Source organism: Lethenteron reissneri, chromosome 17, assembly GCF_015708825.2.
Source record: "Lethenteron reissneri isolate LAM-NWPU_2019-01 chromosome 17, ASM1570882v1, whole genome shotgun sequence".
In the NCBI taxonomy this organism is placed as follows: domain Eukaryota; kingdom Metazoa; phylum Chordata; class Hyperoartia; order Petromyzontiformes; family Petromyzontidae; genus Lethenteron; species Lethenteron reissneri.
The window spans coordinates 2,399,513-2,543,691 of record NC_083795.1 but is presented as its reverse complement, the minus strand read 5'-3'; the positions used below and the strand labels follow the sequence as shown (position 1 = coordinate 2,543,691).

The following is a 144,179-nucleotide window of genomic DNA, read 5'->3' as shown; positions in this document are numbered from 1 at the left end:
TGGGGGGGTTGTTGAGCAGGGCTCATCAGTCACGGCGCCCACGATCAAAACCAGGCCGAGGCGGATTGCAGGTTGGTCCATCCTTCGCAAGGTCGGTTCCTTGTCGATGTGTAATGTGGCTTGATCATGAAACACAGGAGTTAAAACTCATTAGGCGCACGGTATTCCCCCGCTCTCGTCGGGAGGACAACTCAGGAACGTGACGAGCCGCAGACAAGTCGGGTGGCAGCCCCGGCGGTGAGCCGGTGCCAACCATTTCCCAAGCTTTGCAGTCCCCTGTGTATGATGGTGTCATTGCCCAATTTATGAGCGTTGACATGTGGGAGGAAACTGCAGCAAGTCACAGATGACCAGCACGTGCGAGGAGGAAACACTCTATCTCAAACGGACGGGAAAATAGTGGAGTCCACATTTTTGTTGCTGAACTTTATTCTGCTGGCGAGGCAGGGTGTTGCACCTCGACACCCACGGGAAAGAAGTTTCACAACGTCTGCGTGATCCACCAACCCTTGCTGCTACTACAGCATTGGAATTACAGCAGATGTGCATGTCCACAACCACCGCCACACGGTTGAGTGGCTATAATTAATCCTCCGAAACTTTACGAGACGCGATGATGGAAATTATTTATCTGATGCGCGGAGGGTTTTCCCTTGCTTAGGTATTGGATTTACAGTTATTGGAATTGATCATTGGAATTGATTATTGATTTACAGTTATTGGAATTTAATATCTGAGAGTGGTGGCGATTAATTGCAATAACAAAATCATTACATGGAGCTCGACGAGGTTGCATATCTCATTATTTTGTCAAAATAAATTCTTCCTCTAGCCAAAAATATTGCCCGCTATGATGTAGACTCTAATTTGACCAAAAAACTTTACGAGAACTAGAACACCATGTACTAATAACATTGTCTAAAAAAAGAATAGGTACCAGTACTGCGTTACGCACAGCAAACACGGTGCAATTAAAATCAATTATAAACTCGACTTAAATTGCCAATATATATTTTTTAAAACTTGAGATCAGCCGGTTCATTCCTGGTGTAACTGCCAAAGGGCAATTATTGGTAAAAAAAAAATACGATGAGTGAATGAAACTTCCGTCTCTGTTCGTAATGCATTAAAATGTGGCGCCTAGTTCTTAGAGAGGGGAGGGGGGGCACCAAATAAAATGACCCAATCTCCCCCCCCCCCCCCCCACTCCACTTATCACATTTTCTGACTCACAAACCTCACTTTAAGAAAGGCATCAGAGGCAGCGCGCACGTGCAGCTGCGCTGGTGAACTCTCCACGCGTGCGTGCGAGCGTGTGGGGCCGTTGCACCTTTATCTGGCCACTGCAGCTGTGTCCGCCACACATCCACAGCGACAAGAAATAATGCCGACCTTGACAAACGCTCTTTCCATGATTAGCACGGCGCCGTTAATTGCAGAGAACATCATTTATAAAAGGGGACACTGCGGCCATCAATCGAGGCCGTGCATGGCTGCGGTGCGTTTAAGGGACGCAATTGACCGTACTTCACAACCGATGCATTGTTTCTGAATATCACTGCCAATCTTTAACTGCTCTCATATTTATTTTTTCAGAAACGTGTCTTATGGCTTTAAGTTACTTGAGCGCATTAAACCTTCCCCTTGGGAGGATCCTAGGGGGTAGTGAGGGCGACGGAGGCAATTGCACCTCCAACCCATCTTGCAAAAACCTACAAAATTGGTATTTTATTGATATTTACCAGAAAAGAATACATTGCATTTAGAATTTTTTTTTATGAATGTAAGGGCATATATCAAATGTGTCAGGTCTCGGGTTCAAGCCCAACCTTGGGAATTTTCTAGATCCACCTCCGAGCATCTCACCGCTCCACGTTCACACATCATCTACATATGACGACGAGTTTCACGAGAGTCCAATGCCATCGTGAGTCCCTATCTATCCACTGCTGGATGAAGGCATCTCCACGTCGTCGCCTTCCCTGCGATCTCGCTCCCTGCACCCCATCGCGTTATGTCCACACAGGATGATATTTATACATGCGTTCCAGATGGCACCGTAACGTCAGGGTGCTTCAAAAAATTGTGAACACTTCCGAGAATTTGCAACAATACCACAATAAATGTGCCTCCGGGCTCTGGAGACCACCTGGAGAAGATTCCAGGCACGTGTTGACAAAAATGACTTTTTGAAGCTATTAACATACATTTGTTATCAAGTTAAAGTGTTATTATCCGTTCTGTTTCCATTAATAACGATAGTCCCATGTAATTGTTAACCTATTTTTTAAACACCCTCTATAATAACTCCTCTGTACGCTTCGACGATATTGTTGAATTAACTTTCGTAACAAACTCTCCACTGTCATTCATGCGAAAGCGAGTCTCCTAATGGGCTAAAGTGTAGGGAACAAGCTTCCGCCGGCAGTACTGCCGCGTTCTTAATGTCACGTGCTTGGCCTGGTTGGGAAATTCTGAAGGCAAAGTGAAGAATGATGACAGCTTCAGCCTCAATGTTAGATACGAATATTGGGGCCAGTGAATGCTTAAAATACTTTACCGGCACTGCCACGGCAAAGAGTTTCAAATCAGCAATGAATGGTCTGCAGTGTGTTGCGAGATGCAACGACAATGTATAAGAGAGTGTCTGTGTATATGTTTACAAACAAGTACAGTCGACGCAATTGGCTACGGTCTGGGTGAACCTGACTCGACTTCTGGCCGTGCAAATCAGTGGTGCGTCGTGACCGATCCTGTTTTGGGCCCCGACGAGGTTTACTCAGCCAAAAATAAAGTGTATGCTACGGTGCAAAACGCGAGCACAGTGAAGACAAAGGCCACACCGCGTCAGTACTTGTCCTGCCAACCACAATTAGTGCTATATTCTTAGGTTTTATCGGTAAAGTCACATTATATATACGGGGTGGTATTTTTTGTGATCTCTCATTTACTTGATACTGCTGTCGTGGCTGTGACGGTTCCACCTGAAGACGGAGGCTTGTGTTGCTTCCGAAACGTCGTGATTTTTTATTTTATTTTTTATTTTGTTTTATTTTACTTTTATAAATTAAATTTTTTTACCTACGTGACTTTACCGAAAAAAACCTAAGAATATGAATCCTTGCAGTCACGAAAGCTTCAAATCTAGAAATAGAAACAATTAGTGCTCACAAACAGCTCCCCCCCCCCCCTCCTCCTCAAGTCTTTCAGGTTAAAATTGGGACATTTGGCATTGTGCGCGTGTTTGTAACCGCACATTGTGGCATACGCAGCACGATACTTTGGAGACAGAGTTTGTCGAACTCAATGAGACGCGTCGGGATGGAACGATGAAGTCTCCGCTGAACGTGAACCCCCGCCCAGCACATTGTGGTCATTAGCAACACAGCAGAGACAAACATCCACTCTCTGCTGCCGTTGCCACAGTTTATGGGTCACGCTCAACAGAGTTGATATGAGCGGGATAAATCTGACTCCACGTGGACCTAGCCTCTGTTTCTAAGCGCAGCTTTTTGATGCATTATGCACGTAACATGATAAAAAAAAAATGGCAAATCTTCTTCTCTATGCCCGTGCCACACAATGTGCCAAGTCAAACCTCCAAAGATTGCATTATTAATCACACGGTCGCTGTATATTTTTTGACATGGAAAAGTCACTGTAAGTTTTGGCTTTCCGATCATGTCATTCTAAGGAGACAGAGGAAGGAGTGCACGACGCGAGGACGAGGCTAGAGGAGGGAAGGGAGACGGGAGCAAAGCGAGGACGAGGTCGCGATGAGCGTGCACAGGGAGATGTAGAAACTCCCTCCCAAGAGAAACAGGTCGGGAACAATGCAACCTTCATGACATCGCTGCTGTCGAAAATCATGAGCGATGAAACAAATTGCTCAAGACGAGGGTTAATTTCTTCACGAGAATAGCCTTTAGTCAACTCCATCTGGGCAGCATCTCTTTAGTGCAGGTAAAACGCAAGGGATCGACCGAGATGACGGGATTTGACAACAGCACTGCCGTGCCAACAGCGGGCGGTGGCTACGCGCCCCTGTAGTCCGGCTCTGTGGAGGCAGCGAGGTGTTGGTGGGTCACACAGATCACACGAATGTTGTTCAACTTCCGTTCTGTCGGCGTCAAAGAGCCCTACCCTGGGCAATCTCGCTGGCGTCATGCTATTGCATCACACTGGGGATGAGACACTTTTTTTTCCAGTGTGTAGAGTGCCTCGAGAGGGTGTGTTTATGTACAGAGCTGATTGTCGTGTACATCTTCTTTGCTCAAGATTACAAAAGGCCTCGCCGGACATCTCTGTCGTGGCTCAACCCTGCCGTGTGAACAGCAGCGGTGGTCCCGTTTCTGAGACAAATGCCAGAACAATTTGAGTGCAACCCTGCGTGGTGCGGCTATAGCATACGGTAAACGGTTTAGTTAATAGGCCATTAGTTGAGTGTCAGATTAAGACCAGCTGCGGGCAGATCAATTGCACTCAAGGGGACTTGGCATATTGACAGCATCTGGATAATGTTCAGCTCTGCCAGGTGAGATGTTTTTGTGATCTCATTCAGGCCCCCGGGGCGTATCGATCCAGGGCTGGTTAAAGCCCCACCCACCACGCTCTATTTGCTTTCCTGATAAAGCCCTTGTGGTTATTTTTGCACCACAACAAAAAAAAGTAGATTTCGCTATTACCTCTACACACCCGCTGTGGTTGAGCGCATGGTGCCATTTTACGGTGAAATACGAGCAGATAATTATACACTCGGAAAAGCGCAATGCACACGCATCTTTTAAAACATAAATTTACATAATAGGTGCCTCTGTCCTGGCGGAGGTTAGTGGAGGCCTTCATCAAGCAATGGATTGATCGTGGTTGATGACGATGACGATCCAAATATTCGTCTAAGCATGCATCCAATAACAGGGTATGCAATATGTTATTGGTCCTTTCGGTAAAGTCACGTAGAAGGGAAATAATAAAATAATACAAATATTAAACAAAACAAAAATATTAAAATATATTTTATTTTATTACTTCCCTTCTACGTGACTTTACCGAAAGAACCAAGAATATGAATCCCTGCAGTCACGAAAGCTTTAAATCAAAACGGTATGCAATGTTGACTTGTGATCTTGAGATTCGTACACACCGCACAAACACAGACCATTTTAATGAAGGCACTACTTTACGTGATTTTTTTTCTTGTAATAAATTACCAGAAGGATGTGAAATGGTTCACTATCGTCGTACTCGCATATTACATCCCATAGGTCATAGCCACAGATGTAATGAGTGACTCTGTGTATAAGTTGCTGACTATTGCAGCTGACGTTGAACTTTCTTCACCGTCAGCTATATAGGCGAGCAGGGGATGTGTGGGAGATAGAGAGTCTCAAACAGCCTCGTAAGCGCAACAGACTCGGTAGAAAATTACACCCTGCGTGGTGAGTGCGTGGTGAGTGTGTGGTGAGTAGGTGAGTGTGTGGTGAGTAGGTGAGTTCGTGGTGAGTGTGTGGTGAGTAGGTGAGTGCGTGGTGAGTGTGTGGTGAGTAGGTGAGTACGTGGTGAGTGTGTGGTGAGTAGGTGAGTACGTGGTGAGTGTCGCTATCAGAAACAGCTCGGAGTCTCTTGACTCACGCGTGTCTGGTGATGTGTGAAGGTTTCCTTGGTGAGTCTTCACTCGCCAAACGCACACCGCGGGACCACCCCCTTATGCTGACAACTTCCTTAATGATTGCTTTTACCACAGTCACTATGAAGTGGTAGGTTTCTCTGTGCTCAACAGTGACAAGTAACATCCAGATGAAAGGCAGCGTACTGCCGCGTTCGTGACGTCTAACGCTCTTTACATGTGCAGCTGCGACTGAAACGCACAGGCCCCCGTGGAAAAGCGTTGCGCGGGGAATTTCTCATCGAGCCAGATGCCCTTTGAAAAGCAGGGACTGAAGCTCATTAAATGGACGATACGAGAATCCCCGTAAACCTCCGTCTCGGGCTGCTATTGACTGAGGATGCACCGTTTCGTTTGGGAGCTTCAAATGTTGCCCGTAGCATATCGATCATTTACAAAAGAAATGTGATTTAACAGGAAAATGAACATTTAAAAAGAAAACGTTTCATGTTGATAAACAGATACACGTAACCTCTTCGTGCTCTGTGAATGTGACTGCTTCTTGGTATTGCCTCAGCTAGGAAACAGGTCGACGTGAGAGAATGACTAGTTACTCGGGGTCAAATGATCCGTAGATTAATAAATTAATATTGATTATTAAGCTCGCGACGAACGATGCTTGCACTGTGTGTAAGAATTGACATGGGTTTTGTAGCAATGTTTTAGGAAACATGTTCATGTAACCCATTCAGTGGCTAGAGGGTGTTACAATCACCGCAATGTAAAAACAATCACCTCTGAGATCGAATTGTGATCCTGATTTTCCAGAATTGAGAACTGGGATATCTGATTATTGTTTTTTTTTATTAAGCAATCAATTACTCAACTGATTATCGGTTCAATTACTCGACGAATCGGGTGACGCGAAAATAGTTTTGAAGCCAAAAGCTTCACCTCCGTTCCCCCACGTGGACTTGGTTAGACCGTCGTCATAATCAGCAGCTGCACCACGTGGCCTTGGTTAGACCGTCATCCTAATCAGCAGCTGCACCACGTGGCCTTGGTTAGACCGTCGTCATAATCAGCAGCCGCACCACGTGGCCTTGGTTAGAGCGTCGTCATAATCAGCAGCTGCACCACGTGGCCTTGGTTAGACCGTCGTCATAATCAGCAGCTGCACAACGTGGCCTTGGTTAGACCGTCGTCATAATCAGCAGCTGCACCACGTGGCCTTGGTTAGACCGTCGTCATAATCAGCAGCTGCACAACGTGGCCTTGGTTAGACCGTCGTCATAATCAGCAGCCGTATCACGTGGCACGCGGCTCGCAGGGAGCTTCTTGCTATCGAGGGGAGGGGGGGGGGGCAGCTGCCTGAGCAATTGACAACAGCAAAAACAGTCGATTACAATTGTAGTCGACGATTTGACGTAACCAACTGTAGTAGTCGTAGATCTAACGCAACTGAATGGCGAGAGGGTCCACTCGAGACGACACCCTTACCGATGTGGTTGTATAGTGGCTCTAACCTGTGCCCACCGTGCCTTGTGCTTATGGCACTGAGGACACAGACGTGGGTCATCATTCAATCAAATGGTGCAACGTTTGGTCGTAATTCTTCCTTCAGCTCTCTTGCTACTCTGCAATGTGGGGTGCCGTGGTGGCTAGGAGATGTTAACGCCCTCGCCTGGTATGCAGGAGGCCGTGGCTTCGATCCCCACCCTGACACCTGCTGTGTATTTCGGAGTTTGCGTATCTCTCTCCCCGTGGTCGCGAGGATTTTTATCCTGGTCCTCCGGTTTTTCCCTCCACATTTAGTAACGTGCGTTCAGAGTATTCGGCTGCTGTACATTTCCACGTGGTAAGCCGCTTCGTTGGGCTATCATTTGTGGCCAGGTCACTTACATAAAAAATATATAGCTCTGTGGGCCTTAGCTGGTAAAATAAAAAATAGTTTAAAGTTCATGCGCAGGTGCTGGCTGCATTGTTATCAAAATAAGCTTACGAGAAGCGACGGCTTGAAGAGGCCTTCGCACAGAAGCGGATCGACCGTAGCTGGTGATGACGATAACGTTTTTCTTGTACCGGACTTGAGAGAATTGCTTCTCTGTATAATGATGGGGCCACCGCCGCCGATATTTTAGTGGAGTGACCACTACCAGTGGAGCCGTTACAAACGAAAAATGTTTTATAGCTCAGTGGGCCTTAGGTGGTTAAATAAAAAATCGTTGTATCGTGTGCGTGTGGCCTGGTCGTCCTCGTCTGCCCCACTTCCCACAGCCGCCACGGTCTCCCAGAATCCCTCCCACTAACCCCCTGAAGAGAATCTCAAATTAATTGACTCTGTAGCCAACATTTTGTAAATGTATACGTTCTAAAATGTTGTGTTCATTTCACGCACTCCGCTTGATAACCTCATTAAAAACGGTGAGCGTAAGTGAAAATTACATTTCTCATGTCAATCTGCTGGGTGTTTTTTCACTTCTCGGCATCCATTAGGGACATGTGGAGAATCATTACTTAATCTATATTTGAAGAGAAGTAATTGGCAAACTGACGATAGAATATCTGGAGGAACGTGGCAACTTGAGTATAAACATTCCTGACATTAATTTGTTTGCAAATATTCACGTACCCATGCTCAAAAGACAAAGGCCGAAACGCTGTTGCATGTGAATTAGCATTATTATTATTATTATGTAGTTTTATGATTGTGGTAACGTTTTTTTTAAACCTCAAAGATTATCAGCTACTCAACACCGTGAGCATTCAATTTTCAGGTCGCGAGATAACAATCCATCAAGAGGCATCACCAAGACACCTGGAGATTTCCACCACGGTGCTGCATTCACCGAGCAAGGCAGTCCCAGCAAGACGTAAAAAATTAACCCGTAAAAACAAAGTTTTTCACTATAAATCCTTTATATGCGTGGCATCGGTTTTATCTTATTATTCATTTCTGTTTTTCTTGAGTAAGAGTTTCATTTTTATCACATTGGTCTTTTAAATTAAATATGAAAAAAAGAAAACCTAAAAAGTGGGAAATTTTGGGAAAAAATGTTCACGAACATAAATTGTCTCGCACAACGAGTCTGTGTGCAAAATGTCAGCTCGATTGGATCACGGGAAGTGGGTTAAAAAACGACCGAAAGATTTGCACGGTCGTAAGCGCGCAAGCAAGCAAGCAAGTGAACTTAATATAAAGGATTTAAAAATCCAGCACACGTTTACTATGCGACGAAGTGACAGCACCAGCGCCACAAACAAGACTCGTGTTGGGGGGAGAGTGCCTTCACGCACACTCTCCTACGCTCACCACTCCCAATTACTACGACAATCAGCCAAGAATGTCTGTTTGTGTGTAACACTTCGCAAGGAGCCCCCTGACGCATCTCGCAGGGCCCGCGCCCTTCGGAAGTCGACGCCGCCCGTGAGTGTGGAAGTGCCACTGAAGACTTCGCCCGCGGAGCTCCTCCCAGTGGCAGCCCTGGGATCCTGAAGCTGGCGCGGCAGCTCCACTTCTGCGATGAGCGGTGGGCCTGTGCCTTGCAGCGCCATGCGCAGAGCCCCCCGGGGTGAAGCGTTGCAATGCCACTCGGAGGTGGCGCCTTGATTGAAAAATGATCGTGATCGTAATTTAATTATAGGAAATTTTGGGCACGCCGCTCTTGCATGCTGCTGTGGCATTGTGTCAAAATCATTGATTGTAATTATAGCCGGTGGTTACGAACTCATTATTAAAAATCAATGGAAAGTTTTAATTGACTTTAAGCAATTGATAATTGGACGACGCATCGCTTCAGCGTGACACTTTAATGGGCTTGGAAGAAGCATCCGGACGTGGGAACGCAATGCCCTGGTTGCTGACAGCGGTACAATTCATCATCCTTTTGAATCTATAAATATGCCGATGCATTTCCACAGCGACTGAGAGATTCCATTGGCTAAGGGGACCACGTGCCCTGAGTACGCAACGACTCAGACCCGGCTTGCAGGTGAATTACACACACTGAGTTCTCAATCGAAATGTACAACTTAACTGCAAATCTTCGGTGCTTGTAACGATCACGGTGTTATTTACCCAGAGGCAATGCACAGTTTCTCCGGACGGGTTTGTTTTTTTGTTTCTGAGTTTTTTACAGGAAACGAAGGGAAGTCATCCTGCTCTGGAAAAAGGCATCCAGGACTGCCTCCAGCTTGAAGAAAGCAGCACATTGACGATCTTCAATCGATAACATCCTTCGTTAAAGCTGGATGAGAATGTGTTGATGTGTGTCTCATATTGAAATGTTAAGCGTGTATGGACGTTGAACTTCTTTCGCACCGTACGTAGCCAACCTTGCTAATCGGATGTGCGGGGGATGCAGGAGGACGTGGGTTCGACCCTGACCCTCACGCCTGCTGTATATTTGGAGTTTGCGTGTCTCTCTCCCCGTGGTCACCTGGATTTTTATCCGGGTCCTCCGATTTTTCCCTTCACATTTAGAATCAACGTGCATTTAGAGCATTTGGCTGACATAAATTTGCACCTGATAAGCCACTTCGTTGAGCTATAATTTGTGGCCAGATCGCTTCTGCTAAAATGAAACTAGTTTATTAGTTTATAGTACTTAGCACTACGTCTCCTGCATCCTCATCATCGTCGTCATCAGCAGCAGAAGCAATATCAGGAAGCCCGGCACACGCGGCTTGCAAATGGCAGCATTCTTTGCGGAACTGGCCATCATTCTGCCACGTCTTGGCAAAATGCTGGCCGATTACATGAATGTGGCTCTTTGAATTGAATAGCCAACCGTAGTATCCAGAGGATCCCCACGTATAGCAGAAGACACCACTCAATTGTCAAAAAAAACTAACACATTACTCAATAACGCTGCCTTAAGAGGAAACATATATTATAATAGCTGATGTGTTAGGCAATTTGCGGAAATATCACCTATTAGATATATTTTTTTACTTTTAAGGCAGTGTTATCGATTAATGTGTTGAGTTTGTGTTTGTTCCCGTGTTTATTCTTATACACCACTGCCAACACAGCCTCGCCAAATAGTTTACTCAACATATACAGATAGTTTCGTGACCCGCTTGCTGTACTGCCGACCAATTGTCTGAGTCTGCCAACTGTATCCAAACTAAAATTGTGGCTTTCAGAGCGAAGGCCGCTGTGATGCGATAGATTTACCCGAATGCCGATCACAGAAGCCGACCTCATTCTCAGCACTTCACAAGGTTCAACACTGACATTATTTGTCAAGCCTACACCTGTCTGCAAAGCCGCGAGTGCTATTTGCGTATGCATGTCAGATATGTATTTAAATAGTTACGCTGTTAGCCATTGTCCCTTTCAGAGGAGTAAAATAACTTTCATATTTTGTATTAAGAACAAACAAAGACCCCACGTTGCACGGCTCCCCAATATCTTTCAGCAAGGCACTCGGGGAGATTAAATCGCTTATCTGAGGTTCGTCTGCCAGCTTGGAGAATCATTTGTTCACCTGCCATGTCTACTGCCATCTTTGCTCTCGGTAAAACTGAGCTTTTAATTTTTATTATTACTGTGTGCGGTATTCATAGAATTGTTCAATAGGGAACCCTTAGTGATGGGCATAATTGATTCCAAATGGCTGTGGGGCTGAAATTGTGATTCAGGAATCAATTCCCACTGCTGAGAATGGAGGCGCTCAATTGGGGTGACAATGAATTCTCCCTCCGTCTAATGGGCAGGGCTCCCACCACACTTACACGGGATTGCAAACCGAGTGAATAAATGCTCTCACAGAAGCAACAATTAGCTCCTGTGTCGACAAAGACTGTGTGTACGAGACTACGTTGTTTTGAATGGGACCTCTATTCAAGGTTGCGAGAACAAGAATCATGTTCAGCCCTTCGTCATATCACTGCTGCCACTTATTACTCACCACCGCGCCGACCCAGTAAATACATTCAAGAGATTAAGTGACGTATGAATGTGCGTGTGGGGCTGAACTGTTCTGTGGGTACCCCGAGAATTAGCAAATGCTGAAAATCCCCATCACAATAGACAATTTAATGCAGGCCGAAAACAAATAGATTTAGATAGTTTCAACGGCAACATGGCCACAAATTCAGTTATATTGTGCCAGTGGTCTGGGTAAGGCTGAGCTTATGTATATGCAATGCGGCACACCTTATGCGTTATTCATAATTCCTGGGTGGTTTTGAAGAGCTTTTCATTTTCATGGATGTTAAAAGACCACTCAATCAATGCGTGGGAACTTTATTAAGCCTGCCGAGAGCAAAAGGTAAATAATGTATGCGGGAGGCTATGCCAAATTTCACCAAGCTTGTGATGCCCCGGGACCAAGGAGCAGCCTTCCTTCCAAAAAAGCCCTTCATTAGTTAAGATGCTGAAAGGCAAACTGCACGGTAGCAGAATCAAACATTGTAGCACTGCTATGGATCACTGCAGACATAACTTGGTGCAATAATCTTGGGAAAGAAACTTGATATTATTGGCCATTCCTCCTGGCTTACAGATAAGGAGAATATCATCCCAAGGTTGTACGAGGCTGATTGTGAGCAATAACTCAAAAGCGCACACAATGGTATACAGTTCAAGTTCATGTATTAGGTATAGCCCTGTGAGCCATTCGGCTCTTGAATCGGGTTCAACCGCAACAAACAAAACACTAAAACATGAACAAAAAACATCTTAAAGTGAATATGTGACTGAGTGCAAACAGAAAATCCAAGAAAAGACAGTACTTATAAGCCAACAAATACAACATATAAAACTTTCGGTTCAAGCAGCCCAGGGGGCCGTCTGGACCACACTCTCCTGCAATCAGCGCCACTCTACATCGCACTGCATGCTGACCTATCTTACTGCACTCATGTACATTAAAGGAGTAAATAAATCACCTTCCATTCTCATATCCCACACACAACATTTTAATATCATCAATGCTGTTGGCCTGGTAACCATCTAGGATCGTGATGGTTACCAGGCGATTTGTTTTAACATACAAACTCTAGACCGATAATTGTTTTTTTACCCTTATATCTGGCAACAAAACTGACACCTTTTTGTACATAACTATGATAATGTATGCATACATTATCAGAGTTATGTTTTTTGTTTGCATTATGACTGCAGGTATTGTGGTCTATGCAAACATGACTCCTTGTAAAAAAGGTGTCAGTTTTGTTGCCAGATATAAGGGTAAAAACCCATTATCATATGTTTTACTGGCAAATGAGGTTCCAATGGTGTAAATTCTAGACCGGTTTTAGAAATCCTGAGGATCAGCAATCGGGGATAATGGTCACCCAGAACAGAGGCACGGAACAGACGACAACTCCACGCCACATTCACAAACGTGACACAAATATTTGCCTCAACCGCCTCAATATAAAAGTATAGTTGTTGCTCTACATCAGCACCAGCCACAACAAAGAAGAGTTAGTTCGGTGTTATAATCGAATGCCGCTCGTCTATAAGTGCGATCTCATTATGCCCCGTGCCCTGAGCACTTAAAAACCCGGTTCATATCAATCGGTATAAATTAGCAGTATTTATTTAGCAATAGCATGAGAGCCAAAAATGTTGGCCACCAGTGTGTTAGCTAAAGTTTGCAAGACCACGAAGCTAATAGACCATAATTATATTTCAATGTTTATCAAGAGATATCGAACGGGAGATGATTTCTACTTACTATGCAGATTGCTCTACTTCAGTAGAGGTACTTGGTGAGGCCCAGTAGTTATAATTTAGTCGTTATAATTTAGTCGTTATAATTTAGTCGTTATAATTTAGTCGTTATCATTTAGTAGTTATCATTTAGTATTTTTGGTTCTTTCAGTAAAGTCACGTAAAAGGGAAATAATACAATAATAAAAACTATTAAACAATACAATTCTCATGACGTTTCGACTGCTATGGATTTCACACCTGATGATGATTGCTTGTGTTGCAGTCGAAATGTCGTGAGAATTGTATTGTTTAATATTTTTATTATTTTATTATTTCCCTTCTACGCGACTTTACCAAAAGAACCAAGAATATGAATCCCTGCGGTCACGAAAGCTTTAAATCTAAATTTATTATTTAGTCGTTATAATGTAGTCGTTATAATTTAGTAGTTATAATGTATAAGCAAGGAGTTCAGAGGCATAACTGCATTATGGGGAGTAGGTCTCGAGACCTACACAATTATTTTCAGACATCCAAAATATGTTTTAACCTGAAATAAACTACATCTTTCTAAATTACTTATACATGAGACGCTAAGACGTGAAGTGGTTCATCTTGTGTTTGTATTGTAAAAAAAGACGCGAAAATGTATCGCGTAGATATACATCTCAATAAATGAATTTCCTCCACTTACTCCTCAATCTTGTTCCTCTGACGACGATGGCAATGGGCAAGGAAATGCTTGGAGAGCGTAAGGAAGAGGTGGTCTCGACACCTCTTCCTCTCTGCACCTCTTCAAACGACTGAGGCAGTACGGACTGAAGAAACCGCGAGTCGTAGGCATCACTGCTTGCGAAGTGTTTTGCCAATTTCTATTTTTTTCATTTAAAGGCAAATTAACTCTCGCACACTGCACGCGTGCAAGCTGCCACGCTGTGATGGTTCGTGCACTGGACTTGCAATCCAGAAGTTGCCCTCGCCTGTGTCCACCCAGCAGGATAACAACTGGTTCACTTGATACAGCTATCGTGCTGTGACGGTTCCACCTGAAGACGGAAGCTTGTGTTGCCTCCGAAACGTCGTGATTTTTATTTAATTTTACTTTTATTAATTTTAATTTTTACCTACGTGACTTTACCGAAAAAACCTAAGAATATGGTTCATCGCAGTCTAACGGCCGGCCGCGTGTGGTGGGGTAAAGTGGGGACATTCCCATTTTTTTCCCCAAGACGTTTGGCCAGTGTGAAAGAGTAGGCCAAATACCCTATAGAGGGGCCCTCTAGAGCTCCCTCTTAGCGGAGGCCCCTTCTGCCAGCAGTGCCGTGAGCGAGCGAATGCGGGGCTGCGTTTTTGCCTGTTACGCTGCCTAGCAGCACTGACTTAGTCGACGTTTCTATGGATTGACAGCTCTCTGTGACTCAAGCCATACTGAATGGATACACGCTTGTGTCATCCACAAACATTTCTGTAATTGCACGATCAAATAGTGTTTCTGATTACATCGGGAGAAACCAAGAGATGTCGTCTAACATGCAAAACAGACATTCCTAACTGTGCTTGTTTAAAGCACGGTGTTATTCTTTGGTTATTTTACTGGAACACATTACTGCGGAGGGAGCTGGTAGGAACGTTGGGTTGCTCAGTCAATAGCCAGGGTCAACGGTGGCGTGGTGTATTCCGCAAATATGCTCGACTGTGAGGGCGGGCACAAGCCGGCGTGAATAGGTTAAACGTTGAGTTTTATAAGGGCACCACGGGGTGACCAGCCCCTCCCCACCCCCTCCCCACCCCTCCCACCCCCCACCCAGCCCCTCCCTCCCCACCCAGCCCCTCCCTGCACGACGGACGGACGGACACAATAATCCCCTGTGGGCTGGTGGAACCAGTGGGTTCCTACCAGTAACACACTACAAAAATGGGGGGGGGGGGGAGATATAACACTTAGAGAATATTACACACCAATTGGTTGCACAGTAATTGGTATTCTGTTTAATGGACTTTTTTTTAAAACACTGCGTATGTTGGAAGCTTCGTGGACTTTTGTTCACGACTTCGTAATTGTTATAAAAGAGAATGGTCAGGTCAAAGGAGTTCCCTATTATGTGCGAGAATGTTTTGTCTTTTAAAAGGCTCAGCATGCGGTAGCCCACTTAACACCACATGCAAGGATTCACAAAAGTGCATGGCATTAAGCAAATTAAATATTATAGTTACTCTGACGCGGTTGACTAACCAAGTGCTGTTTAGCAGAGGTGTGGACTCGAGTCATGTGACTTGGACTCGAGTCAGACTCGAGTCATGAATTTGATGACTTCAGACTCGACTTGGACTTGCATAACAATGACTTTGTCCCACCTCTGCTGTTTAGTGATAAATCCGTAGCCAGTGAGATGAGTCTTGTTCATGCAAAACACAACAACAACAACATCCTATTTGTTGGCATAGCCACGCAGAATCGATGTTTCGGGGATGTCTGATATGAGCATTGTAGGTTCGTAAGTGAGAGAAGAGAAAACTTGAGTGTGACTTTCGGGAATGAAGTGGGAACTTTGCCGTGGCATGGCTCCTGTGCTTGTGATCATTCACCCTCGAGATGCCGCCAGACAGCCCTGGAAATTTACTTTTAAACATAAATGTTTCCCAATTGATGAAACTCAAAACACCGGTTGAACACAGCGCCTGTGTACGTACCTACAAGATTAAAACAACTTGTGTTTCATGATTTGCATCTCCCTATAAATGGTTTAAACTCGATGGATGGAGAGTGACCAGCATCTGCACCAAGGCTCTACACTGCAGGTAAATATCTGGGGGTGTTTTTTGTTAAGGCAAAAGGGAAGGACATCGATCAAGAGGAATTGATTTTTGCTAAAGTGTTACATCTTGCGCCAGACAATAAAACGATGCTTAAGAACCGCTAATGCCACTTAAATAGAATCAACATTTCATTAAGAATGCTCCTAATGCAGGAACAGCAGCAGCAGCAACACAGTGATCCCTTCCCGCCTCACTTGTTCCCGGACATTGTTCGTACTTGTAACAGTTCCTGGAGGAGTTTTACCAAATTAACATTTGTCCTTTTAATTTGCTTCCACGCGACCCACACGCGGGCGTGTACTGACTCGAGAAACCCACAAAGTTCTATGGAAAATGCAATTCAATTAAATATCCTTTATAAGCGGGCTTTCACGACCTATATTTGGAGTCACAAATTCGTCCATTTAGATAACATTGTCTCGCAATCATATGAATGGTTAATTATATTGTCCACGCGACAGCTGAGCTATTGTTTTACACTTGCTGCGGAAAGGTCTTCTGCTTTTAAACGCTCCGGTTTGCTGAACAACCCCATGGGTGCCCTTATAAAACTCAACGTTTAACCTACTCACGCCGGCTTGTGCCCGCCCTCACAGTCGGCCATATTTGCGGAATACACCACGCCGCCGTTGACCCTGGCCACTGACCGAGCAACCCAACGTTCCTACCAGCTCCCTCCGCAGGAATGTGTTAAATACGCACCGGTGCAGGGAGCAATGCGCGTGATCGAACAATGCACAAGATGATGCCAGTGACGACTTCTTTAAACGAGCAGGCAAATTACCCATGACAGATGATTCATAGAGCGTGGCCCGCGTCGCCGTTAAGCAGGAGTAGCGGGGGGGACGTGTTCGCGTGTCAAACCGGGGATGGTGTTTCACAGGCAATTCCTATCTCAGGCATTGTGTGTCACCATTGCAATATCTGACCATGCGACGAAGACTCTTCAAATGTATTCATGAATTTTATCGGAGAAGAATATTTATCTTAAAAACAATCTTGTATGCTGCTGTTGTCACATGCAACACGCTCTGCTTTAAAGGCGAGCCAGTGCACACAAACACGTGGAGGGGATAATGAACATCTGTGAAAAACTACTGGGACATCTGTGGAAAAAGTGATTCATGGCAAATTGGATTCCTCCAGTGCAGACAAATATTCTGATTCTGATGTTCCCTTCATAGAGCTGGACATTATACAGCATCCACAGCACAACGCAGGAGTCATGGTGTATTGAATTGTTTCACAACTGTTACATTAATAATGTTATCATCTATATTGCAAGTATTGTCTCTCTGCAATTTTGGCCCACAAATTCTGCGAGGCATCGTGAACCCCAGAAGAAAAGAAACATATTTAGTCCCAAAAAGGTTCATTAGATTGTTTACATATAAACTACGGTCGTCACGAGTGCGACATTGTGTTCACCAAACCGTGGAACGTGCAGCGATCTCCACATTCAGTGATGGAATGGCTCTTCTAATGTACTGTGCTTGGTTGGAATTCTGCACCCAAGGCCGCGTATGTCTACGATGCATTTCGGCGTCAGAAGTGTGTGTCTGCTCAACCGAAGCAAACAAAAATAATCACGAAACGATGTGTAATCAGAGCCGAAATTGAAACTTTCCCCTGTAAATTGCAAACACCGTCTCGGTAACGTTCCAAACGCCACTCAATCCCCATTTCCTGCCATGCGTGTTGCCAGCGGTGTGGAACTCGTGCGATTCGCCAACTTGGGACAAAGTAAATGAGACAGTGCCGAGTTAATGAACCACGGAGAGATGAATGCATTTTTGGAATTACATTGAGAAACGGAAAGAGGAGCGGAGGTTAATGGCATCATCCTAAAAGTGAGTCGGCATGGGCAGGACGCGTCACGGCTCGCAGGAACGAGCGCCTGTGGTCAAGATTAGTGACTGAGTGGCAGTCAAGGAATGGAATGCGTCCGAGAGAATGCCCACTGAGGGGATGATGGAATGATGACATCAGCGCCACGGTGAGGAAATGTTAACTACCTCGCCTGGTATACAGGAGGAGGTCGTGGGTTAGATCCCGACCCTGACGCCTGCTGTATATTTGGAGTTGGCGTGTCTCTCTCTTTCTCATCATCATCATCATCACGGTGGCTAAGAGATGTCAACTACCTCGCCTGGTACACAGGAGGTCGTGAGTTAGATCCCGACCCTGACGCCTGCTGCTGTATATTTGGAGTTTGCTTGTTCTCCTCGTGGTCGCGTGGATTTCTCTCCAGGTCGTCCGGTTTATTCCCTCCAAACTTAGAAACACTCGTTAAGAGTGTTGGTTGCTGTAGATTTCCACGAGATAAGCCACTTCGTTGAGCTATCACTTGTGGCCAGGTCGCTTCTGAGAAAAATAAATATCTATATAGCTCAGTGGGCCTTACCTAGTAAAATAAAAATAGTAAATAGTCAATAGGCCACGTAGGTAGAAAAATAAAATACCGGTTGCGTTGCGATCGAAACGTCGTGATATATTATTTTTTATTTTATTTCATTTTTCTACCTACGTGACTTTACCGAAAGAACCAAAGAGTATGGTCAATAGATCTTTCCCGTGGAAGAAGGAGAGCGTGACGTCACGCTCGGAGCACACCCCGCAGGCGACATGAACCCGCGTCCCCTTCGATAGAAACTCCTCGTCCTCCTGAGTTTACATCGTTTAAAAGTCTATGCGCAAGTGTTGGGTGCATTGTTATCGGGGAAGCATTCGAGAGGCGACGGCTTGGGAAGACCTTCTCGTACAGCAGTGGATCGACCATTTCTGGTGATGACGATGATGATGACGTTTACTTGTACCGGACTTGAGAGCATTGCTTCTCTTCATATTAATGGAGCCATCGCCACCGCTATTTAAGTGGAGTGAACACTACCAGTGGACAGGGAGCCGTTACAAACGACGGAATTGCTCTCTGATCTCTGTTCGGTGAGGCCTGTGGTCCTGACACTACGAACCAAGCGTGAACACATTCCGAGCACAGCAGCGGCACTGGCTGTGTTTTGGGCCCCCCGTTTTGTGTGCCCAGTGAACTGATGACACTCAAATTCTAACACTCACACTAATGGCTAATCAATAGCCAATCACGCTCCAGAATAGAGCCATTCGCTCCTTAATTTACTGCTGGCTACGACACGTGCTGGGGTTCGTCAATCTCACTCAACAGATTTACTGACACAGGAGCTCAAAGTCCACACCAAACACTAGGAATTGACAACATTTAAATATAATCTTGATTTGAAGCTTTCGTGACTGCAGGGATCCATACTCTTTGGTTCTTTCGGTAAAGTCACGTGGGTAGAAAAATAACACATCACGACGTTTCAATCGCAACACAAGCAATCGTCATCAGGTGGGACAACCACAGAAATAAATAAAAAACTTCTTTTTTTTGCTGTGGTTGTGATCTATATTCAAATATAAACGAACACAAACATATAAAGATAAAAAATAGTGTATGTTATTTGTTTATCATGACCACCTCAATTATGCTATTGTAGCGTAATTATTGTCTCATGGTTATATTTGTCATGGATCATTATTGGTGTTGCTATATTTAATGAGTCCACTGTTAGTGCTCGCGTTAGTAATCTGGTCAGATGGCAGCTGTGGTTGGTTCAACTCATCCCCTTATTCCTTTGTAAGTATCCAACAGTGGTTGTTCGATGGGTTGACTGAGTCCTGCCGTGCAAATGTGGAGTTTCCAAATCTAGCTAAGAGCTCATTTTACAGCATTCAACAGTGAATTGACTTTCATGTGGAAAATTCAGTTCATGGATTAATGTACGAGTCTATTAAGGGACACAATACGGCGTGAGTTAAAACGTTAAGAGCATCCAAATGTTAACCACATCTTAAGACGCCGTTTTGGCACGTGTAATTCAAATGCTACTAGAATTCCAGCATTAATGTGACGGTCTATTTGTGGCTTTGCTCAGCGTGGAACCAATCTCAGTGGAGTTTCGCGTGCTCGGCGCCACCAGCAGAGACACGGAACAAGTCATTTTGTGTCCGTCTCTGCTTGGGAGGAGCTGACACGTAGCTATTGCAAGTGCACAGTCACACCCAAGAGAGACGATGCCACTGCGTTGCTGTCAATGAGCTCGCGTGTCCGAAAGGCCGTTCTCACTACGGTACGGATCGCTGGTTTGTGGCTGAGACAAGCTCTGGGAGAAAGTGTCAGCGAACCGGCCATGGCAAGGATCAACATTTGTGATCGGCAAATGTTTACATTCCAATAGGCAAATATCTACAATTCCTTAAATGTTCTGAGCAAGTGTTCTAATTAATTGAACACGTAGGCTTTAACACGTAACCCAGGAATACTATAATGGTCGTACACAGTAATGGACAATCTCAGGAGTGATCATCGCACTGCACGATGATAGATAGATAGATCGTTTATTGTCATTGTCACCAGTACAACGAAATTTAAAATGCTCACCAGTCAGGGCCTCATTCATAAATTAAAATTAAATAAAACAAGAAAATAAAAATAAAATTAAATGAAAGATAATCAATTTATACTATATATAAAAACAGCCCAAGTATACCCACATACCCACATAAGGTTACATTTTGTCATTGCACATCTCTATTTCACAGTCAATTGTAAACGCTATTACTTAATAATTAATTAGCATTATTGAGTGTGGTGATCGCTGTAGGATAAAAGCTCTGTTTGAATCTGTTTGTCCTTGTTTTGACTGATCTGAATCGTCTGCCTGATGGCAACAGCTCAAACAGTGAGTGTCCAGGGTGAGAAGAGTCCTTTATAATGTTCTGTGCTTTTTTGATGCAACGTGAACTGTGTAGTTCTTCCAGTGTGGGGAGATGGCAGCCGGCGATCTTTTGGGCTGTGTTGATGACCCTCTGGAGCGCTTTCCTCTGAGCCACTGTGCAGTTGGTGTACCATACACAGATGCAGTATGTAAGAATGCTCTCGATGGAGGCTCGGTAGAAGGACACCAGCAGTTTCTGTGTGATGTTATTATTCCTGAGAATTCTCAGGAAGTAAAGTCTCTGCTGGGCCTTTTTCAGAAGCTCAGTGCTGTTGGCGCTCCAGGTCAGGCCCTCCCCAATGTGGACTCCCAGGAAGCAGAAGTCTGCCACCCTCTCCACACAGTCCCCGCTGATGATTAGTGGTGGAGTGTCCGTTTTCTTTCTCCTGTAGTCTATTATGAGCTCCTTGGTCTTTGCGGTGTTAAGGAGCAGGTTGTTGCCCCTGCAGTATGCTGTCAGCCGCTCCACCTCGTCCCTGTAGGCAGACTCATCCCCCCCAGAGATGAGCCCCACAACTGTGGTGTCATCAGCAAACTTCACAATGGTGTTGCTATGGTGGACGGCGGCACAGTCATGTGTGTAGCGGGAGTAGAGCAGGGGGCTCAGTACACAGCCCTGGGGGGAGCCGGTACTGAGGCTCAGGGCTGTGGATGTATGACGGCCCACTCTGACCCTCTGTCTGCGGCCCGAGAGGAAACTATATATCCACATGCAGGTGGAATGTGGAATCCCCAGGTCGCCCAGTTTTTCCACCAGTTTGTGTGGGAGGATGGTGTTGAACGCGGAACTGTAATCCACGAAGAGCATCCGCACATAGCTCCCCTGCTGCTCCAGGTGTGACAGTGCAGCATGTAGTGCTGTGGCCACGGCGTCCTCCGTGGATCGGTTCGCTCTGTAGGCAAACTGGTGGGGGTCAAGGTTTCGGGGCAAGCTTCCTATGATGTGACTCCGGACCAGTTTTTCAAAGCACTTCATCACCACTGGCGTGAGTGCTACTGGCCGGTAGTCGTTGTAGCTGCAAATGTGGGTTTTTTTGATCCCAGTGATGGATAGTTTCAGTGGCTCGTGAGATCTGAACTCGTCCTGCGGGCTTCGCCTCTCTTTACCCAAGTCCCATGACCAGCGTGGTGAAGTATGGTTAACCAACTCCCATGGCCAACACGGTGGGTGTGTGTGGAGGCCTTTAAGCAGGTACCGGCTGTAAGTCATGTTTGTCTTGGTGAATCCACAATGCGCCGCAATTCACGGTCAGCAAGGGCCATACTTTCAAACAGGTATAAGCCCGATATGGTACAGCCCTTTAGAATCAAAACGCACAGATAAGTGGACGTTCTGCTCTAATAATGAAATAAGTAGATCGTATAAATCGGTTTTAAAGACGAGGATTATTGCAGCGATGAACAGTGATTTCAATATAGACATGTGTTTGTTAATAATGGTGGGGAATATTTTAAAAAACTAAAATATTTACGCGCATAACCAAGCGAATGTTTACTTCGCATAGAAAGTGTTTGATCATACACATATATATCAGAAAACATACTGCGAGTCACTTTTTAAAAGTTGTATTATTCGTTTTCTTTGTATAATGCTGTTTTCTTTTTCTGATAGCAGCCTTCATGCACACAAAATAAGTCAGAGAGAATGAGTCAACAGCACTCGATGGAAGAGCAGTGGCGTAAATGCAATTCGAGAGTGATAGACGCTCACACGGACACATCGCTTATGATTGGCTCCTGCCCTTGACAAAAGGTGAGCCAATAGCATTCATTTACTGCAGGGGTCCTCAAACTACGGCCCGCGGGCCACATGCGGCCCGCCGAGGACATTTATCCGGCCCGCCGGGTGTTTTTGCCGCCGCTGCCTGTCTGTTACTTTTTTTCTACATGAGAAGGACGGTCATTGGTGGAAGAGGGAGAGGGGGCGGAGTTTCCCCCAATCAGACTGCATTGATGGGCAGTGCAGTCTGTATGTCTCTGTGTGGCAAAGTTATTACTGGTATATTGTTTTTGTAGCGCTGTATATATATTGGTATTTTACTAATATCAATTTTGTAGGATATTCAAAGAACAGTGGACTTATGATTACTTTTTCATGCAGTACAAGGAAAGAGCTGTGTGTCTGATATGCCAGAATATAGTGTCTGTGTTCAAAGAATACAATTTACGTCAACACTATAAAACTCAACATAAAGATAAATATGCTTGTTTGGTCGGAGAAGTGAGAAAAGATAAAATATTAAAACTGAAAAATACATTAACAACTCAGCGAAATAGTTTTGTGAAGCAGAAGCAGCTAAATATTTCATCACTGCGAGCAAGTTTTCAAGTTGCCAAGCTAATAGCATGCACTGGCAGACCATTCGTGGAGGGAGAATTTGTTAAAGAATGCCTTCTTTCTGTTGCCAAAGAGATGTGTCCAGAGAAGGCCGATTTATTTAGTACAGTGAGTCTTTTAGGACCTACAATTACACGGATGATTGAAGAAATGGGAGACAATTTGCATCAGCATTTGCAAAACTCCACAAAAAAACTTTCCTATTTTTCCTTGGCACTCGACGAAAGCAATGATGTTCGTGATTCTGCACAACTTCAAATTTTTATTCGTGCGACGAATGACTATTTCGAAGTCACAGAAGAGCTTGCTGCACTGCAAAGCATCAAAGGAACAACTAAAGGAGAGGATATCTTTCGATTTAAAGCTTTCGTGACTGCAGGGATTCATCTTCTTGGTTCTTTCGGTAAAGTCACATAGAAGGGAAGTAATAAAATAATTCTCACGACGTTTCGGCCACAACGCAAGCAGCCGTCCTCAGGTGAAAACCAGGTCTGTTGGGGAGACAGCGTCTGAATGAAACAGCACACGAGCTTGGAGCATATATAAGCTGGGTTGGAAGCGGGGGAAAGAGCGCCTTGACAAAATAATTTCAATATCAAGAGGAATTTAGCATATTTATGGGAAATGCAGGAATGTGATTAGTACTACATATGCCCGTGCTGCATATATAGTACTAATAACATTCCTGTCACCATGAGCAGCAGTCATGCACACTTGCATCACTTGTTACGACTAGCAGTGACAAATATGGAACCGGACATTGACCATCTCATTAGCCAAAAGCAGGCCCATAGTTCCCATTGAAATACTGGCAAGTTTGTTGATTTAACTTTACTTGTTCTTCATTTTAAATATTGTATTTATTCCCGTTTTGTTTCTTCACTTCAAAATAAGATATATGCAGTGTGCATAGGAATTTGTTCATAGTTTTTTTTAAACTATAGTCCGGCCCTCCAACGGTCTGAGGGATAGTGAACTGGCCCCCTGTTTAAAAAGTTTGAGGACCCCTGATTTACTGCATCACACTTCCGTGATGAGTGCCAATGCAGTCGAAACTTTCTCGGGAATTGTCTTGTTTAAACATACATTGGTCTACAGGACAATGACCACAATGTCATTTATTATCCATAATTAAACCATTCATGCTGCTACTTGGAAGTAAAAAGTGGCCCCATGCTAAAATCACTAAGGGCGCCACGGTGGCGAGATGTTAACTACCTCGCCTGGTATACAGGAGATTTGATCCTGACCCTGACGCCTGCTGTATATTTGGAATTTGCATGTCTCTCTCCCCGATGCTTAGTGGATTTTTCTCCGGGTCCTTCAATTTTTCCCCTCCACATTTAGAATCAACATCACGCATTTCAAGTGTTTGGCTGCTATAAATTTCCACACGATGATAAGCCACTTCGTTGAGCTATCATTTGTGCTATATAGCTCAGTGGGCCTTACTTTACGCAATTTAGTAAAAAAAATAGTTTAGTTGTGTTTCAAATGAACATCTCCAATGGTTGCCCTGAGCGATTGGTGGCAATTCCACATTCCTGTGATTGGCCCAGCATGTCCATAGTACGACTGCTGTTGTCTTCCCACATTGATGCTCATTTGATCAACCTCGGATGATTTCTGAGATGCATGAGAAGATTGGCAACCGGGATTTGAACTCACAGCTTTGGCGTTTGTGACTCACGCCCACTGACCGCAAGCCTTTTTACTGCCACGAAAATATAGTCCGGCCTTGGGTAACGAAGTTCCTCCCGGCGCATGCAGCCTGGCATTGCTGAGTGCTGTGATTCCTAACAAGAGCATCGATACATCCCGCATACGAGGTAAGTCAATGGCCTTGCACAATGAACGAGCTCATTATGGGTGGTGGTTCATTTCGCGGCTGTGTTTTAATGGCCGGTGAGATTTTCTGAGGCGGGGGGGGGCTGAGCCCCCAAAATGTACATAGGAGTGAGAGCCGGAGCAGAATGTATGAGAGATGAAGGCGGACCGTAACCGTTATTCATTCTGGCAACTGCGATTTCATTCTGGCAACTGGGGCTTCCCCCGAAACGCACGGTTGGCTACGTACGGTGCGAAAAAAAATCGAACGTACACGCATAAGTACATTGTGTTCAGCCTGTAACATTTGCTTGAAGTTTGTTTAGCATTAACTTTGCCATGCCCCCCCCGCCCTCTTCGTCCTCCTCAAATAAGAGGTTTTATTTGAAGCCCCGCTAAACAACAAGGCGACTGCAAGGAATGAGATAGAATTGCATTCCCTGCAACAACAACAACAGAAAAACCACAAAACCCCACAATCAACACTGCATCCTATGGTGAAGATCACCTGGTGATGGCTGCTGCTACTCATGCTGCTGCTGCTGCTGCTGCGTTGGCAGTGGTGCACAAGCCCACGGATAACAGGACTCAATAAATATATGAGAGGTGAAATGTCGGGCAATGTCTCTTCTCCCTAGCACTTGGAGGCCAACAACAGCACTCTAAGAAGCAACAGACTTGGCATCTCTTAAATCAACAACGGCATTCTGCATTCCACGATTGCTCACAAGGCAGGCGGCGAACGATACCTTTAACACAATAAAATGTAAAGATTGTTTTTGCAAAAACAATATATATTTTAAGAGACATTCATCCATCTCGTACTAACCCTAATTTTAGAAATAAGTCAGTGGAAGTTGTTACATTATACTGAGGGCTTTCAACAGCAAACAAACCGATTTCTTCACAGGCACACGGCATCTGCGGAACCAGGGATGACAATCGAAAATAAGTAACAGGGGGTTTTTTTTCCTACAGTAATTGCCAGAGAGAGATCTATTTATAATTTTGCTATCGTAGGTGCAAAGTAAGAAAAAAGGCAGCAAAAACACAAGTTTGTCATAATTATTTGTTAGGAGAATGCTCACCCCGAGCTCTCAACGGCATGATAGTGCATTGTTTTTGTGCTGTTCGCCTTTTGGCGTCCTCTGGTCTAACGCTGTTTGAGACGAGGCTCAAAAGAAAGCTGTCTCTGGTGTGGACCAATCAGTTTCAAAGTCAATGCATCATCATATACTATCAGAGCATGTTTTGTTCGCATGTTCACCACAAGTATATCTGGTTAACGCAGACACGATTCCTTGCAAAATGTTTCAGTTTGGTGTTTCAACATCTTAACGCAACTGTTTTATTGCCAGAAAGGGTAAAACCAATTATACTGCCAAGGGAGGTCACGTGACGCGTGGAGTCGTTACTAAGTTGAAACCCACGTGGCGCTGCGTTGTTGCACCGGTCGACAACAGCGTCAACGATCACCCCGTCCGCTCGATGTCCACCGATGCGTTCCCCACACGGCAACGGCGGCAGTACCCTTGGATCCACCGGCTCCGTCTCCTTCGCCGTGTCTCAAATCGACGCGGAGTTCTTTGGGAACGCGTTCACAGCTCAACGACCTCAATTTGCTGCCAGGGTCCACGGTCACAAGTTGTGCACAATGCCCAGAGAGAAGAGGAGGATTTGAGAGTCGTGCGAACGATGGGTCGTCTAGGGATGGGGATCAACGGGGGGACATGGGGGGGGGAGGAGGGGCAAGGCGCTCTGCCCTCCTCCACTGACACTTGTCATTGCTTGTCGTGACTTTGCTCGTCACGAAAACAGAGTGACGCCGCAGGACAGTTTCTCAAGGCCAACAGCTGCCATCAGAACTTTTGGGCTTTCATGCATGGGCCACGCGCGTGCAATATCCCATGTTGTGCTATCCGTGGCTGCGGGGTTTACATTTCTTTTAAATCTCAATTTGCCACCGACATGCGTCAAGGAAATCGATAGTTTAGAGGCATTTGAAGGAAGAATTTTTCGTGGTTTTTGGACTAATCTTAAATTTCAGCTCAAATGCCAACGTTTTACGTTTGTCAGGTCTTCACTGCTGAATGTATTAATCATTTTGTCATTTAATTCAAAAATTATTTGCATCTTTGAAAAAAATATGTATTGATAAAGCCATGATTTCTAAGAAAAATATATTTACTGGAAACAAGTTGGCCAAAGACCAAAGATTATTATATGGGGGGAGATTTTAATCAAAACCTTGAGGTTAGTGGTCGAGGTGTACGACAAGGCACAGGGTGACCTACCAGTATGAGAGCACCCACTCTGAATATTGAATCAAACACTCTACCGTGCAATAGCAGGCATTATGAATTAATAACACACCTAAATACAAACAACCAGCTCTTGACACCTGTGAGGTCGTATTCTCAGCCCTTTACAGCCACGTGCTGTGTGTAAATCACAGATGTGCGTAAATCACAGCCGCATGAGCACGTCGATTTACGAGGGCCTCTGAATTGTGTCCGCACAGAATCCTACCCAGTGGTGGTGGTGGTGGGTGGAGAGTGGTGGGAGCGCGTCCTTTAAATCAGCACGCCAGATGCCACGAGATGCCCCCCCCCCCCCCCCCCCCATTAGAGGTGGCAGTGGCCACCGCTGTTTTCAATTGAAAACAAATTCTTCATTGGCTCATTATCGTCACGTTGGTGCCCACTGAAATGCTTTCCTTCCCGCAGTCTGTGGGTAACGGGATGTCCTTCTGATGCATGATGTGTTTCGTGATGATACAAATAAATCACATTTCTAAAAGCGCCTTTCTGCAAGGTACTCAAAGCGCTGAGTAAGAAAATGATGATTGCTATAAAACCAGCAGCAAAAAGGCTGCTCCCAAGAAATATATATTGAAAAAGTTACAAATCTTTATACTGCACCATACCAAAAATGTAGCCACTAAAGTGAACATTCTGGAACTGTGGTGTCACCAATTTTATGTGTTCCACTTCATACGGTTTTTCTTTCTGCTACATGTGCAGTTGGAAGCAAACTCATTGCTGCTATGTGGCGGGATCCTGTTTTGTCATCTCGCTCAATCCCCACTGACAGCGTTACCACCAAGCGTGACACACTCCGCAGTTCAACACCCACGCGGGCTGTAGGTCACGTCGAGTTACATTAACGCGATGCTAAAAAACGCAAAATATTTATTTGCTGGTCCCGATCAACATTTTTCATGGCTCCTTGTTTTCGAGTGCAAAAATGTGTTGTCACTAAATGAGGTCAAACGTCCGCTTTAATGTCACTGCAGAAAGGCGCCTCTTCCAGGAACGGGTCAGTGTCTGTGGTTCCTGCGAAATATCGCTTCGTTGGCTCGCCCACATCGCGACACGGCCAGGGAGAGCGAGACAGATGGGGAGAGAAAAGCTAGGAGCGTACGCACGTGAACAATTCTACGACGACGTATGCATTGATCTGTTGACGGCGCGTGTGGAATTTCAACCGTTGCAATAATTTAATTTAATTGTTCCGTGGTGTTCGGTTTTTAATTGTGTTCCAGTCAATCCGTGTCTCTGCTCCGCCAAAGTTGTACAATACGTGTCGCAAAGCCCTTTGGTAATCCTCTGCTGGATGAAGCCCTTCCCGCACCGTGTCAGTCACGGGGTCTGTGCGAGCAAATTCAACGCTGGTGGTCAGTGCCAACTGGAGAATCATCCCTGATGTGAGCCGTGGCCAGGTCGCTGCGGCCAAAGCAGAGGTGCGCGAAGCAATTCGCCACCGCTAACAGCACGCTACGAGCAGCAGGTGCATGTGTGTGACTGCGAATTACTTGGCTTAACGATGTGAATTCACCTTCCAGATACTAGTGCATTTGTATTTTATCCTTGCTTGGGTAAAGCTCTAAAGAGCTTCATTTATCTATCCACACTGCCACCGGTGCACGATGAACATTCCATGAGAGCCAAGACGCATTGTAACTACATACTAAGATTATTTTGGAAAACAAGATCGAATCATCAAAATTGCCAGGTGTTTGCCCATTGCACATCTGTTTGCGAAGCGCAATGTGAAAGTGACTGCGTGTGCCAGCGAGCAGGTCATTGATGATTTGAAGCTTTCGTGACTGCAGTAATCCATACCTCTTTGGTTCTTTCGGTAAAGTCACGTAGGTAGAAATAAAATAAATCACGACGTTTCGATCGCCGCAGTTGTCCTGCTGTATCGGTTCCGCCGGATGACGGTTGCTTGTGTTGCGATCGAAACGTCGTGATTTATTTTATTTTATTTCTGCCTACGTGACTTTACCGAAATAACCAAAGAGTATGAGGTCATTGATCTTTCTTATACACGTTTCGAAGTTATATGTATTGCCTTGCGTGTAATATTCTTGCTGGTCAAATCACGATTGATATAGGGAATCGGCTCGACATCTTCAAGGCAGACCTTTGAAATAGTGAGGATTTCATGGAAAAAATCATGACTATTCAATGTTTGTGCTAGGTCTGTGTCGTCTATATTCTACATATCGGTGACTCCAAAAGTGCTGGCTACGGTATGCATGCAGATGAGCTCTGGCTCAGGAGACACGTGGAAGCATTCACTTTGTTTTACAACCCTTGCAATTATTGCAACAGTTGCATGTTACACGTGTCAAAAATAATGAAGCCGAAAAGAAATTGTGCGCGCGTATCGTTTGAGAAACGAATTCAAATTAAAATAAAAACCACTCCACCGCTTCCTATTTTAAAACAAGCACTTTTTTTCGCAACGTTTATACTCAAGGCACTGAGTGTGCCCCCTACATTCCTCAGATTTCGAATGGTCCAGCTTTGGGGCACGGCGCAAACATTTTTCATCTCGGAGTAAAGATTGAAATGCGCAATTGCCTCCTATGGTGCGGCACGCACGAACGCTCATGCGGCGCCCCCCCCCCCCTCTCCTCCCTCCACACCACTGCCGGGGGAGGTCGGAACGTTGTCGGCACTGCCACGCAATCCAGCGATTGTGGCAGCCTCGCTGAAAATCCCCCAAGTAGGCTTCTGTCGCGACGCGGTTTGCGACGAACGCTTTGGGTGACCTCGAGAGCGCCTGCAGCCTGTTGTCCTCAGAGACACGGAGTCAATTCGAAGGTGACAAGTTGACCATTTTTGCTCGTTCGCTCACGAGTAACGAAGCAATGCTCGCCCACCCACTGATGGCGATGTATGTTGAACTTCTGTCACACCGTACGTAGCCGACCGTGCTAATCGGCGATGAGACAGCAGTACAAATTGCACACGCAGATTTGAGATATTATTGCATCTGCTGTTAATGCCCGATACTATGCTACTTATTTTATAGACGCTGCAGGGACAATGCAACTGTTATCGTCGTCAGCCACGGTTGGATGAAGGTCTCCCACAAGCCACCTGCTATCTTTCGCAATCCTACGATGCAAACAGATCCCTCAAGCTCCTGCCCAATAAACTGTTGTAATCATTCCATCTCCAGCGTCGGCGTCCTCTTCGATGCGTGTCCCCCCTTTTTTTGGCTGCCACTCACACATCGTGAGATGCAACCGCTGGCCACGTCATGCTCACTAACTTTTATTCACAGTGAAAGAAAACAAATCAAGCAATAAGGCTCCACTGTGATGAGCTTAATGAGCAATAAATAATGTAATTGACCGGGCGCAGCATTTCTGTGCCGATTTTTCAACGATTTGATTGAACGGACACTTAGGCACTGCTCCACTTAATTACCATGCATATTTTTTGGGGGGGGTATTCCCCAGGCGAGCTACCATAATTATAGGACGATGGCGAGAAGCGAGGATGGGTCACGGCACAAGCAAGCACTTGGTGCGTAGACCAAGCAAGAAAACGTCGCGTGCGTCGCGTGAATCCAAGAGAACAAACCCAGAGCTAGTAAACCACCAGAGCTGCACAATGTTCTAGATTTATACTTGTGATGAACATGCAAACAAAAAAACATGCTCTGATAGTAGATGATGTATTGACTTTAAAACTGATTGGTCCACACCAGAGACAGCTTTCTTTTGAGCCTCGTCTCAAACAGCGTTAGACCAGAGGACGCCAAAAGGCGAACAGCACGAAGACAAAGCACTATCAGAGGACTGCAAGGATTCATACTCTTAGGTTTTTTCGGTAAAGTCACGTAGGTAAAAAATAAAATAAAAAATAATAAAAGTAATAATATAAATAAAATAATAAATCACGACGTTTCGGAGGCTGCACAATGTTATTATTTATCATACAATTGTGCTTATTTAGCCAGGGAATCCTCGCTGAGTGAGGCTTTCAGGAGGGTCCTGCCAAGCTTCCAGAGTAGGGGGGCGACGTCGCCGCTGTGTGTAATCCCGATTGAGTAGTTTGCAGGTAATGTTTCAGCATTGGGATGTTTGTCCAATACCAATAACGACGATTTCATGTGTCCTCTGTCGCTTTTTAGTTTTTTTTTCCACCAACGTGACCACGACAATTTCGAGTTGCAAAGTCCCCTTTCTGATTCACGAGCGCGATCCGCGCTCATCATACCGAAGCGTCGTTGAGAGGTCCCCGATCGCACCAACGTGGTGACTATCCGCGCTCGCAGTGCTGCAGGCACGGAGGGATGCGCGGTGCTGGCTGCATTTATACCGACAGATGGGGGGGGGAGGGGGGGGGATGGGGGGGGGCACTCGACGTCTCGCGGCGCCGTGGTAACATTCCAATGAAGATCGCCTGTCAACTCACGACTCGATCTACGGATGGATCGTCCATGAATGGACGCAGCGATTAACCCGCAAATCATGTTTATGATTAACCCCGGGATTTCTTTTACGTCTGTTTCTTCTGGATGGACCGAAGCGGAATCGATCGCCATCAATCTCGACTAACGATCTGCAATGACCATATATGGGGGGGGGGGGGGGGTGCAGCCGAGAAATCTCTGATCGGTGATTGTGTCGGGTGTACGATCGTATCGCTGCTGCTCGGTGACAGCGCCGATGAAACGACGCGCTGCCCTCCGCTGCCCCCCGCTGCCCCCCGCTGCCCTCCGCCTCTGCCCGTCCCAGCCGCGGGGGCCCCCGGGCTTGGTGCTGCTCCCCCCGCTTGGAGATGTGGCGGGGCACGGGAGCGGTCTCGTCCGTCACCATCGGAATCTTCATGTAGGACTGCGGGAGGAGGAATCCGATGAGCTAGGAAGCTCTTTTTGTTTCCATCACGTAGTTGCAGTCGAGGGCACGGGCTCCGAACGGTGACAACAACAACACACGACAAATAAAAAATACGGGTGCAAAGTAAAGGGTGCTTCAAAAAAATGTTAACACTCACATGGGACTATCGGATTTTTATGGAAAAAGAACGGATAACACTGTAACATGATAACAAATGTATGTTAAGAGCTTAAAAGCGTTTCCGCTTGTTCGCCTTCATTGTCAACACGTTCCCGGAAGCTCCTCCAGGTGGTCTCCAGAGCCCGGAGGCACATTGCTTGTGGTATTGTTGCAAATTCTCAGAAACGTTAACATTTTTTAAGCACGCTGTATAGGAAAAGTAAACAAATCACTTTCACAAAATATACAGATACAATGTAACCATTTGTTTTACAATACCAGGTAAAATCCATTCAACTATTAACGTATTTTTCAGAAGCGACCTGGTCACAAATGATAGCTTAGCGAAGTGGGTCATCACGTGGTAGTCTATAGCAGCCCGTGGTAAGACGAGAAAGCCCGAGGCGAGCAATGCGACGTAGTCCAGGAGCTGGCTTGTACTGGTTGGTTCAGGGCTCATTTAATTGCAACCGGTCCAACGAGAATCGATTCAGGAATAGCCCACGTGCATTGCAGGGCTTCGATGGACCGGCCACCTAAATTGCGGTTGGCGAGAATAGACGATCTGGATCTAACCCTCGGAATCGATGAGCCAAAATACGCGAATTAATAAATATGCACTCGCCTTCGTCTGTGAGGATTCTCACTCGCAGAGAGCATCTGGTGGTCTAAAGCCAGTAATTGACGATCGCTTTAAAGGAAATCTCGAAAACGGTCCACAAACTGACATTTGCGCTTGACACCGTTGCACTCGGCTAGAGCGGCGTGTAAGCAGTGACAGGTAACAGGGGACAGGTGATAGGTGCGCATGCAGATTGTCTTTTCCCTGGCCGCCGAGGTGGAGACTTGAATGAGCTTCGTGAGAAATCTTACAGCACTTCGCACCGTATAGCAAGGGGTGGTGGGAACACTTAGTGCCGTGAATAGAAGGCACATGGGGAAAGGTGTGCGCGCGGCGTGGCACTAATTGGGAATTTTTTTCTTTCTATTTTAACAGAACACAAAGCATGTGCAGCGTGTGTCCAAGTCAGTGAAGTCAAAATATCATCACGTCTCACTGAGCATTGCGCATTGCTCATGTTTGTTTATGGGCCTAAGTCAGTGGTGGCAATTCCCCATTCCTACGGCTACGGCCAGCATATCCATCGGTTTACTACTGCTGAAGGATGATTGGCCATATCACCAACCGACCAGGATCGGAATTTGATTTAGTTTTGATATTAGCGCTCAAAAAAATGTGTTGCAGATGTAACACTTCTCCAATCCCTGTTGGGAAAGTATAAACTCTGCTGGTTCGTTTCATGGGAACCACATTTTAAAGAGTATCGACACTGACATGCTGCAAGTGAAATATAAATTTCAGTTTAAAGCTTAATTGAGGTTCTTAAAAATACACAACCACTTTGCTCATTCTATGCTCGAGCCCTCCAATTGTGGAGATCATATTCAACACATTTCCTAACATGTTTCTGTACACCATTAATAATGACTCCGGACACCACTGTCTGGCATCATTAATGTTGCACAAACTTACAGGATTAAGGCGCAAACGAAAAAAAAAACACACAAGACGCAAATCGTGCAAGAACGCGACTCTCATCTGCGCACCTTTCCATACGTGCTCGTTGCAATTACCACCTCCCTGGGAGAAAAGTCTTCACACTTTATCACTCCAATTGCCACAGCGCTCCGGCAGGCAGCGGGGGGGGGGGGGGGGGGCTACAAATGGACTGCCAACATCCATAATAATCTCTTGGGTCCAGCCGACGCGTGAAAACAAATGCTTGCCGACAGGGAAACAGATCCCGGGTCCGCTCGGAGAGAGCCTCTGCCTCCACCGCTGCCATTGAACCCCTTCGCACGGTGGGACATCCGCATCTCACTAATTGCCACCCGCTGTTTCTTGACCTCGCCAACGCTGCCAATGGAATAATTGTGCCCAGGAGTTTGCTGGATGGCGAGCAGCAGCAGCAAGCATCTGCAGGGGCAGTAGCAAGCGGAAAGCACTTCGCGCTGCGGCGAAAGCCGCTGGTTGCACAATCAATCGCGGGGAATGATGCCGGGGGGTGGGGGAAGCGAAGTTGCCCTTTTAATAATTTATCTCGCGCCCGTGTTTTTCGGGAGCTCTGTCCTAATGCGGTCTCGAGTAAGGCGCAAAGTGTGCACGCGGTAGGTAATTGTGCTGTGAACGTGGAAAAAGAGTGTCCTGCCACTTGAATGCAGCATTTAAATGCATGGCTTTATTGCAGCTGTATTTGCACAACAAGTTTAACATGCCACGCACGGGTATGGCTTCAATTGTTTTTTTATGCATCTTGTAACCCGGGAAAGCCTCGCTTGAGAGTCAAAATATTTTCTCAGCAAGACCAGGGGAAAAATGCAAGTGGTAGCATAACTCGGCGAGACTTTTGTTGTTGTTGTATTTTTGTGAGTCCAAGGATGAACGCTACCCACACAAGAACCGAGCAGTCAGCCTCACACAGATTTGTCTGCGACATCCTCGTTGGGCTCTTCTCTCTGTGGCTACACGAACCACCTCACCCACCTCCATGTCGCTGGGTTGCAAAGTGGGCGCTGTTCATGTCAGCTGTGTGAAAACAATCCTTTAAAATAGACTTAATTATTTTACTTAAAACTTTCGTGACTGCGGGAATTCATATTCTATGCCTCTTTCGGTAAAGTAACGTAGATAGAAAAAAATTTCAACAATAAAATAATAAAAATGAAAATAAAGTGAATAAAAAAATAATTAAAATGTCACGACGTTTCCACCAAGTGAGCCGCCACCTTGCTCCAGACGCCGTCTGTCGATGCTCAGATGCTCAGAGCCGCTGCGGCACGCGCGGCAGAGACGGCGCAGCAGCTGCGGGGGGCATGGGGGAGTCGCGAGCCACGCGGGGGGGGGGGGGGGGGGGCCACGTGTGGTGAGGGTCAGCGGGGGGGGGGGTGGGGCACATGTGTGGTGAGGGTCAGGGGGGGGGGCAAACGTGTGGTGAGGGTCAGCGGGGGTGGGCACAGGTGTGGTGAGGGTCAGCGGGGGGGGGGGCACACGTGTGGTGAGGGTCAGGGGGGGGCACAGGTGTGGTGAGGGTCAGGGGGGGGCACAGGTGTGGTGAGGGTCAGCGGGGGGGGGGGGGGGGCACACGTGTGGGGAGGGTCAGGGGGAGGGGGGGTTGGGGCACACGTGTGGTGAGGGTCAGGGGGGGGCACAGGTGTGGTGAAGGTCAGCGGGGGGGGGCACACGTGTGGTGAGGGTCAGGGGGGGGCACAGGTGTGGTGAGGGTCAGCGGGGGGGGGGGCACACGTGTGGTGAGGGTCAGCGGAATTTAACCTCCGCCGCTCTGCTATCGCGAAGGTTTGAGTCCGCACGCACGTGTGCATGTTGAACTTCTTTCGCACCGTACGTAGCCAACCGGGCGAAGTGGAGGTGCGGGGGAAGGACAACAAACTAAACACAAAAAGTAGTTCTGAAGAAATTAGTTTTCAATCGAGGTTTAACAGTGCACATCTCCGGTGGCTTACTAACAGTGGCTGTGTGTGTGTGGCCGTATCAGTCACTCCAGCTTCACATTTGCGGTTTAACCCATATAATTTATTCTGCTAATCGGGCATGTCGGCTATATTTAAGCATGCATAAGGCGCTATTTAAATTCACAATGCTTCTGATGCCGCCAGAGTAATGCGATGGGTTATCAAGATGTGCAATTATTCTTTTAAATTGGATATTAAAACCCCTCTGACATCTCTTGCCAGATCAGCCCATCGCATGTTAATGTCGTGGCCTCCATATGTCACATTTTAAAATTACCCACAATGATCCAATTGCAGCAGCTATGCGTTTCAGTTTCAGTTTTCAGCTTCATTTATTTGGTACAGCCATGTGAGCCATTCGGCTCTGAATCGGGTGCAACCGCAACAAACAAAAAACAAAAACACGCACAAAAAAACATCTTAAAGTGACTATGCGCAAACAGAAAAATCCAGGTAAAAACTGCAAAGTCTTCCAGAAAAAGAAAAGCACCGATGCGATTGCTCGTGCACACAACGCCTTTGAAAGGCACCGGACTTTGAGCAATCAACGAAGTCGCAATGTTTTGTCGTGTTCAAGTTAGTTGTACTTCCCCCGCACCTCCGATGGGCACGGTTGGCTATGTACGGTGCGAAATAAGTTCAACATACAGCATACATACATAGCATAAGTCCATCTTGCAGCCAACATTCGGATCGAGGGAGGCGATATTCAGGGTCGTCTCCTCGCATGCTGCTCACGCACACTCTGTGTTGTCGTGATGCTGAAGCTGAGTCTACATCCAAATGGGTGGGAGTCAATGTGTAGGCTTTCACGGCCAATCGTCGGGTTTAAAATGTGTTTATTTTGGGTTAGATCCTGCAGGTACAATGTCAAAGTTTAGCTATAATCCTCCACCAGCCGACAGAGCCAATCACATCAAGTTGTCTCGTGGGCAAACATTAAATTTTTCAGTAAACCTGGAGTGTTGAAAAGGCAAGCAAGACGTAAAAAATGTTGTACAAAATTGTCAGAATGATGATGTTGACTTAGCAAGAAGCGGTGGTCATCATCATTGTATCAACCATGTAGAGATTATGGGCCGAGTCAATCACCGCCTGGGATGTAAACTCGTGGCCTTCTGATGTTGAGTCGAGTGCCCTGCCGTCAGCATCATCACCGCTACGCCCGCTTCTCTCCATTCTCACGCCAGGGAGAACATTCCATAGCTAAACTCCATAATAACTCATAACGGGAAAGCTGCCTACATCTGGGTTCTTATTTTATAGGAAACAAAAACGAATGTGCGCAGAGAGCATCTAGAGCTGCCTACAAATTGAATATGCGCACCTGAACTGTCCTCGATCAAATGCAAATAAAAAGGTGCACGTAAGTAGACGAGGACGCGGGCTGGACATGCAATGTCCTCCTTCCCCCGCTACGATCGTACACCCTGTAGAGCAGGATCCCCAACCCCCGGGCCGTGGACCGGTACTGGTCCGTGGCCTGTTAGGAACCGGGCCGCACAGCAGCAGGAGGTGAGAGCGGTGAGTCCGCGCGTGGCCCGCCCCCATTGTTTTATTATTCACCACTTCCATCCGCGCCTCTTTCCCGCACCGCGCACTCGTCTCAGTCACAGTGTTGGTAAGCCCACAAGCTGCTAACCCCCCTAACCAAAATTAGTAATAAACAAACGTGGCTCGAGAGCTTCTTTGAAAAGGGGGAAAGACCCAATGATGACCCCCCCCCCCCCCCCGGTCCGTGAAAAAAAATGTCTTCCAAGAAACCGGTCCCTGGTGCCAAAAAGGTTGGGGACCTTTCGATTTAAAGCTTTCGTGTCTGCAGGGATTAATCGTCTTGGTTCTTTCGGTAAAGTCACGTAGAAGGGAAATAATAAAATAATAAAAATAAACATAAGACAGACGCTGTTTTTCCGACAGACCTGTTCTTCACCTGAGGACGGCTGCTTGCGTTGTGGCCGAAACGTCGTGAGAATTATTTTATTATGTTTAATTTTTATTATTTTATTATTTCCCTTCTAAGAAGAAGGTTGGGGACCGCTGCTGTCGATGATCTTTCTGCAACCACATCCCATCGTTGCTATTGACCCATTTCACCAGCCTTTAAAGCGTCTTGTGGCGCCATTACTGAATGGTCCTTCCCCCGCTCTGGCACAAAATATCTCCCTGGGAGGCAGAGCGCTGCACAGCGCTCTCGGATCCCGCTCCCCACATGGTACGGCGATTATTCTCTCCCGACATGAAATATTGACTTCACGTGTGATTTCATTTTTAGCAAACGACCTCCGTCTCAGTTGACGGCCGTCGTGAACCGGCCTGCCCTTCTCCAGCCACAGTTCTCCACGATTGTGGAATATTTATCACACCAACCTCCTCTTAGGAGGTCCATATTTTTTTCACGCCTTATTGCCAGTCAGGAATTTCAGGTCAGCAGTAACAGTCGCAGCCGGGTGGCTCAGAGGTCAGGGCGCTGAGCTTGCTCCGCTGAGGTCCTGGGCTCTCGTGGTAGTGGGACTTGATGGTGTCAGTTTGTTTACCAATTAATGCTTAAACACACGAACAACAAAAAAATCCCATTACATTAAATTTGATTCGACACTAAATTCCAGCTCTAAGAATTCGAAATACACCGGGTTGAATGTTACGCGGCTAATCTCACTTATTGCAGAGCGAGTGGGAAGTTGCCGGCCTTTAATGAGTGTGGACCTGATGTCGCTTGAATGAATCTCAGCGGTAGTTCTCTGCTATCTGCTTCCTTGGGCCGGTCTGCAACACGACCGGCTGGACTGCTCTGCGGAAGTTTCCAAAAGAATGCTGCGTCTCGTGACGTGGCGCCGATTTGCATAATCAGGATCAAATTAGGGGAGGATCAAAACAAACACCCAAGAAATAAATGAATAATGGTCGGAACAGTTTATGCATTTTCTGCTCCATACATTCGCCTTTGGACACGTTTTGGACGATGTTAAGTACCGCTGCTCTGCTTTCGTCCTTTCATCCTCTCGCCAATAGAACAAAGCGGCAGACGCTGCACCTGCCCGATTTGAACCAAGAGGTAAACACCATTGGGCAGGCGGGCGCGAGGCCGCCCTGCGGGGAGACGCGGATAACGGACAAGGCGTCTAAGGCCATATTCTTGGTTCTTTCGGTAAAGTCACGTCGATAGAATAAAAAAAAATTACAAATAAAAACAAAAAACCCACGACGTTTCGATCGCAATACAAGCGGTCTATATTATTTTTACTTTCTATCTACGTGACTTTACCGAAAGAACCAAGAATATGAATTCCCGCAGTCACGAAAGTTGTAAGTCACGCCTAAGACCAGTTCGCCATCTCAGTTCGACATCTGTTCATAAGCCCTGCTGCCAATTCCTCTTGTACATAAAGGTACAGAACACAATATTTTTCAGTGTTTACTTTTTTGAGTCCACATTTAATATGGACAACAATATAGCATTTGTGCGTTGAGAAAAAAATGTCATTAAGAAGTATCAAGATGCTCAGCTAAAGATGGGCCTTTCTTGCGATGTTTGGTCACGTGGTTCAAATGTTGTTCACGTGCGAGAGTAACTCCTGAAGGGTGAAATGCCACACGCGTGCAGTTCAGCCAACCGATTTGCTGCCCTGCCCCCTAATGGCTCCTGGCCTACACCTCCATGCGTCTCATGTGCACGATGCTTCTGTCCCGTCTATGATTCAGCAATTCCTCCTCCGCCTCGGGCTCACTGGATTTGCCGTGTGCGTGGCAACACGGCTTTGGCAATCACGACCGTCGAGGCAGCGTCCAGTGTGAGCGTTGCACGCGAATCGGGCCAATGTGTGTCTCAGGCGTTTGTAAAACATTCACTTTGACGGCGTTTTGAAGGTAACGAGCACGTGGCAACTGCCCGCGTGTGCGCGCACAAGCGTGGGTGCACGAGTGCCTTTCGGGTCAACTCCCCCTTTCCCCCTGTTGATTTAACCTTGCTGCTCCGATAAAAAATTAATCGTAAAGCCTGCAAAGCCAGATGGATTTCACCCCCCCCCCACCACCCCCCACCCCGACCACTCATTTCATTTGCGTTCAATATTCCGTCTCGCACAGGCGGACAGTCCCGCACGATGCACCGCCACCTCGGGCTGCGTTCATCTGCGCACGCGACGCGAACATGCAAAGTCACGTGGTTGTGTTCTTGTTTTGGGCGTTCTCACGTCCGCCCGTGAGTAGCAATGACAGCCAACAGCGGGTATCGAATACAGTTCGGCATAGCACACACGGGGTATATGGCCAACACGGTTGGCTACGTACAGTGCGTAAAATGTTCAACATACATACAACACCACCTGGCCACCTTTGTCTCCCCGGAGCAGATGTTGCAGCAGCAGCATCAGCAGTGCCTGCGAACCAATGCGAATGCCGTTCCTCAATATGATTTTTATTTTATTTTGCAGCAGATATGACAGTTAACGCTGCGCTGAACACCCTTCTCTACGACCAGATGACATGCTCTCTGTACTAAGGACACTGCTTTCAGCCTATTGAGCATTTCATGAACCATCACTATCGTTCAATCTTGATAGTGACCGAGTATTAATGTAGAAACATTAAGTAAATGGCGAAGGTTGGTCAATGTAACTTCAGGGGGCACTGTGGAGTGATGAAGGTTAATGTGGGGGAATCGGTGATGTCACTTCTTGGGCGGCTTGCATCTGTACTCCTCTGCGAATGGTACCACTAATCGTGAATTATTAAATTCACTGGTTTTGGCTGGACTTGCCATAGAATTCACTGTTGGATGCCAGGCCGAAAAATTAACTTCAATAACCTCACATCCAACGCATTAGATTTCAAACGTTTACAGTTTTCATTTCTCTCTCGAGTGTCCCGTGTGGCTTTCACCATTTGCATACCAACTCTCGTCATCTCAGCGCCAACCGTATTATCCTCGGGGGTAACAAAGTGCGCATAATTATTAGTAGGTACACTTAAAAAACAAACGAATGCAGCAAGTTGCTCATCTAAAAACGACAACCACAGCAAACGGAGGGAGAGTTTTCGAGTCACATTTAAAAAAAATGTTAAATATAAAAGTGCTTTCCTGTTAAGTCGTTTCATTGAAATCACCAAGCGAAACGGTCAGTGGCAACCATCAACAACCTTCCCATTCACCGGCATCGCTCCGAAGGATGTTCCTGCGATTGTTTAAACGGCCCCGTCAATCCCAGCGAAGGGTTTCAAATGCACATTCTCGTGATGGAAACGACGTGGAGCGGACAGCGATGATCAACCTTTCGACGCGTGGCCCTCGCAATCTCCCATGCCTCCCCCCCGTGTCTATTCTCCTCCTCCCGCACCTCTCTGCGAAGTCGACCACCGCAGCTTCCTATCGACCCTCTGACTACACCGCGGGGGGTGAAGCTCTCCTGGCTCCTCTGTCGCGCTGCTGCTCCTGGTGTCACGTGACCACCCCTTGGCTGTCAATCCACTGCTAGATGCGGGCCTCTGCACACCGTGCGGGTCATTGGGACCGGGAGGGGGTTATTTAACCATATTTCACCAAACCAGTCAGTGGGGGTTGGTGATAGTGGGGGGAGCCCTGTAGGTACTTGTAAACATTCAACTCAAAATATGCAGTAAATATGCAGTAGGAGGGCACATAGCCTTTTGTGTCAAAACCTGCTCACGTGAGCAGGTGTTGAGGTGGTGGTGAAAATTCCACATTTCTATGGAAGGGGAAATTAAGCACAGGAAATGTTTGAAATGTAACAAGGAAGGCTGAAAAGATGGGCTCAAAATATGAGAAAAACGAAAGTGATCAATTAGAGGTTTCCGGAACAAATGAAACAGTTGAAGGACTGAAAAGTAACAAAGAAAAATGGCGTAATGTGGGGGTAACAAAGTTTGGGGCAACTATTGAGGTTCGTCGGAGATCAAAATGGTTCACGTACAGAGGCGAGTGAGATGCAGTTGCAATGCTTTTAGGAAAAAAATTGTATATGAAAAGCAACATTCCAGCGTGGCCCAAGAGGTGCTCGTTGATCGGCGTGCATCGCCCGCAATGCCATGTGCGTCGTCAAAATGTCGAAATAAAATGCAACACAGAAACTTGACGGCACACACAGAAGTCGGCATGCTGGGAATGACACTGAGTGACAGGGAGAGGCGCACACGGAGCAGAGAACAAACACAAATTAGACACGGCGTAGTGGCCGCTAAGGAGAATGGGAGAGGGAATGGCTGATGGATGCGAATGGTGACAGAATATCAGCGAAAATGAGGCCACGTTGCCCAAGGGGACAACCACCGCGGAGATGGAGCGACGGAATCCGCGCGGCGCAGGTGGAGGAGTCGGGTGGATTGTGCCATTGCAGGGCCGTGAGGGACGCCGTCGGTGGAGGCCTTCATCCAGCAGCGGTGTCGATCGCGGCTGATGCTGGTGACGATTACGACCCTCAACGACTGGAGATTGTCACAATGCGCTGCTGTCATCTGACAGTCTTGGACGCGCCTAACGACGTTGCCCAGGGGAGATCGGCTCTGCGGTTGCGGTCCATGGCAGAGCTTGACATCTCGCGAACGCCGGAGTTCCTTGGGGTCGTTTTCCGACCACAAACTGCCTCGAAAATAAATTATCTCAATACAAAGTCACCGAAACGAGACATTCTTACAAGCTGTAATTGACACGCGAAAGACAAGACAAAGATCCCCCGTGTAGCCTCCACAGACTGTTGGGGCAAGTGCTGTTAGCGAGCATCTACGAAGGCCGGTACGGCACGCGAGGGGGTGGGTGGCCAACACCACGCCCGGCCGCCTTTGTCTCCTCGGTGGCGATGTTTACTACACACCGCACCAGGTACTCATTTGAGGCTGAGTCGCCCTAGGGAAATTGACATCACACGCACATACAAAACGCAAGCCACATTGCCAAATAATTTGCATTCATTACGTAATAAATGTCACCCTCCATTTAGGGGAAATTCTTCTGGGTGTTATTTTGTGTTCATCGTGTTTGAAAGCGCAGCGAGGTTTGGACGCTTTGAGTCCTCCCGGAGGGAACCTCCCACGGCGTTCGGGAGCTGTCGCACAAATTGTGCCCCAGCCTTCTTGATGCCGAGTGGCGGCGTGGGAGTCCGCGTGAAGATGTAATTCAATAACAACCCCAACCCCTCCCCCTCCTCACTGGAATTAACTTGAGGCGTGCAGGTGGGGGAGAGAGAATCGCCCACTACATTATTCATACTGCAATGTCAATTGCAATACGAAGAGCGAATGATGCTACGCGAGGCGTTGATGCCCTGCAGAAACGCCCGGTGACCTTAATAATTCGTTGCAGGCTCTGATCTCCGTGCGTTCCAATGAGTCACCCGAGTCATCAAATTCGCTGTACCCGGCGTGACATACGCCGGTCGGTCTATCAAATCTTAAATACAGATTCACGCAATATTTTTCGACTCATATATAGAAGATATATAGAGAGCAGATAGATAATATATAGAAAATAAGAATATAGATTTTAAAGATGATAATACAATGTCGCTTAAATAAATACATCATGGACATTCCCTCCATCCACAGTGTCTCGTCTTCTGAGCTGAAAACACCGTCCCCGAGTCGAAGCAGACGATCCGGGGACCGCAAGGCAGCCGACTCATTGCCAGACACCCTCAGCCTCTCACACAGCGAGCACAGCTGTGGACAGATTGATCGGGGATGGCGAGCAGATCGCCTTCACGTCGATATGCGGGCGTCTTCGCAGGGATGGAGTTCAAATGCCGGTCCCCTTCCCTCCCCTTCCCTCCCTCCCTCCCCCTCCTCTCCCAACCTCCCTACCCCTCCCTCCCCCTCCCTCCCCTGCTGCACAGGTGGTGATGTGTTTTTTTTTATTCTTTAAATCGATTCCTTCCGAAGCAAAATCATATCTTAAGTTTTTTCAGAGAGGGGGAAGGGTGTGGGGTGGAGACACAATATCCGTTTGATCAGAAACATTTTCCCATTTCAAATGAACGGCAGTTTTTTTTTAGTGGGTTTCGAGATGGTATCAAGTGCCAAATGTCCATACATCTTTGCATCAAGCTGTGTGCGTACTTGCTTGTCTGGTGTAAAAATTGGAATTGGCAGGCAGATGGGTGGTTTGGTGATAAATTCCTCTTATCAAAGGCCTGCACCGCCGACGTATGTGTGGCGCTGGCTTTCATGATGGCCCACACAGCAACAAGCGACGCGAAATTGCAATTCCAATGCACTATCCCATGGACGAATTCAACATGCAACGGGCTTGAAGATGATATTTCATACGCGGATATAATTGTCCAGCAAATAAACTTGCACACAGCTGATCCCGTATGTGCATTATCACCATAATCATGACATCCTGCCCTCTCGTTCAACCTCTTCTGCACCTACTATCTTGAATAACCTTTTCACGAACATCTGTGCATCCTCATTCTCTATTGCAAATGAGACGTATTAGAGTATCAACGTGTTTTAAATCATTACCTACAATATCCTGGTGTCCATCGCCATTAACATCGTTTGAATATTGCATCTAAATCTCCTTGCTTCTTAGCAGCCGAATAGTTGTCATCATTCACTCCACCACCAAGAGGGAACTGTACTTGTGCATGATGGCACCGTGCACGATTTAAATAATCTGTTCGTCCCGCAAATCTTCACGATCATCGTGCGACACGGCGGCAGGGGCAGCCTATTCGGCGTCGTGCCCGCGCGGCATCCCTAATCGCCTGTGTGTGTTGTATAACACAGCTCTGCATGCAGTTATGAGCTACCCGTCGGAGGCCGTTGGACTGCGAGAGGGGCTGCGTGCAGAACGAGAGAGAGCGAGAGAGTGAGCGAGAGAGTGACCGAGAGAGTGACCGAGAGAGAGAGCGAGAGAGAGAGCGAGAGAGAGAGCGAGAGAGAGAGCGAGAGAGTGAGCGAGAGAGTGACAGAGAGAGTGAGTGAGAGAGTGACCGAGAGAGTGACCGAGAGAGAGAGCGAGAGAGTGAGCGAGAGAGTGAGCGAGAGAGTGAGCGAGAGAGTGACCGAGAGAGTGAGCGAGAGAGTGAGCGAGAGGTGGGGGTTTACATAAAGCAAAGTTATAAAAAAAAATACGAAATGATGAACGAAGCAGAGTGCCGACTACACCGAGCATCTTCTTGTTTCCACTGATCGCAAAAAAAAGACGCCACGCGAAGATGAACGTGCCCGCATGGAGCGCCACACACTGCACGTAAGGGAGCCTATCGCTGGCACTCCATTCGCATCGACCGCAAGCAAGATCATAGCCACAGTGTCCGTGGTGGTAACATCCGCGGCTTTGCCGCCGGGGCCAGGAAACACATGTCACGGTGGCGCACACAGTGCAACGCCGGTATTTTGGAGGCAAGGTTGGTGGATCATGCAGATGTTGTCATAAATACTCTAAACGTGCACACCAGTAGATGGCATTTTCGTCAAATTGGCTGATGCCCTATCTGTAATATTTGTGGGTTTTTTTGCATGCGTAATCAATGTCCAGTTACTCAAATTGCTTCTCACGTAACATAGTCGGAAGGAATTATTTTAAAAAAATCCCTAACGTAAACCCTCCTAAAAAAAATAGCTCGTGACTTTCCTGGATTAAAAAACAAAATCATTAATTTTGATTTGAACATTGGCTAAATATAAATGGCAGCCAGTTCCCAGCCAGACTGTAGCGGGTTAAAGCAACCATCAGTGATGCTGCAAGACAAAAACAAATGCCCTTTTGATGCTGCAATGGCACGACTTTCAATTATTCGTACGCCAGCGACAGAGCGGGTAACCGTGTCCCGTCCAATGGCAGGAATCCAGTGCAGCCGCGTCTGGCTCATTACTCTTCCCATTGTGTGTGAACTCGCCTGCCCACGGCGCTGTACATATACAGCAATGAACCACTGGCGCACACCACCTAAGAGACATGCAATTAATAATCACACTTATTTTCACAGTTTTCCGTTTAAGGTCACAATGTATTTCAAAGACGGTCACTGCATCGCGCGCGCTTTCAGATGCCTTTCTGCGGCCGTCTGGAACGCTCTTCCGTCCGATGTTAGGAAGCCACTGGAGCTATGCACTTTTACATTTAGAGTGCAAATTCACGTCTTTAACACTGCGTTTTGTGATTAGTTTGTTGTCCTTCCACGGCACCTCCGATTAGCACGGTTGGCTACGTACGGTGCGAAAGAAGTTCAGCATATGCACATACAATCGCCGTGTGTATTGTTTCATTTTAAAGCCACGGGCGAACGGGCTAACTGCTCATCACCATAATTATCGTCGCCGCTACAAAAGCCCCGAGTTAGTGATGAGGCCACGCTCCGGCACACGCACACCACCCATTGCCGTGGAGAGATGCACACGGGGAGAATGTGCCGGCACCGCCGTCTAGATGCGAGGCCATGTCCGTGTCCGCTCAAAAATTACACGCGGGGAAAAAAACACACACACACACGCGTGTCCGTCCGGGCATGCGATGCTGAGTCGGGAGAATTAAAAGCCACGGGTGTGGTAGCCTCGATCTGGTTCCGATTGCCGTGTGGATGATTTGTGGCGATGTCGCCAGAGCCGAGTGCGTCTGAGTCTTCTCTTTGCCATCGCGATGTTTGTCGCGCGGCGCTTGAGCACAACCACCACCACCACCAGCACCATCCTGTTCCGCTTGCAGGGCCACCGCTTTCACGATCGCCGATTGAATATCTGTGTGGACAAGTGGATGCTGCTGGAAGGTGGTCAGGTGTACATGCGTGTGTATGAATTCATTGTTCTTCATTTAAAAAAAATGTGAGCAATGCTTCGGTGTGAAAAAATATTAACATGGTAATATTTTGCATTGCAACACTTTCTCAGTTTATGGACAGTAATAATTAGACGACTACTTACATTTTTGTTTACATTCGTCAAGGGAATGTGTGTACATTTCCTTCATATTCACTGGTATGCAGTGTGACTACAGATTCCTACAATTTGAAATGTTCAAAACAAATGCAAATGTGGAAATAACCACATGAACGGTATACTGTACTCGAGCTTACACAGAGTATACATAGAGTCAACTTGTAAGCAAACCTCATCAAATAGCGTTTTTGACGCGAGAGATAATGCCACTACATTTGTAAAGTTTCCGTGAGTACACGGATTGCACGCGCTCTGTGTGTGTAAAATAATGCAGCAGAGTTGTATGCAAGCGCACTATTTAGTGGCATTACAGATTAATAAAATCAGGCACACAAATATTGAAGATTCGCCTATACCGTCATATTTTATTTATCTCTTCATGTCATTTGTCCAGTCCTGCATTGCGATAATATTGGGGTGAGCACACACATCCACGTAAATTACCTGCATAAACAAACGTTTATTCATCCGTGAACTTAGAAAATAATACCGTTAGTTTTCAGGAAGACTCAGTTTATTATTATCGCTTGCATTTTCAATTCATGGCAAAAATTATTTATGAAGAGGAGTCATAAACATAATTATAAACTGTAGAAACAGTGTCTTATTCATCATGCGTTGGCCTCATCTAATAAACACACACCATTGTTAGATGCTAATAATGTAACACGGTGATTCTGCGCACTTTTAATACTTATTTTAAACAAGGAATATTAACTACCCTTATAAATATGCATGATTATTACAGCAACTCCGAAACTTCGGAAGCTCTCAGCATAAAAAGGTCACAGGACGCCGCTTGCCTTGTACTGAGCGCCACACTGGAACACAGCACTTGGCAAAAGAAAAACAACGTCATAACGTGCACGTGTTTGATGTTCATGCTCTTGGTGTTAGGCTCTCCGTAAAAACTAATTATATGTAATAATACATGTAAATATAATAATGTTTAACGCATAATGTTTAACACAAATCTGGCTGTCGCCTGATGAAGCTAGTTGTAATTACTGGCGAAACGTCGTACTCAAGATTGTAAATGTTGTGGCTTGGCTCTCCAACACACAAGCGGTGTGCTGTACTAGTGACGATTTGGCGCGTTCTGTTTACGTGACAACCCTTACTAGTTGGCTGTGTCGGGTGGTGGCGGGTTTAACGACACATTAATATGTTTATGCCATCTAACCCAAAAAAACCTCTATTATGGAAAATGTAAGAATATATAAATATATATAATACATCAAATGTATATAACGTCATTCATGCTAATAGCATCCCATAACGCTATGCATTAATCATATTTAAGAACAATATTCCATATAAAACCATATTACTACTACTAGAAATGAATAAACAAATTAAGAAATGTCACCAAAACAAAAAACCACAAACTACAATCCACATGCATCCCCATGTGTGTTCGCTCAGAGCGACCGCATGCACAGTTCACTTTGACAATGCCAGTGTCTGCGGTGGTGTTGCATTCGAAACCAATGCAGGAGGAGCGGTGGTGGAGCGGTTAGCGCGCTGCGCTACGAACCTGGCGACCCGAGTTAGATTCCCACTATTGGCCAACACCAGCGACGATTATCTGAACCGGTCCTGGGCCTCCCCTAGGTCGAGTCAGCCTCAAATGAGTACCTGGAGCGGTGTGTAACCATCGCCACTGGGGAGACAAAGGCGGTCGGGCGTGGTGCTGGTCACCCACCCGCTCGTGTGCCGTGCCGGCCTTCATAGGTGCTCGCTAACAGCACTTGCCCCAACAGGATGTTAACGCTACACGGGGGATCTTTGTCTTTGATGTTGGATTTGAAACCGATGCTCTGAGGATAGCAAGAATGACTCCATGTGCAGCAGGGCGTTGTCATGCGCCACGTGTCTGTCGATATGCCACAACTCCCCAATTGAATGCTCCCATTGAAAACAACGCAAAGTGCTTTCACAGTGGACCGAGCCCCATTTTATTTCAAACACAAATAACAATTTGAGAAGAGAACTACGCTAAAACGTAAGTCACCGTATGAAATAATAATCATAACGAACTAATTAAAAAAGGTTCAATCGACAGCCACAAGGGCACGCCGCTCAAAGCCGCCGTTTAATAAACTACAGACGGCCGTTTCTCAAACATAATGGGCACGCGACAACAATGTGGAGTTCTCCCGGCAATGTACAGGCTGTGCAGTCTAACATGCATTACAATAACTTCGCACCACTGCGTAGGCTGCAGCAGCAGCGGCAGCAGCGGCAGTTGCCACACCTGGGACATGCATCAGCAGCCTGCTCGCACGGAGTTATCCGCGCGGCACTGCACTTCACTCGTTCCTAAGCTGGATACACTTCGACGTTCTGGCCGACTTGACACCCGGGGAGTCCTCACCAGGCAGCGGCTGGATGTGAACCTGGGTCAATAGAATCGGGAGTGCAGTCACTGTAAGCAAAAGACAAAAGATTCCCCCGAATAGCCTCAACAAACTGTTGGGGAAAGTGCTGTTAGCGAGCACCATGAAGACCGGAACGGTACGCATGGGGGTGGGTGGCCTCCACCACAGTGGCGATGTTACACACCGGCACCAGGTACTCATTTGAGGCCTAGTCGACCTAGGGGAGGCCCAGGAGCAGTTAAGATAATCGTCACTGACGTTGGCCGTGGGCGAGATTCGAACTCGGGTCACCGGGTTCGTCGCGCAGGGCGATGACCACAACACGAGCGCTCGCCACACTCCCCGCACAGCAAACGAGACCCTACCACGGCAACCAGACAAATAACACGACTCATTCACGGAACACATTTATCTTGTGGGTTTTTTTTTATCTTTAAGTTTATCACAGCTGTTTTCTCATTACCCCATGTACTGGACGAGTGAAGGGTTGGATTGTTAATTGTTCCACTCTGTTTCTGGTGTCCTCTTGCTGGCTTCACCCACAGACATTGAATGCAGCACACTAAGAACAGCAGCAGCAGCACCGCACGGGGGCATGACTCTTGAGGCATATCCGTGTTGTGCAGGGGCTGGGGATCAAACCAAAGCGGATCAGGATCAAAGTCTCGCGAATAGCCTACAAAGTTGAAACACTGATCACCACATACGAATGTGTTTTTTTGCCTCATGCCAAAAGGGGCTTTCCGAAGCATTCTACTGAATTTTAATCCAAGGCAGTGGCAGCATACGTCCCCATCATCACCGATTTATGATGATTTTCGGCCTGACGTTACTCTGCATGCGATACATGGATATCTGCATCGTTACAGATACCTGTGCATGCCGCACATGAAAGAACGGATTACGTCTACATTCGTTTAAGGAAAAACACTTTTCACACCAGATAAGGATGAAAGTGATTCTGTTCGCATCATATAAACGCACAAGCCTGCGTATAATAAATGTATTCGCTGAACGTTAAATATATTTGGTTGCACTGCAGTTACGGTTGCAAAAGTTTGCAGGGCGGTTGTATTTGCAACCATAAATTGTTTTTAATGGCAACCCTTGCAAATGCAATCACAGATATCTAATCGCTGGAACCGCGCAGCAGCAATGAGGTGCAAGTTTAGCTGATCGAATCCTGTGAGACCACAATGAAGACGTCTTGCAGGCAGCTCCTGCTGGTGCATGTCAACAGCTAAAACAAAACCTCTCGTTTTGACATCATTTGGGCCAAGTGGTCATTTTCATTCAGGCGTCACAAACGGAGACCGCTCGGTGCTGTGGAATCATTGGGACTGAAACTCGGGCTTGGTGACAACATCTGGATTACAACACCACCGCTCCGAACAGAACGATTGCAAAAGCGTTCCACTACGCACGCATTGCCGTTTCAATTGCCCATTGGTGCACGTGCTGCTGCATTTACAATGAGCTCCCGGCACTCGGTAACATGGAATTGAGCAGCATTGTGAATATAAGTGCACGTGCGTACATCACATTGAGTGAATGTACACACATGTAACTTTTCAAACTCTCGTGCATTTTGCATTCATTACGTTGTTCAAGCGAATAGTTGTATTCGTCTAGCACACAGAGCGAAACGCGGTTCATTCATTCCATTGAACCTTTCATTATTTTGTTGTTGTACAATACGCTCTCTCCATAAACTGCAACAGCAACAACGTCTCGTTGCTTGGTTCGGCAAGGTGCAGAACATGGAAAGTATCGATGATAGCAGCCACCGATGTGGGTCACAGAGTCTGCGGATACAATAATCACCCAAGTTAAACTAAGAGAGCCATTTGCTTGACTGCGTTACACCACCGTCTCTACTCGGGCTGCGTCGGGGTGCACCACGGCTCATTCGGCTGGCCCGCCACCAATCACAAGCACAGATATAATCGCGTTTTCACAAGGAACCAATCAATAAGTGTTTGCACTGCTTGCACGACGTTTGCCACTGAGCGGGTCTGTCCAAACCCTGTTAATACAATTATCCAGACAGCAATATCTGCAAGATTAAACTGCTGCTGGTGGGCGTCCACAAGAATGGCAGAGGTCAAGTTGACGTGACCTAAATAATCAATTTTCTATCATGGTCATCGACTCCGAACAACCCAATAATAGACTTTAATCATTGTAAATAGTGATCTGTGCCATACTGAAATACCCTTCAAGAAAAGTGGATTCACATTGGCAGCCTACTCGGACTCAAACTCAAGTCTGCAGAAGATTAATCTGTAAATTCACTGTTGAATCGTTGTGACACTGTTGGTATAACCAAAAGCAGACCTGCATTATGCAATGTTCATATAGCCAAAGCAACAGATATGAACTCAGCACATTTTCCGCTATAGCTTTGTTCATGCCACCGTGTATGAAGCCATCTAAAATGAGTACTGTTGTATGCATTCTCATCGCTCTCGAGAGCTACTATCAGCGACAAAATTGGACCTTTTTGCCAGTATCAAAGTATGAAAAAATTATAGGTTGCCAAAAAGGGTAAAACTTATTCTTATTTTTTCATACTCCCAGCTGTTATCCATCCCACGTTTTATCAGTCATATTGCACCGTGCAGTATCTGCAAGACCGCACGATTTGTTAAACCATTACGGACAAGCACACACGGCGTGTATGTGCTAATTAATTGTAGACCTGTAATCAGGCGACGCATGTGAGAATTCATGGGTGTGGCAAATAACACAAGCTGCACATCAGAGTTAATAAAAAATCAAAATCGCACCACTGCACATCGATCAACAATTCGTAAATTTAAAAAAATGTTCACTTGTGAATGACCACAGAAATGTCAATGGTGCAACTCTTGTCAAGAAAAAAACGGAATAACAGGGGGACGTGCTCACAGTGTGCCTCCGCACCCTTGACTACACAAATGAAAAATCCACAAGCCACGTGAATAACTGGACAACTATAAACAATTTATTTCACCAGGTAAGGCCCACTGAGCTATATAGCTCTGTTTCAGAAGCGACCTGTCTACAGATGCCAGCTCAACGAAGTGGCTTTACATGCAGACACATTTATAGCAGCGGCCAAATACTCTCAACGCGTGCTATATACCTCCTGTATACCGGGCGAGGTAGTTAACATCTCGCCACCTTGGTGACACTCCACTGCACCCTCAGCCCACGATTAACGACGTGGGCAAGTCTGGGATGCTTAAGGTGAATCGTTCAACTTGAGCAAGACTTGACAAGGGGTCAGACAAAGAGAAGCGATGACGTGAAGAGCAATGCGCACGCGAGCGGTTTGGCTGTGAAACTGGAACATTGCCAGAGCCCGGCACCAGCAGTGCCAGAATGGACTGCAGCACTTGCTCGCTCTGTCCGTCAACTCCGATGGTACGAGCCTACTGGTAATGAAGCTCGGTTGGGTAAGCACACCGCAACACACCAGGAATCCTCTACATGTACAGGGGTCCCCAACCCCCCGGTCCGTGGCCTGTTAGGAACCGGGCCGCACATCAGGAGGTGAGAGCGGTGAGTCCGCGCGTGTTCCGCCCCCATTGTTTTATTATTGACCACTTCCATCCGCGCCTCTTTCCCGCACTGCGCACTCGTCACAGTCACAGTTGTGGCTAGCCCACAAGCCCTAACCCCTGGCCAACATGAGTAAAAAAACAAACGTCGCTGGAGAGCTTCTTTGAAAAGGGGGAAAGACCCAATGAAAGACCCAATGAAAAAAATTATCTTCCTCGAAACCAGTCCCTGGTGCCAAAAAGGTTGGGGACCGCTGCTCTACAAGGACCGAATTTATCCACTTTCTAATGCAAGATAAAAGTCTCCATTTAGCAAGAAAAAAAAATCTACCATTACGAATAATTAAAATCTTGACAAATGGGAGTTTCTGCCTATTTTTGTATACAAAAAGGTCACCCTTCGAGGGTGTCTTGTCAACTACACTCTACATGGCCTCTCACAGAAATAAAGGTCACCACATTATCAGATTTAAATAAGACTAACGTTTTACTCTCTGCGGTGACAGAGTGATGCAATCAGGTGATGTAAGGAGCCGGATAAGTTGTTGCATCACGACACAAGTGACGGATGACGACTTGGGGAGGCATTCATCCAGCAGTGGACAGCTCATGGCTGACGATTATTTTTTTTTACTTCTACACAACCACCCAATATAATTGGTTCTCGCTTTTAAGGGGGCAATTATAGGAATCGTACACTTTAATGCCAACTGTTTTCAGCACACGACATGGAGGTATGTGAGGACATACTGAAACATTGAAAGATTGGGAGTTGAGAGACATCAAAAATCATCTATTGTCCTTTGAGCTGGAGTTCATCGAGTTGTGCTGTCAGCGTCGAGAGTATTCAGGAAGTGGGAAAGCAAAGACACTGACTCTCATCACTGACGAGCATAAAAAAATATTATATAGGGCTTGAGAGGCGTTCATTATTGTCTTAATTGTAGGGGTGTGAAGTCGCATCAATTAATATATTCATCTTTATTACGTCTCAATGAAAGCATTGTATCATGTACAATGCTTTCATTGAGACGTAATCTTTATCAATTGCGGTGAAAGCCAGGAGGCGCTGGCTTTCACCGCAATTGTGCGTGAAAAAAATAGCGAATCGAATTTGCAACCCTGACTGAAGTTAAGTCATCACATTGCAAGGAGTGTGAATTAAATACCGGGAAAACGAAATTTCATTATTTACAAAAACGGAGATTACATGATTGTGAAAATCCATAAATATTTTTTAAAATTAGGACACTTCAGAAATCCACAAACAATGAAGAGGCCACCGATTTCTTTTTCATGCCGACAACAAATGCCAATACATGGCTAACCTCACATTTTGTTCTCCCTGTCCTGGACTAGATGACATTCTCACATAAATCATAGAAACTCCTTGGAGGGGAGGAGAGTGCGGTGATGCGAGCAGACGGAGCACACAAGGACCCCAAAGCAAACATTCCAAAATAGAAAAATGATGGCAGCTGTTCGTCACTGCAGCTGTCTGCAAAATCCGGAACAAGAAAATGATTGGTACGTGCCGCAAAAGAAGTACCAACTCCTCTAAGCGAAAACGGGAGTTGGGGAGACAGATGTAGGAGGACAGCGTCTGCAGATAGAAGCAGCAGGCAGAACGGACAATGGGATCAGCATTACTAAGATTGTGGATCGGCAGGCAAGATGACATCAGCGAATATCATCCAGTAAACAATCAAGAATAGTGCTCAGACAACATTGTGCTGAGTGGCCCATGACGAAGCAGGCATGCCGATTTATTCGTAAATTGTGGAAAAATGGTTCATCGGTAAAGATTACACAGAAATGCAAACTGAAACGTCGTAGTCATCTTCATCGTCAGCCAAGGTCTCTCCACTGTTGGATGAAGACATTTCTGGAGAGGGATGATGGCCAATAGACATGATTGCTTATTTATTCGTCGGCAAAGGCAAACACCTGAAGGGGCGTCCATTGCAAAAATGGAGCGATGCAATCAGCTCTTGTTCAGGTGCTTGATGAATCGTTGCAATCGCAAGACCACGAGAGATGATGGCGTTTGGGAGGGCCTTGATCCAGCAGTAGAGAGATAACAGCTGACAATGATTACAGATTGAACACATATATACAGATCCGCCAAAACCTTAAAATAAGTTGTGTCCACCATGTGAAAGTCATATATAGACTAAATTATATAAAGAACAAACAATGGGGTCGTTTCTTCAAGCCAGGTTGGATCAGGGTGCATGTGGCATGTCACCTACCCTGAACAACGAACCCCTTGGTGGAAATGTATCAAGAAGTTCCTTTTCATTCAGAGAAAATACCATTTTTGAAGAAACATCAACATAAAACCAAATTGCCAACACTATTCTAGCACATACTTCTACATATCATTTTAACACCCCTATTTCTACAAGAGTCTGAAAAAGCGCACACATATACATTTGTACAGCTTAATCATAGGAGGAAACAATGAACTCAAATGTATATTCTATATATTTTTCAGCTTATTTCAATGCTAGGTATTGCTTTACAGAGATGTGCAGGCCTTATAATTACATTTGAACACGCAATGCCTTGAATCAAAAGGCCACAAAATAAAACTTAACAGTAATGAAATCTGTAAATTACAAGAAAACCCATCAGAACCGATTGTGGGGGCATCCCACATGCATTGTTCCCAGAGGCAGACTTTGCAGCAGTGAACATTGGTGACGATACTGTCGTGCTGATGAGTTCTAACAATGATGATCCCTGTATAAAGATCTCTATCACTGCTGCTGCTGCCAGTTGGTCAAATTTGCTCACATTTTATTTGGTGCTCGAAGACAAACAGGAGAATCACAATGCATTTCTACAGGAAATGCTGATGTGATTCTTACATTTGCACAAACGGCTGTGTACTTCTTACGTATTATTGTGTAAGTCAAAGTGAGCCCACTGCGCTATATGGTTCATAGCTTCGTGTCAGAATTGCAAGAGCTTGATCATGCATATCCTCTACGTGCACAACGCTATACTGAGGATCATTATCTTGGCTTTGAACCCTTGCAGAAGAAGACTGTGGGTGATACACTATGTGTACCAGATCCTCTTAAATGTACTTCGAGTGCATGTGACTTAGTAGGGATTATATAGACAAAGGAATTCTTCCCTAAGCTGGTGGGCAGCCTTTAATTATTCCAGACAAAATGCAAATACATCAATACGACACAACAAAATGTTGCCGATCATACAGAATCCTGTTCAAATGGTGGTGTGTGACCTTTTGAACACACACTTAATTTCGAAAGAACATGGCCCTCCGTCGCCTGGTCATGATATTGTCCCCTTCTCCAACTTGAACGATCCAAAGGGCTTTCATGGCTTAGGTCAAGATGAGCTCCGTGTATTTATACGGCTCATATGATCGTGGCCATAAAAATGCAGTTATGCCTCAATGCCAGCCTCGTCAATTCCTTTCCACTCGGTCATCGAGAACGAGAACTACACAACAAAGAGTGGCGGTGCTGCACTTGCGCCATTAAAATAAGTCGTCATTTACGGGAGGAACAACATTTATTTGGAATTGAAAACGTCAGCATGTTCGATTCATCTACCAAATAGCAATCTTTGGTACACATAGCTGACAATGTTGATGATAAAGAGAATGGATTCGCTTTTTTCCCAATTATGAAGGGCTACCGTCAGTTACACTGGTGTCAGTGCAGCGCATTCGCTGTAAGCATCCAACCACTGCACGACAGCCACGTGAGGTGCTGCAGGGTCTGTAATGCCGCCACGGAGGAGACACAGGGATTAGAGGCTGGCGGGGAGGTTGTCGGTTTAAACCACTGACGCACATCGACGGTGAATGCTTCGCAGAGAATTCCTGTCACTTAAAAAAATCATGTTCCTGGACGTGATGGTCTCGGACACACACTTTCAATGTTGAAACGTGGACATTTTTTCGCGAATTTTAATTGTTTCGTAGCACGTTTGGATAGCACATTCTCATGCATGCAGGTTGAGACATCGTGTGGACAATTTCACCCCATCATAGTTCATGTTGCCTCTAGGAGGGATTTCGTTGATAAGGAGGGGTAATTGTCAGTGTATCGACGCTGCCATTGTAACCAACGCATTCGTCTGGTTAATGGAACGGCATTCACATTACACACAATTACATGTGATAGCAGTGAAACTTGAAGCCATTTTCCATAAACTATCACCATTAATTTGTATTTCCATAATCCAAACACTGGAAAAGCTGTCAACTTCCATGAATGTTATGCTGTTCAGTAGGGAAGCATACTTTTTAGAGGATATTAAATGTCAAAAAAATCGGGAAGAAAGAGAGAAATGTCAATAAAGTATTAATGCTACACAAAGCTTCGTTGTGCCAAGCAATCTTGATATCGCGGTTGTCCTAAAAAAAGGTGTACCCGGCATTGTATTGAACCACGTGAGGAGTAGGGGGAGGCTCAGGAAATGGTTGCAAACTCCTTGAGGAGAATCTCTTGGCTGAGGGTGTAGAGGGACAGGTTCTTGCGCACGTCCGTACTGATGGATCGCACCTGGGGCAACACGCACACACGCGCGCGGGTGAGAATTTCACGTTGGGTGCACACAAATCAACACACGTCCCCTGTATAACCTCACAGAGTGTTGCGGCAAAAGCGCTTTTAGCGATAACCGATGAAGTTACGCCAAGTGCACGAGAGCAAGGAGTGGCCAACACTTCGCCTTTGCGTTCTCGAGTGCTGATATTTATAAACACTCTACCAGGGTACTCATTTTAGGCCGAGTCAACCTATGGTGGGCCTCGGACAAGTTCTTGCATCGCTTGATACTTTTGTTATCTGCGGCTGCGACTCAAAATACTGGTCACTGGATTCAGAGAGCAGTGCACCAGCCACTGCTTTCCACACGCAGGCTCATGCATGCTTAGACACAAGATAAAGTGCGATTTTTTAAGTGTCTTCATAGGGAGCTGAACTGTCAGCACGAATCTACATTAAACTGGTACAGTACTACACCTTCAGGTAGAGCCAACATCACACACTCTGGACTATATTTGTCTGCCCAGTGAGGATGCGGACACATTTTACCCAGCAGTCATTTTAATCTAGGCCAACCTGAAGGACCAAGGCATGACCACGTACCAATTGTGCATCTTGGCCAGGATGCAAGATCATAGTGCAGTGCAATAGCAATTATGCTCTGCTCTGCCGTATACAATTGCAAGACTAATTTCTTAAATTCAGTTTTCAAATCATGTAAAAACTGAAATCTCACCAGCGAAATATAAAACATTTGAGATTTTCACATTGCGTTGTTGAAATAGCAAAAATACTAATTGACATGTTAATGAAGTCGATATTTTAAGAATTCAAATAGAGTTTTACATGTCCTTTTTTGAAGTCCACAAATATTTCATAATTCTTTGAATAAGTCATGTGGGTAATGATAGAATTAAGGGCATTGATTTGCATTTTACAATATATTTGCGAGTAATTTTCACATTTTATTGCCAATTGGCTGTACATTATTTTATTTACGTATAGTGAATTTACAAATGTGGGATTTGGGCCACAATACCGATGGGACGTAAAAAGGTGTCCCCACTGTCAAAAATCGCGTCCCAGGGTGCCGCCGTTTACTCTCCGTGCTACGGAGCACGGAGCGACTGCAGCAATTAAATCACACCTTCAACTCGATAGCAAAGAGACAGGGTGGTGACAACCCGTGCTAATCGAGGGGCTATCCAGCTGCCTTAAGACCCCTGGCAATCACCAACACACAAGGGTCACTACATGTTTGTGATAGGGTACATGAGCACACAAGCTACCCCCCCCCACCCCCTTCCCTCCACCCAGACACAGCAAGCACTGGAGCCAGATCGTTAAAAATGATATCGATGTAAAATCCAGCAAGGAAAAGTGAAATCTGAGTATATGAAGCCAATAGAAAAATTACTACAAGCACTCGCTGCACGCTCAACAATGCACGCTGGAAGATTACAAAACTACGAGTCTTGCCAATTATAAATTCTTCATTGCAAACACGGCAAAGTACCCTGGTTCTTCATTATGCACGTTAAATATGTTACAACATACATAACTTCTGTTTATACGGCCTGAAGCTTTGCCACCAGGGAACAATTTCTGCACATGTAAAATAAGCCAGGCTTCTAATGAAGGAAATTACTTTAACCGTAGCAATGATAAATAATGTTTTAAAAATCGCGTGGAAAGGTATTACATATTTTATACGGCGACTACTTCCAAACTTAGGCCTAAACAATTCAAGCATGCACAATGAAAATAAAGCAGAGGCAGATGTACTTCACAGAGAATTGACAGCTCAATTCACGCTTATTCACCTCCTCGAAGAGTTGAACGGTAAACACTACTCATGCACTACTTACTGCCTTCAAATGCAAGCCTATAACTGTTAAGATACAGAAACATTAATAGGGTGGGGAAAAAACATTCAAACTCTTTAATCTAAATAAAAATACGGCAGCGTGAAGCACTGCATCGATTAATAGCACGGTGAACCGTGAGAATTCCACAAATTGGTGGTGCGAGAGCCAGCACTGCACACGTGGAAACATTGGCAGGGCTGACTTTTGCATGCAAAAATTCTGAGTGATGGCTTAAGAAAGATGTTTTGATAAATTTTTAAATCATGTTATTTTAGAGTTTTAGCGTCGCATAATTTTAAAGAAATATTAGAAATGAATGATTAACTACCTTTAAAATGGCAAGGACTGATGTCGTCCCCAATTCATTGTGTCCGAGCAACCAAAAACACTCAAAATTCCAGAAAAAGCTTATTTATAGAATGAAGGCAAATGCATGTTTTACAGTAATTTGTTAAATATATGCTAAGACAGCATTTATTTCTCCATGTAAATAAAAGCGATTAACAACCCTAGAAATAACTGTCTTCCATATAAGTCATAGTAAAGTTTTAGCATAAATAGAATACAAATTTAATATCGTCTAATATGTGAAATCCCATCACGTGGGCCATAATGCATTGTAATTATACCAGGGCAAGGATGCAAGTCATCACAATTTTTATGCAAGCGAAAATATCCTCTTGCAAACGGACAGCAAGTTAAGGCCCTATAAACCTTCCAACCTGTACAACCCAAAGTGCTTTGCCATTTGGCGAAAATAAATCACTCTGTACGCTACCCAAGGTGCGTTTAATTGCACATGTTAAACTATTGTCAAAAAAATCGCAGCGATTCAGCCGTTTCACATTCATACGCCATCGGAATGATGTAGGTGTGTGCGTGTGATGGATGATGTCACCAGGGTCTGTCTGGGTGGATGTCCCATCGCCCACACGCAGCTCTCAGTGCTGCGAGTTCGGGCCTCGGGCTCTTACAGGCCAGTCAATCACACCGGCGAGGAGTCTGAGCGATCACACAGCACTGGCAGAGCACCGACATGACAGCACCGCTGTGGATTTCGACCAAGTGCTGCTCGGGCAGGCGGCCGTGGCTCATTCTTTAAAAAGTCAGCTTTGAATGATGATTTATTTAAACAGCCAGATTCCTTCCTCATAAGCTTGGCAATTGTTTTTAAAACGTTATTATGAATGAATTAACCTAAATTATAGTGCACATGCAAAGATTGTAACTATTAAGTAAAACAATCTAATTGTGGGTATTTTTTTGTATTTGTCGACATAACAATCACATACACAATGGGTCCACTTTTGCAATTGATTTTGCAAGACTTTGCACATCCATTTTACAATAAATGCCAGACAGTTAATGCTCTAATGAGTAGCAGTGTGATTTGGAGAGATGCCACATCTTTCATTTTAATGCCAGCCACAATAGATGTATGATCATATACCAAGAATGACAATAACACACACACACTAAAATATTGATGTTATTTAGCTCAATTCTAGTCAAATTGTCTCCATGCTCAGACGAACAACACAGCAGGTGTTCATATCCATTGCCGGAGCTGAGGTGGTAAAATATTCTACAGTGCCACAGCGGGACCAGCCCTTTCAGAGGACAACCCACAAACCATTTATCATTTTATTTGTCCCCGGTGAGAGATGATGGGCTAAGTAGTCTGTGCGGTAACGCATTTGCCACTAGTTTTGCAAATGTTCGCAGGTTTCAGCCCCAGCGGTCACACCGGTGAATGCTGCAGACGGATTAAACCACACATCAACGCCTTCTCCTTCACAGCAGAAGTTAAAGATCCTTGAACAATCAAACAATGTAGGCCATGTGGGCAGGTGACATGGTTCAAATTTGCCAAGTATGGTCAATTACTCATTAAATACTTAATTATAAGAAGCAAACAGCAACATCACCCCCCTTGACAACAAATGTATTTTGTAAATGAATATAAGAATACATGTTATCAATTTTTATTTTTGTCGGGAGCAATACTTTGGGAGTGTGTCATGAATACTTGTGGAGCATCTTCTTGGTTCTTTCGGTAAAGTCACGTAGAACATTACGTGACTTTACCGAAAGAACCAAGAAGATGAATCCCTGCAGTCACGAAAGCTTTAAATCGAAACTTGTGGAGCAGTTTTGCTCTTAAACATATCGGGTCGCCCGACGGCTCACCTTGCTGCTGTATTAAGGGAGGTGTAAAGAGATCCACAATCACTCCATGTGACAGCACATTCTTTCAAAGTCCACCACTGCTAATTCCAAGGTTTAATTAATACATCTGAAGTGTTAAATAAACGTTACAGAAATAAATTCTTAAACGTTGTGAAAAACTGTGGCCGTAAAATATCGTGAAAAAATGGGAAAACGCAACCACTTATCCAGCCTTGCATCAATGACTCTTTATTTCTTATAATCATATTACGCAAAGCTTGCCCATTAGAACCTGACCCAATTTATTCCACAGAACTGGACAAGCATATTCCAATTTGCAGCCACAGAACACGCAAGCTACACGAGTTGACATTTTATTTCAAGTGAAGACCTTTCATTTCATTATTTTCGCTAAGTGTTATAAATGTTAAGAATAAGTTTAGCTTCCTCTCCTAGATGTTTAAAAAAAAACTTACAAAACTCTAAACCAGGGCATTGACATGGCCGAGCGATTGCACGTTATCCTGTTAGTGGCAAAGGTTCACAGTTTGAGCCTATGAGCCACCCTGGATAATACTGCGTGCGTAGTGTGATTCATAAGAGAAATGCTAGCTGTTTTACATTGGACGTTAAAGGATATTCGAAAAAGATTCCGCACGTGTGCTGGCACGACAGACCCATTTTTTTGCAAATAGAAAATAATTTGCTCGGAAATTAATTGATTGAGTAATACTACGCAGCAACTTGGCAGACTCCTGACAAACTACACCCGTCTGTGAAACGTAGCGCCTTAATCATAATCTTGCGCAAGGGAAATCATATAAGATGAAATTTAATCTGATGTGTAGCGCTCATCTCTATGCAAATTCAGTATTTAAACGCGGGAAAACTTCACCAAATTCGGTTTTATTGAGCGCGTGTTTCGGCTATACCCATCCATTACAGGTTTTTTTGGGTTAGTTCGCGTAAATGTGTCGTTAAACCCGCCACCACCCGACAGCCAATTAGTAAGGTCTGTCACGTACACAGAACATGCAATTCGTTACTAGTACAGCACACTGGTGTGTTGGGGAGCAAATCCACAACATTTACAAACCTAAGTAATTGGCTGTCTTGGTGTGTGTCTCGCTCGGCGTGTCTTTGTGTGTGTCTCTCTCTGCATGTGTGTCTGCCTATGCTGTTCACGTGTCTTTGTTTTATCATTCATTCTTACCTGATGATGGTTGCTTGTGTTGCAACCGAAACGTCGTATTCTATTATTATTTTATTTTCTACGTGACTTGACCGAAAGAACCAAAGAGTAATTGGATGTGTCAGGTGGTGGCAGGTTTAACAACACATTTATATCATGGGATCTCTTTTGCCAGTACCAAAATATGAGAATAGGTTTTCCCCTTTTTTCTGGCAACAAAACAGGTGTTAAGATGTTAATACACCAGAGTATGTTTTTTTTTAATTCTGACCACAAGTATCTGTGGTTAATGCAGACATGATTCCTTGTAAAAGGTTTCAGTTTGGTGTATTAACATCTTAACACCTGTTTTGTTGCCAGAAAAAAAGGAAAAATCTAGACACATTTATATTTACGTGATCTAACCCCCAACACCTGTATTACTCAACACGCTAAGGCACAGCGCACATGTTGATACACATTGCCGCGTGCATCTCGCCGTCCAGTCGTGGAGGGCGTGAGTCGTATGGACGCCTAGGTGGCGAATCGTCAACGTTCACGTGACGGCATTAGGGGGCGAGCGTTGGGCGCGAGTGTCGTGGTGCGGGGAGAGGAATAGAGATGGGGGGGGGTTTGTGTTGAGGTGAAATATTAAATAAAGAGTAGACACACACAGACACAATTTCAACCGAGAGGATGGTTATAAACTCAGCAATCATTGGAAAGATGTCATCAACCACTTTGGGTCGTGACTTGATTTGTGTTTTCTTGTCGGGGGAGCACAAGTCAAGACTGCCAATACGCTCACTCAGTTTAATAACCATTGCTACAGTCTACATTATAGAATGACAGTTCGCTCACCAAGCTTAAAAACCAGGCTAAATCTACATTATAGACTGCCAGTACGCTCACCGAGGTTAAGAACCAGGCTACAATCTACATTATAGACTGCCAGTACGCTCACTCAGTTTAATAACCATTGCTACAGTCTACATTATAGACTGCCAATACGCTCACCGAGGTTAATAACCATGCTACAGTCTACATTACAGACTGCAAGTACACTCACCCAGCTTAATAACCATTACTACAGTCGGCATTATAGACTGCCAGTACACTCACTCCGATTAAGAACCAGGCTACAGTCTACATTAATTCTTCTAATTTTTATTTTATTTTTATCATTAATATTTTAATTCACTTTATTTTTATATCTACATGACTTTACCAAAAGAACCAAAGAATAGTACACACACACAAGACATGGAGAGTGACTCAGCATCCCGAAGTACAATATCAAAGGGAGAAAATCTTGTAGAATTAGTTTAAGAAAGAGAGAGATAGGGTGATAATTTAGAACCCAGGAACGCAACCCTATTTTTCCCATAAAGGTTCAGCACTAGTCAAACGCAGTTTCGCCCAACACGGGGTTTTCCATTAATATAACCCCTCCGCTCTGAAAGGTTTTCCTGTACTTACATAATTCAGGTTAAAATATTGTAAGAGCTACAGTTTAGCTTTAATACGATCCAAATTGGTAATTCTCACATGTATTGGCAGACATTATTTATTATTTCAGTAGATAACATGCTGAAGCCATGTAGTCAGCCTGGACGTAGTATTTTTTAAAGACAGTTTTATACATTTAAAAATCATCGGAAAGCATACCACGACATATTAACTTGGTGAAATTAAAACATTTAACATGTTTTTAAGCGTACTTGTTCCATGTCCTTTTGGATATACGGTATCTTTGGCTGTGCAGCATTCATACCTTCCACCCTAATTGTTAATGTGCTTTAGTGTTGGACTCATTGCAAACACGGACTAAATATTTAATTCCCATTCTGTTTAACATTGAATTAGGCGACTAAAGGCTTGCACAGAAATCCTCTACATTAACAGTAATTTGAAGGATGTGCACACAACGCAACTGCACGCTTCACGGGATTCAGGCACACGCAGCAGATGTTCCTTCACGAGTACACTTCATGGAAAACATCGTGCAAAGCCACAGCAGACGAAGAAATATCAGGATGTGATGCTGTTTTTACCTAAAATCGCATTTCTTAAATAATCTAAATATGTATCATGATGATTTGTCAAAAATAATCAAGAGGAGCTTGATGGTTTTTATTTTTCTGCGCTATACTGCAGAATCACATAATTATTAAACCCTGCCTGAAGCCGTAACCAATGACATCAGCATCGGGCCCACCCACAAACCTGAGCCCATCCCACATGTGACATGGACACATCGACCTCACAATGATTTTTATCTCCTTCATTGGCACAACATTTTTCTGCCGCATGCATCACGGGTCTTGTTGATTTAATCGCACAGCACGAGCAAAATATTTTACGACAAAAAATTACATTCGGGTGAATAACTGATGCAATTGGATTGTTTAGGGACTTGTTACTTTTAGCAATGTGTTGAAAGATAGTGCTGTGTTCACAGTTTATCAAGAATACAATGGTACGGTGGTGGAGATGGTATCACTGCACCTAGACAATTTTTTTTTAAACATAATTCTGTTGGTGCTGTCAGAATTGGAACTGCATTCGTAGATGACACGATTGTTGACAGTGTATTTGTGTTGGTATACGGTACCGTGCAGTGTTGCTGGCACTTTGCTGAAAGGTGGTTCTGTGTTGACAATGTGTTGGATATGACACGGTTCTGACGAGGCATGCAATTATTCAGCCTCAAGCAATTGTATGAATTGTCTCCTTTTTACGAAATTATTTAGGTTATAGTTGATTTCCTTTCCGTCTCAAGTTAGCCTCAATGTAACATACAAGGTATTTGTGTATATTTTACAGAACCGATTCTCACACGATTCTAGACAGGCATTGTAAGCATAATATTTAAATGTAATCAATGAACTGATGCATCTTAACATGCCTGGTGTTGGCTGAGCCATCCGGCCAGGTAGCTGAGAAGTAGAGCGAGCGGCACACAAACCAAAACATTCCAAGTTGAAGTCCTGGTTGGGGGTTGACTCAGCCCATCATGCCTCTGGGATCGATAAAATAAGTACCACTTTGTGGGGAAGCCTACAGTAGTTGTCCTGTGGATATACTCGCCCATACTGAAGCAATGTGGAATTCCTACCAACGAGAGATGAGCATTGCCTCAATACTCATTTGATCCTGAAATCACATTTGACTATTTTTTGGGAGTTTTGACATTTAAGCTGATTTTGTTTGTTGCTGTTGGAAGATTGCACTGCCCCCTCCCCCCCCGGCGCGAGTGTGGAAAAACCGGCGCCGCGTTGACTCACCAGCTGTGTGAAGAAGGCTGCCTCCTTGGGCTGCTCTGAGTAGCGCTCGTAGTGGTCCAGGTTGTCCTGCAGCTTCAGCGTGAGCGTGTCGTAGTTGGAGCGCACCACACTCAGCACCTGGAGAGTGTGCATGCACGTCAACAATTATTGTTGTCATCAGTCGTCATCACGATCAATGGGGCAAGATAGCCCGTACGTGACCACTGCACGTATCGTCGTTTGTTGCCACTTTCCTCGGTTGTGTGTCGGTGTGCTCAAGCAGTGCCACATCTTTCGGGCACCAATCTCTTAGGTCGTCGGCAAGCCATTCTCTGTTACTCATAATAAACGTTTTTGGGTTAGATCGCGTTATTTATAAATGTGTCGTAACCCTCCACCACCCGACACGGCCAATCAGCAAAAAAGTGTCACGTTGACAGAAGGCAACGTGACAGTTTTTATTATGAAAAATATTGGTCGCGAAAGCCTACGTGTTAAACCATTCTCTGTTATGTCTTCATCAATTATTATTACTACCAAGGACAAAGGGCTAGATTCTCTTTGTCAGTGGTGGATCCCAACCTTTTCTTATTGTCATGTACCTGTCAATTGTCTGTGCTTGCCAACATACAGCTTTTATATTTAATTACGAAAGAGAAAAATGACATTTACCTGTAATTAAAACTTGATTTGAAGCTTTCCTGACTGCAGGAATCCATACTCTTAGGTTCTTTCGGTAAAGTCAGGTAGGTAGAAAAATAAAATAAAAATAAATCACGACGTTTCGATCGCAGCAGTTCCACCGCTGGATTATTTTTTCCGCCTGAGGACGACCGCTTGTGTTGTGATCGAAACGTCGTGGTATATTATTTTATTTTTCTACCTACGTGACTTTACCGAAAGAACCAAAGAGTATGTAATTAAAACGTAAGACATTTACGAAACACTAAATCAATGTACAATGAACTACATATTTCGAAATGAATGTTTAGATTTCAAAAACAATTAAAATCACATGTATTCTACCGTTTAAGCAATGTATATGTGTATGTTGAACTCCTTTCACAGCGTACGTAGCCAACCGTGCTAATCAGAAGTCATCATTATGGTTACACTACGATGACACTACGAGAGAAGGCTGATATTCGCTCGCTGTGAAATGCTAACGAGATTTAGAGTAATATATTCAGTTCATCTGTAAATGAATGCAGAATACATGGGAAAACGAAAGAGAGTGCGAGCAGAGCACATGTGTGCACGTTCACCAAATTCCATTTGGCATATGAGCACACAGCTTTCAAACTGCAAGTGGCCATACGTAGACCAACCCTGCAAGACAATACCCTGTGTGACCACTGCCAATCACATAATTTGTCTCACTTACCCCCAAGAGATACCACATGTAGCTCCAGGGGTATGCTTACGACAGGTTGGGAACTGCGGCTTCATGTAATTACGAGACGTTAGCCCCATACCCAACATCTTCATTTGCTTCGGATTAATGGGGGCTAAACTCTGCACGATGCTCGACGTGGATCGTTTAGCATGCTTCAAGTGCACGATCGTGAACACGGGCTTACTTTGCAGCAAGGCCATTTGTAATTGCCGTTGAGCATTCGCCAACACCACGGGATCTTAATTCAATTCCATTTTAATCTGTAAATTATGCACAGCCTGTGTTGCTTCGTGTTCCCATCTGAAATGTGGCCTAATAACATGAATTAAATTAAATATATAGCAGCTACACACTGAATGGAGAACTCGAGACACAAAAGCAGGCCGACTCGTTTCACGAATCAGAGTGGAGCGGGTTGTACTCTGCCAGAAAAATGCATGTACTTCTCAATGAGTAATCTTTAATCAGCTCCACACTGGTCGAGACACAAGGTAGACCACACGGAGGCAATCATGCAAAATAAGACCTTTTTAGTTGACTGCTCAGGCTCTCGTTGAATTACTCTCATGTCTAGAAAAGTTTCGTATATATCTGTACATTTTCATTAATCAATGCAGGGCTCCCAATGACAGAGTTGAGATTTCATTTTTTGGCAGGTTTAACACAATCCCATCATTATCCTTCTGGGATCAGAAAACAAACACCGCTAGGCAAGGCTGTGTGGCTGGCTCTGTGGAAAGTTAAAAGTGATTGGTCCCAGCCATAGGAACATGGAATGAAAATCAATGACTCAAGACCATGAACGCAAATGAGCACCGCACGAAGCTATATTTGAGCATGTGAACGCTTAAACTTTCTGTTTGCTGAATTGAAATTAGCATGTGAATAATTGTTTTAAAAAATTGAGACTTGAACAAAACAGTTTGCAATTTGCAGTAATGATCTCTGAGGGCATCAAAATGTCTTCACGTCTTAAGATCTTTGTCCACACAACAGCAGATATTTAACAGTGTTTTGCAACATTGCAGTGCAATTGAGGGAAAAAAATATTATTCCTCTGGTTCAACATGCTAACCATACATCTCCTAGATGAGCCCTTTCTGATATATACTCAATTGCCATTTAGTTTAAGAGTATCACGATGACGTGCTAATACATAGATGAATATACATTGCCCTTAAGACTATTCTGTGTTTAAGAGATAAATAGACAGAGAAAGAACACTCTAACCCACAGTTTCTGTCCCTTTTGTACCCAAATAGAATGTCTCAACACATCTCAATACCAGACAACCCCTTACATCAATATTTAACGGAGGTAAGATACTTTTTAAATACCATTGGCCCCAGTGAAATCTTGCATTGTGAATGCAGCAAGGAACACGATTTTCTTCCTCTCTGATGCTGCATACCTCTCTTTTCAGAGATACTCTCACACTACGTACCTCTCCCGTGGTGTGGCTACTTCTGTCTCAATGGAGAACATATCCGTGCTACGTCTCTCTCTGCTTCTCTCACTCCATACTGCACGTGGCCCAATGCCCACTAATAATGCATCATCACGGTCACGTTACTATTGTTGTGTCCTGTAACTAACCACACGGAGACGTCGGCTGGAGGCAATGCGTTTATTATAACAATTCTTTACACTCTGTTAAACACTGCTCTGTTAAATACTGCTCTGTTAAACACTGCTCTGTTAAACACTACTCTGTTAAACACTGCTCTGTTAAACACTACTCTAACACGAAGGGGTACGGCCCCTTTACCCGATAGCCTAAGGGAGAGACAGCCTCCCTTCCAGCGTGTCCTACGCACGCCGGGCTACGCTACACGCCGAGCTCTTGCGACGGCGGCTAGCGGAAGACTGGACCCGACCCACCCCGGGGTACGCAGGGTGTCGCAACACTATTGAGTACTGGGCCAGATCGAGAGAGACAAGTGGAGACAGATATGACACTGAGTGGGTGTGTGGAGCGACACAGAGGCATCGATTATTTTGCTGCTATAAATGTCCACGTGATAAGCCACTTGGTTGAGCTATCATTTGCGGACAGTTCGCTTCCGAAAAATAAGTTTTACCTGGTAACATACAAAAAGTTCAGTTTTATTTGTCTATTTTTAAGCGATTTTTACCTTTCCTATACTTTGCACTCCTATCGTGTTTTTGTATTGTTTCTTGTTGTAACGTTCTGACCTGCCCCTACTGGACATCTGTGAAAAAGGGCTTTATAGCTCATCGGAATCTTCCCGTCTAAATAAATGTTCTGATTCTGATGTGTGCAGTCGGAGAAGCAGGGAGCACAACATGGAGATAACGCAAGTGAGAGAAGCAAGAGACACAGCCAGAAAGACGTCGAGTGGGAGAAGTGCATCATCGCTAAGTGTCGCCATGATGCACAGCTGATGCACAAGCACGTCACCCACATGGGAGTGTAAATTGTGGTTTCTAAAAAGTTACAAAGTAGAGTATTATGCCAAATGTATGCTCGAGATAGAATATTCTAGAGACGTGTTGAAAAAGATTAGTTCGTGGGACCCTTAAGCAGGAAAATTTATTTTAAAAATCCACGTACATTTTTGGAACTTACAAATTAGATTTTGTAAAAATTGGAATCTAATGATGTACTGCCACTTGACTAGCCTCTCAGATATCCTTTCAGCAGGTCAAAACACGTCATCCCAAATAGCACTGAACTTAAATGTATTCGGGTCTATAAGAGTGGGTATATCATTGTTTAACTGTATGCATAATGGAAAAGCTAATGAATATTCATGTATACATTAGTGTCAGGTAACATTAATTTTGCCATTGCACTGGAACACAGTTTGTGACTTTATAAACTAATGTTCCTGGCCTCACTTAGCTTGACATCACTCAAATTGAGTGTCTCCCTGCCCACAATAACAAATTAGCAGGCGCTCATCTCCATTGGCAGTCCTCAGTAAGAGGTGGGAACTCCACATTCCTGCGACAATGATAAGCACATTGCTTTTCCCAGAGCATTCATTTACATGCAGGTAGTGTGCTTTGATAACGCCTAGAATATGACTCTGCTGGCAAGGTGGCAGCATTAAAACCCTTGAGCACAGAGTCAAAATTTACTCAGTTGTGAATCGAATTGCAAACTGAAGGCGTTGAGTACAACCCTCTAGGCGGCTCTGCAGCCCCAGCTACTTACAAACAGCTAGTGGCATGACGTGCTGATCCAACAACACTGGCTGACTGGATGCATTGAGAGGATGTGTGGCTGATTGGCCGGGCACTTCGTGATTGCAGGGATTCATCTTCTTGGTTCTAGTGTCAGGTAACATTAATTTTGCCATTGCACTGGAACACAGTTTGTGACTTTATAAACTAATGTTCCTGGCCTCACTTAGCTTGACATCACTCAAATTGAGTGTCTCCCTGCCCACAATAACAAATTAGCAGGCGCTCATCTCCATTGGCAGTCCTCAGTAAGAGGTGGGAACTCCACATTCCTGCGACAATGATAAGCACATTGCTTTTCCCAGAGCATTCATTTACATGCAGGTAGTGTGATTTGATAACGCCTAGAATTTGACTCTGCTGGCAAGGTGGCAGCATTAAAACCCTTGAGCACAGAGTCAAATTTACTCAGTTGTGAATCGAATTGCAAACTGAAAGAGTTGAGTACAACCCTCTAGGCGGCTCTGCAGCCCCAGCTACTTACAAACAGCTAGTGGCATGACCTGCTGATCTGACAACACGGATGTAATGAAACTCTGAGAAATTCCAACAAAACACCATGGACCGCAGCCTGTGGCAAGCACCTGCCTGGCTGACTGGATGCATTGAGAGGATGTGTGGCTGATTGGCCAGGCACTTCGTGACTGCAGGGATTCATCTTCTTGGGTCTTTCGGTAAAGTCAGAACTATTTTATTATGTTGAATTTTTATTATTTTATTATTTCCCTTCTACGTGACTTTACCGAAAGAACCAAGAACACCTTGACTATGTTTTCTCCTGCTTGACATCACAACAGCAATGAAAGTTAAATATAAATTAAAAAGCATTTTTTGGTTTTGTAGAAGCCATTGACACACTCCAGCTGTTGACTGCTAAACCTCAGTATGTGCCCCAGGAGTGCCAAAAATCGAACAGATCATCATTAGCAGCACGCCTGATCGATGCACTTTTGCATGAATGAGTAGGAGCGTCTTGATGGCTAACTATCTAAACCAGGGTTAATGTAGGCGCTAAAGTCTATTGTCAGTTCAGCGTGCAAATGAATAGTCGCATTACTTGCTGTTGATGGGATCTGGCCTTCATATCTATTCATAGGGTGCATTAATAACATAAGCAAATTAAACAGGCAAGTGCTCAAAATTAGCAGACTAGAATCAATAACATGAAAAACAAGCCCTTGATAGGATCAATTCCTAACGTTTAACTCTATTCTTAGGCGAGGCCATGAGGCAGTGAACAGGTTAAACAGCCAAGTATGGTGACATTATTAGAAACAAATAAGTGGCCAATAATGTACCCATCCCCTCCCGTGGTGTTCAAGCAGACAGGAGAGACACATTATGCAGAGATCACATGCGACCTTGAGCCCTTGTAGAACAAAGCTGTGGTGGTAGCTGACGCGCTTGACACATCAGCTCTGACTGTGCAGACATCTACGCTCGTGTGCACATGCCTTGCCATGTGCGCGTGCGAGTGTGCTCGTGAGCGAGAACAACACTTGCCATTACAGTCAAGTGCGCCTGAATAAGGGATCTCAGCCGTTGAAGTAAACAAACGTCCTTGCCACCCGTGAAATCTCACAGAATAATTATATGAATCTATTGTTTTGTTATTTTAATAATAGTGGAATGTTTATAGCTGTAAAATACACCACTACCACCAATTGACTTATTGTTGTAATTTGATAACGGGCGAATGCAGTGGCCAATGGGTGAAGAGATATCAAGACTAATGTAGTGGCCAATGGGTGAAGAGATATCAGACTAATGCAATGGCCAATGGGTGAAGAGATATCAGACTAATGTAGTGGCCAATGGGTGAAGAGATATCAAGACTAATGCAGTGGCCAATAGGTGAAGAGATATCAAGACCAATGTAGTGGCCAATGGGTGAAGAGATATCAAGACTAATGCAGTGGCCAATGGGTGAAGAGATATCAAGACCAATGTAGTGGCCAATGGGTGAAGAGATATCAGATTAATGCAGTGGCCAATAGGTGAAGAGATATCATGACGAATGCAGTGACCAATGGGTGAAGAGATATCAAGACGAATGCAGTGGCCAATGGGTGAAGAGATATCATGACGAATGCAGTGGCCAATGGGTTAAGAGATATCAAGGCGAATGCAGTGGCCAATGGGTGAAGAGACCAATGTCAGTCTCGAAGTATCACGTCTGACAAAACGAATAGGTGCTGGAAATCTTATTACATTATTATCAAAGCACATTGGAGGGGACATTTATAATAAAAAGTGTCCTCGAGGTCAAATTCAGCTTTCAGGTTAAATCTGGAGCATTTGTTCACGAAATGCACTTTCATAACAGTGACGGTGACTCAATTTGAGCTATGGAGGATCAGCTTCAGCACATTGCCATAAGTTTCAGTGAAACGTCATCCCCAGACCAACTCATCCTAATATAAGTGCACCGAGCTGCACTGTAAGATCTGGTTTAAAATCACGTATTCTCTTCTGTGCCTCGGTATTTTGTGATATTGTAGAAAAAAATAAAATGTGGAGTTTGTTCATGAAGATGGGAGGAATTTAATGATGTCAGGTACTTTCAACCCATGTTTATATACTGCCCCTCCCGCCCCAAAAAATGCCAAAATGATATTGATGCTCAAAATAACAGTTACGTTTTTGGTGCCCTGGGAAATTAGCAGATAGTTATTTATCAAAACAAACAGGTAAGGCCCAGTTGCAAGCAGTGATAAATAGAACATGAATCGATTTGCTGCATATACTCTTCATGCTGTGACAAGAGGCAGGTAATGCTGAAACCCCGGGGCTGTTGCAATTCCTCAGGTTCGCCCCCCACCCACACAAATCACAGAGGGGATATAAATATGCCGCATCATTTGTGTGACGCACAATTCCCTCGCAATGCCTTTGACTTATTACAACTTACTATCACCTGCATCGTTGTGGCCTGCAGCCTTTACATTTAAATGGCTGGAACATGACTGTGTTATATACGCGCGCAATGCTCACTGTTGCTTAGGACACAAGCGGAAGGCATCCTGGTCAGTGTCGCGTGCGTACGAATCCAGTGATAAGGTAAACGTACGTACACAGCCTGCATCACTTCTGAAACATTCCTGTTATAAGAAAATACAATTTTCTCTCACTTTATTTGGGTGTGCAGCACGTAGTTATATATATCCCAAAAAAGTCCTTCACAAAATAAATAACTTTAATTTGTTAAAATTGGACCTCTCAGCTTGTGAAAATGTGTGCCGTGAGGAAATAATAAATCATTAAATACTCAACTCAAAAAGTGGTTAGAACAGATACTATAAAAGAGAATAAAAGGGCATTAAATTATGGCCTCACTTCTAAAGGCTGATCTTTAATGAATTGTCATGAAGTGTTACATGTCAATTCATCCTCCTAAGGCTTTCACATGTAGACAATTTTGTATTACCAACTATCCTAAAATATCTCCGATTTCTTTAACTCCTTCAGATGAATGAAAAGAAACTCATCCGTAACCAAAGCAAATTCCACCATTAATTTACAACTCTAAAATATATCATTGGGCCGCAGATAAAATAACACAGCCCCTGCTAAAATTAACCATTGGATGAGGATTAAGGGCAGTGCGTTGTACATCCATCACTGTGCTGTAACAAGCAAAGGAGGGTGCAGTTATTGAGTGCTAGGCGAAGGAGGTCACAAAACAGGAAGATTAATAGAGGTAAGGTGGTATAAAAATGTCACTTAAAATAAAAAAAATATTTACTCTGAAACGCTGAAAAATAGGAACTGTAAATGCACTGTTGGCAATTAACGCAGAAAGCAGTCTTTACTAAATTATGTGTGTTCCTTCTAAAGTTATATATTTACCCATGCCTGTGACAAAGACTCCATTAACACATGAGCAAGGAACTGTTCATTTTTCGTTGATGTTCCTAAGCCAGTTGTGAAAATTCCATATATATAATGTCCTAATTTTAATGAATCTCTAGGGAGGAATGACCGAGTTTGTGTTCCAACCATAATCTTGACTTGTCATCTTCTAATTCTGAGCTGAGCAACATGATGATCTAGGTGTTTATCTTCGAGGCGGAAAGAATGAGTTGGCATAAACAGGGAAGGGATGAGGCCGAAGCCACGGGGAATTGTGGGGCAAGTGGGAGAGAGGTAGCTTTAACAAATAACGGTGAAGTTAGGAGGAGAGGTACGGAGAGACACGATCCCTACCTGTTCCTCAGAGAGCTGGGAAATGTGGTTCACAGCGGCAAATGACTCAATTTTCGGGCTGAAGTGATTGACGATGGCTCTGAAATAGACAAATTGCAAGACACATATTGAGAACTCATTACAATTCAAAATGGCGTAACATACATGCGTGCCTTCGTGTGAACTTTGCACCGTTATGTAAACGTGTGAAATACTCTGCTTTCAAAGCTGCGGCGGCAGCGAGAGGCTACTAAAAAGAACGAAGCGAAAAAGAGAGCGTGTCAATCTTACGCAGAACATCCTGAAGTCTCATCAACATTGCCGTACAATACCCACCACAATGATTCACGCCCACATGATCCCGGGCGGAACGCACGCGAGGTCGACAATGATGCTTGCACGCATGTTAAGGATTTCCATTCAGGGATCGAGTGGCTTTTAAAGCCATTATCCAAGGCCACAAGCTATAGGGACCTTTTCCCTCTTTCCCTACACTCAGTGTCTTGCTAGCACGGAATAATTTCACCGAGATAAGTTGTATTATTGTTCCAGTGTCAACTAATAAACGCTACGTGAACTACAATGATTCAGGCCATGCAGCAGCCTAAATTTGTTTTCCTTGATGGTGAATTTTATCAGTAGCAGAGGGTATTTGGTTTGGCTGTACGTGTAATCGTTGTTACAAAATAAAAAAAATGTACTGTGAAAAGTTTACCTTTGATATGCAGCTTTAATCAATCCTATTTTAAGCTACCGCATAGTTAGATATAAACAGCAAAGTTTTTAACTGGCTCAGTGATTCTTTGCTCATTTCGGCAATGCGATATTGGTCCTCTATTTCGGTGCCTTTGAGACAGTGGTAACAATTCTGCATTTCCACGGATGATGGCTCTCGGGTGTCCCACAAAGTACAACTCAATTTAACAACCCCCGGGATCTGAGCTAGCAGTCCTCTGACTGCGCGTCAAGTGCTCCAACCACATTACCACCCAGCTGGATACGCTGGCTCACTAGCTAATAATAATGGACTATTGCAGCGTTTCATCATGAATGCCTATCTCTACGTACTGAAAAGTAATTCACTGTCTCTGGAGATCAGGGAACAAATCACGACCCTTACCTCAGAGTACCGCATGATTTGTTGGTAGTACTGGAGAATAGAACTGAGATTACTTAGCTCAGAGAATAGGCCTCTTCAGATTGAACTGAATTGGTTTTCGAGCTCTGCCTTTTTTTACAAAGACATTTTCAAGGAAAAAAAGTATCTTCTTTGGAGATATGTTGTTTTGACCCAAAACTTTTTTTTCATACATGTGGATTTGGGAAGGATGGCATGGGTGTAAGAGCAATTTAAATTCAGCTCAATGAGTTCCAATTCCAGGTCATTCAGTGCCGAGACATTCGTTACGTTACGGTTGCAGTGCACTTGCAAGTAGCTGTATATTGTGCAATACCAGTGACAAATGGAAATCTTTAACCTGGTTAAGACCTCCCAGAGATCAACTCGGTTTAAAATTAGTACCTAATGTGATTGGTCAAAACATCGGTACCAAGGGGCACAAAAGGAGGCTAGGCATGATGCTGATTGTACCACTGCAAGATGTGTTACACCAGCCCAAATAAGTGACCACTAATGGCACTTGCCCCACCAGTGTATAGGACAGTACAGGGGGGGAAAAATCCCTAAAAAATGTGAGTATCTACACACACACACTCATAAAAAAAACTGGAACAAAGGAAAACCACGCCGACATGTGATCTGTGAGAGGTTCAGAGAGATGACAGAGAAGACATTTCCTTTCAAACAATGTGAACATTCACCTGATGTTCACCAGGGCTTGTATTACTTTGCTGGCTGGTTCTTTCCATTGCCCATTGTTTGTAGAGTGCCTCAACACTGAGAACACAAACAACACGCACAACCCATTGCAATGAACCATCAAGGTACAATCTGTGCAATATTGCTTTATACTTATTGTTATGCAGTTGTATATATATGTATATGTTTATACAGGATCACGCACACTCCAGCCTGCAGGCCCTATCTTGTCAAGTGGTATCGCTGTTTACCTTGTATTATATCAATTGCCTAAAAGTTTACAAATACATGATGGATTAATTTTACATTGAAGGCACTTTGTAAAACTATACGGTATACAACTACGAATAAGTATACTTAAGTATTAACCATATTTGCAGCATACATAAATATTAACAGTACTATTTATACCAATATGAGTATGTGATGCATCTATGAAATAACTATATTTCATTTATATTCAAGGATATATTGATAAGGATATAATTTTACAGTAACTCATGAAGCTATCGAGGAAGACTGCATGTAATAATTAAATAAAGCTAATAACGTGATCATAATTTTAAGTCCACCGTCTTATGGACCTTCCTGGTGAATATTTTACAGCGTTTACTCCACCAAACGCTGCTACTTAACATATGTCTGCATGCTGTACTAAAAGCAGGAATTTAATTAGAGCAATTCTGTTCATCGTTTGCCATGTTAACAAGTTGGCATATGCAGCGATGGGCGCCTGCCATGTGAATGTGGAATATCCACCAAAGGTTCACAGGTTGACGACTGCCGGTGAAGAGGAGCTGCACTTTTCACGTTGTTCAAGAAGGAGGACTCATCGACTCCATTCACACAACAATAGAACATAGCTCACCATGTGAGAATAACCCACACGTTCGGAACACAAAGAAATATGTGGAAGTTCGTATACCCTTGATGTAAGCTGTTACAATTAATCTAAATAATAACTTTTCCCAGAAAACTATTTTTTTTATCCAAAAATAACAAAACATAATGGTACATTTAATGGCCAGACAAATTTTGCATTTGTAAATGTAAAGAAGAACAAAATATTTCAAAGCACAAAGGCTTCTATTGATTTATTTTAAGCGTGCAAAGAAATAACATTGTGTGTGTGTGCAGACACTAATAAGTAAATACTGCACCGGAAATAATAAAGTAAAAAAAATCTGAACAGCAGCCAAATACGTGTGACATTGGGCTTGGGAGTTACAGGTTCCTAGGCAGCTGTTTCACTGCTTGGTCTCACACATGAACCCTGCTTTTTAATGAGCACCTCAGGCAGCGCTATAATAAGCCCGACGCAAGCAGGGCACATCACATGCACCACGGTGTGAGGTGGTGGGGGAGATTTAAAACCTAAATAAATAAATTAATCCACACTACTTTTAACACTCTGCCCATCCGAACCAAAATCCTAGCACCAGACTATGGCCCGTGTGTTATTACACATACGGTGCAGAGATGACCTCGAGATCATACGGTAAAATAATTGCGTTCAAGGACCGAGTGATTCAAGAGGCAGGTAGCCAGTGCTGTATATACGTACACACACACACACACGCGCGTAAGAAAATAACCATCCTGATTCGGCAGATTAACTGCTATTAGTGAGCACCTAATAGGGTCAGCACAGCACTCACAGGTGATATGGCCGTGCCGTGCTGAGTTTCATGTCTCCCCAATGCTGATGTTTAAGTAATACAACTGATCATTTATGATTAAAGTTGATCAATGAGCAGACTAGGGCATAAAATATTACCCATGGCCAGAAATGGCTCTCATGTCACTTTGATTTTGGTGCAATGCATAGACCAATTCAACTATCCCTCACCACACAAAACAAAAATCGACCATAAAGCTCTAACAGACTGTTGGGGCAAGTGCTGTTAACGAGCACCTATGACATACTTGGACTTTGTGAAAAGTGTCCTACGAGTCAATAATCCACGCGAAGAGCTGGTATGGCTAACACCATGCCTCGGTCTCCCCCAATGATGATGTTCACACACCACACCAGGTACTCATTCTAAGGCAGAGTCAACAAAGGAAAGACCTAGGATGGGTTCAGAAATCCATCAATGATATTATCTGTGAGATGTCACACACAGATGCGCACACATAAAGATACAGACGTGCACCCAATGCCGACTTGAGCATCGTGGACTAACGAAGCATGCTAAATAATACAACTGAGCTTTAGTATGTACGTTAAACCAAATTTTGCTAGGTGCTCTCCGACACCCTGCGGCTCAAATACAATTGAATCCCCTCTCTGTGCTGGGCACCCAGAAACGTGTATATAATTCACATGGTAATTTTACATAAACAACTTACGTTAAAGTCTAAGTTGTGTTTTGCGATCTCTGCGAGCACGGGCCGGTGCCATCCCATCTGCGTGCAGCTACTCAGCATACAATTGTGCCACGATCAGGATTGGCTTGCAAAAGGAATGAGTGCAGATCGTACCCATGGAGTAGAGGTTGTCGAAGACCTGGTGCATGCGGATGATCTCGTAGTAGAGCTCGTCGTAGCTGCCAGGGGTCGGCAGGAAGGTGTCCCCGAACGTGATGAACATGTTGAACAGGTTCACCACCTGGGCATACAAAAACAACAAAAAACATCCTCCGTGTACCCAATAGGCTGTTGGGGACAATTATGTTAGGGAGCACCTATTTAGGCACACGAGGAAGTGCTGTGGACAGTACCATGCCAGGATGACGCTGTTTTCCCCCCAGTGGTGATATTTGGTAATTTCAGGCTAAGTAAACCTCGCGGAGGCCCAGGACAGATTCAGACGTTCAGAATGATGTTCACTGTGACTAGGAATCGAACTCGGGTGGCCAAATTCATAGCGCAGTGCGATATCCACTAAGCCACCGCTCCCATACGTGCACACGCACATCCGCATGAGAAAGCAATGGACTGATAATGTTCCCACTTTATAGGTACAGCATAAACCAAAGGACTTTGTTTAGAGCATTTCCCCAAGTAAAATAATAGTGGATCATATTCAATAACTTCAATGAACGATGAAGGGTCGGATTCCTGTGTCGACGGAACCAGAGCCCACCAATTAAGGGAAAATAGTAACATTCGTAGGCAGCTGCTGAAATTTAATGGGGCTAATTCTTTCAAATTGGGATGGACCACAAACAATTCCATTTTATAGCAGCCAGCTCTGACATCACAGTACAAAGATGCTGCACCTGGTTTGTGGGTAAGAAATGTTGTTCTGGGCACAAATGTTGTCACACCAGGTGCTGTCCGAAGCACATGCACCCCCCCCCAATCCCCATGCCAATTTAGTGCATAAAATGTCAAAGTTAATGTAACACGGCACTCTGCACAATGCAACTCTATAACTGTGTTTACCAGGATGCAATTAAAACATAATAAGCATCCCCCCCCCCAAGATGGAAGATCCCCAATACTTGAATTAAATCTCATCTGGAAGGAATTCAAAGCAATCAAAAACTAAGTGCTTGCAAAAAATCTTTGCAGTTGGGTATACCCTAACCTGGCATTGTTTCAAAGCAATAAATACCTAATCGCATTCAAATAGAACTGCCATTCACTCAGCACTAGTGATGGCTCAATGCCATCTCTCTCTCTCTCTTCTTCATATCGAGTCCATTTTTCCACTACCATCAACAACAACAATCGCCATACCGCCACTAAGTGGCGGTAACGTCACCACGGCGCTTGTGCCAGGCTATGTGCACGTTAAGGCCACGTGAAGTGTCGAACGCCCGCTGGGAGGAGGTCACGGGACAGACCCAGGTGCCATGGGTCGACTGACTGAGATGACTGGTCGATGTGCCACCTGTACCCCCTATTGTGCCACCATCTCTACCAGCAGCAGCTATAGCACCCATCCCTAGTCTCATCAAAGGACATTGGAAAAACTAAAAGGCTAACACAGTATTAAAATCGCTCTCATCATATTCAGCCATGGCCAATCCACGACTGAATTAAGGTCTCTCTCCAAGCCACCGCCACCTTTCATGGTCCTGTAATGAAATCCGCCCAGCTCACGGGCGGATTTCATTACTCCATCTCCCCACTGGACATCCTTTTCGGTGCGTTCCCCGCCTTGGCTGCCACGTAATCATAAATTTTGACCACCTGCCTCAAATCGCTTCTTGTGATGTGTCCTGCCTAACGGCCAGAATGTTGTCTTTAAACCTGCGTGGTTCTCTAATCCACCTGTTCCTCTTCCTGTCTCTTAACGTCATACCAAGAATATATCTCGCCGTGCCTATACTAAACTAAGACACAGCATATATATTATCAGATTTAATTTTTACAACATTTTTTATGAAAGAGTGCATCGACAATTTGAGTGTAGACCTGTCCTTAATGGAAATTACACAATTCCATGGCAAAAGGGGCCAGTTTCACAAGCATGGCATTCCGTCGCATGCTGTCACTCAAGAGTGGCTTCTTTCCCACAACATACGGAGATATGAAGCAACTGCTCCAAGTTTCACAATGCATTTACAGGACAATGCGGATGATGACTGACAGCATCTTTATTAATGCGTCCACACTTCAACGTTGATTAGGATAGCCGACAACGTGAGCACTAGATGATGTGAAAGTCTAATTCATTTATTAAGAAAAGCTCACTCTGGGGCCTGACATGTGCCCATTGAGATTGCAGTGAATTTAGAGCATCCTGTTTCTTGATTTGTGCCTCGCTAAATCTGACACTCTGCAATGCACGTGTGACTTTCAAAAACTATTCAAATGTACTGTGATTTCAAGATTGTAACTAAAATAACAAGATAAAATTCCAATGCCAGACTTCCCACCCACACCTGTAATTGAGACCACACCCCCCCAATATCCCATCCCTTATACTCGCTCGAAACCCAATCCCATACACTTGCTCTGAACCCCATCTTGGATCAATTCCAAGATGTACTCGCCATCATCGAAGTCCTTCATGCACTCGGCCCTGCCTACCTCTCCCCTCTCGATTCACTCTCGTCCGCTCTCTTCTCACTCTACTCCCCTCCACGTGCTCTCCTACCTCTCCGCTCTCAACTCACGTTCCTCCCCTCCACGTACTCTCCACTCCAGCAGTAAACCCTTTCTGTCGAAGCGCCAAGTCGATGCCTCGCTCATTGGGAAGTTGATCATTTCCTGTGCTGCCCCATTATATAGATTCCTTGCTTTTGTTGAGGTCCAGGTTCAAGATCTTCCCTTTTTTTTTTGCTCCGAGTATACCGGAGTGGTGGCGTGGTGAAGCGCAGTGGTTGGTGCTCTGTACTATGAACCCAGCAATCTGCATTCTATTTTAGGCCATGGCTGACATCAACAGTGGCCAGCGTGGTGAAATACATTCATAAATGGATTTTTAAAAATGGCTGAAAATATCATAAATTAAATTACTAACTTCCTCTTTCTGAGAATAGGTTTTCCCCTTTTGTCTGGCAACAAAACAGGTGTTAAGATGTTAAAACACCAAACCGAAACCTTTTCTGTTTAGAAAATAAACATGCCCATTGTTTATGTGGTTATATTTATACGCTACACGAGCAGCTGCCATAGAAAACATAAATGTGTTATATTAATACATTAATTGTAAAAACTACCACCAGAATTGTACCCTTGGTGTAAACTCGTCCTACTTGAGTCAATAAGTGAGCAAATGCATGCATATAGTTCAACTTTAAATAGCATTTCTGGGACTAATTGGGCTACGGCGTAGAGACAATGCGCTGAAAACACTTTATTGCCATCGGCATTATTAAATATTGATCTACAAATTAAATAAACACATCACGGCCTAAAATTTCCAGCAATGGTCCTTCATCGCAGCGAAGAAAGGCGGTTGAACAAAGGCCATTGTCAGAAACATCGGTTCACTCATTTTCAGTCAAACAACAGGATTTGTGAATCATGATGGCGGTTAAGTATTGTCAGCCTAAGCATCAGTAATGTCCTCATGTAAACTCAAGCCCGAAGTGGCCTTAAACATTTGCATCGCATTTTCAAAAAATTACATTTCAGTGCTCCAAGAGGAATGCGTGATTGCAAGTCTGTTTACTCTTTTATCAAAATCTCGGGAAGCAAAGTTGCTGATGAATCCATAAACTGTTTAAAGATTATGATGCTAGTTTCCATTGTCATGGACAGGGCACAATGTTTCCAGCTGGTACATGTCAGCATACTTGCCCAATGAAGTGCCAGATTCCCACGCAACACTCCTCGGTCTCCCTCAACACGCACCTCCGATTAGTAGCACAGTTGGCGACGTACGGTGCGAAAGAAGTTCAACACATACAGACATGAATGTGGCTTTGCACAGGAAGGGAAGCAGCAGGGGAGGTTTGGACAAGGTACGCTACCTGCAGGGCGAGTGGGAAGATGTTGTGCTTGCTCAACAGCGCCGTCTCGTTGGACAGAAGGAACTTGAGCAGGCTGATCAGCGCTGTCCCAGAAACAAAAACGCACGGACACAGCACCGAGCATTACAACATAAACATGCACATCACTCAATTCAGCAAGGGGGGTCAATTACAAAGGACATACTTCACTTGGCTATAATATTAAATTCATCCATTGAGCAAAATATAATTATATCGTTGTATGGTCCTTCCTGACATCTTGGGAAGCTTTTGACTAAGCAGACGCATCAAACGTAAACCTCGCGCGTGCACACGCGCACGTTTCCGTGGCATACCAACATTTTGGCCCACCAAGTGTCATGTGTAAATTAGCTGACAGCGGTTGCAATCAATGGGCAAATGGAATGTTTTGCACATCCTGAGTGTTTTGAATTTACCCCATGTCTCCTTTGAAAAAATATGTTGCCCTCTCGACATGTTTACAAAACGTAAGCATGCCATGCATACATTCATTAAAGTGGCATGGATTTTCACATTGCATGGAAAAAGTCAAAATGGGAGCAGTGTTTATGGTTTATCAGGGGCTTGTGTACATGTTGTCTGAAAACGTTCATAGTGACTACAACTCAACGACCGATTCAACCGTGCGTGTTCAGATGCAAGGCTACCACCAGTACAGATTTGCCGAAGGGCAATATCACATTTCAAATGATCTCCCCCACTGTGCACTATACATGATGTATGTGTGCTTGGTTCATTTATTGCAAGTTTGTGAATATGTGTGTGTGTATGGGGGTGCGTACCAGTTACCCTGGTCTATTAACCGATGACACTTGGGGAAAATTGCATGATCTTCTGCGAGTGAGTATAAAAAAAATGATTATTACTAATATATATTGTGTAAGTTAATATTTATGCACACGTGAAACATAAGTGGCTGTATATGTCAAAACAAATGTAGCTTATGGCTATCTGGTGCAGTGCTAGCTTCAAGTAGCATTGTAATGTCTTTCGGTTTCAAATCGATCACAGGAAATGCATTCGGACTACCAATACGGGGTTCACTCTGTCGAACGCTCTTACATCAGAAGCTACATCAACACTGGTGTCTGGGAGCCATGTCGACATAAGGGAGGGGGGGGGGCTTTTTTATCTATATTGGGCAGTCAAATTTGCAATTAGAAAAATGTCACATACCGAATTGCCAATCAATTCCCATCAATGTTGACATTACAAAAATCTTAGTTTTGTCACAACTGGGAAATGATGAGATTTTCACGATCGATACTTAATTGCAGCAATTTCCCCACATGGTACAAAGGGGTTATTTATTACAAACAAAGCAATATAATGATGCCTACAAACTCAAACGTCTGCTAAATAAATTTATTGCATAAAAACACATCGCAAAATAGATGAAGGTACTCGATGTGCGAAAGTCACTCTTCCTTGGTTGTTGGCGCAGAGAATCAGCCATCCTGTGACACCACATGGAAGTCAGCTGTATGAAGCAGTACAGCAAATAGGTTCTGAGTCATTCTGTGTGGAATTTGAGGGTCATTCCATTTTACGATCGCTTTGAGATCCTGGATGAAAAGCACTATATAAATGTAATTATTACGGGTGACTTTTATCCAGGCTTTCCAATTCTTTCCCACATTTTAAATCGATCTACAACAAATCATTGCTGGGTATCCCAAGCATCTTGTGAATCGCTTTTCTAAAAAAGTCAGAAACACATTCCTGCAGAGGGAGCTGGTAGGAACGTTGGGTTGCTCGGTCAATGGCCAGGGTCAACGGCGGCGTGGTGTATTCCGCAAATATGCCCGACTGTGAGGGCGGGCACAAGCCGGAGTAGAGTAGGTTAAACGTTGAGTTTTATAAGGGCACCACGAGGTGACCAGCCCCTCCTCACCCAGCCCCATCCCTCCCTCCCACCCCCCACCCAGCCCCTCCCTCCCCACCCAGCCCCTCCCTCCCCACCCAGCCCCTCCCCACCCTCCCCACCCAGCCCCTCCCCACCCTTCCCTCTCCACCCAGCCCCACCGCTCCCATTTTTGGATGCACGACGGACGGACGGACACAATAATCCCCTGTGGGCTGGTGTAACCAGGAGGTTCCTACCAGTATCAGAATATTTATTAACAGTGGAGGAATCCCATGAGCTATGAAGCTTTTTTTCGGCGGATGATCAAAGCCAGCGTTGTTTCCTTGCTCACACGAAAACTGGGGTGGCCGCACGTCACTGAGCGTGGCCCTGAGCAAACGGTGAAAATTCCCAATTTTCAAGGCCAGATGAAAATCTCTTCACAGTACAACCACTGTCAACAATGCCATGAAATGGTCCTAATTCTATTGACCCTGAAGGGAAGATCGGTTGATTGAACCCCGAATCAAACTTTAAAATTGCCACTGCTCCAAATATGACCCAGGCCATATTTAATTGTTTCCACATTTGAACCTTATGGCGGGACCCTGGGGTCCCGAATAAACGGAAGTCAAAATCATAATTAATTTACTTTTGGCGACTCCGTCCCACCTCGCACATAAACGCTGCGACCCACCAGAAATCAATCCTCTCGTTCTTCACCAAGCACCTGTCGTTGCCAAAATTGACGTAGTCATAAATAAAACTTTTAAACTTTGATTAGCGCATCGCGTAGAGCTCGTCGAGAGGAATAGATTGCCGTATCGTTCACCTTCAACAGACATAAAATTACGTCGCAACGCAGTTTATGCGAGAGCCAGGGGCTTATGGGACCCGGGGTTCCGCCATAAGGTTCATTTGCAGTTGTGCACGGGAAAAAGCACACACGCTTGCATAAGTATACAAGAACACAAGCGCGCTCTCATAGAGTGGAAGCGCTTTCCTCCGAATCCCTGCGAAGTCAGCAGAACTATGCACTTTTAAATCTCGATTGAAAACTAATTTTCTTTAGAACTGCTTTTAGTGTTCAGTGTGTCATCCTTCCCCGCACACCTCCGACTAGCACGGTTGGCTACGTACGGTGCGAAAGAAGTTCCACATGCACAGAGTCACTGACCATCAAGGCAAGAATTTGGCTGAAACTCACCGGCCCAGAACTCCTGCCAGGTGTAATGCAGACGAACGCGACACTTCTTCTGATAGCAGATGAGCTTGTGCGAGATTGAAACGCAGCGCCTAAGGGAGGGGGGGGGGGAATTGGCGTGTTAGAGCGATGTCAGAAACTGGCAGGGTGCAGCAGATTGCCAGCACCACTGAGCACATGTGAGCTGACTTTACGACAAATGTCACGCAAAATGGAAGTGTATTACCGCTTAAATTCCTGTGCTCTATTACAATACATCATCACCCACCGAGTCAGGGAATGCTGTGCTCTGTAAGAGTGTAATGTCACGTTTGAATCCATCGCAGATTAATTTTACTGAGAAACATTTACTTTAGATACAACTCATCCAGTGAAATACTCTAAACGCATGCTGATTCGAAATGTGGAGATAAAAACTGGAGGACCGATCTCCTGCATACCAGGCGATGTAGTTAACATCTCGCCATCGTGGTACCCCGATACAAAAGTGGCAATGACTATGACAATGCAAAAACTGCCACAGAGGACAAACACACTGGCAACTTACGTGTAGAGATCCATCGGGAATTCTTTCATCATGTGCGTTACTATGAACTCCACCATCAGGTCTAAAGAGAAACGTAAAAACAATTACCGACTGCAGAGAATCTCAGCGCCATGCCAAGACCGAGTGACAAGATGCTGCAGGCACTGCGGCAATAGGATAAATTATCAAATGAAGGATTTGTTTTTCCCCAAAGGAGGGTGACAGTACTATAACCACGTCAAATGTAAATAAATGTAATCAGCTACATTTGGTCCTCCTCTGTTAGGATAGATGACAAAACGTGCCTATAGCATGTCAAGTATCTGTTTTGCGGAATAACAAGCAACAGCGTCACCATCAGAACAACAATTACATTACAGTAAAACCCTGGATTGCGAGCATAATTCGTTCCAGAAACGTGTTTGTAATCCAAAGCACTCAAATATCAAAGCACTCGTATGTCAGTTGTGATCACGTGACGCTCGGCAGACAAAGCGTATACACGTACTACTCGTATTGCAAAACCTCGCTCGTTCATCAAAGTAATATTGATTTAAAATTTTGCTCGTCTTGCAAAACACTCGCAGACCAAGTTACTCGCAATCCAAGGTTTTACTGTATCTGCTTCTTGGCTGTGAATCTCAAAAGGGAATAGGTGCAGTCTGCATGCGGATGTTCCAAACATCACATCCAAGCTAGGCAAATGTTGCATTAATTACTGTGCTGAAACCCCACTCTTTCCCAACAGTCCATGGTATTTAAATAAATCTCACGCTTCAATTTGTTTTTCAACAAGGCACAACATAAAAGATTGGGTAACGAGTCTATAGATTTTGCTGGAAAGCAATTCTTATCAGTCTTTGCACGTCCCAGAAGACTATCATCATGACCTTTGTGACACAAGTCTGTGACGTGACACGTTTCTTTAATCGAGAACCCTCGTGTTTCGATTCACTGCTCGGGCTCATAACGGCAGACCCAAATACCATCGCCGTTGATGATGCGAGATTAAAGTGCATTTGCTTGGCGTGAGCTGCAGGCCAACAATGCACGAAAGACATGAAAACCTGTTTGCTTCAAGGTTTTCTCTTAACATTTTTTGCACTCGCTTGTACTTACAAGAGGATAAAAAAAAAAAACTTTAAAAAAATTAGCTCGCCACTATATGCAGTTGTGCAAGGGCGCCAACATATATGCATGTGCAACGTGTTTGCTATCCAGCGGCAAACATGAATATTTCACGCGGGTACTCGGAGCATTCCCCATTCACGACACAATCTTACCAAAAAATATCGCACATATCCTGTCGCTTGCAGAATTAAGTATCTTGACTTACTGAGAAGCCATCACACACTTTGTTCACGAAGCACTACCCATTGACAGATATACATCATGCAATTTACACAAACACTCAGACATCTGCAAACACACACACTCCACTGAAGACGCTGCAGGATAAGATACTTTATGCCAATGTTAATATTACACTCTAAACATCCACACATTTTAATGAGAACCAATTTTGACATTACTGTCCCCATTCTGTCATTGCTGCTGTTATTGACCATTAACTAAACGAGAGAATGCTTTCCACCTATTTTACCTGAATCATTGTCTGTATGCTTCTGGAACATCATAATCTCATCGACAATTTGGACTCGGCAGTCACGAAAGCTTCAAATCAAGATAGTTGACAGAGAGCGCATCCCGCTCATTAACCTAAACCATCCCAGTAAGTATTCTCACAGGAAAGAAGGGTTTAAAACGAATTAAAAGGACAAACAGTTGGTGAACTTGCTGCTTGCATAACACCAGCGTCAATGCATGCCTTGTGGCCGTGGAATGAATGTAATTTTGAAACTTGTAATATATATCAATTGGCACCTGCTAGTGTACATCGTGCATCACGTGAAGCGGTCGCATGCCTTACGGCAAGGAAAAATAGCAGATCAAGCAATAGATCCTGCGGTGATTACATGCTTTTGAAATATCAATTTTTTTAAATGCTTAGAAAACTATGCTTCCTTGCATTAACCTGTACAGACTATCGGCTGTGTGCAGAACAAAGACTTAATTACATGCAATTTGAAGTCATGTGTTGCTAACACACATATAAACTAAATTCTTTAATGACCAAGGGCTTTCAAAATGTAGGAGCTTTTCCAAGCTGGAAACTATTTTGGAACAAAAAGCACTGATCTGTACCCATCTTGCTGATCTTATCAGCCCAGACACTGCATGAATCATTACTTATTGGGTGTCTTCCCCATGTCAAAAGTGCCACTTTGGCAAAGAAAAAATATGAGCACTACACAATCAATTTTGGCATATCAACGATTTAGGTTTCAAGGGGGAGTGGCAATACATTTTTGTTTGGCTATACAACATCTTGAATATCAAATCAACTCTACTTCATTCAACATTTATACTATCTGCTAGGCACAATAATAATATACTTGTTGACTATTTTTTTCAAGAAATGTATTTTGTTGGCATTTTATAGAATTCTTGTCTGCAGAGAACTGGTATACCTAAGGAAAGTGCAAAGATATAACAATAAGATCTTACGAATTGCCTCCTACAGGCATATACTCAATTCACATTGCCCCAAGTCGTGCTGCTGTGGAGCACACCCATCGAGCCTGGCACTAGTGACCAATACGGTGGCATGACCATCTACCACTCACAATGGTGGTATGACCTCTACCAAGATGGTGGCATGGCCTCCACCACACTCACAATGGTGGTATGACCTATACCAAGATGGTGGCATGACCTCTACCACACTCACAATGGCGGCATGACCTATACCAAGATGGTGGCATGACCTCCACCACACTCACAATGGTGGTATGACCTATACCAAGATGGTGGCATGACCTCTACCACACTCACAATGGCGGCATGACCTATACCAAGATGGTGCCATGACCTCTACCACACTCACAATGGTGGTATGACCTATACCAAGATGGTGGCATGACCTATACCAAGATGGTGGCATGACCTCTACCACACTCACAATGGCGGTATGACCTCTACCACACTCACAATGGCGGTATGACCTATACCAAGATGGTGGCATGACCTCCACCACACTCACAATGGTGGTATGACCTATACCAAGATGGTGGCATGACCTATACCACACTCACAATGGGGAACACCAGGTACAGTACTCATTTAAGGCTGAGTCGACCTCGGCATGACCCAAGACAAGTTCAGATGGCACTTCCTACTCATCTGTGGCTGAGAATGAAACTAAAAGGGTGGCCACAAAATCCCTTTGCAATAAATATTGTTATTTTTTTATTTGCTGTATTTTCAGGTTTGGTTTCAACATAGAAGACATCCGCCCGTTTGTTATTGGCTGTGAGCGGCAATCCAACTTGGGTCGCCGGGTTCACAGTGTGCTAGCCACTACACTACCGCTTCCCATGCACCACACAAAAACACTTAAGACAACACATTTCATTCGATCTTGGTGTGATCCATGTACCCTAACTCCAAGTTGCAGGAATACATAATTACCACAGTGCATTATGACCCACTCAAATGCAGTGCTTCATGTGTTCCTGTCTCACAAAGACAAAGATCCCCCATATAGCCTTAACAGACTTTGGGGAAAGTGCTGTTAGTGAGCACCTATGAAGGCCGACACGGCACACGAGGTGGTGGGTGGCCAGCACCACGCCTGGCCGTCTTTGTCTCCCCAGTGGCGATGTTTAAACACCGCACCAGGTTCCCATTTGAGGCTGAGTCGACCTAGGGGAGGCCCAGGAGAAGTTCAGATAATCATCACCGTGTTGGTCGTAAGCAGGAATCGAACCAGGGTCGCCGGGTTCGTAGCGCAGTGCGCTAACCGCTCCACTACTGCTCCCCTCATGTCTCGCACACACACACACATAAAAAATACACAGGAGAGTCTGACTGTATTGGACAAAACATTACAAGATGGAATTACCGAGCACGGCACACGCCAGTGGGCGAGACGGCACATTCTTGTCCACAACCTTCTTGCGGTGACGCATTGGCTGCAAGAGATGGGGAAGGTGGGTCACAAGGGGGATGATTAATGGTATCGCTTTCTAAACTGTTTAGTTATGTTTAGTAGACGTTGATTAGCCAATACCTTTTGTTTATATAGTCTATCCAGCTGTGTGTTGCATGGTCCTAAGAGCGCTTGACTCGAAAGATCGCAAGTTCACATCCCTTTTGGGGGTCTGCGCAGCCATCATCCATCCAGGGATGATTATATTCTTGGTTCTTTCGGTTAAAGTCACGTAGATAGAAAATAAAATAAATTAAAAATAAGAAATAATGCTTTTATTATTTCCAATTTATTATTAGAATTTTTTATTTTATTTTTTATTTTTATTTTCTATCTAATTGACTTTACTGAACGAACCGATAATATGAATTCCTGCAGTCATGAAAGTTTTAAGTAAAAATTTAGGGAAGATTATGTTTGCCCGATTTTATCAGTAGTCAAGAGTAGTCATCCACAGAACAGAATGTCGGATTATCACTGGGAGGGACGGATGGTCACATCCTAAGGACGGGTGGTGGTTGCATAAGAAAATCACTTCCAAATATATCCCGTTAAAGAAAGATGCTGATAATCTAATATGTGCTAAATTTAATAATAATCAGGGAATTAAATGAGCAAAGGCTCAGGGGTGCGAGTTATGCAAAAGTGAAAACCCTTGTCAAAAAAAATATAATAATAGGGTTTTTCCACTTTTTTCTGGCAACAAAACTGAAACCTTTTTACAAGGATTCATGTCTGCATTAACCACAATACCTGCAGTCAAATGGAAACAAAAAACACGCTATGATAATATATGCATTGTCCTTGAAACTGATTGGTCCACACCAAGGGACGGCTTTCTTTTGAGCCTCGACCCAATTGGTGCTCGACCAGAGGTCGCCTTCTGGGATGATTATATTCTTCTTCTGGCATCCTCTGGTCGAGCACCAATTGGGTCGAGGCTCAAAAGAAAGCCGTCCCTTGGTGTGGACCAATCAGTTTCAAGGACAATGCATATATTATCATGGTGTGTTTTTTTTGCATTTGACCGCAAGTATTGTGGTTAATGCAGACATGAATCCTTGTAAAAAGGTTTCAGTTTTGTTGCCAGAAAAAAGGGGAAAAACCCGATTATTATATTTTGGTACTGGCAAAGGAGGTCCAATGAAAAAAACAATGTTACAATAAATAACATTTGTTAGGATTAATCGTCTGTGCATTCTAGCAATATACAGCATAGTATCATAATGTGACATATCTGTAGATCACAGCGGCATGGAATTCCTTATCAAAGTAACCAGAAATTCCTCTAACTCAAAAGCAATTAGCTGCACAATTCAGTTTGAAATACGTATTAATTGGATTTGAAATTGTCAGTCGATGCACATACCAATTGGAACATGAATGCCGTGACTTCCATCAAGTGAAAATACATAAATCACACCAGCATCTTTTGAATTTACACGAGTTTGACTTCACAAAAAAAAATCCTGATCTGATAATGAATTTGAAAATAAAATGTCGTTCTTTGGCATTGGGGTTGGAGGCAAAGTTTGAGCACGAAACAAAACATTACGCAAAATACCCACATCTATTTTTACTACAGCAGGCAGTGTCCAATGATACCAAACAGGGACAGGACATTGGACTTTGCATCGACTTAACTCGGTCAACCACAATCTTGGGGAGAGGAGGAACAAAAATAAAGAACGGTTATGTGTCACCCCTATATCCCTACAGGAGCTGTAAAACGCACGGCTACAGGATGGTAAAACTGTGCATATTATCCACCGAGGGTTCTGATGACATGAGCCAGTGTGAATACACACAGGGATGGCTCTAAAGGTATGTTAGTGCTGGTGACAACGAATACAATATATGGCGTAGCATGGGGTGGGTTATGGCATAACGTTCCTGACGGTCATGAGCCCTTTAGCTCTACTTCAAGCAGATGGCAGATCATTTGTATCTAATTGGTGAACGTGCTGGAACAAACAAGAAGCTAAATGTCAGCAATTTTTTATTGCCACACTCATGAGCACAGACTGAACTGAAACCCAAAAATGAGGCGTCCGATTGCAATGTTGGCTCCCGGCAAAGCTGAACAGCATGGAGTGGTGACAGCCGCCAGCGTATTCTGTGTATTTGGGACAACGTTTTTTTTTTGCGATGGAAATTTGCATCTCATTTAAAACATAAATGCTTCGTACTCATTTAAAAGAGAGTACGTCAGCAGCAATCTAAGTTAATTTTAAACATGCTTTGGGAACAACAACAAAAACTAACTTATATATTTCGCATAAATATTTTATTTACGCGATCTAACCCAAAAAACCTCTATTATGGATGATATTGGTCGCGAAAGCCTACGTGTTAAATGTATATTTTCAAACTCACGCTGCGTAACGCATGCTACAATTTTTTTTACAATGAAAGTGAAATCAAAGCAGGAATGCCATTAAGTTACCAGTTGACATGTTTTCAAGCAGCTGTATATAAACACGTGCGTGAAAGGCGCAGTGTGTGCTTGTTTAATGTGCTGGTGTGTTCATAGTACCTCCAGTATGTTGCATGCTCGAGATATACATGAATGTGCGAGATAATAGGCGAGTGTGTGAGCTAACACACTGAACTTTGCCCATTTATATCCCATTGGTCTTAAGTCTGATATGGATGATGGCTTCACGGGAGGGGGGGTGCAATGTTAATAATAAGCCGAGGAGTAAGGTTACGAAGAAAACCAATTTACAATGTTACGCACAAGCCATTGAGTGTATGTGTTTTGATTATTGGGTGGCCAAGTGGTTATTGCTGTGCTTGACGTTGGGGTCAAGGGTTCGCTGGACTGAATCCAACCTGCGTGCTCAGACGCCGTGGGTTATCGTGAGAGAAGCATGTTATCCTCGTTTGTGTTAAAGTAAAATAATAACTTAACATTAGACATGTGTGCAGGCCAATGTGTGCCCATTGTAATGGCCAATTTACTCACAATTACAATACCATCAGAGTTATGCCTCCATGAATGCTGGAAGGGTTAGATGCCCTGAAATTTATCTTGACAGGAATCCTCTGAGCCTAACTGCTGCATTATACAAGTCTTGGTACATATATTATGACAACCACATTAATGAGCTCATGTAAAACATATAGGTGCATGTACATAACCTTGTAGTACAGTACCTAATTTGACAATTATTGCACACTATGGTAATATCAAGCTGTGTGTAACTTTATGAGACTATTTATTAAAGTGGAATTAATTATCCATGCCTTCTACAGCAAGAAGCCCTCCCATGCAAATAAATATCCAGAGATCATTTATTTCCTTCCATAAGGACATGTACATGATATTGGGTTTGATAACCCAACCCAATGCAGGTTGCTTCTTTTCATACAACAATGTATCACACCTCGAAGCAATGCAAGCAAGTACATTTATAAACGCACAACTCTTATAAATTTCGATATAAAGTTTTCGTGACCGCAGGGATTCATATTATTGGTTCTTTCGGTAAAGTCACGTAGAAGAGAAATAATAAAATAATACGCATAACAAAATTCTCACGACGTTTCGGCCACAATGCAAGCAGCCGTCCTCAGGTGAAGAACAGAGCTGTCGGAAAGCCCTGTTCTTCACCTGAGGACAGCTGCTTGTGTTGTGGCCGAAACGTCGTGAGAATTTTATTATGGTTTTTATTTTATTATTTTATTATTTCAACTCTTATAACCTCGGTTACCCCTAGTGCGGAATATTCATGCATTGTGAGCTCAATTAAACAGTTCTTTCTTGCATTGTCTACTCAACTGACTCAATGTCTGTGAAGAGTGTTGAACGCAGTGCCACGGCAGTGAGCAAGACTAGCCCTCGAAATGGGAAAAACCTGCAGGAATGAGCGACGCGTACGCGCGTCGATCCGCTCTCCAACCCACGTCCCTGAGCTCACACATGTTCTCAGCACATGCATCCCTGTTGGCAGCAACACACACACACTCACCATCTGATGTAGATGAACACGAAAAGTCATGTTGTCGTCATGCAAGAAAGAGTTGGCGTACTGGTCCTGTTAACAAAAAGAGCATCACGCAGCAACGGCATAAATTATGAATGCTCCAACTTGTAGCCTCACTCCGTGGTGATTCTCAATCAATACCCCGACTCTGGTGCTTTATTGGCACGCAAAAACGTAACATGCAGTACATTAGGCCGTCTCTTTTTAATATAAATTCCTCACAGCGCTGTGTGGTTGTGAAATCCCAAAGGCAGGTAGGTTGTCAAGTGGATTTCAATGCGTGAGCTAATCAAAGAAAGAAAATCTATGGATATAACAGCCGTGTTGCTTTAAAGGTCACTCATCGCTGCTGCCAAAAAGCTGATTACTGAAACGTGTACCTCTGCAATGCAGGTGAGGATAATCAAACAGAGCTTGGCACTGTTCAATCTGTGTTCATCTGCAAAAAAAGAATAAGTATTGCCAGTTAGACCAGCACAGCAATGTGTACAGTTATTATAACGATACCCACCATATACAAAGGCATACCTAAATAAAATTGTTAGTACTTTAGGACACACAGCATAGAGGTCCGAGATGGTTAACAGTGTTTCCACTTGTGTTCATGCCTTTATTTCGCCAATCCAATTTTCTGAAAACATCTTGTAATGTTGATTTGAAGCTTTCGTGACTGCAGGAATCCATACTCTTTAATCCATGATCTTGTAATGGGCGTTCAACACGCACAATGATGGCCAGCGGTCGAGGCTAGCAGGGGAATGGCAGCCAAAGGCCCACACACCCTAGAAGACGTCCGTCATGGAGATGAGATCAGACCACGTGCAGCAGCGAGATCCATTATTGTACCATGAGGCCGTGGTTACAAATTAATTTGGGGAGGCTTTCATCCGGCAGTGGAGATATTATGGCTGATGATAACATACCCCCAACAATAACATACCAATTCGTGTATAATCCACCGATGTCGTTCAGATTGCATTTATTACTCAATTGTAAAAATCTGCGCTCAACAAACTGGACTGACCAGTGTGGTGAGGTATAGTCAAACAACCCTCACAAATGTGGCAGTATTAAACTACAAGCAGAAGTGGTATTTAAAAAATAAACCACTTAATGAAACCATACATTTCCTTTTGGTAATTGATGTAGAGTAATGCATGCTTACATTTAAAATTAACGATACAATTTAAAATTAATGACGAAAATGAATGCGCTATAAAATACAAAGATCCCCCGTATAGCCTTCAACACTGTTGGGGCAAGTGCTGTTAGCGAGCACCTATGAAGCACGACACACGAGCAGGTGACTGGACAACGCCACACCTGGCTGCCTTTGTCTCCCCAGTGCTGATGTTTACACACCGCATCAGGTCGTCATTTAAGGCTGAGTCTACCCAGGACCGGTTTAAATATTTGCCACTGTTATTGGTCTTGAGTGGGAATTGGAATTCGGATCGCTGTGTTTGTAGCAGCTAAGCACTGCACTCTTGCTCCCGATGAGCTATATACACATATAACACAAACACAATGTGTTGTGTGCACATTCGTCAAATAAAAGATTAATTTAACTCCTAGAAAATAAATAGCAGCAGAGCAGTGAAAAGGGCTCAATGTTTTCAAGTCTCAGGTACCGACTACCCCAGCATTGTGAGTCATTCTGATGTTGAAGTTATTTGGCATGGCATTTGTGAGGTGCACTGATTGCAATGTGATTCTGAAAGAACAAGGGTATTGTGTAATACACGTCAACGGTTGAAACACAATGAGGAGCTTGTTCAGACAACATGACGTTACATCAATCAAGCACACACCCATGACTGATATGACTTGCACCGAGTCGGGTAAAAAGGCATCGGACCCTGTCGTTAAAAAGGACACATTGAAAATGCTTCTCGATTTTCAAATTTAGAACAGGCATTGTGGCAGCGTTCATCTTCATTGGTGGCGCACAAAGGAGGGTTGGCAGCCTCACCACACAATGATTAATTTCAACTTCTTACAATGGTGGAACATATTTTATTGGGAAAATGGGCTTTGATGTCCGAACCGGACTCTGAACTCGCAAACATATGAATATCAGTTAAGAACTCTAACCACAACACATCTGGCAATAGTTACTTTGGAAACATAACATATATTAATTGATATTTTTATTTTTGAACCAATACATTACTGAACAGTTTCGCTACATAAATTGCCATACGCGCTGCCTTTAAACTATTTGCTACGACAACCGAAGTGAAAGGCCAAGTCAATGGCGAAAGCTTTCCCAGCACCATGTCTTCATCTCTCACGGGGACAGCTCGCAAAGAACAAGTTTTACCCGCCAAGGATCGGACGGATGACGATTCACGTGCCAACGCCATCTCCCGCAGTGCCGTAGTACGGGCACGGGGCCAAAACTAAATACAGCCGACTCCATCTGCAGGCTCGTTGATGCAGGAGGCACAACAACACTCCTCGCGAACGACACCACCAACTGTGCAGTGGTATCTTAGCATAACCCCCCCCCCCCCCCACCTTAAACAAGGAACATCTGCTGATAGAACAAAAGTACTCGTCAGTAAAGCTGCAGAGTGTACAAAATGAACTGCTCCTTGCATGGATGTGAAAGTGAATGAATAATGTGGTGGGCCAAGTCACAGGTTTTTAAATTCACCTATGGAGGGGAAGCATTACTGGACATCTGTGAGAAAGAACTTCATATTTCATCGGATTCCTCCAGTCCGATTGAAGATTCTGATTCTGATCCCGAATTTCACAATCTATGCATAAGCTCAGGAGATGTTTGCAATATATATCGTTCGATTTAATTCAATCAAAACATTTCTTTACGGATCAAATTAAACAAATTACACCAACAATTGTATACATATATAAAAATCAATTCGTGCCAAAGGTAGGGTTAAGGCAATGGTTGGCTGCCAACTGATATAACTCGGTGTATTTTTAACATCAATTATTTTAAGGCATCAATAACGACATTACAGCAGTATTATTGGCCGAGGTAAGGTTGATTAATGAAGTCAGGGTTAGTTGTGCTGTTTAAAATGTTCTCACTTTAAAAAAAAAATTGCTGATAACGGCCATAAAATTTCACCTCTCGGTGACAAAGAACCAAGTGACATTCGAAACAAGCCGACTGCATTTTATCTGCGTACAAAACACCCTCCCCAGTGCACATAAATCCCATACGTGTCATGGAGAAGTCGTTACTTTCTGTCACCACTTGTTTCTAGCCATGTCCACGCTAAAGGTACAATGTCAGGGTTTTCACGAGTTGGATTCATGAAAGATTGATGCTATGCGAGGAGGAAGTGTCCCACATAGCCCAACTGAAAGCTCTCTATGCGAAATGACAGCCCTACCTAGGGGCTTTTCTTAGTATGTGCAGTAGGTTTGAATTAACTTTCTTCATCAAAATGACTTAATGATGATAATTGGTTTTTTACCCTTCTATCTGGCAACAAAACTGACACCTTTTTTTTACAAGGAGTCATGTTTACATAGACCACAATACCTGCAGTCATAATGCAAACAAAAAACATAACTCTGAAAATGTGCACTGTCCTTGAAGTTGATTGGTCCACACCCGAGACAGCTTTCCTTAGAGCCTAGTCTCACATGGGTTGGACCAGATGACGCCAAAAGGCATCTCAGGTGTGGACCAATCAACTTCAAGGACAGTGCACATGATCAGAGTTATGTTTTTTGTTTGCATTATGACTGCAGGTATTGTGGTCTATGTAAAAAAGGTGTCAGTTTTGTTGCCAGATACAAGGGTAAAAAAACAATTATCATATTTTTACTGGCAAATGAGGTTCCAATGGTGTAAATTACTTAATGATATTAGCATTTCTGCCAAATGCATTATCAATAACTGGTTGTGCAGTCGATGTATTACTACGAATAGGATTCCTCTGCAGCTCTAACATAGTATTTTTATCTTTACAATTATTAACCGAATCACTATTGCCATTTACGTTCTGATCACGGAATAAGGTTACCAACCAGACTTAGAAAAATCTATAAACAACACGCTGCATAATACAATTGTGGGTAAAAAAAAACCGTTCCAATATCTAGCATACTGCAGTGTCGATACCAGTAACTCATTCCTTTTGATTTGATTAATTTAATTGTGACATCAATAAAAAACGAGACTGAATATTAATTGTGCCCGCCGCAGTAACGAGCCTGGCGGGGGCACGGTGGGGGACCTGTGCTGGTCTACGCTCGCGGTGACTGGCGCCCAAGCCGTTCAAGCAGGAAGATGGGCATACAGCACCCCTCCTCCTCCCCCCTTGCCTGTCACATCTCAACTCGCTGCCAGGCAGGGGGGTGACGCAGCCTCCTGCAGGGCTCTCATTTTGCACTGAAGCGATTTAGCACAGCTGGGGACCTTCCATTACTTGCTGCCTCCCGTGGAACTGCGCTGTAAATTGGCAAAAATAGAAGTAAAGAAAACCCCACTTTAATAAATAATGTACTTCGAAACAGACAAGATGCTCGCAGGCCAAGCTGTGCATGTCTCTTCAGAAAGGCCTTAATGTCTGGAATAATTTGTTCTGATGTTAAGTCAAACAGAAAGGCCAAGTTTACTGTGAAAACAACAACAGTGCACAAATGATAGCTCAATTGCCTAAAGTTTTCAGACGTGAAAATATGCATTAATGTGGAATTCAATTGCATACTATTCATTTTTATGCCCACATTTGTATTTATCATACCTTAAATGAAATAACAAAATAAATAAGCAACGTCTCCTTCACACTAATTACATTTGACTTAAATGAGAATAGGCTACATGGATTGACTGCAAAAGCACTTAAATTTCTTTACAAAAGCGGAGATAACCAGGTGGCTCACAAATCAGAGCATGAAGCTGTCATGGTTGATATCTTGAGTCTGAATCTGGGAAGCAATCTGTGATTAAACAGAATTCTCAAGTGGAGCGAGGTGGTGGTCTCACCTGCGTGACCAGTGACTGCAAAACATAAACATTAAACTTGCCTTGACACTTGATTTGACTCTTAAGTGAACAAACGATTTCATCGCACAGCGCGTGGGAATGTGCCCTCTACTCTGTAAAGATCCCATCGACAGTTTCATATTTTGGGAGAAGACCGCTGTAAAATCTCCATCCAGTCTGACAACAAGTGGGACATGCTGCTCTCTCAGTTTTCTCAATGGATTCTTCGTCTCCCGACACGATGCCGCTAGTGCAATTGGAATTACCGTAAGTAATACAAATTACAAAATATCACTATTAAGTCTCCAAAATACAGGTTTTTGGGGGGGGTTAGATCACGTAAATGTGTCGTTAAACCCGCCACCATCCGACAGCCAATTAGTAACGTTTGTCACGTAAACAGAACATGCCAATTCGTCACTAGTACAGCACTAACCGGTGTGTTGGAGAGCCAAGCCACAACATTCACAATCGGAGTACGACGTTTCGCCAGTAATTACAACTAGCTTCATCAGGCGACAGCCAGATTTGTGGAGAAGTCCTCCTGTTTCATTCCTTAAATAGAGGGGTAGCTGTGAGTCTCCATGCCCAATCTAATTTCAAGCTGAAGTTGTATGTATGTATGTATATGTTTGCATGTTAGACTTCTTCCGCACCGTACGTAGCCAACCATGCTAATCGGAGGTGCAGGGGAAGGACAACAATCTAAAACACAAAAAGCAGTTATGAAGAAATTAATTTTCAATCTACATTTTAAAGTGCATAGCTCCATTCGCTTCCTAATACCGGAAAAGCATATTCTTAGGTTTTTTCGGTAAAGTCACGAAGGTAAAACATTAAAATTAATAAAAGTAAAATAAAATAAAAATCACGACGTTTCGGAGGCAACACAAGCTTCCGTCTTCAGGTGGAACCGTCACAGCCACGATAGCTGTATCAAGTGGGCGGTAGGGAGTGGTAGTGCATCAAGTGGGCAGCTATCGTGGCTGTGGCGGGTCCACCTGAAGACGGAAGCTTGTGTTGCCTCCGAAACGTCGTGATTTTAATTTTATTTTACTTTTATTAATTTTAATGTTTTACCTGCGTGACTTTACCGAAAAAACCTAAGAATATGAATCCTTGCAGTCACGAAAGCTTCAAACCGGAAAAGCATTCCAGACGGCCGCAGAAGAGCATCTGAAAGCGCGCGATGCGGTGACCGTATTTGTTTGATGGATAGCCAAAAGCCACTGCGAGGATGACCGGAGTTTGCTTGGTGGTTTATGCTCCTTGACGAGACCAGCAAGGTATTGTGGTTCATTTGTGGCAAGCACTTTGTGTGTAATGAGTGTGACCTTCTCGTACATGAGAAGCCATGAGCTAGTCATGGAGATTCCACATTAATATGGTTTAGCTTATTCTCTCTATTAGACAAACCACTGTTCACTTCCCACAAAGTAGTACTAATTAGGGTTAATTATGGTTAGGGAGAAGGATTTTCTGAGGTGAACTCTGAACTAGATTTGAATTCATGGCCTTCTGATTGCAAGTCAATCACTCTGTCACCAGACCAAATGGATAGACTACAATCAGCAATGGATGCGGACATGCTGTTTAAACATCACATGCCAAAAGGAGGAATGTGGGAGAAGCACGTGTAACCCCAGATAGAATCAAACAGTCTTCAACTGACCCAGGCATATGATCCCAACCATGTGAATCTGAAATTCTGTAAAAGATAATTACTCCTTTCAAATGGAATTTTTTTTAATGTTCAGCTGTATAGAACGTGTGGTATTAGACATGCTCACTGTCCATTAATTTTGTAATGAAACGCTCCGATATTGTAATTTCAAAAGACTATTTTTGACAGTTTTGGTAATGGTGTGATTCTTCTCAGGTACATATTGTATCACAAAAAAAATAAGCTTCCAAGTCTTGAAATTTGACATCTACTTAAAGCTCGCAGCAACTGTTGAAGACCAGAATGGCCAGTAGGTTTGATCTGCAATTCAAGCGACAATAATAAGGCCAAGTCTCAATCAATCATTCTTGAAAGTACCAAACAGAACACACCATGGCGAGTTAGTACACAAGTTAACGCATAGTTAGCATGCAGTGCAAAAAATTATGGGGCTTAAAATGAATTTGGCTGCCTTTGATACATTTGAAAACGCATTTGTAATTATCAGTGTACTCTACAAATCTGCATGCCTGTAATCCATTACACACTGCCATACGGCTTCAATGTGAAGCGTGTTTCTGGAAATGTGTAAAGAACAGTAATGTGTATCTTTGAAAGGCATCACAATTCATTTGTAGCCCAACAATCAAATGACAGGAATATGCGTTAAATGCCATAGCATCAACCGTCACTTAAAAAAATTATTCTCCTGGGAAAGTGATGTCTGCACTGTAAAGAGAATAAAATCTTCAAGTTCATTAAGTTATTAAGTCAGAAATAGGATGAATTAGACCACTGTAGAGAGGGCATCGTTCATTGTCAGGATGTAAGAATAAAATTGCCATGAAAGAGTGATTCCTCAGCATAAAAACCAGCCGGTGTCACTCTTGAGTGCTCAGCAGGATCTCATTCATATTTCTGGGTAAAATATAACACGTTCCTTCGGAGTGGGCAGGTAGGAACTTGCTTGGACAGCGCATTCGTACCACGACAGAAAGCTCGCGGTCACGTGACACACTTCAACCAATCCGGGAGCGTACATGTTTGGGAGGGGCTATGCACGACAGACAAATAATCCCTGGTGGGCAGTGTGGAACTGTTGTTCGTACCTGTAAAAGGCCTATCTTGGAAAGGAGACCTGTTACTACACTAGACTCCCAGATGTTTACTAATCTTGGAAATCTCTATCTATTTGGTTATTCACAGTCTTTATCACTGCTGGTCTCTCTGGAGACAACTCTTCCGTGTGAATGCTTTTGGTTTCTCAGTATCGTTCTCAAATTATCATCAAACTATTTTTACCTTACAGACTCCAGGAGCACGTTTATTTTATCTTTCCAGCAGAACACCAAACCAGTACTGGGCTTGGGTGAAAATTAAGTGTCAACATTTCAATGCAACAATTTATAAAAATTAAAACCTCTGTCAAGCAGGTACTAGGGGTATGCTGTAAATTTAAGTGTGGAAGAGAATTTACAACCCTTTTTCATTCTTCTGGATTGGCGATCGTTTGATCATACTGCATGCTGGTCAATGCCGATTGGTAAAGAGGAGTCCATGCCATACAGCAAGCAGTTTGCAGGGCCTCAATGAATGGCCTGACGGCATCAATGTACCTATTTCTCCATTATTTCAAGTTTTTGCAAATGACAGCAGCACTGTTATCAAGTGATAATTAACTCAATTTGTTAAACATTCACTGCTGCCATGAGACCCGGATTAACACTTCACGTTCCAGGTCACAGAATAGACAAATTTGACTTTCAATTTAATTCCACAGTCCAGAAATGGTCCATATAACTGTCCAGCCAAAACGCTGAAGAGCCCTACATAGCAATCCTATTACAACTGTTGCACTTAACATTTCAATGCCAAACACAAGACATAGCATTCTATTCATATACTAACAGCAAAGCAGTGATGCACTTTATCATGGCTGCATCATCTCAAATTGAACAAACGCATACTTTTATGTTGCAATAGTTTCCAATTAATTTTCAAAATTGCAGAATATTACAGCAATATAAATAAATGCAATGGACCCAACATTTTGGTTTGTGGATTACTGCACGGATGTAAAAAGAAAAAAAATTAGAATCAGCTCAATACACTTTTCCATTTACACAAACCACTGAAAGCCTGAAGGGTGGTGATTAACGTCCGTGTTCTCAACGGTGATAAACTATGTATCTGCAGATACGGGATATACTGACAGCATGACAATTCCCATAATAGCAGCCTGGCAACATTAACAAAAGGACCAGAGCACATGGGCACAAAGCCCCTAATTACTAATTTTGATGTGAGTTTTTCTATATGGCCAGGTGGTGTTATGATTAGAGCACTTAATTCGCAATTGTAAGGTTATAAGTTATATTCTCGTTCAGTATTAGACTCAGCAGCATAACAAAAGGCAGCTTAATCCTAGCTTGCTTATCTACTTCTGCCATCTACATTACAAAGGCTCAGTTCCAGCAGCCGTACTGACCATCTCACAACTCCTCCTCTCCCGCGGCCCATCCTGGCTCCTCCCCCCTTAACCAGTATATAAGGTCGTGTCTCTTGGGACTTTTCTTCACCTGAAGACGGAAGCTTGTGTTGCCTCCGAAACGTCGTGATTTAATTTATTTGTTTTCTTTTTTAACCTACGTTACTTTACCGAAAAAACCAAAGAGTACGAGTAGGTATCACTTTATTGAAAGTGATCAGTGGTCATGGCATGGACAGAATGGGCACCGAATACTGCAATGTGGAATATTCAGGCTGCCAAATGAGACGAACACCACTCCATGGCTCATTTGAGCACGGAGGCAAAAACTGACGTGAGAGTTTTCCCCATTCCATCTCGAACACCACTATCCTCGGAAAACAAGTGTTTTTAAATCAACAGACTCTGATGGAGAGCAATGGCTATTGAATTTAATAAACGCTCTTCATTTATACCCAGGCGACAAACCCACGGAGACAATGGGTCTGATTTACGCGTTGATAAAGAGGCAGCGTCCACAATTGCGTTACAATTTGATGTCGTCGTCGTCGTTGTCCATCCACGCTTTTGCATTGAGAACAAAAAAGACAAGTGCACACACGTTCACTCGGACAAAACACACCGAAGGTTCACATCAAACACCGAACGAGTTCTGCTCGGTGGCTGGCTGTGCTAACGCATTCACGCACAGGGGGCCAACGTTGCCACAACAAAATCTCCCTCTCAGCCACAGCTCTCACCTTTGGTGTCCTGCATGATGATGGAGCTGTACTTGAGGAATGTGATGAGGAGATTGCTGGTTTGGATGTTTGGATCAAGTGGGAGCTCTGTGCTGCTCAGTGCTGAAGCAAAAACACCCGCGAGAAGCAGCAATCAGACAAGCACCGCGGGAACACAGAACATGCGCCCTTCAGCCGTGCTAGTGCTTAGTAGACTTTATTATTGACAGAGCCAGGAAAAAAAATAGACATTACAGTTTGTGATTGTATGCATGTATGTTGAACTTCTTTCACACCATACGTAGCCAACCGTGGTAATCGGAGGTGCGGGGGAAGAACAACTATAAGTTGGCAGAGATTACCACTGTAGATATTAAAAACATGTCTTTATCTAACACAATGACAAGTTGAAATCAACATCCTATGTGGCCCTTCCTAAGTCATGGGGCTGTTCTGTTTTGAATATATCATGTAACGGTACTACTTTAGAATCACAATACCATAATGTGTTCAGACTTGCCCCAATCTAAGCCAAATGCACAATGACAAGCAAATAATTGAGGGTGGCTGAGCATGAAGGTGTTCTTTTCCCCTAAAACAGATTCTCAAAATATTAATGTCCCCAGCAACATACAGACTGATTTCCCTAACCTCACTCTATACATTGTGTGAGCCATCACACCAGTATGTCAAAGCTACAATCACATGAGGTCTAAGTTCACACACACAATGTCAGCTCCATGAGCAGATCAATACTCCACCGTGTCGAAATAGTATTAAATCATTTTCAACCAATCAATACATTTTACGGTCTGATGACTTATAAACACTAAACCTGCTCCCTCCTGGAGGCTAGGTCATTGGCAGAGGGTGTTTCGCTGCTAAATGCTTCAGGCTGGGTGGTGCATTTTGGATGGTCTTTGCTGCATGCTCAGTGATACTCATGATGCATGCTAGTTAGTATTTAGATAGTGCACAGTGAATGGTTTTTAAACAGTGCTTAAGGCTGGACATTTAATTGTGTGCATTCTAAAGTCTATCTCAGATGCTGAATGGTACATTTAAATTGCCCTTTGTCAATCCACTTCTAGACGAAGGTCACCCCAAGTTGTGTCGGTCGTACTTTACCATGCTGGTCAATGCAGGCTGGTGATCGGGGGAGGCCCAAAGGACCAGTTCAGAATCAGAATCTGTATTTACACTGGAGGAGTCCAATGAGCTATGAGGCTCTTTTTCACAGGTGTCCAGTATGGGCGGGTCAGCGGTTGAGATATCGATTACCACCAATGTTAGCCATGACCACGAATTGAACTAAGGTCACCAGGTTCATAGCGTAGCGTGTCAACTGGTGCGCTGACACTGCACCATTCACAGTAGCATGGTCGACTTTAGGTCCATGGTGGACGTTTTGTTTGTTACTCATTGGTGGACACCGTATGTTAAAAAGAGCGTGTACATATGTAGGTGTTGAACTTCTTTCGCACTGCGCGTAGCCAACCGTGCTAATCGGTGGTGCAGGGGAAGGACCACAAACTAAACACAAAAATCAGCTCTCACGAAATGAGTTTTAAACTATATTTAAAAGTGCATAGCTCCAGTGGCTTTCGAATAGAGAGGAAAAGCATTCCAGATGGTCACAGAAGCACATCTAAAAGCGCGCGATGCAGTGACCATCTATATTCGACGGCTAGCCAAAAGCCACTGTGAGGATGACTGGAGTTTGCGCGATGGTTTATATGCTCCTTTACGAAATCAGCAAGGTATTGTGGTGGACCGAGCATCGTGAATTCTGGTTAGCCGGTGCTGGGTGATAAGTTCTGGCTGTGGCGTGTTGGAAGCACTCACAATCATTGGCAGGAGGGGTGGTGCCTGGCTGCGGAGTGGTCGGGGTGGTGGGAGATGCGGGTGCTGTAGGAGGTGGGGTGATGATTCCCATTTCTGGGTGACTCTGGAAATGACATCACCTTCTTATGAACACACATTCAATAGTTTTAATGCATTTGCATGCTACGTAGCAGCACAATGCAAACATTGCAACTATTCATATGACAGCACATACGCACAACACACGCAAACACACATGTTCACAAAACAATCCATAAAGCTATTGTATGTACAAACATTCAATTTCATCATTGAAAATTGTTTCATGACAAGAAAATGCATAGTTGGGATAAGAATCTATAAGATAATTGTCCTCTACTCAAATCTGAATCCTCTTCGGAGTTATGGTCTATTGAACCAGTTCCCATCATATGTATATCTTTATTAACTCAACTATCAATATCTCTATGGTGCTCTTTAAAATTTCAGTTGTTGCACCATGTGAAACGACTGATGGTCAGCAGTAAAACATATCCCTGTTGAGTGATCAAAACATTGTCACTAGACCAGAGAGAAGAAAACAAGCTAATACATTTACAGAGGGTAACAAAAAAGAGAAATCTCACATCATTTATTGAAGGACCTGTCAATTAATCAATACGAACTTGTCAGACATAAAAAAACAGGTGCCGTGTGAAATTGATGTACGTCTCGAGCTATCGCCAGCACATGCCACGAATGAAAATTGCCCCTTTATGCAATAAAACATTATTCAAACCAAAACATGTAATCCGGGCGATGAGCAGAAAATTACGTGAGGCAAAAATACAATACTGTCAAATTCCATCCGAAATTAGATGTAGTAGTAATTCATCCCGAAGATAAAAAAAAACTGTCGATTTGAGCGCAGCTCATCTTCATACGAGTCACAAACATCAAGAGAAACGTTCCTTCCACTATATTTAAACGGTCTCACAATGTGCAATTTTATGGGGACCATTTTTATGACAAAACAGCAGCCAGCTCTTGTATATTTTACAGGATCTTAAAAATTCTGTTGACAGAAGTGCTAAACTTAACCTCCCATGAATTAAAGAAAAAATGTGGCCCCTTCAATGTTAAGCCCTTGATATAAACCTTAATGGAAAAGCTATTAGCCATTTGCTGGTAACAATGAGCCTCCCTTATTTTATATCTCTCAATAGACTCAATACACTTAACACGAATGCTAGATCAACTCAGCTCTCCAGATTAACAACGTAGTGCACAACCAGTGAAACCACTTCATAACAGCTTCCCCTATGCTACACTTAATAGAGAAGAAAAGAGAAAATTTCAATTAGTTTTTAAGTTCGGAAATTACAAAAACTGTTTTAACATATATACAAGCCAGGCTTAAAGCACTTATGCACGGTTTGTTTTCTCAAAGTGACCATAAACACGTTCGTCAACGTCCGAACTCTAGCCCATGGCCTCAAGAAAGCTCCAGTTAAAGTAAAACCCACACCCCACGCTCCCTTCAGGGCATTATGCACGTTAAAAACAGCGCCTCTGAGCATCAGTAACGCAACGAAGACAACGGAGCAGGCAAGTGACCCGTGCACTGAAGCACGATTAGAAAAATACATCAACGACCAACATTGGAAACCCCACAAACCAGACCACCAGCAGAGGACAATAACGAAGAGAGCCGTGCAAGAAGAACTTCCACGCCCAACATGCTCCCTCTTCAGAACGTGGGGAGCAGAGTGGGAACAGAACGTGCCGATGGCTGCTTCAGTTCACCAGCCTTAACAAGGAGTGACTAAAGCCTAGTTTACCCTTCAGTAGCTCTCAACACTTTCATGTGTGTTGAACTTCTTTCGCACCGTATGTGCATCCCCCCCTCCCTCCCCTTTTTTCTTCTTCTCCTACAGGGCAATCAGAGCTTAGGAAGACACCAGGAGGGGGTTGTAGAGTTTATTGCAACAGTTTATTGAAACATGCAGGTTGGACAGGTTTCCATTGCACTGTAATTCGTAATGTGTTTACGCTGGTGTCAACCTCCTTTCATATCCTCGGTGTGTAACTGAATCGTCTTGTTCATACAAATCTTTGGGGGGAAAAAAGTGCATACCTCCAGAGGCTTCCTAACATCTGAATTTTTGCCAAAACACCAACAACAGAAGGAGGAGGCCAGACGAAGATCAACGACCACAGGCCACAGATGAGGGTAGATGAACATCAAGGAACGGGGGCCAAGAATCTGCCACCAGATTCCCAAACGCCACCTTTCTCACTCACTAAGCTAGTGCGGAAAGCACAGCCCACTCAAAAGACTCAGCCTCTAAGCAGCCGCACTTCATAGCGTGTCTCTATAAGAGACATGCCTACCGGCTCTCCTCTGAGATCACTACTGATCTCGTAGAACAGTGGTTCTTAACCTTTTTGGAGGTACCGGACCCCACCAGTTTCATATTCGCATTCACCGAACCTTAATTAATTGGAAAAATAAAATATGATTTTTTCAAATTCAAAACATAGATATATTTTTTACTGGTGCACAATCATATGAGTCGGGTGTGTGTCTTAACCTCCGCCGAACCCCTGAGACTGACTCACCGAACCCCTGGGGTTCGATCGAACCCAGGCTAAGAACCACTGTCGTAGAATGAGCCTCATGTCCCCCCCCCCGCCACCCCCCACAAAATCAAACGCCAGAACCGGTAAAGCCTCAATGCTGCCTGTACGACAAAATCCACAACTTCAAAGCAGCTTTGCCTCCTTTAAGTAAAAACGACGAGGTACAAACCACGCCTATCCACTCCACTCCTTCCTCCTTCGATCTGAATGCTTTTGTGTGACAAACAAGGGAGAACAATCTCTCCAAACCCAGACAGGACAATTGTGGGAATCCTTCAGCGGAGAACGGCGTTCTCCTGGTGAAGCACCAAGGCCTGAATCTCGCTCAGCCTCCCGGCCAAAGTTCACTAGAAAGCCACCTTGAATCATTCAAAATTATCACAATCATTTCTAACAGGTAAAAGGCAAATGGCATTCGGATGCATGTCTGAGGGAGCTACCAGCAGGTGCACAAGACGATTTGTACCGCAACGATACACCATCAATCTCCTCTTGAAAAGCAGAGACTGCACGTGAAATACAGTTTGCTTAAACAAAAAATGTAAAGGTCTTTACTTTTGTCCTCAAAATAAATATGGCACGGCATATCACACAGCTTTAGACGAGAGAAGTGAGGGTTTTTATTTTTCATCTTCATAATCGGGCTTGAGACTGTTTTAAATTCTCAAACTCGACAGGGGTCTGAAGCTGAAAATAAAACACTAATGCTTAATATTCTTTGGGTCTTTCAGTAAAGTCACATAGAACAAAAAAAAAATTTGTTCTACGCGACTTTACCGAAAGACCCAAAGAATATGAATTCCTGCAGTCACGAAAGCTTCAAGCCAAGAACTAAAGCTGTATTTGTCTGTTGCGCACAACAACAAAAAATGCCCACAACAATCATCTAATGCATTACAACTCCACATGGAAGCAAACACCGAAAGTATATTGCCGGCGTATTAGCCAAGAATAAACTCAACCGTGACAAAGTAGCCTTTCCAACAGTTTTCTCTGCTGTAATTCCACTACCCTGATGGGGTTACGAGGGCAAAACCGCGGTGGAGAGATGCACGGGGCTGGGGTTAGATAATATGAATAATATGTAAAAAACTATTTTTGTTCCTGGGTACTGTCATTTTTTAATGATTATGCCTAAAAAGTATAGAAAATGTCCAATATTCCCCACAAACTTTGCTTTTGTGACCTTTATGTGAAAGAATGACACAAATGCACACGTTTTGTCATTGAAAATAGGTACATTTCAAAATATCCGTGTACTAGTCACAAAAGCAAAGTTTGTGGGGAATAAAAGCCATTTTCTATACTTTTGAGGCATAAGCAATTAGGAAATAACCCTTACTACCCAGGAACAGAAACTTTTTTGGTTACACATCAGCCTTGCGACATCGGTCCACTTCCAACTCTGTTGTTGATTTCCATGCAGTCTTTAATCTGCTTTTTCTACGCGGAAGAAAACGTTCCAGGAACTGTCAGGAGGTTTATGATGAACGATAGTTCGCATCAAGCTGCGGTTTAGCGCCAAAGACCAAACGGCAAAGTTGTATAATGTCGTCAAACTGAAACTTGCTAATGGGCAAGAGAGCGAGTGGGTAGGAAAATCTGGCAGCAAGGACTTTCAAAAAACTGTGCAGCAGTTTCATAAATTAGGTCCCATTGTAGCTGGTTGTTTGACGTTCACTTTTCCCGAGGCTTTGTATTTCAAGGCAGGTGGAAACTACACCGTGGAGAAGGTGCCGTCATGTCTGCACCACAGGGCTGAGCGACAGAGTTCGTCACGAAACATAAATAAAAGCCGACGAGACGTGTGCACACATTTCTGTAGTGCTCCAGCAGCTTCTAACTGCCATAAAAGTATCCGGGAATGAGCAAGTTTACAGAAACGAATTGTTAGCCTCAGAGGTGTAAGCAAAATGCAAGCCCCAAGAACACTTATAACAAACGTCGAGTTAAAATACCAAAATGCGCTGTATGCATAATAGAAATAACGTACGGTATTTTGTTTCAATACAGTGTGCTTGGGAAAAATAAAACGTGCGTGGCAATCAGTGTTAAACCCGGAGCCACGGCTTAATCATCGGACAGTTTTTCTCTCAGGAAGATTCAGGGGCATTACCAAAGAGGGTTACTGCATTGTCACGATGCATATCTGTGGAGCTGGCTGCTCAGAAGGAATGGTGGGGTGGGGCAGGGGTAGTGGTTGGGGATCATTCGTTCAACATGGCAAGCCAGTGCCCCCCCGATAGTGGGGGGGGTATGTTCAGTGAGATATGCCGTCTCCAATTTACAGAACACCAGGACTGTAGGTGTGTGAATAACAGGATCAGATACGGCACACAGTAGGAAACAATTCGCTCTCCTGAGCAGCAGACACAGCCACTGCAAAGGGGGAACTTCTTCGGCAAACCCGTAATACACTGGCACGCAAGCCTTGATGACATAAGCATAACACAGCATTATACTGTTACTTTTTTCCTGGTGTTGAGGATGAAGATCACAACCTTTATCTACAACTGTATATTGGTTTTCGTGAATATAACGTTACTCTGCCTTCCTACATATAATATGCTGCAGTTGTATAATGCTTTTGTTGAGTGTGTCTAGTCCAACCTTGTCAGATCTTTCAATAAACAACGTGATGCCATTCTAATACAACATCGAATATAAAGGCAGTGTAATTTTAATTCCGTGTAATGTACAACTCAATGGTATATGACCAAATGAGAAATTCCCTTTTGGAAGAGCTACAGTTCATATGATCACAGTGAGTTCAAACAACATAGGGCAGTACATTTCTATGCAAGAACGACATCTTACACCAATGTGAACTCATAACCACTCACTCATCAGCAGCAGCCAGCCCAAATTACAACGAAATCCATTCAGAAACTCTCATTAAACCCATCTGATGCAGTCAAAGCCTGTGCGCTATGAGAATACCAGCGTAGGTCTATATTTGAAAACCAAATCAGACTTCAATGAGCGTCTTTGCCCATGAGCCACATCAAATGTAAAAATACTTACGTGAGCAAGAACTGCCACAAAGTTCCGGTTGAGGTGTACCGCCTCGTACAGCGCCAGTAGAATGGACTCATTCGTCCTGACAAGAAACATACCATCATCACCATTACTATTCATATTAACAGCAGTAGCATCAGCAGCAGCAAGGAATGTCAATTATTCACAAAGTTAAAGACACAAAATAGCCATTTGCCATCTCAGCAAGGACGGTGATGCTGTGTTAGGAACACACGACTCAAAGCCGGAAGAGTACAAGTTAAAATGCCAGCCAAGGGGTCGAATCAATTCATCTTCCCTCCAGGCCAGATGAAATAAATACAACTTTGTAGGAAGTCATTGATATTCAAAATGTGAAGAAACCCCAGCCATTGCAATGTGTCATTTCTCCATTGCTGGCTGAGTGGCTGTCTGTGCAAATTAGATGTGCCCCTATTGCTCGTTTGAGATTGCAATTGCATAAATAACCTAAATTAAATTTCCAATTAAAAAGTGTGCTTTTAATGCTTATAAAATGGCTTCTAATACATGCATACATACTTTTAATCCATTCAACTTCAAAACCACAAATCAACTTGTTCTAATTGTTGCTGCTAATCAAAGACTGGTTTGTTTTTCTCTTTCAAACAGAATTTGTAGTTTAACAAGCTACCCGCATTCAGAAGGAGTCTTGTCTAATACTTGAATCGTTGCTTTATTTTCAATGTGCAAGTTCATAGGACCCAGGTAAATATAACCGACACAAACACGATTGTTGTGTGCCTTAACTTAAAAATGTGTTTTCAGTTTAAACGAGACAACTTCAGAGGTTGCCCCAACATATATAATGCGTACATAGCTCCGGGTTGGGGCATATTAATGCTGCAAGACACAATATATTATTTATAACGAATACGACTTGTAACCTGAATTTGCTCAACAAGTGAACATCTCATCATCTGAGCACTATTTTTTTAACAGTCATTTATCTTATATAACCTATGGATTTATAAAGAAACACTTTTGATTTGCTATCATTCCACAGTGTATGTATACCTGTCAATTGTTTAAGGAAAATAAACTGCCTTATTTGAGAGACTTTTAATAAAAGCCAATATACGTCGTTTTATTTTGTCCTCAATAAACCAGTTTAGCCAGAGTATTTAGCAAGGCAAAATTAATTCACACATTGCAAAGAAAAGACACGTCTGTCAGATGACTTTAAAGAATATTCTTTGGGTCTTTCGGTAAAGCCACGTAGATAGAAAAAAAAAAAATCAAAATAATAACAGTATCACGAAGTTTCGATCGCAACACAAGCAATCGTCTTCAGGTGATTTTTTTTTTGTATCTACGTGGCTATACCGAAAGACCCAAATAATATAAATTCCTGCCGTCACGAAAACTTTAAGTCAAGATTTGACTTTAAAGAAGTTTAATTAACCCAACAAGGTCTGTGAAGCAATTTTGAAAATCTTTGCTCATAATGCGCCATCTCTCAGGCTTTTGCGAGTGCTGATGCAAGCAGACGCAAATAAAAAGGAAAATATTTCTGTGGGCCTGAGGGTATGTTCTCGCACACATAAATGAGAAGATTACACCCAAAGCAGCTCAAGCATTTAATAACTGTCGTGTACAAAAGACACACAAGGGAAACAACAAACTTAAACTTCACTTACCATCTCTAATTACGTTGAAGTATTCCCACCCCCTCCCCAAATGCCTGAGGTGCACAACTCTCTAACCAAGGTATCTAGCACTACACCGTCCCATGACAACTATCTGTAAGATGGGCAACGGATATATTGCATTGCGAAATACTAGCTGGAAGACACGGAGACGCTCAGGGACAACGCAGATGCTTTCAATACAGGACTGAGCGACTCACAAAAGTCACATGAGCCGCGATGGGTATGCGTGTCTGCAATGCACCGGTGATTCAACTTTCAAAACGTCTTTCCAGTGTAATTCTCCAAATGTCTATGGTGCCAATCAATGGTTATGCCCCCGCTTTAAAAAAGCCACAGTCTGTGAGTTTGTACAGCACCACTGTGTGTGACTAGAATGTTAGACTGCGTGGTATACATATCTAACGGTAATGGCAAATAGTTGTCAGTTTTTTTTCTTTGTTATGAAACTGTGGGAGTTCTATTACCGACAAAAATAGCCAAAGTGTGTTAGGTACAAAGACATCATATAAAATAAAAGGTTAAAACTGTCATCCTAAATTTGACAACTAAAATACAATGAAAGTTATTTCAAGTACAAAATACCCTGTGGTACATTGACAACTTTTTGTAATACATTTGCAATACATATTTGCTATGTGCTATAGCAACGCAAATATTTGATTGCAAAAGATAATGAAAAATGCTTGCTGATGCCACTGGTAACATCTGTCTTTGCAGGCGATTATGCGAGCGTACTTAAGAGTACATCATTATTCATCCACCGGGGGACGAAGACCTCCTCCCTCCCCAGGTCATCTGCATCCGTTGCGCATCACGGAGGCGACAATCGATCTGGCTCCTGCACACGAGCCGATCCCACTGCTCAAACTCCGTGGTGGACGTCCACAATTACACTTTCCAACAGTTGGTGCCGTTTTTAAATCCTTTATATTAAGTTCGCATGCTTGCTTGCTTGCGTGCTTGCGTGCTTGCTTGCTTGCTTACGACCGTGCAAATCTTTCGGTCGTTTTTTAACCCACTTCCCGTGATCCAATCGAGCTGACATTTTGCACACAGACTCGTTGTGCGAGACAATTAATGTTCGTGGAAATTTTTTTCCAAAATTTTACACTGTTTAGGGAAAATAAATTAAATATTTAATTACCAATTGTTTAATACTGCAGACAATCATCTGACCCATAGGTGGCAGCCATCTCAAGCCAGAGGACGAGAGGACTCTAGCCGCCACGCATATAAAGGATTTAGAGTGAAAAACTTTGTTTTTACGGGTTATACTTATTGTAAACAAAAATATCTTCGGTTATGCTATCTGGTCTTGGAGCTTTGATTAGACTGCAAAGGGCAGTATTTACTTAAAGTGCAATATCTGGAACTTCTTACACTTCTCTTCAATTCGATTTTACTGCTAGGGTTAATGGATTTTTTTGCTATAAAAATGTGCATAAAATTCCTGTACTCGGTGCAATATTCTGTCTCCGCTATGTGTTATGGATTCATCTTAATGAGCCAAGGACTACAACTGGTAAATTAACAATCATCAACCTCTTACTCGTTGGTTCCTTCGGTAAAGTCACGTAGAAAATAGAATCAAATGATAGAAAACGACGTCTCGGTTGCTTGTGTTGCAACAGAAACATCATTCTATTATTGTTTGATTTAATTTTCTACGTGACTTTACCGAAAGAACCAATGAATAATTCCTGCAGTCACGAAAGCTTCGACTCTAGCATCAACCTCTTTTTCGGTGCTTTTGCACTCCCATTGCACACTGTCACATTGAATAAAAAATGTATTGTGTTCTCTTCTCAAAAATGTTCTGATCTTCTTACACAGCGCTATGCTTTGTGGCTTTCATTTGATATTACCATCCCTTTTCATCTCGTCTTCTTCATATTTTGACAGTTTCAGATCATGTGTTCCGGTTGCTTTAATTAACTCCGCACCTGAGATTTTGACATAAATTAATAACTCATGGATTTTCCCTTAAGCCCAAATAAATAATCTAAAAACAGTTATATATTGTTATTTTCGTAAATGTTTGTTACAAGTCACGTGCTTAAACCAAACAAATATATTCGCCAGTTAATCCGAAATCCGCATGATCACCTCTACAGTACAGTAGTTGCCATATCCTTACAACAGTGGGCAGAGTTTGATTGATTTTTATCGGAGTGGCTCTGCTAGACTTAGTGGACAGTCTTCTGCGTCGGAGCAGGAAAGTGTGATCACTGAGCACGCACACCGATCAGCTGATCGTTAGCATTCGTTCTAAATCGAAAGAGTAACAATCGAAATCGTCAGTTGTGCTTAATTTTGAGTGATTTATCTGATAATTTATTATCCAAGTTTTCATTTATGAAACGGTGTGATGGCAGATAAATTTAACCAGAATTTACACCTATATTAGTGGTTTTTGGTACGGGGATCCACGGAAAATTTATATTTTTGGATTATCCACGATTTTGAATTATCCGCGACTTATCCTCCCCGTCATGAGCGCGGACAGTCGAGTCTCCTGTAATTGATTTCATCCTCTCTGTTGAAGTGTGTCACTTGCATGGCAAAGAGTCTGTGGTCACTTCTAGTGATGAATTTGCTGAAATTGGACATCTCTCGCATATTGGCACTTATTCATTAGAATCAGGTCCATGTCCCCGATTCCTTTTTTTTAATGTGTTTTTTACCTTTTAGGTATAAACTCTAATATACTTTCAGTCTCATCTCCCTTGCTCATCTCTGCTCCTTTTACCTACATTTGTATTCAATGCTGCAATGTGTTTTACCCTTCCTTAGAAGCAAATTATTTTCAGTAGTATATATTTAGTCTACTATCAATCTTCATGGCTTTGATAAATTCATCAAATGCATTTTTTAAGTTCAAATATCATTTAACATTCCGTGTTTGCTATAATTTCACATCACATCTCTCTGGAATCTTGTTGCACTAAATGCCCTCTCGGTAAGGAAACTCTATATTAGCCATTATTCACAAGTATGATCATTACATCAATGGCAACGGTGTTGATATCCTGCTGATAAGAATTCTATTTAGAAGCTGCAGGCTTATTCTATCTACTAGTGGGCAGAAACTGCTGTGGCATAAAATTCAATTATATAATTTCATAGGGATGCTGCACAGCATTTGCCAAATGAAGCCAGTTACTTTCCATCAAGGATCTTGGGTAAAGGCCAGCATAGAATGCCTTTCAGGCTCAAAGCTCTTCATTGATACCAACAGACATGTTGCCCGCAAGCTACTGTCAACACAGTTTACTGCAGTGCTGTGCTTTTAGCTTACTCTGCCCATTCCATCAAAGGACGCTCATTATTTGTGTTACTGTACTCGTATTATTAACGCCATTGCTTGGAACATTGATTCTGTATGCGAGTTAATGCTCCGCATTTTCAGGATGTGAGAAAGCATGTATTACTACACCGTACTGGAAGTAGTATATTTTGTATAGGGCTGTATTGACTGAGCAGTAAGCAGTGTAAATGTCCAGAGTACCTGTGACATTAGAAGTGAGAGTCGAGAAGTCTAATCACAGAGCCACCAGACACTGGTTTGAACATAACACTATATCAGCATGTAGCAGGATACATTTTAGAAGCAACTTAGTTTAAAGAAAGACAATCTCTACGCCACAGCAGAAGATCATTACACCATAATTAGTTACAATAAAAAATCTAGTTTAACTATCTGGCTGATTACAATTACTTTAACTACATATTGCACACAGGAAAGCATGTAATGTAGCCCTCTCTCAAGAGACTGACACAGTTAAAAGTCAAACATTTGGTAGAAGCTGATGCAAACCAAACACTGTCAAAGCATCACAATACTCAGTGGAAAGGCAATATAGATAATAAGTGTTACATACATTAAATGTGAATACAGTTTTGTTGGAGAATTTTCCCATTTAAAAAGTACAGACAGGTTTGTTCCAGAATTTTCTACTTTAAGAGCAAACTCTGGAATTTGAAGCACATTAATCCAGCAGAAAACATTGTTCCGAGGCAGGTTTATGGACTGTTGTATCACATGACATGCTAACTACCAACAATTCCCTACATGCATTGTGTATCCTTTCCAGTGACCTGACTTTAATGCTAGCCTTCAGGGCCAACAATTTCAGCTGGAATCTGTGCCAAGTAAATGCCTCCCCTCAAGTCACAACACACTTGAAATAAGAGACCAGAAATCTATATTTGTGAGCTATTCCAAAGAAACGATTGTAGCAGTGGTCATTTAACCATGTGATTCCATCTGATTGGTATTGTGCCATTCAAATGGTTGAATGGCAAACATGTTTCTGTAGCATGCACCACGTAGAGGGAGCCGTAACATTTTTTACCCGTGGCGTACCACAGGATGAGGAGTAGAGTCAAGGATATCGTGCATGGAAAAATTGTAATGAATGGGAAAGGGAAGCGAGCAGGTAAGGGGAGACAGAGAAAGATGATTGGCAAAGGTTCTGGATGCCGGGACGGAAGTCACCGAGAGGGTTGAGGAGGTGGTGGCTCAAGACGAGTCGGCAGCAAGAGGAGAGGAGCACCGGGCAGGAAGTGGAGAAGGGGAAGAAGGAATGACTGGGCCGAGATATCGGGATGAGAAGAGGATGATGTTGAGAGGAAAGAGAGGGTGGGAGAAATAGCAAGCTGAAGGGAGCTGCGTGGAGCAGCGTATTGTTATCACAGGGGGTGGCGAGAGGGGATGGATTCATAATGGGGGTGGTCACACATGAATCGTGTGAATTATGGGAGGTTTGAGGTGATTTAGATATATCGAGGTTCACTTAAATAACAATGGGTCTGGAAGAAGGAAAATATGCATCCCAGCATTCCATTATTCTGTTTAAATATTAATGAAAAACTCAATGTACTCTGTATTCCAAAATGAGGTTAAAACTATTCTGATGCATATATGCATTGTAACACTAAATGTTAAAGTATAAAAAATTGTTATCATGTTGTACCTAATACCTATATTTGTAATAGTGTATCTTGCATAAAAACATGCATCTCTTTTTTGGAGTTTAAAGCATCTTCACAAATCTGTATCTAGCTCTTTATAGGTCAAAACGTTGTTACTTACAATGCCACCGATACCATTATATCCCCTTATTGCTTCATTCTATCTGCTATAATAACCTATCTTGAGGGACATGTGATCAAATGCAATAGTAACACAGCAAGCTGCCAACCCACTTACTTGACAGACATTTTCTCTTCTCCGTCTCCCACAAACATGCTTCCGACCTACAAATCAAAGAACCCCACGTTAGAAAAACCTTTCATATATATGTAGCCGAAGCCAAACATAATGTCACAACCACAGAGTAAAGCTGAGAGATTATTGTTTATATAATGAGACAATTCAAGAGGTTCTTTTCAGGTGAGCTTGGGTCATGTGCACCAGAAAAACGCATCATCAGGACAACGCAGAATATCAGCCAGGCCAGCTTTAAAGATTTTTTTTCCTAAAACTAACGTTTGCCCACAAGTGCCATTTACAAGGCCAGCACTTGCCGACTTTGACCTTTTTCGCACAGCTTTAAATTACACTCTCATCGAGAGGAGGGTGCGAATACACACAAGTTACTTGCCAGTGCGACAATGTGGCCACTGTGGTAGCAGTATCTGTGTGGATGTGCGGATGTTATCACCTCATGCGCGTAAGTTTTCACCAGCTATTCAAGTGTCCTTCAAAATGTAAAAAATACTCTACGATGGAATTGGCCATACATTCTAAGGTTTTTTAGAGCTCCATGTTTGTGAAATATGCCCTAGTCTCGTATTTAATTTCCCTGAAATGTATCATTTACTTCTGCATATGCGTGATGCTTAATACATCACCATGTTTGTGATGGCCGAGAAGATGCCTCCCTGGTGCTCCTCTTCCTTGGCTTTGTACTGTCTGCGGCACATGGGAAGCAAGGGAAGAAGGAATTCAACACGACGCACGCGACACTGCCAAGGTGACCGTCTACCAGTGGCACCGGTGAGCGTCGACTGCTGCTTGCAAGACTTCACAACATTTTCCCCGCTTTTTCCAAAAAAGCGCATGAAAATCAGTGAAGTTAGCAATACAATAAACGATCATTCATAACATGGCAAGCCATTACAAGGGCACAGCGCAAATTACTAAAACATTCAACATCAGTCATTCGTCAAGCGTAATGAGAAATAGATGGTGTCAACATACACCTCGCTGAAGACCTGAGGAGCTCGCTACACCGCGCTGCTCGAACGCAGCATGGCAGACGCGCATCCACCTTCCACAAATGGACGATCAAAGAATCGCCGAACCGCGACCGCGAGGTGAAGTCCAAACCATCAAAAGCGAATCACCGTCGAATGTGCCGTCCGTGTAACATTAGCACCTCTGATTTTCACGGTTGGCTACATAAGTTGCGAAAGAAGTTCAACATACGTACGACATCCTGGTGGTGTCACTACGATCCACACAGCGTCTACTGCTGTCTCCTTGTATTGGTTCAATGTACTTCGCTTCTACAACACACTTCAGAACTGTTGCATTTCCATCCCACCATACAAAAGAAAAATTATTGGTAATGTATGGTTTGAATAAGTTTTTTTTTTTATGGAACAACCTTGTCTCTACTGCACCGAATTATGTGCACGTGGTACAAGTGTATACATGTCATGCATTTAGTAGACAGTGAATAGGTGACATCATTGAGGAGTTAATCCCTGACAAGAACAGACCCGATTCACAAAACATATTCTGACAGGGGTAGTTTAGTGAACCCAATAAATTTTTCACACGGTGAGCAATCCATGGCAGGTGTACAGCCTCTCTACACACTGACCATGTGGAATTCAAATTGTGCACGTTCCAACAACATACCCCACCGCAGTACACCACACAGCACCATTATATGGCTGCTTAACTGTTACTGCAGTCAATGCCAAATGCATTGATTTGCCTAAAACTTGATCATTCTGAAACAGGAATGATACGCAAGGGTATCTAGATAACGAGTCGACATTCTGGCCACTGCGACAGTCAATGGCACAATGTGATTAATTAAGAGCACACTGGTTCTGCCTCCAGGGCGTAATCATGCCACTTGCGACGCACGCACTGCTTCTGGTGTGTAACCCTTCCAAGGCCCAGGACTGTTCTCCCCTGGGTCAGTTTCACACGGCCAATAAATTACAGTTTTTAAAAGTGACACTTTATTATCCTGGCATTGCATACAAATTAAGACCGTGCAGGCTTCTCAAGACCGTCGTGAGAACATAAATATAAAAACAAAACCCCATTGAGGTTTGCACGTGGAGCGTATGCAAGCAAATGGGCCATTAAGCGGTAGAAAAGAAACCACTCACTGAAAAAATTACCAACTTAAAGGAATTGCTATAGACCATTAATATCTCCTAAAAACTAATGAGCATAAAAAGTTTGGGGAGATACAATAATAGGTAATCGGGGAGATTTGTATGCGTAGTTGTTATTGCAGTTGCAATAAACACCCACACCAAGGCATGCAAGCCTTAGTGGTTAATGCCGATATGATTCCTTGCAAAAGGTTTCTGTTTGGTGCTTTAACATCTTAACACCTGTTTAATTGCCAGAAAGGGTAAAACCTATTCCTATATTTTGCTACTGGCAAGGGAGGTCCCATGATGAAGTTCAACATGCATACATAAAATAAAAATATGTATGCACGCACAATAAGTCTCGATCATGTGTTTTCATTGGGCATGTAATGTCACACGATGTATAAATAAACCAACCTGTTGTATTCTGTGAGAGCCCTAGAAATGACAAGACCTTCCCCCTGCAAAGAAAAACACAACAATTATTTCGTAAATAAACAGCCTAATTTCATCTATTCAATATGCACATGTAAGATATACAATTGAAGCATCCATTAGAGGTCTAACTGAAACTCGGGTGTACTAACGAATACAAATGTAAAAGCAGGAATAATTTCAAAGGTGGCACGTGCTGGCCCCCAACTCTAAAGGCCAAAAGGGCAATGACCACCATCCCAGCCCACTTTGTGGCAAGGAGGGCACAGGATCAAGCACGCTTTGGACGAAACACCGTGGTTTCTGCTTAATATATATTTGTGCTGGTGCTCAGGCGAATGTAACCAAACTTCTAAACTGAGCAAACTTTCACGTAATGGTGCATTTTCACCTTTGCTCTCATGCCAATGGACTATGCTAATGACCAAGTTCATATAATTACAGGACAGTCCATCTAATGAATGTTACATGCGACCAAACTTTGATCATTCGTATTCTTTGGGTCTTTTGGTAAAGTCACGTAGATAAAAATAAAATGAAAATAAAGTGATAGAAATTTGCAAATTGTTAAAGTGAGAAATTTGCAAATGTCTCACTTTAACATCACTAGCCCCGCCCACTTCGTTTATGACCCTTGGGCTACACCCATTTCAAACCTTTAAAACAGCTTGCCTCAGCAGCTTTCCCCCTCCTTTTTCTCCTGATGACGATTGCTTGTGTTGCCGTTGAAACGTCGTGATATTTTTATTATTTTTTTCTCTATTTACGCGACTTTACCAAAAGACCCAAAGAATATGAATTCCTGCAGTCACGAAAGCATTAAGTCAAGATTTGATCATTCGTTTAATTGTATACTTTCCAGACATGATTTTGTAACAATGCAAAGCTCATTGTGCCTGCTGGGTTTGCAAGGAGCAGTATCAGTGTGGGGTAGCACTTCAAAAGCAAACATGGCTTGACTAAGTAAAGTGTATTTACGCTGTGATATTTATTGAGATTAAAAAGGTGGCCATAACCCAACAAAAATATCAGACCATGTACAACAACTAATAAAGATGTACAACTGAAGTAGAGTGTCAATTTCAAAGGGCGGCTTGAGGTTTCATTTTAAACTTGGAATGAGAATGCCCATGTGAAGATTAATAATCAGTCTCTTCTCAAGTTTATTTTACAAGCATTATTAACTTATTTTAATAAGAGATTAGCTTAGTGAGCTAGGCATACTTTTTCAATAGCCCTCGGCCAAAATGTCACCCTGTCTTATAAAGATTTATAGGACAGGGTGACATTTTGGCTCAAGAGCCAGGGGTGACGGTCTTGAGCTAGTAGTGCTCATTTTAATAATTCAAGAGGGAAGATGATGATGATGAAGATAAACCCTAACGAAGAAGTAAAACTGGCAACCTCCCAATTGCGCGTTAGGACACCGTGAGACGGGCTCGAATTTTTGTTTAACAGTGGAAATGTAAACAAAACTCGTGACACTCACATTCAGCGCCATTTCATCATCCAGGATGGACAATTTGACGATGTAAGGGTTTGCCGACTGTGGAGAGAACATCCCACGCATGAGCACACGCCAAACACATTTAGAATCTGAATATTTATTTATCCTGGAGAAATCCGATGAGGTATGAACCTCTTTTTCACAGATTTCCAGTATGGTGATCCGCTTAAGAAGAACACATAATTGGGCAATTTCAAAAACACAAGTGCACCCCCTAATAAATGTTTAACTGAAAATAATGCGTAATTATCATAATGGTATGCATTTACATAGTACGTAAAAATACATTTAATAGCTCCAGGGTATTCTGTCCATTCGTATGACTTATTTAATGTTCCAAAAAATGCTAATAAGTTTAAAAGCTTTGCACGAATTGCTTATGCATGTTATCACTGCTAAATTGGCAACCTTTCAACAAAAACAATTGGATGCTGAAAATGAAAGACGATAAAATGCTTGATAAAAACGTGATTAAATATGCTATGTATATCATGCAGGGTAGAGACATTGATGGTTCAGAAGCAGTACGTAATTTGTTACTCAAGTAACTGGCCGAAGTTGACTCTTGAATGCCACCAAAATACCCCAGACACTTACATAATGCACATACATAATGCACATACATAATGCATACACAACGTGCATGCATAATGCACATGCATAATGTACATGCATTATGTATGTTGATTAACTTTGAATATCCATTGTAGTTTATATGAATACATTAACCCCCCCCTGCCCCGCTCTGATCCAAGCACCTCATTGGCTCACAAGTGATGACATCACATTTATCCCTCTTATAAATAAAGACGGGAAAAGGATTTCTCCACAACTCTGGCTGTCGCCTGATGAGGTTGGTTGTAATCATCGGCGAAACGTCACGATACTCGAATTGGAAATGTTGTGAGTTTACTCTCCAACACACTGGTGTGCTGAACTAGGAGCTAATTGGATTATGTTTTGTTTACGTGAAAAACCTTACTCAGTGGCTCTGTTGGATGGTGGCAGGTTTAAATGACACATATTTACACGATCTAACCCAAAAAAAACTCTATTATGGACTTGTGAAAGTGTTCAATATCCCAGCTGACCCTTCAACTCATCGTGAGAAAAACACATTCTTACTGAGGTGAATGACACATGCCAAGCCTCACAGATAACCCTTGAGAGCCTGACGGTTTTTGCACAATTTGTAATGTCTCACAAGCAGTGCAATTTGACTAAAACGTGATTTTTTTGTTGCTTACCTGAAAATAACACACTTCTCAGCCCTATTTATTGCAGTGTATTCTGATCAGTGAGGGTTATTGAAGGTGGGAAGCATAAACATTGCATCATAGTACAGTACAACAAATTATTTTTCTGCACTGCCCTCTGGTGACAGAACACCTGCATGACATGAAGGCACGAAGATTGTATTAGACTCGCGAAAGCAAGGGCTGCCATGCAAGCACTGCTGCTGTCGCTGTTGGCGAGGCTGCCCACCCCTCTACGCCCCTCATCCCCTCGCGCCTCTGTGGAGGCCCCGTCTTGGAGCACGCACCTCGTTCTTGCGGTAGTTGACGAGCAGCGCCAGCAGCACGACGGCGTCGTGGCCCAGCTGCTTGCGGCTGGGCTCGCTCGACAGGATCTGTGCACATTTCAGTGGCACGCTGTGAACGGAGCCGCAGCAGCCAGTGGCGAAGAAGGCAACCTCGAGCAGTCTACCGTCGAGGGCGCGACGCCGCAAGTGTCGTCATTCGTTAACACCGCACGCGTTTAACCATGTGCCCGCCGAAGCGATGACGCTCACAGGTGAACGTGCACACTTGGACAACAAGTCCTGACAGATTGTGCGTGTTAAGCCATTAAAGGTTTCGACCATTCGCCACATTGTATGTATGTTGAACTTCTTTTGCACCGTATGTAACCAACAATGCTAATTGGAAGTGTGGGGAGAAGGACAACAAACTAAACAAAAAAAAGCAGCTCCAATGAAATTAGTTTTAAATCTAGATTTAAAAGTGCATAGCTCCAGTGGCTTGCTAATATCAAAAGAGCGTTCCAGACGGCCACAAAAGTGCATCTGAAAGCGCGCGATGCGGTGACCATCTTTATTCGATGGCCAGCCAAAAGCTGCTGCGAGGATGACCGGAGTTCGCGTGATGGTTAATGCAACTTCATGAGATCATCAAGGTATTGTAGTTAATTTGTGAAAAGCATTTTGCGTGTAATGAGTGCGACATTCATTTGATGCAGCATCGCTTGCAGATACTTGTCTTTGAATGTCTTTATATACTGCCAAACTAGATCCACAAGCTTTGATGAGAAGTAGTTATTTAAATAGAATAACCTACTCTTGAATGAATTAGTCCACTCCAATACCGACAGTTACCATAATCACACTCCAGTCTGATGCAATCCACGATATGCTGTGTGTTTCAATAACACCACGTACCATTCCAGGTTTTTTCTGCACTGCTTAGCTGACAATGCTAAAGTAATTATTTGCAAGGAAGAGTGCACTGTCAACATCATGCAAAGGTTGGCTTGAAGGCTATGATAATTCAATGCATCCGTAGGTACCACAAACACGGCAGGAGCCTTGGTAAAGACCCTTGTGGCATACATTTACTGGCCTGGGATATATCATCTGTGTTTCCAATTGCAAGTTGGATAAACAGCATTCAGACACATGGCAAGCACTTTGTGGGAGAGCAATTGCCGAGATTTAAATCACTGTGCATTAAAGTGGATATGCCAATTGAAAAAGCGTACAACTGTTTTAAGCATAACTACCCTGTGTAAACATTCAAATACCACAGCAATTTACTTTATCCTATTATATACACCGATTCCCCAAAACACAACCTTAAGCGAACTATATTTATCTACACCACAAATGTGCACACTTTTCTTTCGTGGAAAGATTAGTCACCCAATGCTTAAAAGGCAACCTCGGCCTTATTAAGTGGCAACCCATGGACAGAATGGAGGAAAATGTCCTTTTCAAGTAATAGGGGTTAATAAATGTTACAGAATTACACAAGACGTATAAATCACCAATTGCATCATTGTATATACACTATTTACAAAATGACGCATCGTTACGAGGTATGGCACACTACTTTCACCCTACGGTGGGCTCATGGTAACATTCTCAAGTAAGCTATTGCAACAACCATTAAAGACAGACATGGAAAAGCAATATAAAATGTAAAGTGACAATTAAAGGAATATGATGGATGGGAATGAGGCTTCTCAATTCATTTGGAGAGAGCATGTAAGTGTTTAAACTTATTCAGCGATTTTAAACAAATGTTCAGTGTGCCACCCTGGCCATTTTAATGGTGGTAAATGCACTGTTGACACAATTTTGATCATTATTGCAAACAAAGCCCAGCAAAGAAAGACTTAGACAAGGCAAGTTGTTGTTATGATTAATAAGCACTGTACATTGTGCCAAATACATGATTTGAAGAGCACCTATTTAAAGTAAAAATTAGTGAGGGAAAAAATGTAGTACCCATGAAATTTCAACCAACACAAAATATACATAAATGAAACTAATGGCTTGCCTTGATCACATTTACAGATGAACACTTCCAACCCACTGTACTCTGACAAGAGATGTTATTATTTCTTTAGCATATCTCAGGGACGGTGGAACGTGGCTCTAGCCAATGCTTTAGAGGCGGGGATTGGTGGACCATAGAAAGATCGTCCCGTTCACGAGGCTTCCACCTGCAGGACTACAAGGTAACCAGCATATAGCAGCATAACAAGTGACTTGTTTACCGCTCGGTATGAAATTTGAGTGGTTTTAAGTTGTTCTTTGCAAACAGTATTATTTATCAACAACGATTGCCAGTCCGATGATAGATTAAGGCCTTCCGATGCTGCCACCATCCCTCATGTTACTGTGATGCTCCAATCAATCTCACACATTTACCGACTTCGTCATTTCATCTCTAAGGTGATCATCCTTTCAGGCACATTCTCCATTCATACATCATCTCGTACAACATCCATCATTCCTTCCAGCTATGTGACCTGCCCCAAATCCACCTACTTTTCTTCACTGTCATTCTGATGTCTATTTTTTGCATTTAATCTCAGACCCATGTGCTTCTGTTCCTTTCGCCCAGTCTAGTCCCAAGCATACATTTTTCTAAATTTTGTTTCCACGTTTCTGATCCGTGACAAACCTGGAATTATAACACGATTGAAAACTAAACTCCTTTACATATGTACACCCATGTTTAACTGCGTGAATTACATTTTCCTTAACTCGAGGATGTGATATTTCTAGGCTTGCACGTCTTTGCCTGCTAATTTGTGTTATGAGATGCAATAACTGGAGCATTTACACAAAAGTTTCCATATAAATACTACAGCAGCCTAAAATTATTTTAAACATTTCAACTTTTCAGACACCCATTTACGAGATTCTCTGCTTACCACGCAGATGGTTATATGTTGGCCACAGCACTGGAACATTATTCTTATAATGGAGAGAGGAATACTGCAGTAGTAGTAGTAATGCACTCTGCAGCATATGAAACAATAATATCCCTCTCTGCAGGACAGTGTAAACTGTACATCCATGGCTTCACAAACAGAAACACAAAAACCGCCTCTCACTTTAAACGCACCAAACGTCACTTTAGCCAATGCATAATCTACAACAAACATGGTCTCGTAATGCAACACTCATGGTGAAACAAGTAAATGTCTTACCTGAACAATCGCCTCAAATATGCTGTTTATCATGATGTACTCCAAAATGGTGTTTTGACTGATGTTGTCTGTGACCTGTGTAAATGACAGCAATAATTAAACAACAGAATTAATTTATTTCCATATAAAACCCATACGGCTGACCAACTGGAGAGTAAACAGAGTGCAAATGCGGCATGTGTTTGTGGACATTCGCAAGCGGTACTGCTAAACAAATGGAAATCATTGTAACAGAATCTATAAATCAGTGTGTTTGCAGGGGTTCTGCGTCATTTAAATGTCGCTTCAACCAACGACTAATAGGGTTTATTCATTAAAAACACCATGGACATACACAGCCCTTTGCCACATTCACTGCAGGATGTGACATCGTATTTTTGCATATTTATCTGGGACCCATGTGCCTCCCCAATACCACGCAGATCGTCAGGATAATTTCACCATACTTCACCATGCTGATCAGTGCAGGTTGTGTAAAAGTGTCTAGCAGTACAGAAATGTGTTTTGCTGCAATGCCCTCTGCTGCTCAATGTAGTCTTGTAGCCTATATCACCTGTTCTGCATGGTGGTTACCCATCCAAGCACTAGCCAGGCTCAGCCATGCTTAGCTTCTGAGATTACCTACGATAATCACCCAGAAATGTCTGTCCGTCCCGCGCGTGACGTCACTCCACATGAGGCCCACCCCCCTGAGTTACGTCACTCCACATGAGGCCCACCCCCCCCTCATTAATATTCATGAGTGGGTGGATTTTTACACTAACGCAGAGGAAGGTCGTGCTGAATTAAATTATTTATTACGCAAAGTCGCTTCAAATATGGCGTTTCTTTACAGAAAGTGACGGTAAAAAATAAATCTACGCAGCACAGTGCTACATCCGTGCGTGACGTCACTGCAAAAGAGGGCCCCCCCTCCTTTATTAATATTAATGCACGCGTGGAAATTTACACAAACGCACAAGAAGGTCGCGCACTCCACATGCCGCACCCCTCCCCTCATTAATAATCATGAGCAGGTGACGTCACTCCACCTGCCGCACCTCTCAACAATAACCATGAGGGGGTGACGTCACTCCACGTGCCGCACCCCTCCACAATAACCATTAGCAGGTGACATCACTCCAAATGGAGAAACCCCCCCCCCCCCTCCTCATTAATAATCATGAGCTAAACAATTTTTCTATTGAATATTTCAGATTTACTGCAATATACACCCATCCTTAGACGGGCAAAAAAACAAGATTGACAAGATTTACCACACATGCCAACGGACATGGCCACAAGAACTAAAATAATGACTTCCTTTGCCAATTGGAAAGCAGAAAACACACATCTGATCGAAACAGTGGACATTGCATATAACGAGGGGAAAAATCCCATAACTTACATCAAATTACAGAAGATTTTTGTACCTAATGTTTTATGCACTGAGGTCCAAGTGTGTTGCAGCGGTCACACACACAATTGTCAAAAGCTATGTATTTCACAGCTGTCGTAAATAGGCGGTGCGTATTTTGGGATACCCTCAAATATAGGCTCACACCTGATTAGCTTAAGCAGAGATGCGTCTCATTAATTACAGCCCATGACTTGTTTGGCACTTGGGAAAGATCAGTAATAGAACTGTATTTTATACAAAAGACAAGTTCTGACAAGGTAAAGGCCACTACACGTACAATTATAAGAGATTAATTTGTCTTGATGCTGTGTTGTTGGCAGCGTTATTGACAAATGTGCTTTGTAAGTCTTACTTTATCGAGCTCAATTAAAATAGTTGTGCTTGGGGGGAGACACGAACCTTTTAAACCCCACTGGAGATTTAGCCACCAAACAAAAAGTAAATACAATGTAGTTGTAGCCTCATTCATCGATTTACTCCCGTCTTGCATAGGCCAATCTGAAAATGGTTCTGTGCCTCCAGAGGAAGCCCGTGGAAGAACAGGGTTAGCGCCTACTACATTATAACAGAGCTCAGTGCCCAGAGGGGATGGGCTATTTTCAGAGCAGTTTGGACATGCTGACTTTCCATGTTCGCACACACACACACACACCTTGCAGCCGATTCAGGCATGTAGCCCAAACCTGCGAGGCATGTTTCTAATTACTCTGTGTAGAGGACAATGGGTCTACGCTCCTGGACATGCACGCAGCGTGGCCATGAGAGGTGCGTGAAGTTGCTGGCATGCGCGTATTTGTGTGTAAGTTACAGGTGCTTGAAACCAGGCCTCGGAGCATATACGCAGTGGGATCTTTGCAGAATAAAATTTGTGAGTGCACACGGATATTAAACGGCAAGCGGGTACACCCGCACGTGCACTACAAAAGGAACACATCAACCAGGCCCATCAGCTGCTATCATTATGCATGGCCAGTAATTGAAGTTAGAGATCAATTGTCAGGCGTAAGTAGATGCGCCTAGGCATGGTGCTGGTCCCACTGTCTTGTATCATGCTGGTCATAATAAGCCGTTATCAAGAACACCTGGCCCAAATATGAAAGTGTAAATCGTAAACTATTAATTTATGCATTACTAAACCCAGTTCATACTGTTCACACAATTACAGCAGGTACCCATAACAATCGTGACATGTTTTATCAATGTAATATAAATGGTACATGGTTTAACTCATTCAACGCGCTTGTCCAATCAGCATTTAGGAGCCTTGGGGTAGGGACGCTTATTTTGGGAGGCGCAGCGTGTGCGTGTCCAAGCAATGCATACGCACAGTGACCAGGCAGAGCAGCAGCTTGAGGCACAGACTTTTGAGGCTGGGAGAGCCGTCCCCGCACAGCAGATTGTCCAGGCTCTCCATCAGACTCTGGGTAATGAGCACACCACACACGACAACAATCGGCAAAGCACAGCACTTAAGCGGCCACCATGCATCCCGCCCTCGTACATCTAACGGCCGTACACTTTCCATGCAATGCACATCGAGCCAAAGTCAATATCCGTCATATTACCGGGTCTCAGGTTTTCACACTAAATCACTTCCTCTTGTAATGCGATTTAAAGTTAGGAGATTTCCCCATTCTCCGCTTCCCAACTGCTGCAGAACTTAAAAAACTGCTGCAGGTGTCCGAGTTAATCCAATTCACACACTTCATACCATCGCACATTCACCTCGGCACATGGCCGTGGATCATTATTATTTCCGGATTGGGTTTATGCTAATGTAGGGAGTCCAGTAACATAAGCTCTGATGAACAAGCCAAGATAGGAACATTAAATTAAAATATTGAAAGACTAAATAGCATCTGGAAAAGCAACGGACTGAGTACAATGACGAAGTATAAGGTAACATTCCCTCGTAAATGCATCCTCTTAAACAGTCTTAATACAGAGTGAGACTGCACTGGCAAAGGAGCACAGTATTTTGATCAGGAGTCAACTCAGGACATAATTTCTCCAAGGTCAATAAAATAGGTACCACTTTGCAGAAAGCCAACAGCGGTTGTCCTATTTTAATCGGAAAAATTTGAATGAAAAATATCCATTGCTGGCTTAAAGCAGCCAAAGATGAGCACTGCTCCAATGCTCATTAGAGGAAGGAGACACTGAATAATTGCATGAGGCAACAATTAGGCTAATGGCTTGTATGCGTAGCTATGGGGCAGCGTTTTAGCCCAGTGCCCTCCATCCGCACGTGTTTTTCCAGCTCCCACCCACGTACGCTCCGATGCCCCCGTGTAGTAAATCATGTAGCTCAGAGGCAGCAGAGGGATGGCGTTGGGAGAAAGCAGTGGGTAGTGTGAGGCACAAGGGTGAAGAAGATTTATTGCAGAGGAATCACGGGTCACTGGTTATTGGCAAAACTTGTGCCAAGCCGGATGGAACTCTGAAGGACCTCTGGGGCAGTGTAATATGGCTCCATAATATGTAATGTGAGCTCTATATTAGTTGTGAACATAATGCATTTAGTACAATATTTCAGACACAGGTGCTGCAAAAACTGTCACGTTCACTGATTTTTGCACTTGACTGAACCCATCCAGTGAGCAACAACAAAAAGTGTTTTTGATAAAATTACATTAATATTGATTTCAAAATGCAATGTTTGTGCTGGAAAGGCTTCAATATAAATTGCAATAAAATCAACTGGTAGAAGTGGATTAGGACTCACTAAATGTCCTGTGACTGATGATGGGTTAGGATGTATTATTATATTGATATAAATTATATGTAATGTGTTAGTAACAAAGCTATATTTGTGCAGCAGGTATTAACCATTTTATTTATCATACATAACCATGCCTAACATTGCCAAAGAGAAGAGTGCATCATGGCTGCAAGACTGTAATCTTTGCATTTATATGTAGAACATGACCACAATATGAAACAGTGAGGGAGGTCTTGGGATAAATTGAATTAACCAAGAATATAATTTTCAAAATTCTGATAATTTCTTTAAAATGATATGACAGCAGGAGCATGATTCATAATTAAAGTGTTTTGAAACTAAAAGTTTAACAAATAATTTATAGTTATCCAACCTCTGAAAATGTCTTCATTGAATTTTTCATCAATATTCTTCCTTGCAAAGCACAACTCAATATATGACCAGAACAGCGTTGAAAGAAAACTTTTTAAAATATGGAATGTAACCCAGATTATTTGAGACCCAGAGAAAACATTATTAAAAGAGTGTTATAAATAAGTGATTTAAAATATTGTGATGGGCTCTATGGATTTGAGACTGCCCATTGTTCAAAATAAAGTCAACAACACAACTAGATCAACAATACACTTTAAAGACAGTCAATTTAACACCTGATATGCCTCATCATGGAAAAGCTGCAGGAAACTAGTTTTTGGTGCATTTTATTCAGACATCGTGGCATTATCCAATCTCACACCGCAGCGGTTCCCACCCGATGGGCCATGGACCACTGGTGTCCCACAAGACCGTGGGGAGTGGCACGCAGGTCTGTTGCAGATGCCGTACCGCGATATTGATTTTCTTCACAAAACACCATGTGTTTTACTTGCTACTGCACAACTAGTTCATAATTTAAATGTCCATTCTACTGATGCATCGTGGTTCGCAAAAAAACATTTTGATGGTCAGCAGTGCTCGGTGGATCGCGAAAGGTTGGAAACCAGTCAGAGAATGTGTACGGTGACACCTAGTGGTGACATGGAGGTAACAACAGCGTCAATAAGTGCTCCAAATCTATCGTTTACAGAATGACGTTTTTGAGAAATTGCCTCAATTAGTATTGGAGTAATTACTTTTCTCCCTTGCTCATTTCGAATTGCTAAATTCTGACAAGCAACTATAGAGTACGGTTTGCCCTGGAAAAGTATTTCAGGAAACTCGTAAGCATTCATGCAAATTTCTGACTTTAACATCCTGCTAATTCTCTCACATTAACACAGCTTATTCAATGCTAAATTATTCTGTTGATATGTAAACTCCTTTGTCAAGGCGCTCTTTTCCTCCCACCCAGGTTAAAATACGCTGCCAAGCTTAGCAGTGTTCATTGGAGCGCTGTCTTTCAGACAGCTCTGTCTTCACCTGAGGACAGCTGCTTGAGTTGTGGCCGAAATGTCGTGAGAATTATATTTCATTATGTTGAATTTTTATTATTTTATTATTTCCCTTCTTCATAATCAACGTTTTTGGGTTTAGATCGCGTTATTTATAAATGTGTCGTAACCCTCCACCACCCGACACGGCCAATCAGTAAAAAAGTGCCACGTTGACAAAAGACAAATTAGTTCACTGCTTTAGCCCACCGGTGTGTTGAAGCGCGAAACCACAACATTTACAATTTGAGTACGACGTTTCGCTGGTAATTGCATCCAGCATCATCGGGCAATTCGCCAGAATGGTGAGGCTCTGCTGTGTCTCCCGTTCTTATATAGAGCAGACTTTACCGAAAGAACCAAGAAAACACTCATTGGCGCTTGCATGCCGACCACCATGAATGAGTGATTTAAACTCCACACCCCTATGGCAAGGACAGAGGTCTCCACAGGAATAATTAATGCCGACTTCCCATCAAGAAGCACAGCCTCACCAGGTGGAGATAATATCATTGACAGCGGTAACAATTCAAATCATTCATTTACCACAAGGCAAAAGTGGTTTTCCATGAGGGTTCTGCTTGGAATAAACGATTTTAATTGACCAGGTAAAGCCCACTAAGCTATGAGCTATTATTCAGAGGCAACCTGGCCACACATAATAGCTCATAAAAGTGGCTTTTCATCATGTGGGAATTTATAGTTGCGGCCTAATAATCTCAACGCATGTTTCTAAAAGAACAGGGCAAAACCAAGGAACCCATAAAAAAATCCATGCGATCACGGGGATAGAGAACACGCAAACTATAAATATACAACAGGCATCAAGGGTCAGGATCGAACCCACGAGCTCCTGCATACCAGGTGAGGGTGATGACATCTCACCAGTTGAAAACGTTTAAGTATTTTGGGGATTTTTTATACCAGGAATAATCTGCAGCATCAAAAGAAAACCATAAATACAACAGAATACTCAACCCGACTCGGAAAATAACCCATCGTAACCCTACTTGCTGTACTATCTCGGACAACCAAAGCAACATTTTCCGAGAGAGGGGGTGTCTGTTGGAGTCACCCACCAACCCCACCTGCAAGTCACATTTTGTGATACAATGTTACATTATCCCCATCTGTTATTACAAATTAATACCCCATTGAAATCAAGCGAATCCCCCTGAATTGAGTTGGCAAAGTGAAAGTGTGATAATGACCTTCATCTCCTCCTCGGCGCTGTCAAAGCCCATGAGGATGTTGATGATATCGAAGCCGGTGTTGGGCATGTTCTTCTGATGAACTCCTCGCAACAGGCCGCACAGCGTCTGGGGAACAAACCAATTTAAATATTGCGTTATACCTCTTGATAATTATCCGTGGGCAGCTCATGTGGGTTGAGGATTGACTGTGCCTGACAGAATTAATGTTTTCATCGGCGGGCTGCTCCCCACTTGTTGGGGAGCAGTGACTCACTGCCCATGTGGTCGCAAATGTCTGCAAGCAAATGGTGAAGAATCATTTTAACAATTCAATAAAAAAACTGGACAACTTGACACATTTTTTCCTCGGTGTATTATTTGCTGTATGCAATGTGTGTTATGCATTGCCATGTGAAAGAATTACCTTGTTTTATTCGTCTGCATCCCTAGTCGAGCAGATAAACAATACATGTTTCTATAGCCGATTTAAATGTTTTGCATTATCCGTGCTTTTGTTTTATCCAGGCAATTCTTCCTCTCTCCTCACGACCCCAGACAATTGAGAGTTGACTCTATGTGTAGCTCTATAAATGCTTGTGGCACTATAAATGCAGGGTTTGCGCAATGTCCTCATGGAGCCTAATTGCTTGAGAAATTAGACGAAGCTCATCTCTCTGTCCGTGGCCTTACGTCAGTGCAGGAATTTCCACATCAGCATTACTGGATAAAGTCAATCCACAGGTCAATAACTATCGACTGCCTCCAAAGTGGGGCAGATTTTGTAATATTCCACAAAAATGACAAAATGAGTTGAACCCCAAGAGGGATTTAGCTAATTTCCTTCTGATAGTTATTATTAATCATCATTATTTAGCTTGTTTATTCAGATTTTGAAAAGTTGCTTTATAAAACAAAGTATATTATTCTTATTAAAAGCTTCACTGAGTTTTAAGGCACTTTCTCAAGAGGGTCATGCCAAGTTTATAAAAGGGGCAATGTTGCGAGGTGTAATTCCAATAATGTAATTTGCAGGTAATATTTCAACATTGGGATGCTTGGCCAATACCAGTTACGTTGTTTGTTTTTCAACCATGAGTCAAGTTCTCTAACGTGTGCTACCCAGCCAGCTGGACAACAATAATATTATCCTAAATACATAGTACATATATCAATATAGAAGAATAGTTAAACCTTGGATTGTGAGCATAATTCGTTCCGGAAACGTGTTTGTAATCCAAAGCACTCGTATATCAGTCGTGATCACGTGACGCTCGGCAGACAAAGCGTATACACGTACTACTCGTATTGCAAGACCTCGCTCGTTTATCAAATTAATATTTCTTTAAAAATTGTGCTCGTCTTGCAAAACACTCGCAGACCAAGTTACTAGCAATCCAAGGTTTTGCAGTAATGCTAAAGTAATGCTAAACACAGTGAAAATCCAGTTTAAGTAAACTCGATGATTATTTGACGAATACTTTCCATGAATTGCAAAACTCTGCTATTGCTATTTATAAAGTATAACGTACATGTGTCATACATGTGCAGTTCAAACGAAAGTATTTCTGTTGGAAGGTCACAGATTTGAATCTTTTGTCTCCTCTAGCTCATGTACCAAGTTGCTACACACACTTTGGGAATAATTTTGTATGGAAACTATTCAGCAGATGTTTGATGCCAATTTGAAATGTAATTTATTCATTCATCTTTAAATAGACATTTGTAACATGCACAAATTTAACTTAACAGTGGAGCGGGATAATAAAATAAATGAGAAAGTCCTCAGATTTTGACAAAAGATCGACACCAATACTAATCTGTGCAGTCAGCAAAGAGAGTGTGAATTCCAGATGACTGGAGCTGTGATGGAGAACCAACGTTCGCAGTGTCTGCTTTGAGAGGCAGTTTTGATAAGGAGGCCATTTTCTCCACACTTGGGAGCATTGTATATCCAATGTGAATTGCTGAATTATACTGGTAGGAACCTCCTGGTTACACCAGCCCACAGGCGATTATTGTGTCCGTCCGTCGTGCAGGGAGGGGCTGGGTGGGGAGGGGAGGGTGGAGAGGGGCTGGGTGGGGAGGGTGGGGAGGGTGGGGCTGGGTGGGGGGTGGGAGCAGTGGGGCTGGGTGGGGAGGGGCTGGTCACCCCGTGGTGCCCGTATAAAACTCAACATTTAACTACTCGCGCCAGCTTGTGCCCGCCCTCACAGTCAGGCATATTTGCGGAATACACCACGCCGCCAGTTGACCCTGGCCATTGACCGAGCAACCCAACGTTCCTACCAGCTCCCTCCGCAGGAATGTGCTAAGCATGCTCCTGGGGCACAATGATGCGTGGGGTGCATCACACACACACACCTGCAGGGAATTTACTACACGGATCTGGTGCTCCTCACGCAGCGCCAGCACACTGTGGTGGAAGAGCCCGTTGATGTTGTCCTTGAGCTGTAACAGCATCTCCCCATTCAGAGCCTCCAGCCGCCCCTCAAGGTACTCCAAGTTCACCTAAAAAAATAACATAAACAAACTACATTGATGCTGTGACCTAAATTGCAAAACGACTTCAAGGCACTTTCCAGTACATACATCTTTCACACATTTTATACAAAGCTGTCAAACTGCCCCGGTTGTGAAAATTCACCCAAGAGCAGCATTAATCCACTTAGCATGCACACTCTTGTCAAAAACCGTATCTGGATTAAAAACTCATGATAGCCCTGATTTGGGGTTTGACTTAAAACTTAACGTAGAAATGCATGACATAAATTGTAATGGGAAGCTGGTTACATAACGGTGCATAAAAATTGACAAATGCCCTGCCACCAGCACCATCGAGGCAGGTTGGGGTCTGACTGCTGCATGCTGTTACCCCCACAGCTCCACAACTCTAATCCAGGTTGGATTAATTTGTTGTTCAATGAGCTTTAGTCAGTACTTATTCATACCCAGTGGGAGCCAAAAGGCAATGGGAAAAAAATTTGTTGCCATGGAAAATGCAGTCTTTTTATGGCACACCCAAGCAAATATCATCTTGAAATCCTGCGTGATTTTACTATCTCCGAGAGGCACCATCTATAAGCCCTGCAGCTCGGTCTCATGCACATGGTGACTTGGTCTCCGTGTTAAGTACCGACCCCAACTACAAGTCACTAGAGTCAGAAGAAGGTCTAAGTTGTTACTGTAAAGTCTGATTGTAAGTGAACAAGCAGTGCTTCAGCAATAACCCTGACAACGTCACTGCTGATTCCACCGTCGGCTGAAACCTAAAAACCCTTGGGCATCAAACATGCCTCTGGGTCAGCACTTCCCACAAATTGGACAGTTTAGATAAACGCATTTAGCGTTTATCTAAACTGTCCAATTAGCAAAACTTCTAAAATAGTTTATTCCAGATGTATTTGGCAATGTCATCAGAGAATCCAAATTGTTGAATGTAATACAGTTTATAACGCATGTTACGGTGTGCCAAGTACACAGTCTTGAGTTATTTGGCAAGAGCAGCCATGGCATTGTGAAGAATCAACCGTTTTATTCCAATAAAATTATCAAAATTCCAATCATCATGCTGCCAAATTCCAATGGGACGGTGTCTTAGTTTTGGTGAAATGTATTTCTACTATAACCACCATAAACAAATAGAACACAAAACATTTGTCTTAAGGTGACAAAATAATACAGAGCTGGTTTAAAAGTCATCACGCCCACTGCTGTTAGCATACATATGAAGTAAAACTGCATAAATCTGCAAACTGAAGCTGAAAAGAGGTTAAATAGTAGTACAACTATCACCAGCTGGGTGGGGAAAACATCAACATATAATGACATTTGTCAGTGCAAGTTTCCCTGGGTGAATGCAAAGTGTGGTATTTTATCAAATTTCACAATGCTGACATGGCATATAGGGATGTGCGCAAAAATGTACATCTCACCTTCATTAAGAAGAGCTCCTCCCAGAATCGAGGATTATTCTGAGCTGGATCCTCAGTCTAAGGCAACAAAATATAAACAAGATCATACTTAGCAATGTCAGTATAATCAGACCAACTCACATTAACTGATGCAGCATACTTTACAATATTGTCTCACCACTGAAAATCATTGCTTTGCAACACTATAAATAAACATTAAACGGTCCTCAAATGGTAGTGAATCATGGAATACTGTTCTTAAATATTCTTATTCCTTTCTAACTCATATATGTATCGGGCAACAAACTGCCTGGCTAAAACTCAAAGAAAGTAAAAAAAATCTCAAGTGTCTCAACACCTTTGGTGATTCTAAACCAGTGATGGAAATTCCACATTCTCTTGAAGGCGATAAGTCTCTCCGTGATATGTCAAAGTAGTACTCATGTCATTGACCTCAAAGGTATGAATTCCTGAGTGGACCCTCAAATTGGGATATGAAATCGGAACTTTGCAACTGTTCGTCAAGCACTCCAAACACAGCTACCACCCAGCCCGTTGGAAACCTACTTGCTGTACTGCCTCCGACAAATAATACCTCTGTTGCCAAGCCACATTGGCTCCAATGCTACATTATCCACCTATCCTGGCTCAAGGTAATTTTACAACAGGTCTACATCGCCACCACTGCAACCACACACATGACCCATGTGCTCTCCGTGCACCACAGTACCTTGAAGATCTCGTCGTACATGAGCACCACCTTCTCCTTGAGCATCTTCTTGGCGCTGGAGGACTTGCGCAGGAGGCCCGCCTTCTTCTCAGGCTGTGCCATGGTTGAAGGCCAAGCGCAGCCGGACCACACAGCTCTGTGCAGACACACACACACACGTGATCCCATTGCATTATAATACTTGTCATGTTCTTAAGCCCGGTAATCAAGTATATGTATACACTGCTTGCATATTTGCACATGAATAAACTCTAGTAACACAATCAGACCAGAACGTACCAGGCTCTCATAGGGTCCATTCACTCTTTCTCTCCCCCGGCCGCTTCGGGTGGATATCCACACATCTCTGTGTGTGTCTCTGTTTGTCAAATTTAACAATTAACTTCTAATTTTAGCAATATTTGGAGATCGTAATCAACCAGGCTATGCGTTAACTGTGTGTTAGCCAACTCTCTGTGTTGCATTGCATTACATTTCCAAAAAAATTGCTACATTTTGTTTTCTCAAACTGCCTATTTCTCTAAAATTTACTAGGCTCTCATAGGGCCATTCGATATTTCTCTCCCTCGGTCAGCAGCTGCCCCAGCAGACCCACCTCTCTCTCTGCCCACCCCCCTCTCTCTCTATTTAAGGCCTCGACACATAGGCATTGGGTCTCTGTGTGTCTATGTTGTGTGTCTCTGTGTGTCTCTGTGTTGTCTCTGCTTGTGTGTCTGTCTGTGTCTCTGTCTGTGTTTTGTCTCTCTCTCAAATTTAGTTCTACCTGATGGTTGCTCGTGTTGCAATCGAAACGTCGTATTCTATAATTTAATTTATTTTCTTTCTACGTGACTTTACCAAAAGAACCAAAGAGTAATCTTAACACCTGTTTTGTTGGCAGAAAAAAGGGAAAACTTATTCTAAAATGTTGATACTGGCAAAGGAGGTCCCATGATGTAGCTGCTCACCCAGAGCAACTCATTACTCTGATAGTGCATTGTCTTTGTGCTGTATGCCTTTTGGTGTCCTCTGGTCTAACACTATTTGAGACTAGGCTCGAAAGAAAGTGGTCTTTGGTGTGGACCAATCAGTTTCAAAGACAATGCATATACTATCAAAGTATGTTTTTGGTTTGCATTTTGACCACAAATACATGTGGTTAATGCAGACATGATTCCTTGCAAAAGGTTTCAGTTTGGTGTTTTAACATCTTAACACCTGTTTTGTTGCCAGAAAAAAAGAGGAAACCCTATTCTCATATTTTGATACCTGAAAAGGAGGTCCCATGATGTAGCTGCTCACCCCGAGCTCTCATTACTTTGATAGTGGCTTTGTCTTTGTGCTGTACACCTTTTGGTGTCCTCTGGTCTAACACCGTTTGAGACTAGGCTCGAAAGAAAGCTGTCTCTGGTGTGGACCAATCAGTTTCAAAGACAATGCATTTTCTGTCAGAGTATGTTTTTTGTTTGCATTTTGACCACAAGTATTGTGGTTAATGCAGACATGATTCCTTGTGAAAGGTTTCAGTTTGGTGTTTTAACATCTTAACACCTGTTTTGTTGCCAGAAAAAAGGGGAAAACCCTATTCTTATAACTAAACTAAACTTAATACTCTACCAATATTTGCTAGGAAATTTAAAACATTCAAGCCACTCACATTGTCGCTTTGACTTAACCTATAAATATTATTCGCATGTTGCAGATCCATTGCAACTGAATCTGTCTCACAACTTATCTTTGTACAATGCACATAAGCCTTTACAAACTAGAACAAAAAAACTGTTTTGAAAAAAGCGAACCATTATGCTATAATGCTAACATAAACACTTAATTTTAAATAAACAAATGCCAAGATAATAGCAATAATAAGGACAATGTTGAGGAAATAATTTTGTAAGATCGAACCCAGCAGCCTTTTAAAATAAATCCATCAGAATGTGAATTATGAACATGCCGCATTACGTAGACTCCCAAAAATATGATAAATCCGTTAGCCAAATATCTCGCCTCACTCTTTTCAGCACAGCCGAAGCCTTCTGGTATTTGTACAACGGATAATTTATCATCGTTTTCCTTGCAACACCTGGTGAAGGTCTGCATCTACAGTGAGTACACAAAAACTTTATAATTCTTTAAGAATCTGGCTCCAGATTAATGCCATGTTGCACGTGTATACCGCAACGGACTTGGCTCCACCACTACCATTCAAAGGTCCAGTAAAGTGCAACAACAACTTGTGTATGACCTTTGACCTGCAAGCACGATTGAACATAATGTGGCAAATCAAAGTACAGTATTCCAGAAAACTGTACACCAATATTTACCATTATGCAAATTCCATGTAATTGCACTTAACGCTGCACAATGCCAATGTCTCAGTAATGGCAACCAACTAACAAGGGCTGGAAACTTGACTTTGATAGTCAACCCAAAACCCATGAACAGAAAGAATAACGACATGCAGCCATCGATTTAATTGGTGTTGTAAGGAAAGTGTGCGTCTGTGGTCCATTGTTACCTCACGACATGCAATTCATGACTTCCTTATCAATTATTTTGGTGACACGGGGGGTTTATTCTGAACTTTACATGATTTTGTGTAATGGCTATAAGTAAACCTGTGCATACACATGTTCTTGTGGTGTCTGCAAATATAACTTCCGAGTATGAAAGTTTGAAATGCGCATGAAAGTAAAAGTGCCCCTGCCTCACGCGGGGTGGTGTTCATCTCCTGCAGCTATAACCCAGGTCTTTGTCTCGCCCCTCCCACCACCACCACAACATTAATCACCACTTTTCACATGAGCAGAACTATTTTAAATGATGCCCATATCCATTGCCACGTTTTAGTGCTCTGCTTCCTTGTGCTATGCTTCTTTCCCTGTATTGCACTCACATTCAATGGCTACCGCTTCCTGTCCTGTTGAAGTACTACTGGACCTTCGCTCAGATTGTATGTCTTTTGTCAGCATAGACCATGCCCTCTTGTTTTGCATCAAACCCCTGATTCATGCTCCATACCCCGTCAGCACCTTGATCAATGCCCAATGCTGTCAGCACACCAATCCATATACCATACACTGTATCAACACCATGTCCTGTTAACTTAACACGTACATTTTTCAGTCAATATCATAATTCACAATTGATGCTATTTTTGGTGCGAGTATCATGACCGTGCCCTGTACTGTCAGCATATGACCTGTAAGCAAGACTATCCCGTGCCTTGACAAGTGACCCAGGCTCACTTGTTAACTTGCAACCCATGCGCCGTGCCCTGCATCGGGAGCTGCCCATATCCTCACCGTCACCGTGCCCGTGTCCGGCAACACATTTACCAACTTGCCCTCTCCTGCGAGCATCCTGCCCTCCTGTCCTGTCCACTTGCCAAATTCCAGACACTCGTCAACAAACCCAAACCTGTTTCTAATGCAAGCCTCAACACCCACACAGCTTCGCCAACGTTCTCGCGTGGCCAGGCGGCCGCCTCGACTTTAAACAACAGCACCCCACACGAAAATAACAGGCGCCGTCCGCCACTAAGTGCACTTTTTCGCTGGCAATTCACGAAACAAACCCCCACGTGTACGGGCGAACCGAATGACTGGCAGATGCGCCACAGTCCTGTACAGTACTCCAAAAGACAAACATCCTCCCGTATCGCCTCAACAGACTCGTGGTGGCAAGTGCTGCGAACGAGCAGCTCCAATGAAGGGGGTAAGGTGGCCAGCACCACGCCCGGCCGCCTTTGTCTCCCCAAAGACGACGTGTACGCAGCGAACCAGACAACTCATTTGAGGCTTCAATGGACCTAGGGGAGGCCCAGGACCGGTCGACGCACAATTCGTCCGTGTCGTCAAGAGCACGCCGCCGAGAACGCCGCGTCAGGAGCGAGGCGACTGCGACCGCCACTCACCTGGGTCCAGTGGCTGACTGACGGGGTCACAGCGGGGTCACAGAGGGGGGCGGGGCGGGCGAGTGAGGGGCGGGCGAGTGAGGGGCGGGGCGCTGTCACTGCAATGAGAAGGGGGGAGAGAGAGGGGGGGTCTCGAGGCGGTGGGGCACAGAGAGGCGGTGGGGGTTGGTGGGGGGCGAGGGTGGAGTGGGGGGGGGGGGCTGTTAGGGGGGTCTCGCGCGCTCCCCCTGACAGAGCTGAGCCTCGCGCGCGCCACTTCCGCTCTCTCGCGGTGCGACACTTCCGGGTCTCTTCCCCCGCCCACTTTTATCCCCCGCCCACTCTCAGCCCCCACCCCCCCGCTCTCACCCTCCGCCCACTCTCAACCCCGACGCCCCGCCCACTCTCAGCCAGCCCCCACCCCCCCGCTCTCACCCTCCGCCCACTCTCAACCTCGACGCCCCGCCCACTCCAGGCGAGGCCCCCCGCCCGCTATCACTCCACGCCCTCTCTCTGCCCCGACGCCCCGCCCACTCTCAGGCAGCCCCCACCCCCCGCTTTCACCCTCCGCCCACTCAACCTCGACGCCCCGCCCACTCCAGGCGAGCCCCCGCCCCCCACTCTCACCCCGCCCACTCTCAACCCCGACGCCCCGCCCACTCTCAGCCAGCCCCCACCAATCTGCTCTCACCCTCCGCCCATTCTCAACCCCGACGCCCCGCCCACTCTCAGCCAGCCCCCACCCCCCCGCTCTCACCCTCCGCCCATTCTCAACCCCGACGCCCCGCCCACTCTCAGCCAGCCCCCACCCCCCCGCTCTCACCCTCCGCCCATTCTCAACCCCGACGCCCCGCCCACTCTCAGCCAGCCCCCACCCCCCCGCCCATTCTCAACACCGACGCCCCGCCCACTCTCAGGCAGCCCCCACCCCCCGCTCTCACCCTCCGCCCACTCTCAGCCCCGACGCCCCGCTCACTCCAGGCGAGCCCCTCCCCCTCTCACCCCGCCCACTCTCAACCCCGACGCCCCGCCCACTCTCAGCCAGCCCCCACCCCCGTCACGTGACGCGGATTTAAATCGTGCGTTAGCGCTGTCAGGGATGAATGAATTGGCGACAGAATGAATGAGAAATGATGTTTCATGTTTTAGGCCCCATATTTGGAGTCATCGGGCGTGGCTTTGACCCGATAAGCAATACTGGAACAGGAATCGACGGGTTTTTAACGATCCAATGCTCGATTAAACGGGAATCTACCGAGCAGACAGCTGTGATATTTAGAAATGAAATCGTTGAAGTGATTCCTCCATCATGAGACCTCTGCCAGTACCAAAATATGAGAAGAGATTTCCCCCTTTTTTCTGGCAACAGGTGTTAAGATGTGAAAACACCAAATTTAAACCTTTACAAGGAATCGTGTCTGCATTCACCACAATACTTGTGGTCAGAATGCAAACAAAAAACACACTGATAATATATGCATTGTCTTTGAAACTGATTGGCCCACACCAGAGACAGCTTTCTTTCGAGCCTCGTCTCACACGGTGTTAGACCAGAGGACACCAAAAGGCGAATAGCACAAAGACAAAGCCACTATCAGAGTAATGAGAGATCGGGGTGAGCAGCT

General features: G+C 43.8%; 1 protein-coding gene across 2 annotated transcripts; it reads right to left on the bottom strand.

The window, feature by feature from the left end:
- Positions 1-48,378: 48,378 nt before the first annotated feature.
- ARMH3 (armadillo like helical domain containing 3) lies at positions 48,379-142,719 on the bottom strand. 2 transcript variants are annotated; one of them, XM_061552835.1, is made up of 26 exons: positions 142,576-142,719; positions 138,681-138,816; positions 137,972-138,028; positions 136,401-136,547; positions 134,058-134,165; positions 130,043-130,135; positions 127,317-127,391; positions 124,141-124,227; positions 122,580-122,636; positions 121,073-121,116; positions 119,165-119,225; positions 118,521-118,567; positions 111,645-111,720; positions 106,020-106,122; positions 104,196-104,297; positions 94,713-94,771; positions 94,318-94,383; positions 90,257-90,326; positions 86,314-86,374; positions 85,770-85,858; positions 82,696-82,778; positions 78,806-78,932; positions 76,324-76,399; positions 74,524-74,602; positions 65,733-65,849; positions 48,379-57,252 (listed from the first exon to the last, which is right to left on the bottom strand). In XM_061552835.1, exons 2-26 carry the CDS (start codon positions 138,780-138,782, stop codon positions 57,160-57,162), a joined length of 2,079 nt encoding a protein of 692 aa, XP_061408819.1. In that variant the 5' UTR covers positions 138,783-138,816; positions 142,576-142,719; the 3' UTR covers positions 48,379-57,159. The 2 variants fall into 2 exon arrangements, with proteins under 2 accessions (XP_061408819.1, XP_061408820.1); XM_061552836.1 differs by lacking the exon at positions 142,576-142,719 and adding an exon at positions 142,471-142,492.
- Positions 142,720-144,179: the final 1,460 nt, after the last annotated feature.

Coding starts and splice junctions, on each gene's coding strand:
- ARMH3 (XM_061552835.1), bottom strand. CDS start 138,782: ATGGCACAGCCTGAGAAGAAGGCGGGCCTCCTGCGCAAGTCCTCCAGC. Junction 86,375..90,256: donor ACTGGCGTGTGCCGTGCTCG/GTAATTCCATCT, acceptor GTTTCTCTTTAG/ACCTGATGGTGGAGTTCATA. Junction 78,933..82,695: donor TCTTCCCACTCGCCCTGCAG/GTAGCGTACCTT, acceptor TTGTATGCCCAG/GTGGTGAACCTGTTCAACAT.